This window comes from Cololabis saira, chromosome 3 (genome assembly GCF_033807715.1).
Source record: "Cololabis saira isolate AMF1-May2022 chromosome 3, fColSai1.1, whole genome shotgun sequence".
NCBI lineage: Eukaryota > Metazoa > Chordata > Actinopteri > Beloniformes > Belonidae > Cololabis > Cololabis saira.
The window spans coordinates 27,603,927-27,718,064 of NC_084589.1; the positions used below are offsets into that span (position 1 = coordinate 27,603,927).

The window sequence follows — 114,138 nt, forward strand, 5'->3', positions numbered from 1 at the left end:
CTTTTAAAACCCAAATATTCGGTCATATAAACTCCAAACGGAATATCCCGATCAAACAGAACATGAATTTGTTTTCTGCGCATGCTCTGTTCACAAGGAATCCTGGTCTTTTGAGTCCAGGAAGTTCTTCTAAACACGGAGAAACGCAAGACCAGGAGGAGACTAATCACTTCATAAATGTAATGAAGGATATGAACATTTTGGCATTTGTAGACGGTAGAAAGTACGGGGATAGCGAGATTTACAAGAAGGTTAGCGAAATGTTGCGCGAAGCAGCATTTGTTTTGAGTTTGGATACAGGAAGAAGAAGCCGAAATGACGCTAATTGCGTCATCACGTTCTCCGCGCGTCGCTGTTTTGATCGAGATATCCCGAATGACTAATTACCATGTATACAGGGGTAACCCTGTTTGCTCACAGGAATATTCCGAATGTTTCAGTAACCGGAATATTAGCAATAACCCGAATTTTGACTGCATGTAAACACTGCGGTCACGCCATCTACGCTTCGGAGAGGCGCAGTCGCGCTATCTACGTTTGGAAATCGATTGCCCGTCCACATTGCGTTGTACGGTAAAGCGTGTGGACGGCTTCAAAACGGTTATTATTATTATTTTCATGTCTTGAAATAGATACATATGTCATTACTTTTTTGTAGTTTTACTAAAGTCTTTTTAATGATCAAAACAAAATGATAAAAAAAAAAACTGATCAAAGCAAAACCAATCGCCCATTCAGAATCCCATTCATTTCTACCCAATACACATGTATTGCTAAATAGGCAGATTAAAAAAATTCATTAAAAAATCAAATCAAATTGTTTTCAGGAAACTGCACCATATTGTTGTTCAGCATGTCACTTTTCACTTTCACTTTTGGCTGGTTTTGAGGTAACCTGGTCTTGATCAAACTGTCAATTTGATTTTGATGTTTGGCTTATTAAAGACTAAGGCATGACTGGAACCCATCTACACCAGGGAACCTTTGTGCAAGAAAAAACACGCTGCATCCACTTCATCGCTGCTGAGCCACGTTTGGTGGTGTAGGATGCTTATCATCTGATCTTGGTGCAGAAATACTTTTTTTTGTAATTTTGTGGCTTGGATGACTCCCTTTGGTGAGTGTTTTTCCCAAAGTGATCCATGGCTCTTCTGCTTCTGTCCTGTGTATGTTTTCTTCCTTTTCTATGAGACAAACACCATACAAATGTTTGGCCAAAAATGGGCTCTCCAACTCCCTCTTACACATATCTTTCATCAGTCTTCTCTCACAAAACTGTTTTGTCAGTATGTGTTACCCGTTCATCCCATGTGGATTACATGAATTCAGTTAATCTTTGGATAAAACTGTGTTTAAACACATGAAACTGAGACAGCATCAAGTCCAAAAAGTATTTGTGCCTATCTTATTTATTAAGTTGGTATTAGTAAGTATATAAATAAGGACATAAAATAATAATTTTCACTTGCTTAATATAATTTACATACTAATTATGTATGTAAAAGGAATAATTGTGGACTTTTGGTTGTCAAATTATGGCCATAGGTGGGCATTGTTTATGATGTTTTGCTGTCAAGTAAACATTTGCTTGTTGTCAATGGAGCTGCAGTCACCTGATTCATTTCAGGAAAAGCATTAGAAACTTTAAATTAGTCGTCAAGCTACTTTATATGCTAAGTACTATGCCAAAGGTGCTTCATATTACCACTGTTTTTTTCTTTTCGAAGTGGAATGGCTTGGTGATGGAGGTAACATACACTCCTCTCCTATTCTGTTTTCGCTGCCTCCACTTCTCCTTCAGAATACGGTGCTATTTTCAAGAGAAATATATGATTTCATATATAGTAAGTAATATGACTCATTTAGTGGTGAAAGTGACATGTTTCTAAACTTTTTTAATTTATAATTGTAACAAACACATTAGAAATAAGATATTATCTGTCTTTAAATCTGCATTCAATACTTGGGTTACAAAACATCACAAATTATGTATGTCTTTGAGTGTTACTCTCCATGCCAAATTCCCAACTGTAAAGGATCGTGCCACACAGTCAATTAAATTAATTATTAATATTACTTATTTTGACTTTAACATATATAGCACTTAGCTGGCCAGTTGTTGAAGCTACTTTTTCTTAAGGCATTAACTACAAGATTACAACAAGCCTAGGTCTTCTGGCACTGTTGACCTGCTGCCTTTGACCATGTCAGGAGAGTGCAAGCAGTAAGGGAAATGGAGTTTGTACATTATGGTGAAAAGATGGTGCTAGGGGAAAGGTCACAGGATAACAAAAATTGATGAATTTCATCATATGGTGAATCACAATAATGTTATCATATGAATGTGCTTTCTACATTTCATTGACTCTCTGCTGATTACATTTTGAAGGCTAAAATTGTAGTTTTTGGTGTAAGAGTGGCACTACAGGAAACATAATAGCGTCTTCAACTCATACACAAACACAAGCTCCCAATGCATTATGTCAAAAAACACTTCCCGAGAAATTTTTGTATATTTCAAAGCACAAAAAAAATATATATTGCACTCAATGACATGTTGTGCCGGAAGTATGGACACATGTTTTTGTCTCTGTAGTAATATGGTGATAAATTAACATCTTTGTCAAGCATAACATAATTTTTTTAAGCTACAGTTAAATAAAATGTACTGCTGACTGGCTCACCTTTCTCTTAGTGATTCGTTCCGAGTCATGGAATTCCCTTAAAAGGGCAGTGTGAGTGTCTTTGTAGGTGTTAATGAAGTCGTCAAGTCTGGTCAGTCCTCTTCCTTTAAAGCGGATTTTTTTCAAGTCCCACTGAATCTTTTCCATTATCCCCTGTGTCTTGTTGTCTTGTGTGAAGTTCTGATAACAACAAAACAACGGTTATAGTGTCTTATCAATGGCTTTACTAAACTTTAATATTTATTATAAGTAATAGGTTAAAACTCTCCATCAAATTTCTAATATTCATCCAATTTATACTACACCTGGCTTTTTTTCTCGGATATCTTGGCAAATTTCTTTGAGAATTGCTGATAAGGGAGCCCTTCACCATGCCTGCCGAGGTCCCCTGAAGATGAAATACATTACTTTTAGACATTTTTTGGACATAGTCAAAGGACACATCTCTGTATACATCATACTCTGCATCATATCTGTACAGGTATTAAAACACAAAAACATTAACTACAAGGAGCCCTCCATTACAGGTGCCATGGGGAGGGCAAGTATTGGAAGAATGGTGGTTGTACATTTTTGCCAAAGGTCGGCACTCAACAAACTTTAATGAGATAATCAGATTTGACTGGGTTAATCCTCAGGGGATCATGAATGTGCTTATCAAATGTCAGAACAATACACCTGGAAAGGTGATGTGATGGTTAGGATGGAAAAATAAGAACGGAGTCACCACAGCAATCCACTATTTGTATTTCCTGATAGCTAACATTTTGGCCTGATGTTGACACTAGAGGAAAGGTTATGAGGTCACTATAACTGGCAAGGTTCATGCACCTTGAATCATGAGTTTACTCACTTAATCTCATGTCAATCAGACAAACAGATTTCAAGATATGTTGCCTTTGAGCAAAGTATTGGCCAGTGTTAGTCCCTGCACTGGCAGCAGGACCAAAATATTAGGGACAGCTGACAAACATTTTTTGGTCACAGGTGCACATTAACGTTAAAATTATGTTTTATAAGCATAAATATTTTTAAGAAATTAATTGGTCTCATTCAATTTGAAAAAATTGAAAAGTGTAACTGACCCAGCATCATGCTTGTCCAAAGTGCCGCTTGAGGCAAGAAGTAAGCAGCCAACGATGAGATGAATGTCTGAGAGTAGTACACATTAGGGTCCCCTTCTTTGTCCAGGGGTGCACTGTTTATGACATCCATGAAGTGTTGTTTGAAAGGTGTTGGACCGAAGGTGTCCTAAAAAAATTGAAATATTAGGCTATATTTGTGATTTTCAAACTCGATTAACAAAAGGCATTATTTCAAATCATGATTTAGAGTATTTACTGTGTACCTCAAGGTCCTCAGGAACAATGCTGCTGTCATCAACAGTTGGGTTCCCAATTGTTGTCAGCATAGCTTGGATGTTGTGGAAGTGCTTCTCAACATTCTCAGAGCTGCATGGGCTTGAGAAGATGACAGTGCAGCTGAGGAGCATTTCATCAAACTCACCAATGGAACTTGCTGATGTCAACAGTCCAAACACATGCATGGCCAGCTTGTAGTTCTTGGGTGCACTACGAGAGAAATACAAATCAAAGCATTCTCATAGTGAGCACTTGTTGCCAGTAGTATAGATATCTGTATTATAAAAAAAGGGTTACACTTACTGCTTTTTGCACAAAGTTTTTGCATTTTTCATTATGTGACTGATACAGCGGTGGAGGATCGGATAGCTGAAGTCTTGAGCAGTGCCTTTCCCTGTTAATATGCTATAATAACTTTGGAGCAAGGCATTGAGGTTTGTTTGGCAGAAAACCATTGATATGGCCTGCATGAGGACCATGGAGCCATCACATACAACCATGAGTGGACTGACATTTTTGTGTCCATATTGTTTGGCATGGTCAGTCTGAAAGGCACTCAAAAAATAAAGAATAGAGGCCGTTGTGTGGTCACAGGTCACATATCTAGCAACAGGAAAAGGAGAGGAACCCTTCTTTGGGTTTCTGACCACCAACTCATACACATAAAAAGGACCCGCGCTGTGTTTTGATTTCTTCAGAATGCTTCCTGTTGCGTCTAGGTACACTATGTCCTCTTTAGATCGTTTGTGGAATATGCTGATGCTTCTCTTGGACCAAAGCATCACACCCTTTGGATGAAGTAGCACTTTCTGAAGCACTTCATCAGATTCATCTGTTTTTTCATCTAACATCTTCTGGAGACTGAGAGTTTCATTTTTATGTTTCCTCTCCTTCATTCTTTGTCTACAGGAAATGGATTTAAGAACACCTGATGATGGTACATCTTCCTCCTCTTGTATTAAGTCCTTGTCCATTGCATGTTGCTTTCCATCTTCTTCCTTTTGAAAATCTTCCATCTCTTGTGTGTCTTCTTCCTCTTGTACGACTTCTGGTACATCATTGTTGTCCACAACAGTGTCAGACTGTGCTGTATCTCCACTTGAAGCCTGATATTTGGCACAAGAAGTCAAGTTTCACTTATTTAACAATGTACTTTAATAAGTGTGACAACAAAAAACATATTACAGGGACTACATATCACAACCCAGCAATAACAATAGCCAGATAGACATTAGTGTGACAGAATGTTATCAACAGTTTAATAATGTAGTAATAGAGATAATAATAGATAGATGGATGGATGGATGGATGGATATATATATAGATTTGACATACCTTAATACTTCTGATGTATGCCATCTTCAGCCGATATCTATTTAGGTGTTTGTTCGGTACCCCCAAAACCGTGCATAGTTCTGCCCAGAAGTTATGGTCTTGTAATAGACATTCTCCTGTTTTCTGCTCCGATGATGAATCCTGAAGTTTTTGGATATGTTTTAAAATATCCTCAAAAGATACATATTTTCTTCTGGACTGTTGAGGCAAAAGAAAATGTTATTATCATTATTATTTTTTAAAATGTTTAACAGGTATGTTTTACATGCAAATAGTACACAGCAGAAAATAATTTGCAAGCTCAAAATGTTATATTATATTATATAATTTTTATTGTTAACAGGCAAAATTATTTGCCTTTCTTTGTACAAATTACATTTTTTAAATGTATTAGACTATAGTTCTTACCTTTCCAAATATTTTAAAGTGAATTCTGATGGAAATGAATTAAGAAAAAACACAATTAGATTCATTTTCATCGTCAGTGCTTTATCACATGAAGCGACCTGATGTCCGAGTGTTTATGGCGCATGTCATGTGGGCAACTCTGAGCAGCAGTGCAGGGTTCGATTCTCGGCTGGCCAACCATTTATGCATGTCATTCCCTTACTCTCTTTTCTCACTCCACTGCTTACTATTTACTATTATGCAAAAACAAACTCACCCATATTCTCCATATTTTCCCCCTGTCATTTGGAACTTTTGATCTTCTAACTTCTGCGCACGTTTAACATGTAGGCCTTAACAGGCAATTCTTTACCTTCTTCTTTCTTTCTTTCTTTCTTTAATTTTCTTACAAAATATTAATTTTGAAAGTAAAGTTGTAAAAATGAAAAGTATTTGTGGCTCAAAAGAAATTTTAAGAGAGAAAGGACGAAAAGTTGTCGTTTCAATACTCTATGGTTTGTCCATTAAATCAATACGCCTAGTATAATAGGTACTGTATGAGGTGCGCTAATTGGGCAGCAGCATCCCACGGGACTATGTGACGTAATGCGCACGCATTTGGACATGCAGGGTAGTGACCTATGGATTGATTATAATAAATGTATATCAATGATTGATATTCATCCAGAGGTTTTCAACTAATACGTTGTTACAAATACAAGTCTTATTATATACAAAGTATTTTTATGAAGTCTGTCACACTATGTTTATTTTATTTGTATTTTTTTATCTTTTTTTTTACTTCCTTTCCTTTGTAATACATACAGAACTGTAAACTCTTGTGCTGTTATTGCACACACTGAACTGGAAAGACTGACTAAACCCTGTTTGTACACTGCAAACTTTATATAAAGTTTTCAAAGAAAAAGTTCTCTCAAAATTAATACCATAACACATGAATTACTTACTTTTTGAAGAATGTGGTCAAACGCTGTCATAGTGGCCACTTGCATGGAAGATGTTGACCATTTTCATAAAAATCCTCTCACATTCCCAAAGAAACTGAATTCATTCATAAATATGATTTAGCAATACAATCCTTCTACATATTTAAAAATATTAAAGAACTATGTATGAGTGAAATTCCAACATCCTTGGCACAGCAGATCACATAATGAGGACATAACAGTTATGACTTTAGTTAGACAATTCTCATTCCAGGGGTGTCCTAAATTAATTGAAAAGAATCCCCGTGATTCCCTGATACTTACTTGACCTTAACTATAAGAATTTTTCTTGCTAAACTTAATTATTGCTGCATGGTGGTGTAGTGGGTAGCACTGTAGCCTCACAGCAAGAAGGCCCCGGGGTGACTCCCGGTTGGAGTGTGTGGAATTTACATGTTCTCCCCATGCCTGCGTGGGTTCTCTCCAGGTTCCTCCCACAGTCCAAAGACATGCAGAGTTGGGGCTAGGTTACTTGGAGAGTCCAAATTACCCGTAGGTGTGAGTGTGAATGGCTGTCTGTGTCTCTGTTTTAGCCCTGTGACTGACTGGCGACCAGTCCAGGGTACCCTGCCTTCGCCCAATGCCAGCTGGGATAGGCTCCAGCGCCCCCCACGACCCTCTGTGGAGGACTCAGCGGTAGAAAATGGATGGATGGATGTAACTTAATCATTACATATTTTATACTTAGTCATATTGATTTACAAATCAGGGTATAAAATGTATAATCTTATGCCTAAACTTAAATGTCAATATAGTAAGGCTCTGAGGTTTAACGGTAGGCTATCTATCTAGCCTTAAACAACACAATACTTTTATTAAAAAAATATTCTGTTTGGTGTGTCATATGAATTCAAACTTCTTCAAAAAAGTTGGAAAATTATGTGGAACATGGAGATTAGAAATTTAAACAGGGGTGCGGGTAAATAATGGAAAGATACATTATATTTAACCACATAAAACCACATCTTAAAGAAATACATGGTATTACACAGGAACATCTGTACAACAGCTGGAATAAAGGAGAAAATGTTTGTTTGTTTGTTTTGTTTATTTATTTATTTTATTTTATTTTATTTTATTTTATTTTATTTTATGTTTATTGTGATTCTATTAGCCTATTGATTTTACATTGAAATATTTAGTGAATGTATTGTTATTAGCGTATTTTGAAATATTGAGATTTTATATAATACTGTGATTTTGATATGATATTGTTGTTGTTTATATTATCATTTTTATGTGTCCAAATAAGAGCAGTTGGCAGTTAAAACTGGGACCAGTAAAAGCCACTGACGATCAGTCGACTCACATTTCTGTTTTTATTTATTCTTTCAGAATAAATGATTTTCTAAAATATGTCACCCTATGAGTCAGCTTGCACTCTGTGGGCGTAACATATGCTCAGAGGTACAATACAAGATTACATTTTGAATGTTAACACATTTACATGTATATAGTTCTTTAAAATGTGTTTCTCACAATCAAATTACAACTCTTCTGGAAGCCCTCTTAATAAATGGGTTTTGTTGTATTGTAATTATTTAAAAATGTACTTACTTTCAAAATTTGACGTGTCCAAACAAAATTATTTTGTTTCCATGGTACTGTATGTTTATTTTCCCCTAACTGGAAAAAAAATCGAATTCAGATGATCAGCAAAGAGACATTAGCTGTTCATACCATAGATATATATATATAAAGGTTTTATATTATATCAATGGCTCATACAGCCAGAGACTATTTTTCAAGAGAAAAGGGGATATTCAATTCATCGTCGATGCACAGCGCCCCCTGCCGGTAAAAGCTGCTAACTACAGCAACTCTCCACGCGGAGCAGCGTTTTAGTTTGTGTTCATCATGGCTGCACGGCCCCGGAGACGCAGCCCCTCGGTAGGTTTACAGCTGATGTGTGTAAGGCGGTCTAGTTTAATAATGTCATGTGCTTTTATAGACATCACAACAGCAGGCTTCATGTGGGATCTGGTGTTTTGTCTCGTTTTTTTTTTTTATTTAAGCATCACAAGGGACAGATTCGTGTCCAACAGGCACCTCCACCATCCCTGACCAAAGAGGAGAGAAGGGAAAACCTGCATCTTCTCACAGAAACTTTGAAGATGCACAGCAGGCGGTACGTGAGGATAAACAGATATTTTACTGTTTTAATAATAATAATAAGAATGTTAACAATAGCACCGCCCATGTAGCTCTTAAATTGTTCAATTGTTAACTCTCTTTTTGCTGTTTTTAAAACTCGTTTCCAAACGTAGTCTGTTCGTTTATCTTAATTTATTTTTATTGTCATCATAATTATTATTATTATTCAACCCGGTTCAGGTGCTGTGCTGCTGTATGAGGGTTCCCTTTGTTTATGAGTAACCATAGCAACGAACGGCTTGTTCACAAGCTGTGTTTTGAGGCTCCAGACGGGGACGCACTGTGTGAACTACACCGTGATAAGCAGTAATCGAGTTGAAAAAAAGATCAGGGGGGATGGTGGATTTTATCATATGGGGACAGATAATTTGTGCTGATTACAAATAATATAATATATTACAAATAATAGCAGTGACCAAAACACCTGCAGAAACACTGCAGGAATGACATAGCAGCAGTTAAATGCAGCCTTCTGTAAGCTTTAAATATCCACTGGGCTTACATCAAATACATCAAAACACAACAATAAAAAACAGTTTTCTGAACTTATCAATATGATTCTGTCCTTCACAGGATAAGTAAAATGGATCACTGCAAAAACTCAAAATCTTAAGAATATTTGTCTTATTTCTAGTTAAAATGTCTCAATTTAGTAAAAAAATCTCATTACACTTAAAACAAGACTCATCACTGGAAAAAACAACAATTTTCACCTGTTTCAAGTAGATTTTCACTTAAAACGGTAAGTAAAAAAAATCTGCATGTGGAACAAGATTTTATTGCTTGTAATGAGAAGATAAATATTGTCCCATTGGCAGATTTTTCCTACTTATTTCAAGTGAAAATTTACTTGAAACAGGTGAAAATTGTCAAATAAGTTATTTTTCTGGTGTTATTTTTCTGGTGATGACTCTAAATGTTGAAATAGCAGTAAAACCACATTCATTGATGAAATGACATAAGGGATGGAAAGGGGGGATGGCAGTTTTACAGGGGGGATGATTTTGACCATTTTTATTTCAGGGGGGATGCCATCCCCCCTCATCCACCCTCAACTCGAGTACTGGTGATAACACATACCTGTCAAGTTTGGGATTTAAAAATAAGGGTCCCACCAGCACAACCGAGGTCCAGTATCTTACATTGTAAGACATATTTAACGAGAAATCTAAAATATCTACCTGTCAACCACTTACAAACTACAACTATGTGCTATAGGCCTGTGGGCTGAGTGCAGAGAACTGGTGGACCGTTTTGTGGCATGGGGTGGGAATAATCATCTCATCTTGAATGTGAACAAAACAAAGGAGATAATTATGGATTTTAGAAGAGTCAAATATGTCAAATAGTTTTTCCATCATGAGACAAGAAGTGGAGGTGGTGGAGGAATATAAATACCTGGACAGCAGAGTGGACTGAAGATCCACCACTGATGCTGTTTATAAGAAAGGACAGAGCAGAATGTACTTCTTAAGGAAGCTTCACCATTTGCAGCAAGATATTCTTCTATATCTCGTCTGTTGTTGAGAGTGCAATCACACCTGCAGTCATCTGTTGTGGGAGCAGCATCAGAGCCAGTGACTTCAAGAAACTGAATAAACTGGTAAAGAAGGCTGGCTCTTATTCTGGTGACTGTTCTGAACCCTTTGGAACTGATTGTTCAAGGGAGGATACTTCATAAAATGGAGAAGATCACAAACAACCCGTCCTCTTCACAGCACAGTGATTCAGACACAGAGTGTCTTCAGTCAGAGATTTATTCAGATCCACTGCAACACAAACAGCTACAAGAGATCCTTCAGACAACAGCAATAACCCTTTACCATCAATCTCTGAAGAGACTGAAATCATGACTTCTACAACAATTAACTTTCCTTTGGGGATTCAAAAAGTATTTTTGAAGTGAATTGAACTAAAATTAAAAAGAAATCTGATAATCATCAGATTATGTGTATATAATGACAGGCTTATTGCACTATTTGTGCTGGTATAACATTTTAGAGGGTGTTTGCTGAGCCTTTTGTAACCCTACTTTATGCACCCTTATTCAATTTTCAATAATTTGGTGTGTCCAACTGCACATACTTTTCATTTTATTAATAAATGACTTTGTAGAACTCTCTTTTTTTAACAACATCAAGACAAAATCCTTATACATCTATGTATATTCATCATCAACATTACAACAAAAGATGTTGACAAAACAACTTCCTATTGATTTTTATTTTATAATACATATTTTACTGACATTTTCCTTTTATTTCCTATGTCCTATCACATAGCCTTGAAGAGCAAAAGCCAAGTTTTATTTGTACCTTTTAAATATAAATAATGATAAGAAATTTGAATGAGAAGATGTAGGTGCATTGTTTATATTTGCCTTCTTAGAGTAAATATTAACCTACCAAAGCAATTGTCACTTTCTGCAGGGTGCAAAAGCTAGAGAGGGGGTTTGATGCAATGCAGGCCCTCTGCAAAGAGAGGGGCTGGACTGATGTGCAGGAAGAACTGGGGGAGTATAAGAAAACAGTAGAGAATGATCTACCTGAGGAGAGTGAGTGCCTGTGCCTTTATTCCTACTTTATTCCCTTCTCTTTTACAGTCGTTTATGAAATGTATCTTGTTCCTTTGAGTGGTGAGGGCACAACTATTATATTCTCCCTTTTTTCCTCTAAGAGTGGTCCCTTCAAATGAAGCTACTAAAGATTCAAAATGGTGTGCGGAGATTTAAGAACTATCAAACTATGGAGCCATGTCCAGTTGGTACGTTTTGCATTTCTTCTTCACGGTTGAAAAGCAAGCAGGAAAATTCAATGTTATTACATTGTTTACTCCCATTACTTTATTTTTTCTTGTAAGCGAAAATATTGGTGACGTTTAGTTGAGTCAACACTGTATATGATTTTTAAAATTACTGTGAATCTTAATGTAAAATGTTGCATACGTGAAATCAAAATTGGAATGTTAGAAGACATTTTGTGAACAATCTTTCTGCATTTGTACTTGGATTTTAGTGGCTGAACAAATGAAGAAAGAAAAGGCACAAGTGGAAGCCTTAATCAACAGCTTCAGGGAGGAGCAACGGTTATGGTAACAAAACGTGCCACAACTAGCAATTTTAGGGCAAGGAATCCCCAGACGTAGAAAGAAATTGTTTCTTTGTTCCTCTCAGCATGATATCACTGAAAAGGGAGGAGGATTTATGCTTAGAAGAGATCGCTGCTTTTGAGAAGAAGTTTGAAAGCTGGAGCCTTCCAGTAAAGCCAATTCCCAAACCACCCAGAGCCCCCAATGCCACCAGTGCCCCCACACTCCAGGTTTGTCTTTCTTCAACATATCCCAGTCTGTATTTTCTTTGGTATCCATTAACCATATAATTGTAGTAGAATGTAAAGTTCATTCTTTGCATTATTGTTTCCATAAGTCCAAAGCCCAAGAAAGAGACCACCCTGCTGAGGTCAGAGCCCTGGATGCTTTCCTGCAGAAGACAGGTCTTTATGGAGGCTGGGAGGAATACGACCACCGAGACTTCTTGAGAGTAAGTATTCCATTGCACTCAGTTCCCAAGTATCACTCAAACTCACAATTCCTATGGTAACCTTAAATAAGCCAGGGCAAGGTTCATTAACCTCAATGTTGTTGTTTTACTCATATGTTGGATTCACAGTTCTGGACAAAGTACAGTGGGAAGACATCCTACAGGGCAGAGGTCTTATCCTGTATACCATATAAAACGCCAAAGGACATTTTGCAACATGAAAACTGGTATCAGGAGCTGCTCTGCCTTCAGGAAAAAAAGAAAGAGGTGACTAACTTGGGAAAACATGGGTGAGCTCAGGTGTGGTTAAAGAATCCCAGATCTACTGTTAACATTATGACCACAGCCTTTTCTAATATAGGGGATATATATAAGCTGGGTTTGAGAACAGCTCCTTCTCCTTCAATGCAAAGTCTTCATGTCTTCAAAGTCTCACTGGATCCATATTGTTCAGTTTTTTTGTTGATAGAGTAATAAATAGAGTTATCATACGTTTGCTTCCAGGAGTTCAGAGACAGTCTGGTTGGGAGCCGTGATATTGCAGTGTCATTAGCTGTGTCCAATTTTATTAGCTGTCTTATACCTTACACAGGCTATTCAGCGCTGGAAAGCCCTCAAACATCAGGAACGTCAGACCAGAATTCAGATTGAGAAGAAAAAAGAAGAAAAAATGCAAGAGAGGAAGGACGAGATCGACTCAGACGAGTAGGCTATACCTATACAGGAAAAAATGCAGAATAAAGTAAAATAAAATAAGATACTCTATACTGGTAACAGAATTGCGATATGTTATTTTATCTGTGGTTATTGCTGTTTTCCTTTTTTCTCATACCCTTTAAAATGTGCTCTATTATCTTCTTCTGTACGACTAGGGAAAAGGAAAAACTGCAGAAGGTGAAGGAACTGCAGGAATGGAGGAAAGAGAAGGAGGAAAAAGAAAAAAAGGAAAGAAAGCGGAAACAGCAAGCGCTAAGAGAGAAAACCGAAAAAGAGGTACTTCTTGTGTTGCTTAGTTACTTTAATTATTTATAATCAGGGATAAAACTTGATAGTTAATAGTACTTACAAGAAAATGGTTATATACTTTTTTTTTTCATTAGATAGCCTAAATTCCATACACATGTAGAGGAAAATCTGATGTTAACAGGTGTACGGTTGGTGTCCTGGGCAGATAATTATGTTTAACAATCAAAATGTTTGTCTTTCTTAATTAGAAGCAACATTTCCTCCTTGTGAAACTGAGGCTGCTTGAAAAAGAGGAACTCCAACTGAGGAGGGAAATACAGGAGGAAGAAGAGAAACAAATGAGAGAAGCCAAAGAAAGGGAAATTAAGAAGAAGAGGGGAAGAGAAGCAGAAAAAGCCATCAAATGCTTGGCTGAAAAGGTACGAACTTGGAATATCTCAAAGAGAGCGAGAGAGAGAGAATGGGAAAACAAACAAACAGAGATGTTAAGTATTAAGGAACAGGTCTATTGGAGTTAAAATAAAGCTTTAGAATATGGGAGAATATGCATGGAAGATTCAGATGAGATATTTTTTAACACCTGTCCACCAAACTAAATTCCAGCAATCAGCAACATCAAAATGTTGGCGGGATTGTGGTGAAAACCATGCTGATTACAGTCACATCTTCTGGTCTTGTCCTATTTTGAAAACGTATTGGTCAAGTATTTGTAAAGAAATCTGTTGTATTTTGAAATTGGACTTAAATATCGATTATGAGTTTGCTTTGTTAGGGAAAATGCCAAAAGAGATAGTTAAAACTGAGGATAAGTACCTTATAAGAATTTTAAGAATAACAGCTCTTAAACTCATAACAAAAAACTGGCTTCAGAAATTAAGTCCGGTTTTAGAGAAATGGCGAGACTTAATGGAACAAGTAAAAGAAATGGAGAAATTAACGTATAAAATCAGAGGAAATCTTCGAATGAGACACATGCTGTGGGCTAAATGGGAGAGCTATATAAAAAATGGGGGTGAAATGCTAAGATAGTATAAGACATGAAGAGATTTAAATGCACCTAAAAGCTTAGTACTCTTAATGCTGAGGCGGTCAATGGATTATTTGACGGATAGATATATGGAGGAGTCAACAACTGAACGGGGAGCACTTTGTTTATCGTTTTTTTTATTTTTTATTTATTTAGTTATTATCTTTGGAGGTATTGTCATGTACTTGCTTGTCTACTTGCTCTCATGGTGCGTCTCTCTCCCTCTAGTTGTATTGTATTTATGAAATAAGAATAGAAATGAGGATTTGTGAAAATATGAATTTTAGTGAATACATAAACGATAGTGAAGTTTAAGGGTTGTATAGGGGAGGGAGGTAACAGGGGGGTTAGAAGGTATTTAAAGGCATGTTATGCCTCTTTTTGTTTTGTTTGTGTTTGTTGTTGTTGTTTAGATATGTCCTTTTAATATTTATTTTTTTTTCTTTTCGTTTTCGTGTAAATGTTGAGGTTGGTGTCTGTCTTATGTCTATATGTCTTTTAGTTGTTTTTTTGTTATTGTTATACTGAACGTCACTATGGTGTGGCACATAGAAAAATAAAATATAAAAAAATAAAAAATAAAATAAAGCTTTTGACAGGGGAGAGTGAGTAAATCAGCAAACTCTTTAAGATGCAAAGTTTGACTGTAACTTTGCAGGATCTTCAAAAGATCAAGAAAGCAATCGATGAAAAACAGCTGAGGGAAAAAGAGGAAGAGGAAAGGCAGCGGAGAGCTGCTGCTAATTTGAAGAAGAAGGTAAGTGTTGTAGACTGAACAGTCTTAAAATGATAAACAAAATAAGACTAACCTCAAACCGATCAATATTTAACATTTGACATAAACAGAATTGTAGTCTTAGAAAAATGCTGATGTTTTTGTGTGCCAGTACAGATGGAAGGGCACGTCACCAGAGACCCCTCCAGGTTAGTTTGTCCCACGAAGGGATGGAAGGAGCGAATGAAGCACATTGGAACTTCAGGAGGAGGACGTGTGCTGCAAATGTGTCACAGGTCTGACCCAGTATTTATTTATTTTTTTCAAGCTCATTTTAAGGAATCGTCTCCATAGCAATAAATGTGTTGTTTCGTCGCAGAGCCATTCCCACTTGGAGGCAGGGTCTGTGATCAACACCGAAAGGCCGACTTCCGAGTCTACCCTCAACACCAAACTGTGCCTTTTTGCTTGAGGTTCTATACAACAATCACATTAACTTGTATTTTACAGTTAATCATCTGTTTTGAATAAAAGCATGTCATAACATTTGCCGTTTGTTGATCTAATGTTCAAACACACTTATTGCGGAATACCAAGTAGTTTAGTTAACATGTTTTGCCACTTCTGTGGCCATTCCTCACTCACAAGCCTTGCTTTTACTTATTGACACCTCATCTCTAAAACTAACTGTAAACATCAAGCGTCTATTGTTGGCTGGTTTTACAGCCGCTAAAAGAATGATAGCCTGTCGCTGGAAACCACCACATGCACTATCGGTGAGGGAATGGCTTTTTGCTTACCGGGATATTGCACAGCTTGAGCTTTCTACAGCTCGCCTACATCATGCCAAATCATCCAATATCAATTGCTGGTCAAATCTATTAGAGAAAATTTCTGATATGTTGTGAATGTTTGTGGTCCAACTCGTCCATGGTTTACATGATCTTTGTCTGTTTGGTTTTATGTTTAGAATGGCTTATTTAGTGAATGGGAATGTCATGGGATTCCTGGATGGCGAGGGGAGGGGGTTGGGAGTGGTGTACGTGCTTTGTGTTTTGTTGTTTTTGTTTTGTGTGTTCTGTTTTTTTTTTTGTTTTAAGATGTGTATAAGTACTTTTTTTTTTTTTTTTGGCTCTGCATTGGATCCATTATTTGGGGGGGTATGGGGTGGGGGTGGAGTGGGTTGGTGGGAGTGGGAGGGTGTGGGGAGGAAGGGGGAAGCAGCATCTGAGCAGGTGGTGTTCTGTTGTGGTGGTGTTTTTGTTTTTTCCTGGACTGTGGGGACGCTTCTCCTCTATATATATAAATGAAAAATAAATAAAAAGTTGATCACAAAAAAAAAATGAAAATGTGACAGAAGTCATTCAACCACCTGCTGAGCTGATACAGAAATGTATCTGTTCACAAATGTGACGCCCCGTGGGAAATCCCTTCCTACTAATCTCCTACTTGTCTGATTGGTTGCATCAGTTATAGGGTTCATCTGGTTGCCCCTTTTATTATATTTAGTGAAATTCTTGGCTGGGATGAGACAGGAAATTGTAACTCTCTTCATTAAGGAGAGCGGTTGCTATTTATGTTGCAATGTCAACTCTGCCTCTTAAAAGTGCCTGACGCCACGTCCTGCTAAGAGGCAGGACGGACTCTTAAACCTTTAATATGTAATCAGTGTAGTGTTTGACCCACTCTGACTTCTCTAAAGGGGAAACATTTGAAAAAAAGAGGTGTATCTGGTGTAAAAGTTGGCTTTATTACAATAACCTCTAGCAATATTCTCTGTACACATCAACCAAACCTGTGGGAGACAGAAAGAGGAGTGAGAAAAAGTAATCTAGCATCGGAGCATTCACTATCTTAATGTCTATATATTTATCAATGGCAACAAAATAAAAGTGTCAATTAAATATACACACCACTACAAAGTATTCATCTACACTGTGTGCACAATTTATTAGGCAAGTTGTATTTTTGAGGTTTAATTTTATTATTTAACAACTGCAGTGCTCTTCGTCAATCCAAAATGTTAATTATAATCAAGGTGAGGTCTGACACTCTTTTTTTTTTTTTACATTTATTATTGTATGTAGAACAGTGATCATACCATGGTTGGCTGTGCAGCATTTGGGTGCACCAATCGGTCGGCGGGAGGCCATCGAATGTATGGTTTCCCCAAGGACATGGGGCGACGTAAAAGATGGCTGGTTAAGGTCAGCAGAGAAAATTTTGAAGTTAAAGGAAATTGCAATAGCAGAAAAATGTGTCAGGTAAATAATGTTGACATGGTGACAAGACAGTTGCTTAATAACATTTCTAAGGCCATCACACTAATGAGCATACACAATAATGACATTTCAATTATATTTAAAGTATACAGTGTAAACAGATCTTACAAATCTACCTGCAGGTACATGTTGAGGACAACCAGTTCACAAAAACCAAAAAAGGCCTCTGGATAATCACTTCAGTTCTTTGAAACTTATGGAAAAGAAACATGCAAAAGCTCACCTGACAGCATATGAAACACTGGAAATATTTGAGGTTCTCTAGAACGACGACGATCTGTACAGAACTCTGAATATAATTATTTGTTTTTTTTTCCACTATCATTTGCTATATTTTACTTTAAAGTCAATTCCAAATGTGCCCTGTATGTTAAGAGGTGTTAATTGTTTTGTATGTTGCCATGATGTTTTGTAAATGAATTCTTGAATAAAAAAAAAAAGAAGTTGGACAGTGCTCATTTTTACTTATAATGGAAAAGGGGCCACTGCCACGTAAGGGCAGCAGAAACCATGGAAAAGTGCTTCATTCAGACGTTTATGAACCTTATTCTCAAGGCCTTGCATTTATACGTGGACATCATTTTATAACAGATTAGTTGAATTATTTGTTATATTCAAATGGGACTCCTTGTGCGAAAGTTGGCTTTGCTGCTTGCCAATTCTTGTGCCCAAATATAACATGCACCATTCCAATAATCATGTTTATCAGTGTAGTGATCTTTAGACTTTAGACTCTTTCTTCTTTTGACCAAACATCTTACTCACTTCATGAATGGTAATGACGACAGGAGATTTTTTACGCGTTGAGTACGGCAACAGAACCGTCAACAGAACGGTAAAACGCTGTGTTGCTCCACCGTCACTCGTTTATTCTTTTTAACTGACAAAAGCATCAAAACAAACCATCAGCTGCTACGGAAGCCCCACTGGCCCAAACTACCGAAACCATTAAGGCAAAACAAATATTAGTAGTGAAATTTAGGTCTTAATCACTAAACTATAAAATAATAACTCTCAAAACTTAAACTGAAATATATTCCTTCTCTGTCAACAACAAGGCATATCATGCAATAAAAGAGTTAACTATAAAGTAAATTATAAGCTATACATGGCGCTTACATTCCGGCCCCTAATTGTTACTGCTGGGCATAACAATTACATTTTTAAGTGTCATGTAATCTCAAATTTAAGACTTTGACTTTTTCAAACTCAAACTTATTAACTTACTATTAACACATATTAACTGTACATTTCAAATCCACACTTAGCTCCAAACTAAGTAAGCTCAAATCACATTTACTCCATTTCAAGCAACAAACATAACTTATCTATTGGCCTTTCCAACACACTAGTTTTAGTTTTGACAAATACACGTCTGACAAGTCCGTTTGAATCAGGAACTGTTCTTTCAACTTTTCCCATCAGCCAAGATCCTCTTGGTGCAGTCTCGTCGACTATGAGAACAACATCTCCTGGCTTGAGATTTCTCCTGATTACTGACCACTTCTGTCTTTCTTGCAGAAGAGGCAAGTACTCTTTAGTCCAGCGCTTCCAAAAGATGTCAGACAGGTACTGGACCTGTTTCCACTTTCTTCTGGCATACAAGTCCTCCTTCTCAAAGACTCCAGGTGGAAGTGCTGGCTGTTTCTTGAGAAGAAGCAAGTGGTTAGGTGTAAGAGCTTCAATATCATTCGGATCACTTGACACTCTTGTTACTGGCCTGCCATTGACAATCGCCTCGACTTCACATAGTAATGTATGGAGGCGTTCATCATCAAGAGACTGCTGTTTGAGGATCTGGATGAGAATTCTCCTCACAGAACGAATCTGTCTCTCCCAGATGCCCCCAAAATGGCAGCCTGCTGGTGGGTTGAATATCCAGGTAATGTCTTTCTGCATGAGCGCCTCTGAGATCTTCGCTTGATTCCAGCCTTTGAGTGCTTCACGCATTTCTTTTTCTGCTCCCACCAGGTTTGTGCCGTTATCTGACCGCATAACAGACACTTGACCTCTCCTGGCGATAAATCTCCTAAATGCATTTATACAGGCGTCGGTCTCAAGTGAATGAGCAACTTCTAGATGAATGGCTCGGACAGTAAGACATGTGAACAGTACACCGTACCTCTTAACTGTGCTCCGTCCTTGTTTAACCTCGAAGGGCCCGAAATAGTCTATGCCCACATTGGTGAATGGTGGCTTGTCAGGTGTCAGCCGATCTTGTGGCAGGTTTGCCATTCTCTGTTCACCACGTTTTGCTGAAATCTTCCTGCATCTTACACACTTTGACAGTATTTTTCTGATTGCAGAATCTGCTTGTGGAATCCAGAATCTCTCTCGGAGTTTAGAAAGTGTGTAATTCCTTCCACAGTGTCCTGTCACTTGGTGAGTATGTCTGAGGATCAAATTAGAGACATGGTGATCTTTAGGAAGTATCATGGGATGCTTACCATCCTCTGGCAGCGCAGACCGATGCAACCTTCCTCCAACTCTTAAAATCCCATTTTCCACAACAGGATCAAGCTTCACAATATGACTGCTCCTTTTAAGCTTGTCACCTTTCTGAAGAGCCATAAGTTCATCACTGAAGCCTTGACCTTGACAAAACTTGATGATCTCAACTTCTCCTTGTGCAACATCTTCAGCTGTGAGCAAAGATCCCTTTAAAGTTGACTTGAACTTCTTCATTTGGCTTTTAACCTTTTCAGTTTTCTTTTCCTGACACAAACACTCATTTGCTTGTGATGTCAGCAACTTCCGATGTGTACTCAATTTCTGAAGCAGTTGCTGGAGCTTCACCATCCAGGCAATTGCCTTTTTCAGATGATGCCACTCTGAATAATAACAAATGAGCTTGTTAAGTGGATTTTCTTGCACATCTGTAACATTCACACTCACTGTGGCCTTGACTTCAACATCATCTGTGACTACTTCTTTCATGTTTGGTGAGGCTGGCCAATGTGTTTTGTCCCTTTTCAAAAACTCTGGTCCGCCAATCCAGTTTTGACACTTTGTGAACGTGTCTGCATTCATCCCTCGGGAGGCATGGTCGGCGGGGTTCAGTTCAGAGTTGACATACCTCCACTGGCGTGGCTCACTGTTGTCTCTGATAAGTGATACTCTGTTGGCAACAAAAGTTTTGTATCTGACATTTTCACTGGCAATGTATCTTAAAACAGTGGTACTGTCGGACCAAAACACAGTCTCTTCCAGCTGCTTGTGCAGTTCCTTTCTCATGAGTCGATCCATCTTAACAGCAACTGCAGCCGCTGTTAATTCCAGTCTCGGAATTGTTGTCTGTTTCAGCGGCAGCACTCTGGACTTGCCAATGATGAATGAACAATGGTTTTCCTCTCTTTCATTTGTGATGCGAAGATAGGTGACAACACCATATCCTTTCTCGCTCGCATCTGCAAAATGATGCAGTTGTGCAGATGTGATTGTTCCAAATCCAGCTGGTTTCAAACATCTGTCCACTGTGAACCCATGAAGCTTTGGGAGGTCAGAGAGCCACATTTGTGTTTTCTGAGCCAGTTCAGCAGGGATTTCCTCATCCCAGGAGACTTTTCTACCACATAGGTCCTGCAAGATGATTTTTGCTGGTAGTATAACAGGTGACAAAAAACCCAGAGGGTCATATATAGCACTCACAAACGAGAGGATGCCGCGTCTTGTCTGTGGCACATGTTTTGCATTTATCCTGACCTTGAAAACATCTGCCTCTGTGCACCAGTTCACCCCTAGAACTCTCTCATCAGGTAAGGCTTCATGACTCAAGTCCAAATCTTTAACCTCCTTTGTTCTTTCCTTTTCAGGTATGGAGACAAGGACGGCTCTACTGTTACTCATCCATTTGGTTAAATGGAATCCTCCACTCTCACACAGTGCTGTCAAATCCCTGACCATATCAACTGCTTGTGTTTCATCAGGCACTGATATCAGGCAGTCATCTACATAAAAATTGTTGATAACTGCATCAACTGCAGCACGTGCCACTGTGTCTGCTGCATTTTCAGCTGTCTTCTTAAGTGCAAAGTTTGCACAGCTGGGGGATGACGTGGCCCCAAACAAATGCACGACCATTTTGTATTCTTGCAGAGGTTCACTCAAGTTTCCATCTGGCCACCAGAGGAATCGTAGAAGGTTGCTGTCCTCTGGTGGTACTCTAACTTGGTGGTACATAGCTTCTATGTCTGACATCAATGCAATGTAGTCATGTCTGAACCGAGTCAACACTCCGATGAGTGTATTTGTTAGATCCGGACCTTGCAAAAGTTCTCCATTTAATGACTGTCCCTGGTATGAAGCTGCAGCATCGAAAACTACACGAAGCTTCCCTTTTTGGGGGTGGTACACCCCGTGGTGAGGTATGTACCACACTCTCTTATCTTCAGACACAGCATTCTCATTTGACACTTTGACTGCATATCCTTTACTGAGCAGGTCAGACATGTGGCTTGTGTATTCTCTGTGAAACTCCTCATTCTTCACAAGTCTCTTTTTCAGGTTTTCTGCTCTCTGTGCAGCCATATTGTAGTTGTTAGGCATTTTGACAGATTTGTTTCTCAGGGGAAGACCTATACTGTAGTGTCCATCGACCCTTTTAACAGTCTTATTAACACTGTTCATGAATTGTATGTCTTCTCTTGACATTTCCTGTTTCTCGTCACTGGCTTTCTCTGGAAAATCGTGATTAAACTGCTGCACCAGCATGTTTTCCACACTAGCAATAGAGATACGGTTAACAGAAACACTGAGTTCACTGTCAGATGTGCAACAGTTTCGCCTGAGAGGTCCGTTGATGACCCAACCGAGAACTGTGCGAACTGCATATGGACCGTCATCTTCACTGTGGATAACCTCCCACGGTTCCATGGCCTTGTGAACATCACATCCTATTAAAAGACCAATGTCTGCGTCTATGTGTGGCAGTTCGATTCCGTGGAGGTGTGGCCAGCTTTCCAAGTCTTTCTGCACTGGAATGTTGTCTTTTGACACTGGAATGTCTTTGTGTGTGTAAATCCCAGGCAAGTCAATGTAAATGTTCTCTTTCAAGCCACAAACCTCTAATCCTGTGAGATAGTAGCTTGGCTCCACCTTTTCCTGCCCCATCGTGCGAAGCAAGATTTGAGTCTTCTTGCCTTCAATGTTCAGCTGTCTCATCAGCTTCTCCGAGCAGAACGTAGACTGGCTTCCATTATCCATGAATGCATATGTTTCTATTGTCTTAGAACTTTTCGTTAGCTTGACACACACAGGCACTATAGACAGGACTCTATTGTCTTTTCCGGCCCCGGTTGCTCCACAGGTGTGTACCGGCTTACTGGACGTAGTACTTTCAGTGCTGCTTTTCTGACTAATCTCATCTGTTTCATTACCTTCTTCCTTTGTGAAATGAAGCAGGCTTGGGTGTCTTTTTGAGCAATATTCACATGAAGCTCTTTTTTTACAGTCTTTGCTCATATGGCCTTGTGTCAGGCATGAGAAACACAGACCTTTTCCTTTAAGAAACTTTATCCTTTCATCATAAGGCTGTTTTCTGATTTTGTGACATTCTGACAACATATGTTGTTTTTCACAGTAGACACATGGCTGCTGGTAGGCATCGATTGTGTAATGAGAGGAGTGTTTACCCTTTTCAGGTGACTTTCCACTTGTGGCTGCTGGTGCTGCACTTGTGGCAAATGTACTCCCTTTCGGCCTGGGTTCTCTGTTCATTTTCACGTTTGGATGAAGTTTTCCTTTATCTTCAACATCTTTTATGTCACCGAACACAGGATCTGTGGCTATTTTAGCTTGTCTGTTTATGAATCTGACCAGATCTGAAAATCTTGCTCTCCTTCCTGTGGTTTCTTGGATGTCAAAGGCAGTCACTCTCCACCTCTCTCTCATCTTGTATGGTAACTTGGAAACAATCATTCTGAGATTAGTGGGATGCTCCATTTCTTGGAGCTGGTCGACATCTTGCATTGCATTATCACAGCCAGTGAGAAACAAGGAAAAACTATGAAGACCCTTAGCATCTTCTGGCTTAATTTGTGGCCAGCTGAAGGCTCTGTTCATGTAGGCATTTGCGATTTTAAGTTCGTTACCATAGTGATAAGTCAGCAATTTCCTTGCCTCACTGTAGCCTTGAGATGGACTCATGTGTTGGCAACTTCGGATTAAGTCTCTCGATTCACCTCTGGTAAACTGTTCAAGGTAATATAACCTGTCACTGTCACTATCAGTTTTGTCATGAATGGTATGATCAAAGGCTCTTAAGAATGACTTAAAGTCAAGTGGATCGCCACTGAAAACTGGCACATCTCTCTGAGGTAAGTGTGACAGTCTTTGTTGCTTAACTAACATCTCAGTGATGTCATTTTGTTTCAGCATCACTTCACACAAGTTTACTGGATTACATCTGTCAGCCTTTTGTTGTATGCAATCCTCTTGTTTCGCTTGATGATTTATGTTTGACCTTTCAGTGAGATCATGACTTACTTCAGGCTCTTGCCTGCCATTTGGTGGCCGTTGATCTGCCGAACTTGCCACAGAAAGAACAGTGACATCATTGTTACAGCTCTCATTCTCGTAGTCTTCGAAAACCTTTAATTTGGCTGTAGATACAGCAATGTCTGTTTCAATCTTGAGCTGATCCATCCTTGCCTTTAACTTGCACTCTTCCATTTCCAACTCCTGTTTCTGTTTCAGAGATGCTGCGCGTGCGAGTAAGGCGGCACGTTCTGCTTGTTCCTTTTGTCGTGCAGACATTACAGATGAGGCTCTTGACGACGTTGATGAGCGGCTGCTTGCTTTGCTTTTGTGACTAGATTTCTTGGATGATGGAATATTAGTCACATTTACACTGTTGTAGTTATTCATGTCTGTATGCTGATTTTGCCTTGTATCAGCTACCCATTCTTCGACTTCTGTCATAAATCTGCTGATTTCTTGTCTTTTTGGATCAAACCAGAATCTTTGATCTGCTTCATGTTCATCTTTGGGCAACAGCAAAAGAACATTTGTGTTTGCGTGAATAAACTCTTGTAGTAGTTTTGTGCATTCATTTAAATGTTCATTCACAACATCTGGACTCTCATTATCTTTCATTAGTGCAGTGATCTTGTTCGTTTTTGAAGTCACCTGTGAGAGTTTTGACCTTCTTGCACTTATTTGCCGGCTTGTTTGCTCTTCTAGCGCTTTTTCTGTGGGTTTTGGCGCCCTCTTGTGACTAACTGCGGTACTGCGCCTCTCTGCGATAGCCTCGTAACTGTCATCCTCGTCCGACATCTTTACTCTGCTTCTTCCTTCTAACTCAACAATTTGACGAAATGGTCTATGACACAAAGCACAACTGGGCTTTCTTAAATGGATGTCATCTTCTTCAGACCAAACATCTTTGTTGTCTCGGTTTTACGAGAAGGTGAGTGAGATGCCGTTCTTTGACTGTCAGTTTGTTTTGTCGTCATGGCAACGCAGATGTCTTGTTCCCGGAGTAGCGTTTTACTTAATGTAGTGATCTTTAGACTTTAGACTCTTTCTTCTTTTGACCAAACATCTTACTCACTTCATGAATGGTAATGACGACAGGAGATTTTTTACGCGTTGAGTACGGCAACAGAACCGTCAACAGAACGGTAAAACGCTGTGTTGCTCCACCGTCACTCGTTTATTCTTTTTAACTGACAAAAGCATCAAAACAAACCATCAGCTGCTACGGAAGCCCCACTGGCCCAAACTACCGAAACCATTAAGGCAAAACAAATATTAGTAGTGAAATTTAGGTCTTAATCACTAAACTATAAAATAATAACTCTCAAAACTTAAACTGAAATATATTCCTTCTCTGTCAACAACAAGGCATATCATGCAATAAAAGAGTTAACTATAAAGTAAATTATAAGCTATACATGGCGCTTACAATCAGAATGCACGTAACGATGCAATGTGAGTGAAATTTTCAGTCACTTTTAAGTAATTTGAGTTTTGTTTTTTCATCTGCATGATGACCAACCACAGAACAATCTGACCACGTTCACCCCTACAGCTTCAATTGCTAGTTAGCTATTCAGCTCGTGGCAATTACAGAATTAGAACTTACTGTACCGATAGTGAACAAAAACCAAGGCAAATAAGCTGTAGAACTTTTATTGCGAACACAGAAAACTGAACATACACAAGTGTTTGTTTGAGTAAGGAAGACATTACAAGAACTGGTTTTGTATCATTGAACTCAGGCCAGATCATCCTTAACTCAGAACATTGAAACCTGAAGACAGGATGCACATTTTTTTTTTTAAACATTGAAAAGGGAAAAATGATTGAGTCAACAGAAAGTTTAGGCCAAATTCTCCTCAGGACATTGAAAACGTGGCGTCAAACATCTGCTGGGTGAGCTCTGGCAGTCAGCGATTTGTACTGCTGGCTAGCCCGACTTGTGAGGGGTGCAAAGCCCGGCATGAAGAAGTGCAGACGAGGGAATGGCACCATGTTTACAGCCAGCTTGCGCAGGTCAGCATTGAGCTGCCCTGGGAACCTGAGGCAAGTGGTGACGCCACTCATGGTAGCAGAGACTAAATGGTTGAGGTCACCGTATGTTGGTGTGGTGAGTTTAAGAGTACGGAAACAGATATCATAGAGCGCCTCATTATCAATACAATAGGTCTCATCTGTGTTTTCTACGAGTTGATGAACCGATAGCGTAGCATTGTAGGGCTCAACTACGGTGTCAGACACTTTTGGGGAAGGCACCACACTGAAGGTGTTCATGATGCGGTCGGGGTATTCCTCCCAGATCTTGCTGATGAGCAGGGTACCCATACCCGAGCCGGTGCCACCACCAAGGGAATGTGTGAGCTGGAAGCCCTGCAGGCAGTCGCAGCTCTCAGCCTCCTTCCTCACCACATCCAGGACCGAATCCACCAGCTCCGCACCTTCGGTGTAGTGACCCTTGGCCCAGTTGTTGCCAGCACCACTTTGGCCTATCCGCGCAGCACCTAGCAACCAAACACCGCTGCATTGCATTGTGGGAAGTTTCTGCTTAGCTAGTGTCCATCAATCCATACTAATACATTTCTCTTTCTCATTTCTTTTCATTATTATTATTATTATTATTATTATTATTATTATCATTATTATTATTATTATCATTATTATTATTATTATTATTATGTATTTCTATTATATCATTGGTTACTGCTGTACCAGTTTGCTCCTCTTCCAGCAAATATATAGAGAAAATAACAAAATGTGACATATATGGTCCAATTAGTCATTTGATTTGGTGCCCCTGGCACTCGCCCAGTTCAGTATATGAATAATCCGGCCTAGGTTAAAGTAAATTGTTCTAGGATTTGAAGAATGAGATTTATTGTCATAAACAGTTCAAATAAGAGCTTCACATTTTTTAGTTTTTATTTCCCCATGATTTCACATAACCCCTTTTGAAAACCGTTCTTTAAACAATACAAGTAAACCAACATTTAAACAGACTAAACAAACTGACTAGTTTGACCTCAGCTGAATGAGTGACTGTTATTAGTAGGTCATGGGATAAATTAACAGATACACAAACAAATGGAATTATTTACTCATGAAAGGATTCAATTTGTCATGCTAAGCTACATTAACTGTCCTTAAACAAGATAAAAGAATGACAAGACTGCTGAAAAATCAGACATAGGAAAATAAGAAAACATTACAGGACATAGTTCCTTACATTACAGATTGGCATATTTTAACAAGTAAAATTATACAAAATACTTTTTAGCAATTAAGATGTTTTTGAAAATATTTTTGATTTATGTTATGAAGATCTTAGACAGGGGTATAACTTCGATGCAATCTTCTTCAAATTATAGCTAAATTCATATATGCTAAATGCACTAAAGCAATAAATAAATAAGTAGATAAGTAAATAAATAAATAAATGGCTAAATAAATAAATGAACACATTTGCATAAATTATATTACTCATATAATATCTAATAAAAGAAATAAAAGCTTTTCATAACTAAAAGAATAAAGAAACATAGTATTTTTAATTATTCGTGCAGTCTAGGAATACAAGTAAAAGTAAAACCTCTAAAATTATACAGTATACACTTGTGTTATGATATTTGTACAAATGCGAAGGAATATTCTGAAACACAGGATCAAGAAATTCTCTTTCAAAACTGTTTCCTACAAGAATGACTGACTGCAATGAAAAAAAAAACCCAAAAAACAAAAAAATGTCTTTAATAAAGACCGGACCAGATTCCAAGCATTTACAGAGACAGCTGAATTACTAAAGAAGATGCATTCCCCACACACTCGGGAAATAAGAACAACAGAATGAAGCAGAAAAGGAGAAGGGAAGCTGGTACACAGCAAGACTACCACTGCATAGCTGTCAAATCTGTTTCAGATTTTAAAAGCTCCAGGTTCCTCTTCTTTCAGCATATGCTGCCTTTTCCAAAGACTAAACTCTGTAAACAGTGGCAGGCAGGAGCTCCGTGATCCCTCTTGTACAAAATCCCCTCGCTGGTAAAACCTGGAATGTGTCCAGCTTTTAAATTCAAAGTCTCATTCTTTCAGTTGCCTATTCAATAAAAAAATATCCTCTGGGTGAATGGCTGGTTGTTGCGTAAATTCACTGGCCAGTCCAAGAGGCTTCAGCTCATGATGATGCATTATATCACACCAAATGGGGGTCGTTGGCAGGGCTGACAGTGAAACGTGATGAAGTCCCTGGATTGGCTCCCACAGGCGACCTTGGTTTGAACGATGAGTCCTCTTTCCTTTTTGATTCTTTGTTTTTGTTTGGCCCTAATAAAGAGAAAAACAAAATGAAACACTGTCACAAGTGGCCAGTCAGGGAGAGCATCAAAGCAAGGGCCATGAATAGATTACCAAAATATCCACCTCTACTAAACAGTGTCAGAAGTGAGTGTATCAGACTACGGTACTACAGCACTACCTAAAAGCATAAACAACCATCCACGCTTCCATTGTGAGTGGGGTGAAAAGACTCTTACATGTATGCACAGATAAACTGTCGTCCCATAATCCATCTGCAACTAAATAAAGCCGCAATGTTGCTTACATACATGATGAGAAATTTGTATAAACCAATAATCTGCAACTTTTAATATACTCACACTCGAGCATGACATAGGTAAAAATAACTCAAAAGGACCATAGCGTCTTATCTCAGAGCTTTGAAATCTTGACTCAAAGGGTTGCAAAACATTGTATCTAATTTTAGTGAGTCTGTGAGCAAAAAGAGATTCTGAGCATTAACTTTCACTCGGCCTTTAAATGTGGCGATGAGTTTAGGAGATGGAAAGTAGAAGTCAAGCAAGCAGCAGAAAATGTACTGGGAAACATATAGCTCAGGCCTTGCATTGCTGAGCTCAGGATTAATGTCCCTGCTCAGCTCCACGTGTCACAGAGTCGAGGGGGATGATAACAGGAGATTATTTTGCCTGGGTATTTAGAGAGGAGATGGTTGAATTGGAGGTTTTCCATTTCTGTGGGAGGGGATGAGTTTTGGGTATAAGAGTTTATTACATCATTAGATGACTTCAGGTGGGAACTGAAACTAAATGAAACTGGAAAGAAACATGCTGCAGACTAGTGCACAGTCTTTACAGTCTTACAAGTGTAGATATCATGGTAGTAGTCCTGTGAGGTAAGAGAGTTTTTGGGAAGTGTGAACATCTGTATGACATAAAATCTAGCTGTTTGGACTGACGTATGTGATGACTTCTTCAACACTAAAGATGGTTAAAAATTAAATCATTATTCTGCTGATTGTCATTGATATAAGATGATCATGAACTCACCATGCAAGTCCAACTTGCTGCTTTTGACAGACACGGACGCTGGACCTGTGGGGGCTGGCGTACTCAACTCGTTGGTTGGTGTTTCCTGTTCATTTGGAAGAGACAGTCAGGCCTCATTTTAATTCAAACACTCTTAAATGTGTGCAGTTATGTAGCAAAAGGAAAGTACCTGATCAAATAAATAGACTGTGACATCATCAAAAAATGACACATTTCTTCCTCTGTCCCTCTCTCGGTCCATCGGCTCCTTAGGTGACTTCAGCAAACTTCTCAGCCCAACCCGTTTGTCCACATCTGTTTCTGTGACAACAATCACCCTACGGGAGCTTTCGTCCTCTTGTTCATCCTCCTCCTCATCCTCCGGCTCGTGTCCCGACAACAGACCTCTTCGTCTTCCGATTCGGTTTCCAATAGCTCCGTCCCCAAATCCCCCTTTACCAGTTGGGGTGAGGGGAAGAGTCAGAGCGAGAGGAGGGAGAGCGAGAGACAGGCGAGCAAGCTTTGCTGTGAATAAGTGAGGCCGGAAGAGAAATGTTAGAAGAGCTGTTGGAAGAGCTTTCCTAAGAGTGAGTTGCTCTATTAATAATAAATACATTTCAACTAAATAAAAGCATTTTTTTCCTTTTTAAAACTTATGTTGGACAGATATGTTTAATACTTAGATATGAGGGGTAGGAATAGACTGAGAGATGATCTTTGAGGGTATTCTTCAGTGTGTGCAGGACAGACAGGACAGATACAACATGTAGACAAACACTAAAGTGAAGTCAGCTTCACAAAATCTTTACAAAAAGGCCACGGTTCGTAGAATAGAGAGTATTAGTGTATTTTCAATCTTTAAATTCAAGATATTTACTTTTCTGTTTCTGTTGCTTCAATTTTGGTTGGAATCTTTAATTGTCATTTTGCTATCAAACAGTTCAGTGACTTTATAATTATATTTCAGTTTAATTGTTAATTTGTTCAACTTACATTGTTTCTAGCTAATAGGATTTATGAACATTTTAAATTACTCATTGCCGTAGATTTTCTTCCTACACACTTGTGGCTGAACGTCAGGAGACTCCAGTCAGTCATGGACCAGGACCATATTTTATGTGTAACACAGCTTTCTTTCTAACATTGAGTGTCACTGACAGTTAACATATGAACTTTTCTTAATTATTTCTTTTTCTTTTTTTGTATTTTTATTGACATTCTGGTGTAGAGTGCAGTTCTGGATATAGCCAGTAGATGGCAATGTTTTGCAATTGACATGTGTGGTTTTTTTGTAAGTGTGGGAGATGCTTTCAGCCACCTGAGGACCCCAAGGTTTAAACTAAAGGACTCACATCTTTTACTTGTGTAGAGTCAAGTTAAATGATAAAACAGAATGAGCTCCGTTGGTGTTCTCACTTTGTATGCAAGTCTACTGGATTATTAATACAGAATATCACATGGATAATTAATACAAGAATGTATTAATACATTAATAAATTAATATATGAATGTGCAAGCAGCATGTTTCCTGAGTTTTAACACATTTAGCCACAAGTATGAAAAATAAGATCATTAGTCTATTTTATTCAAAAACTAAATACTGAAAAAGCAAACAAAAAGTGGGTAATTAATTATCAAAATGGAACAAATCTGTTTTGGGCTTTTTTGCATGTGCATGTGCAAAAATTGTTTTGTTTTGGAAGGGTTAAAGTTAAGTTCTGTTTAATGAAAAAGGAACAACGGTTGAAGGAGAAATAAACTTGAAAGCAACGATATAAGTATAAATGGGCATGAGGAGGAGTAACTAACAATAAGAAAACATTGAGTGGTTGTTTTCATGGTACAACAGAAGCATACCTTTCATCGCCTGGTTTGCTGTTGGCTGAGATGCTGTGATCTCAGGTTGTTCAATCACAGTGAGTGGCTCAGATTCAGTTTGATCAGACTCTGTGGATTCCTGACTGTTGGGGGCAGCGTCTGGGTCCTCTTGGCTACAACAAAGAAAAAGAAAAAGACATAAAACACACATATTTTTCAAAAATAACTAATAATATACTTTATCAATAGCACCTTGTGGGTTCAAGCCTTTCAGTAAGTTTGATTTTATTTGTCCAGGTTCCATGACATTTAATTGCAAATTGTGCTGATACTGCAAAATGACAACGTATGACTAAAAGGCCCATGAATAAAAGGGATTGAACTATTCGTATTTATCTAAAGTTGAGACAGTCATAAGTGGCAATTAGGACATAAAGCAGCAAAGGTAACGCCTGCAAATGGGTCCAAATATTTCAGTGAAATGGGTGGATGAAAAATTAAGAATATCCTCCTTAAACCGCCACCTTGCAGAGCTACTATAGAGCTTTGTAAATCATCTACCAAAGAATGCGTGAAGATTTGTACTTATTGCAAAGTCAGAATCTTCATGAAAACTTGTCATTACCCAGATGTTAGTGGCAGCTCAAGAAATCATTGGTTCCCATACAGAAGGAGATTGTAAATGTGCGTTTACAACCGCATTTCAAATAAAGGACTTCATTCTCTGACTGGGTGATGATTATCTATAGTGTTCAAAGCATCTAAAAATGACATTGTTTAGAGAGCTGACATCTGACCTCAGAGAGGACAGCTTTTGCTGTGATTATTTTCTAAAGAAGAAATGATTTCAGTGAAAATCTGACAGCAGTTATATAAATATTCAAAGGTTCAATCTTCAGGAACATATGAACTGATCATTATAACATCCTCAGGATCACCTTGAGGAATTTAAAACAAATTTGGCACAAACTTTTACTTGCACACAGGGGTGAACTGATGAAAACTTGTTCAATGGTTAAGTGGACTGTGAATTCATTAAAAATACATGCTTTTGATAATAAACTAAGCTTTGATATTGTAATTTTTGCACAAATATATAAAAGAATAGAAGGTAAAGTAAAGTGAGTGTTGGCCGTAGTTGACTGAGTTCATACCTTTCATCCGGTCTCTGGTCTTCCGCGGGGACAAGCTCAGCGGGTCTTTCTGTGACTTGTTCCCCCCAGGGCCGGAGTATAACAGTGTCTTTCACAGCTGTCCCCCAAAGCACGTTTGTTTTCACATTTTCGCTGAGGGAAAACTGCAGTTTCTCCTCACACACCTGATACAAACCAATTAAGTGGGTACACAAATGTCATAGTTCATATAAGAAATGGTACTTCCCCTTACAGCAGTCTACAAGCAAACACACTTACCTGCATCATGAGGCCATTTTTAGTCGCCATCTTCGATAGAGATCCCTGGTCTTTGACGTCACATGTTTGGCCTGCTGGTTTCTGCCAGTCAGTCCTTTCCATTGGCGGGGACAGACTGCCTTGGGAATCCAGGCTCACGGGTTGTTCAGACTCTACAAGCTGGTCCAAGTTCTCAGAGATCCTTTCCTCTTTCAAATCCACGCTGCTTCTGCCCTCGGGAAGAGTGGAGTCACATATTTTGTCATCCACAGCCTCGCCACCTGCACTGCTCTGTTTCTGATCAGGTGTTTTCTTGAAAGAATCCAGAAGCTCCAGGTTCCCCAGGAAAAGGTCTCCCAGAGTTTCCTCCTCATCCTCAGAGATGCAGCAGAGTTGCTCTAGCTTTTCAAAATCCTCAAGTGGCTCCTCATCCAGATCTTTCCACTCAGAAATCAACAATTCAGGGATATGTTTCAGGGGATCTTGGGTTGCACTGGGTACTGTAGGTGACGTTTTCTGAGACAAATTAGTATCATCATCCTGAGTTTCTATACTGCATGTCAGGTTGCTCTCATCGGTGAGTGTTATGTGCACAGAGGGGGAGTTCAGATTGGCTGAGATCCCTTTATTCTGAGTTGTAGCAGGCGGTAACTCCTGCAGAGGTGTCTCTGAGACATTTGTATTGTTAGATGGAGTAATACACAACTCTGTCTCAGTAGTGCCGATAAAGTCTTCCAGATGAATGTGACTAATAAAGTCCTCTGTCTCTATAACAGATGGTGGCGGACTTGGAAAAGAGTCATCTAAACTCTCCAGTTTATCATCTTGTATGTCAAGGTCTATGCTTGGTGGAGGACTTGGAAAATCTACAGAGCTGAAATTGTCAACCTCTGGATATGACTGACCTTTCTCCCCCTGTGCCTCACAGTGAGTGGGGCTGGATTGAATGAGAATGTCTCTGTAATCCTTCTCAACTTTTGTAATTTCTTTTCTATTTTCTACCAAGTAGTGAGCGAGCCAAGGTCTCCTCTCGACCTCTGAATTGAAGCCTGATTCACCATTTCCCAGATCTGAAACGTTAACGTCAGATATATTAGGACTGTCATTCACTGAAATCGAGCTTAAGTGGTTCTCGAGAGGAAGGTCTGGGGCTGTGTCAGGATGTACAGTTGATGTGTCTTCCTCTTTGTTGAAGTTACAGAGCTGATTCTGAAGCCATATGTTAAAATTTTGATTTTCCTCTGTCTCTGTGGGACTCTGTGTACCCCTGACTGCTTCAGGGAATGAGGAAATCTTCCTCTCTCCTTCCACCAAGCTCTCTTCCTCTGGGTTTTCTAAATTTTCTCTTTCAATATCTGAAGTATCTCTCTTTGCATTGCTCTTGAAACTTTCTATTTCCCCCAGGATCTCAATATTTTCTTCTTGTTGTATTTCTGCTGTGGTTTGTTGTGCATCTGTGGCCTTAGAGGTCCATGTGAGCCCTTGTGTTTCATTGGTCCAGGTTTCTTCACAGCCCTCCAAGACAGCAGGGTGAGGCTCACTTTCTGCAAGTTCGTCGTTTTCTTCTGCATCCCAGAACTCCTGACCCACAACGAGCCTCTCCCCCACCTCCCATGCCTTATTACCGAACCCAGAGAAAAATTCTGATCTCAGTTCGATGTCTCGGCATCTCTTCTCAGGAGAGGCCCACTGGTTGTTTTCATCAGGCCACAGTCTCAAGTCACTTGACTTTGACAGGCGGTGACAGTCAAGCTCACCCTGAACCAATCCAGACCCTGGTCTTTCTTCATCCACCCCTAGTGAACTCCATAGGTCTTTGGGCATCCCATCTGGGCCCTCACAAGAATTGCTACACATATTTTCAGCTGAGTCGACCGCTCTTACTGCGCTGTTCTGGGGAGACTTTTCTTTCAGGCAGTTTTTCAGCCCTGCAGTCGCCTGATGTTGCTCTGTCTCCATCAAGACCTCCTTATCCTCTTGGCCGTCTGAGCATTGAAGAGTTCTCAAGCCCAGCTCGTTTTGGTCTAGACCTGGACACGCCAGATCATTCACTTTAACATCAAAAGGCTCCCCATCACTTTTTGGCAGGGTTTCAACTCTTTGTATGCTGTCACTGGGTGGAATGTGACACGGTGTAGATAACCTCTCCTCTGTGTCATCACTCTGGGATGGTGAGATAGAGTCAAAGGTTTCATTTCCAGAGTTTTGCTCGGTGAGATCATTATCTGTCTCTGTCACACTTGCATAATCTTTGTTGCTTGGTTTAAACATGCAGTCCTCTGACTGGATGCTGGATATGGACTTGATCAAACCACTCGTCTCAGCATGGCTCTTGGAATGTAGATTTAGACCACTCTCTTCAGAGTCAGGGTATTGGCAGGCTGTTATCGTAGAAATGATGCCATCTGTGTAGGGTCTGTCTATCACATACTCACCACCGTGCAAAAGCCCTTTCAGCGGCTCATCATCTAATTTTGAAAACAACTTATCAATTAAGTCTACACAGTCCTTGACTTCGGCATCATCAAACAGAAGTGCTGATTTTTTGCTCTCGTTGGAAAAAATGCCCGAATCATCTCTCAGTGAAGAATCCAGCCCTCGGTTTAGGATACCTTTGTCCAATGGAGAGACATCCTTTTCAGCAATAGTTTGACACATTTCATCATTCTTTTCATAAATATGTACAGTACAGTCCTCCTCTTCAGTTGCTGTTCTCTTATCCGACAAGTGTAAACTGTTTCGTAATGGGCTTTTTTCCTTCATCTCTCCCTCCTCTTCAGTTTTCTCCTCTATCCCCGTCAGTAGTCCCCTCTCGCTCCCTCGGCCACTGCTTGGTCTTGAGACAATAAGTCCATCACTGCTTCTCCTGTTCATCCCGTCACCCTCCCAGTCACTGTCTGAGAAGTAGGCGGAGTCTCGATGTGGCATTTCATTTCCCAGTGCCCGCCACCCGCTGCTTCCCATCCCTCCTCCTCCTGTCCACGAGTCACTAGGTGTCAGGCAATCGGCTGAGCTGGAAGTCATAGGTGACAGGGCTGAGTCAGAGGGGGTGACGAGTGAGCAATCAGAGGACGGGTCCCACTCTGGGGTGGATGGAGTCGCTGATAGACTGGGCTCCATTTGGGTGATGTGACAGAGTTTTTCTTGACCAGTGTCACTGAGCCCAAAGACATTTTCTCCCTTTGCATCTGTAAAGCTTTGACTATCACAAGAAGTTGCATTTTTGGAGCTCTTCAAATCAGCTCCCTTTTCAGAGTTATTAAGCATGTCAGACTTTCCCTCAGACTGAGTTTCTTTCTCAGGGCTGCAGGCCTTTGAGTTGTCTTTCATTATCTCGCCATTCCCAATAACAGCAGACTTCTCAGTTTCATCAGTTGTGAGTGATTTGTTCTCACGCAACATCACAGTGTTGGACTCGGCACTACTCTGAATGGATTCAGAAGGAGAGAGCTCAGATATATCTGGTTGCTCTTGTCTGGCAGGTAAGGCAGGGCCTACTGAACATTCTTCCTCTTCTTTCTGACTCTCGAGTCTTTGGTTGTGTAATAAACCATTTTTGGGCATGATTTCAGAAAACACAAACTCACCTGACTGGCAGTGATCAGCATTGCACCCAAGGCTTTCCAGCTTAATTGGCTGCTTATTTGATCCTATGTGGAGAATTGGGATCTCAGGCCGCACAGAAACCTTTATCTCGCCCTTCTTAGCACGCTTAGTTACTTGAGCGTAAATGGCCTCAGTTTGTATATCATCTTTACCTTTGTTGGATCCTCGTATAGAGCTCTCTGACTGGAATCTGATGGTCTGAGTGGAGTTTGGGTCAATGCATATGGATTCATATTCAGGGGACAGTGGAGTAGGGGAGTAGGATGGATCCGGCTCCTTCCTGTTTGTGCCAGGGTTTTGTCTTGATATGATTTCAGTCAGAAAGGTCTCTGCTGACTGTATCTCTTTCAGAAACTCTTCCCTGGTCATTTCAGGTCTCTGCGGCTCCTTCTCAGTAGAAGGCATTTCAGATCCTTGCTTGTCAACAGTGATCTCTGACAGGAGAGAGCGGGACCTCCTCATACCTTTTGAGTAAGCTTCTTCAGCTTCTTTGTATGAGGGAAGGCCAGACACACAGACATACGGTCGAGATCTGGGTCCTGCAGGGTAGAGATACTTTACTGGATCATTTTCCAGTAGTCTCTCTGGATCTGTATCCAGCCTTCCTGTGTCAATCTCTGTGAGAAAAAGATCCTGTTGGAATGATTCCTTCATGGCTGTATTGTCCTCCTCAGCTCCTGTCCTGTTAATATGTTTCTCTTGTCCCCACGACTGTCCTGTTGAGCCAAGCTCTGTGATCAGTGACTGAGACCGGCGCATTCCTTTGGTGGGCAGCACAAAATTCCCCCATCTTTCTCCGTCTTTTTTCTCCTCCTTCTCCCCATCCCATGAACCCTCGGACTTGGCATCACTTGACTCTGTCACACTTGATATCTCCGTCAGAAACAGGTGCATGGGGGATTTTTTGGCTGCAGTGATATGGTCTGTCTGAAGTTCTGCATCTTCTTTCCAAAGGGCGGGCAGGATCGTGTCAAGGCGTGACTGAGTCCTTTTCATTCCCCTGAAGAAGAGCTCTGCAGTGGCCGGGTCCGTGTCTTCGGATAGGCTGGAGGTAACGACACCCGGCTCACTGCTGAGTCTTTCAGGGGACATGAAGGGAGAATCGTCTTCATCTGAGTAGGTGGGACTCGATGAGGACTGCCTGTCAATCGGTGGATTTGTTGGATGAGGGCGGGGTGGATTTCGATAAATTGGCCGCAAAGGGTTTTCTCTGCGGATGGGAGAGTCAAAGTCTCTTACGTGGGAACAAGAAGTCTCCTTGGAGGTGTGTAATGATGCTCGATGCCCGGTGTCACTCTCTTTATCAGACATGTCACAGGATAGTGGGTCTCTATTGGATCTCTGTATTTGTGGCTTACTATATCTCAAGTAAACATCAGCTTTGTTGTAGCTGGGGATACTTCGTTGTGGGTTAGCGTGAGGAGGGAGAGGGGGAGGACACATTTGAGGAGGCTGAGGGTAAATTGGATGACTTGATGGGGGAATGGAAGGAGACAGGGACGGGGAAGGTGGCAGAGTCTGACGGGACCGGTGGAGCCCGAGGTGATCAAAGGTAGAAGATGAGCAGCCGTGAAGGGGGTCGGTCTCAATCTTTCCACTGAGAGTATAATGAGGCAATCCTCTATAACCGAGTGGAGGGGCAGGGAGAGGACGGGAGTGAAGATGGTTGGCTGAAGACATGGACATAGATCGAGGCTTGGGAGGGAGGACTGGAGCTTGAGAAGTCATGGAGTATTTTCTCTCCGGGTCACTGCCCTTTTTCTTCTCAACTTCATCATCATCACCTAAATCCACCACGGAGAAGTCAGTAACTCTGCTTGAAGTGTCTCTGAATTCAGCCACCCCTGTGTTGGGTACCTGAAGCTGAACTTCGCTTGATCGGACGGTCTGGAGGGTCTTTCCACATTTGTCCGACAAACAATAAGGGACTCTCTCTTTTCCCAACAATCCACTACGAATCTCCACAAGCTCCATGTCTCCAGGGCAAACGGAATCAGAGCGAAAAGATGACTGTGCCTTCCCTTTAAGAGTTGGTGACTTGTCTTGGGGAGTGTGCTCCTCTAGTCTGATGTAGTATTCGCTGGCAAGCGAAGGGCTGCGGGCGCTTATCACCGGCACCACAGTAGGAGTGTCCAAAGACTGCCTGTGGTTGTTGTTCACAGTCGGGATTGGCTGAGGTGGAGGAAGAGGTTTGTATCCCCGCCTGGCATGAGCCTTCTCCCAGAAATACTCAAAGTTCAAGCCTTTGCTAGTTTCTGTGACTGTCAAGATGTCATCCAGTTCAGATGAGGATGGGGTGATACAGTTCCCCACAGGGTCCAGTAGGGGGTATGAGCTGTCTCTGCTTTCCCTGCTGTTGTCTCTGTCCCTATGCCGTTCGTTTGCTGCAGTCTGAAAGGCAGGTGGACGGAGTAGGTCCCAGCGTCTTTCAAACGACTCCTCACTTTCCCCTCTCCTTCCTCGGCTCTCTTCATACTCCTCATCCTCTTCATCTTCTTCCCCGACACTTCCCCTCGCCATTCCTTGCTCGGCAGCCAGCAGGGAAGAGAGGAGGAGGAATATTTCAGCTACAGAGGGGCGCTGTGATGGTGGTAGCCAGCAAGACTGCATGATCTCATACCTGTGCACAAAAAGGAAAATCAAGGAGATGTACGTTTTGAAAGATAGCTTTTATCAAATTTGACGAATATAATTATATTTTCTCCATAATCCAGTTAGATTATACTCACCAGTAATCTGCATGGGAAAGTTTGAGTCTGGGCTGGGCCAGGGTGATCTGTCGCTCCCTAATGACAAAGGTCAGCACCTCTTCATCGCTCAGGTGTCTGTGGGGTTGGGAGCCAAACTCAAAGAGCTCCCATATCACCACACCCAAGGACCTGAAAAAAAGAAGAGTTGAAAGAGTTGAAATGATGGAAGTAGAATTTCGGCAGCAATCTGTTTTTTATGTTTAATGCTTTAAAAGCTATCTCTTGTGCAAGCAGATCCTAATGAGCATTTCTCCGAATCCAATTCAAAATTTGTGTGTGAAGTTTTCCGGCAAGATTTCGACGTGACGAGTGCGCGCATGGGACAGAGGGGGGCGTGGGCGGGACTTAAAATGAAGGCATCTGATTGGTTCTTTCCCCCCTGCCAATCCTCTGGTCCTCTGACCAATCCGTGCCATTCGGTGCGCAAAAAACAGATTGGTCAGAGTTTTTACAGGATTAAAGCTCAGAGAGGTCGGATTTTTTTCTCTCCTTTTTCTGAACACATTATTCACTGGCTGCTCTCAGGATGGAAGGACCATTTCACCCAGTATAACAATAAATGTTTTTGAATACGATCACAGACTATACCTTTAAGGATGCTGACACCACCTCCACCTTTAAAACCAAACTTAAAACATTTCAGTTTAGTAAAGCCTATAGTTAGTGTAAACTCTAGTGTGTTAGGGTCAGTTAGGGTCATAGCTGCAGCTGCAGGAAAAGAATAAAACAGTTTGTCTTAGCTTCTAAGTTTAGTTTTAGCTTAGTCTCTGCAGGGAGGCACCAACATGATCCACTGAGCGGTGCCCATCACTCTCCCTCTCTTTCTTTTCTACAGATCAACCCTCAGTTATTAATTAGAAGTATCTGGTAACCATAATTGTTTTCCATTGTTCTTGTAGTTTGTAGTGCTGGTCTGCCCCCTCCCTTTCTCTTTGTGCATGTTTGCAGGCCAAAGCCTCATGAGCTGCATGCTGCCCTGCAGTCCCCCCCTCTGATTATCCCACTGCTGCTTCCCCCTGTCTGTATAGATCTCTGTTGGATACCTGTTGACATCCTGACCTGCAGTCCCGCCCTCTGACCACCTCAGTGTCTGCTGTCTACATCTTCTTATATAGTCATCCCTGTAGTGCACCTACTAACCATTGTGTCTGTGTCTCTCCTCTCTCTGTTCTTCATTCTCTCTGTCTGATCAGCGCAGCTGGCCTTCGACAGGAGGGTCCCCCCTTATGAGCCAGGTCCTGCAAGGTTTCTTTTCTTGACACTGTTTGACTTAAGGTTTTTCTTCCACTAGGGGAGTTTTTACCTGCCTTTGTTTATGTAATAATTGCTCGGGGGTCATGTTCTGGGCCTCTGGAAAGCGCCTAGAGACAACTTGTATTGTAATACACACTATAAATAAAATTGAATGGAATTTACAAATATCAGAATTGTTGCTTTTAAAAAAAAAAATTTTTACACTTTTTTTTTAAACATGGTTAGTGATTTAAAAACAGTTTGATATTAGATACAGATATGTAATACTCTTATATGCTAGGTATTAAAATGTTTTCTTGTTGGTTCAAAAAGGCAAAAGGATATTAAAGTGTACATCGTAGTAATTAACATCCAAGGGTTCAGCCTGACTTGCTCTCACTTCCCTTTATCTGTTATTACTGCACCCATCTATAATACTGAGACAGATGCCAAAATGAAGTGGAGCCCTTCAGTCTCCCCTGAACAGGTGACACTAATATTGAGCATTTGTGTTTAAAAAGAGCATTTCTGCTGGAACAGCCTTTATTCAATGTTGACTATAGTATTCAAAATATAATAACTGAAACTCAACCACGAATGTTTCGTATCATCTTCACACGGCATTCTCATTATATTATTGGCTCCTTGTCTGTATGCATCCAGCCCTCAATTTTTATCCTAAAACTGCATAAATACAAAATGAAAATAGATCTACTTTGTTGTCTACTGAGAAGACTTCAATCAGCTACAGATGCTTGGTGTCTGAACTGCTTTTTGATGAGCAATATTTTAGTTTTCAGCCCAACATGATCATTGTCATCATTCTGGGGCTTCAATTTTAGGTTTATTTGAGTCTTGCTTAGTTCTCCTGTTTTGTTAAATTTAAGTCTCAGATCGTTTGTGCTGTTTTCTTTTTGTATTCCTATTTTGTGTTCCTTGATAACCTGGTTCACTTTAAGAAATAATTTCCTCTGATATGTGACTTTTTTGTTGGTCTGGTCTGTTGTAGTTGTTACCTCCTGTTTCTTGAAAGAAACTGACTTTGAAGGCCATTTTTAAAAACCACATACCCCGTACACAATACACAATACTGTATACAATACAGTACACAGTATGTAGCACGCACTGTACGGGGGTCTTCAATAGGACATAGTATGCCACCACAAAAGCGGCCATGCTACGGTGTTACTGGAAGCCAGCTGGTCATGTGACTCCCGCCATTTTTTGATAGAGGCCCACTGATTAGGGTTGCCACCTTTCAGAAATAGAAATAAGGGACGTCCTGATTTCAGCAGCGCAGGAGCCAAAAAAAAGCCCCAAAACTTCTAAACTGAATAAAAATGTGTTTATTTTATATGAAAAAACTAAATGCTTTGATTTAAAGTTTAAAGTGCTTTAATAGCATTGAACTAGCATGACTGTACAGACAGACAACCATACTAGCAACTGAAATATCCTCCTATGCTACGTATGTCCATATCAGCCCAGATGTAGAATATAGCCTACAGGTGAAGAATATGGTGTAAAAGTTCATTTATTTCAATAATTCAACTAGAATATGGTGTAAAAGTTAATTTATTTCAATAACTCAACTAGAATATGGTGTAAAAGTTAATTTATTTCAATAATTCAACTAGAATATGGTGTAAAAAGGTTAATTTATTTCAATAATTCAACTAGAACATGGTGTAAAAGTTAATGTATTTCAATAATTCAACTAGAATATGGTGTAAAAGTTAACTTAATTCAATAATTCAACTAGAATATGGTGTAAAAGTTAATTTATTTCAATAATTCAACTAGAATATGGTGTAAAAGTTAATTTATTTCAATAATGCAACTAGAATATGGTGTAAAAGTTAATTTATTTCAATAATTCAACTAGAATATGGTGTAAAAGTTAATGAAAATACGGTACAAATCGTGTCCCGTATTAGTTCAAAACGGGACGCAACATTTTTTTCTCAAATAAAGGACAATTCCGTATTTTACGGGACGGGTGGCAACCCTACCACTGATATTGTTTCCTGACCATGTAAGATATAACAGTTTAACAATAACAACAGATACACACATTTTCTTAATTTGGATAAAATTATGTATTGCATTTATTAAATAAACATTAGACACACCTGCCTGTTGGCTAGATATTTTCAGGCATAGGCTGGTGCCCAATAATCAGTTGAGCCTCTCTGTTGTAACAGCATGATGTGATCCATTTCTGTTTGGCATGCATCTGTTTTGTTTTTTGTTTTTTTTATAAATACTGTTTTTATAATTTTTTACAACTTTCATTTTGTCTGTTTTCTTTTTTTTTGTGAGTGAGTGGGTGAAGTTTTTTGTTAATAACTCATCAGACTGCATCCCACCTCCTGGATGTGGGTCCTCCACTAACCCATCACTTTTGACTCAAGACTGTTATGAGACGATGTTTGACTGGCAGGAAAATATAAATAACAGATAAACAACAATGTACTAATAAGATTATTTTCCGAATAAGTTGTTCGCCAGCATGTCCAGGTAGGCTTCTCAACTCCTTTGTTTTGTTTTGTTTTTTTCATCCGCTGCATCATCAACATATTACAGTGAGATTTTTATAACATACCACACGTTACTGGTCTTGGTTTGGTCGGTTACAATGAGGGAACCTCTGTACTCCTCCAGAAGCTCAGGTGCAATCCAGCGCAGTGGGATCCATAACTTGTCTGGAGTTAGGTAATAATCCTCCTTTACGAAGACACACACAACAATTGTAATGGACAAGGCAGTATTTATGCTAGAATGTATTTTTCAGGGAAACATGAGGTTGGATCAATGTACCTTATAATGGTTGTGTGAGAGACCATAGTCGCCTATCCTCACAGTGAGGTCTGAGGTCAGGAGACAGTTTCTTAAAGCCAGATCACTGCACGGAAAACAAAACTCTGATCAAACAGGATCTCTCTATTTGGTCTGTTTTGAAGGTAAGCATTTTACTTTAATACCTATGTGACAGCAGAAGAGGAAACTCACAACTTACCTGTGAATGTAGTTGTTTTCATGAAGATGCAACAGTCCCGATGTGATCTCATAGGCCATTCTCTGGATAGTCAAGAGATCCCTGGTTGGCAGGTCTGGAGTCATCCCATCTGACTTGCGTTGGGCTCGCAGGTACCTCTTCAGGTCACCCTATGTAACACATCCCAACAGCAATGCAATTAGTGAACTTTCTGTGCAAGTGAATGATGTAAGTCCAGTTTGACCGGATGTTTTATGTCCATCTGCAAAAAACAGAGCTAAAACCTGCAGCAACACCATATAGGCAAATGATATATTTATGACTTCTTCAGTAAAAACATCCCTTTTTAAATGCTTTCCATGACAGCATTTCAAAGACAGCAGCAAAATTGGTAGTCACATTGCAATCTTTGTATTAGAAATGTGTGTTGCAGGAAGGTCAAGGGAATAAACAGAGGTCTGGATGAAAAGAAAGGAAAATAATAGTAAACGTTATTATACAGGGTAAAAATGGTCTATGAGGACCCAAGAGTTGTCTGGCTTCTCTCGCTGCACTGCTGTAATTGATCTGCTTGTGCCTTTGTTTGGCCGAGGAGTCCACTCAAATGGATTTTTTAAATCAGTCACATATTGTGCTAGCTGAGGGGAGCCAAAGAAACTGACCAAAACAACTGAACATCTATAAATTTAATGATACTGATGATGTTTCCACATAAATACTTAACGAACAACTTGAGGCTAAAAGTTACAAAAGATCTGAAACAAACACACACATCTATAAAAACTGAAGACTTCCCTGGTTTGAGTCAAGTAGGAGAGCTCTGTGTTACCTTTACAGCCCACTTTACACTTTATTTATGTACTCTGTCTCTAAAGATTTGTACTCACCAGCTGACAGAACTCCATGACCAGAAGGAAAGGGATACTCTCACTACACTGCCCCAAACACTGCAGGACGTTGGGATGCTTCAGGCTTCTGAACCAAAGGACAGAGATTAGATATAAGGACGATGCACAGACAGATGGTTGAACATGCAGCATGCGACCGTGGACATTACTGTTGGACAAAAGTTGCATGACCACACAGTAAGGTCTCATAATAGTGGTATGACAGAAATCTGTCGCACCTGTACGGCTCAGATTCAGCCAAGAACTTCCTCTGCTCCAGAGGGCTGGCGCTGACACGCAGCTCCTTCACCACAGCCTGAGAGGAGCTGCAGTCACACAGTATTTCAGCCAGGATCACCTAGTGAAGATCAGTGGACGAACGCATGGATGAGTGCCCAGGAGGTGAGGAAGCCTTACACCAAAATAAACTGTTTCGCGTTAGGAATTGTGATCCGATCAGCAGCCGTGTGGGCGGTTCCTCTTACCTTTCCAAACCAGCCATTCCCTATCTCCTGAAGGTAGTTTAAAGTGTGCCTTTTGAAGCACTGAGATTTGGAGTCTGTAAAAAGAGGAAATAAAAAAAGACCAGGATCACACAAATGTCAGCTGGTGATGCTATTATGCAATATGTCTTCACACAAACAAAAATTAGCTTTGGAAAAGGATACACCCAAGAAAAACAGAATAGCAAAGCAGCAAGGATTTGTAAATGAATCTGCAGCTCTTGAATTGACTGATTAGCTGAACTGCTATTGCAGGTACTGTTAAAAATGTACTTTTATAATGCTTTTCAAACCGTTAAAAAAGCCTGTGGTTCTTTTACTGGTCTTACCTCAGAGGAATCTGCATTATTACAAATCTCATGATTCCATATTTTGGTTAAAGGAAAAGCCATTTTACAATATTGCATACCGTTTTTAAAGAGTGGTAATCTGCAATGAAAATAAACAGATGTACCCCTGTTATTATGCTGAAGTAAGTGCAGAAAAATATAACTCCTTTACTAGATGTTGCTCCTACTGTAAAGCTGTGCATGGACATAACCCCACATGTTACATGACAACTATTCAAGTCAATAAAAAATTGATATAAGTGCATTATTACATGGAAAGTGGGATTTAATAGATACATCTCAGAGACATGTTTTCCACCATTATGCATCTTTACACAAGTGCCCTACTTGGCTTGCTCCTACAGAGCACTGATGCAGAAGTTTCTCAGATCATGGTTTCCACTTCAAAGAGGTTCAGTGGGGACTCTAGTGCTCCTGGTGATGCACTCAGTTTGAGACCTTTTCAGAGATCTGCATCAGTGACTCAGGCAACAGACCGTGAGGGTGTTTAGTGCATATAGACTGTACTTCACCCTTGTTTTGAGGGGTGTTTTTCAAATGTGGAGGAAATGAGAAACGCTTTACCCGCTCCATTCTGCAGAGCGGGGCAGTTGGGTCGGTCTCTGACTGGCAAAGTGTAGACCTCAGGAAGGGAGGGACATGATGACAGACTGTCCTCCTGGATAGGACTGGAGCCTCCAGAGCACTCCTCCCCATCTGCATTGTCAAACTCCTGGTTGAGGCACAACAATACAAAAAAACAACTTAATATTGGTATAATCATGAAGACAAACTGCTTAATCTTATATTATTTCACTGAATAAAGCTATTGGGTTTAGCACAGACACAGAAATGGCAACCATTGTGAACAAATTAAGCTTTTTCAAACATGTAAACGAAAGACAAAAATAAAAAACAAAGGAAATTACAGGTCAAAAGATAAATGATTTGTTTTGATTGGACTGAAAGGTTTACTGGTCATTCTTACTTCATTAAATTGGTATTAATGAGTCATGTTTACATCCAACACCGAAACCTTGCTTAGTTTATAAAGTCAGGTTCATACATGAAGGCAATTGGGACATGCACAAAATCTGTGGCAAAAAAAAAAGAAAATCATAGAAAGGTGAATAAATCTCTTACATGTTGAAGACTTACATTGAACCCCACTCCTCCTCTCTTACAGCACAGGCAGGTGAGGAGAAGCAGAACAAAAGAGACGAGCCCCGAGCAAGAGATGATGATGATGACATAGGGTGGAGGAGAGAGGGATGCAGCCCTGGTCTGAAAAACTGAGAAGGACACAAATAAAAGCACAAGGAAAAGCATGATTTAATGAAGAAATTCAGGAGTTTTGTGCTTCTACATGTGCAGCTGAATCACTGAGATGCCAAGCAGAGATTTGACAGAATCACAGAACTGTAAAACTTGTCACACAGGTGTTGTGCTTAAAGAAAAACCATTGGAGCATTTTTTTAATTATTATTTAATTATTTTAGCTGCAGGTTTGGGACACAGCGGAGAACCCCAATGGACATTTTGCATCAGGGATTTGGAGGGGAAGGGGGGAAAGCAGAAAAACAAACTACATTTAAGATTAAAAAGAAAGATTGCCTAAACGATTAAAAAGAAAACAGGGGCCGGGATTAAAGTTTGAAACTGGTAAAATATACCATTCCAGTAAGGACAATAAGCATGGGGAAAAGGGAAATATCAGAAATGACATTCCACTCAGGAAACACAGTTATAAAGCAAGGGAGGGTGGCTGGAGTTGTCATTTAGGTAAGAAAAGGAGCTCTAAGAAGGGCGGGATTGGAAACTGGAAAAGAATTACTCAAACCAGGAAGGTTTAATAGTCAGGTGAGATAGGGAGGGATCGGGACATTTGATATTTGTACCTCAACGTGGTCGATTGTGGGAAGTGAACCATCTGTAGAAAAGAAAAGGGGCAGGGCAGTGTGGTTAAATAATCTTCAGTTATTAGAACTTTTTTTTTTACGGTTCAATTTCAATTCTGTAGTCAAAACCTATGGCAAACGACAAGAAAGAGGAAGAGAGACTCCTTCAAACAGTCAAAGGATGGCCATCTTACACATGTTGCAAAACATTAACTTTCGAACCACATTTGGCAACAAATTACTTTTATCTGTAAAACAAACATTTATTTTCCCTTTACCTAGGCAGGTCCAAATAATTTTTAATTCTAAATAAAAACTACATAACCAATACTACAAACTAAGAACATTTGAAGCAATAAAAAAATAATTGTAACTTAAAATACTAAAAAAAAAACACAGCGAACTGATTACTGATTATTTTAAAATGCTTCTTTTCTTTGAACATGTATTCTTAAATTGTATATGGGAATAAATACCTTTTTTTTTTTAGTCTGATCTGTCTCATCCTTTGTCCCTCATTAAAATTCAACAATACATTCTTTCACAAGGTCATGATACTGTAAACACTGCATACATCAATTTTAAAGTATATTCAATAATTTAGCAACTTAAACACTGCTTCTTACTCTGATGACTCCTACTACTATTTTTACGTTTCTTTTTTTAACCCATCAAAAGTTGCAGGGTAAACAAACAGCACTGATATTATTAATAATAATAATAATAATAAAAAGTATCAACTCATATGTGTGGGCCAGCAGATGGCCCATTCTGTTGCTAATAAAAGAAAACCTGATGCACTGGAATCCAATATAATCAGTCCGAATGAGATCCAGCACATGAAGCAGAGATCATCCCACCTTCAAAGCAAGGGCAACATGTGAAGTCTTAAATGGGTCTTTGTGACCGTGCGATCCCCTAAACATGGACCATCAACATAACTGGTGGCTCCTATCTTGACGCACAATTCCTGAGCAGTGCTATTCTTTCATCTTTCCCTAGACAGATGTCCAGACAGACACTGCATATAAATAGGAACCTTACACGGGGCCTTTTTTTTTCTTCACAACCCTCTGTGCCAGCAGCTCTTATCAAAACAATACAATGACTGCACACATTACACAAACACAACACTCTGCAAGCTCTTGGGGGTAGAAGACATAATCAGACTGCTAAAAAAACAAGGATGCCAGCAGTGTTTATGGACTAAATAGTCTATACCAGTGCTGAGCGGGGGTTATTTTTTTAGAGAATATATATTGCACTGACCGGGAATTTTATCCTGCTGCTCGAACAGTGCGTGTTGTTTTTAAAATGCCATCATTGTATGGGCCTGACATCGCAACACCCTCCTTAAAGGATGATTTATGGTTCCGCGTTACACCAACGCAGAGCCTACGGCGTAGCGTTCGCGTGGCCGCGTACCCTACGACGTAGGTTACGGCGTAGGCTCTGCGTCGATTTAACGCGTAACCATAATTCAGGCTTAAAATTTTCATCACTGCATGCAAAATATGGTACCCATTACCCAATCAGCCTCGCTCCTGCTTTGATTAAGTCGGCTGCGTACTGCAATAATAATAATGATAATAATAATAATGATAATGATAATAATAATGATAATTTGCAATATGTCTCAGTCAAACTGGCTGATATTACAGTATTCATCCCGGTGTGGAGAGAGAGGCCTTTTCATAACTGTCTGCATCCCCCCTCTCTCTCTCATCCTTTCTCCAGCATCCCTGACAGCCTCACCTTCCCTCTGCGGTGCACCGAGGGCTCTCTCCGGGCTCAGGTAGGACATGATCCCCGCCAGCACCACCATCACCCAGCAGTGTGGCCGCATCGTCGCCGCGTCGGGAGGAGCGTCCTCCGCAGCATCCGAGCGCCGCCGCCGACCGTCGGTGTGTCCTGCCCGCTGCCGTCGCCCCCGCCACGGTCTGGACCAGCGTCCGGGCTCACGCTGCTGCTGTCTCCGCTAATTCCTCCGTATAATAAAGCCCGTCTGCTCCTTTTTGTTGTGCTCCCCCCTCCTTCTCCTCCTCTTCCCCCGTTGTCCTTCTCTAATCCGCAATTAAACACGGCGTGCAGGATGCGCTCTATTGTTGCATCCTCCAGTCTGCAAAAACTGCTGATCTGCCTCCGTCTGCAGACTGATGAAAACAACCATCCGCTGTTTCTGCTCTTATTTTCATAAATATATATCCACTCCCCCCCTCCAGTGTATATCTCACAGTGTTGGAGGTTGTCTGTGTTTCTCCTCCGTCTGCCTACGTCACAGACGGCGCGCATTGTCATGGTCCGGCTTGATCATCCTTATGGCATCTTTAAACCTGAATTATGGTTCCGCGGTTAAAGCGACGCAGAGCCTACGCCGTAGGGTTACGTAGGCTCTGCGTTGGTGTAAATAAGAGGATAAAAGAAGCCTGCGATAACATTCCCACAGGGCCGTAATTGTGTCTAGCTGGGGCCTGGCAGTTGGTTTATATTGATCTCGCAATGGATCTTTAATACAAAGCAGCATCAGTTCAGCTATTTGGGATTCATATGGAGAAGTCTGGGTGATCTGACTTCTAAGAACCATAAATCAAGCAATATCTTCATCATTATGGATTTATGTTGAAAAAAAATAATCATACAGCAAGTTTTTTGACTGAACATATTTTAATTACAGAATGAAATGTACATATTACCAGAGGTGGACAGAGTACTCGACCCCAGTACTTGAGTAAGAGTACAAAAACTACTGGTCAAAATTTACTCTGTTACAAGTAAAAGTAGCTCAGTCAAAATATTACTCGAGTAAGAGTAGAAAAGTACTTGCTTTTAAAGGTACTTAAGTATGCAAAAGTAAATGCTTTTAAATTTACTTTAAGTAAACGTAAGAGTAAGAGTAAATTTCTTATTTTCCACATCAGTAAATTACTATATTTTTTCTAAATTAATTGTTGCGGCTCTGTCTTGACAAACGCAGGCTACTTTGGCGGTATCGTTTTGAGGAGGCTTGACGTATTTCCGGTTTACGTACATCCCAGTGGAGAGCGTGCACTGTGATAGGTCTCCTCCTTTGACAAAAACAGCTTGTGTCCAATAGGATTTTAGGGAAGAAGAAAAAAGAGCAGACCTGAAAGTAACGAGTACTTTTCAGCCTTCCTAGAAATTTACTCGAGTAAAAGTAAAAATATTTGTCTTGGAAATGTATTCAAGTAAGAGTAATAAGTACCAAAGAAATCTAATACTCAAGTAAAGTACAAATCCTCTGGATATGTACTTAAGTACAGTACTCGAGTAAATTTACTCCGTTACTGTCCACCACTGCAAATTACATTTACTCACGTTACTGTAATCGAGTACTTTTTATGAGTAATTTGTAATTTTCTAAGTAGTTTTTGAAATATGTAATTTTTACTTTTACTCGAGTACATTTTGACCCAAGTATTTTACTTCGCTACATTTGAAACCCCTCACGTTACTGAGTACAAAATTTATGGTGAAAATCTTGTGGGCATTTTATTTTGGTTTATTGTGAATAGCAGGATCCTGCGGGCATTGGGCACTTTATTTTGTGTTTGAATACTTTGATTCTGGTTTTAGTGTTGTCGGTTGGACAATATGACTGAAAATAGTTTGCACTTTACAGTACAGGTTGTGACTGTCCTTTTTTTCCTGTTATGCGGAAGTAAAAGGATCATGTTACTGAGCTCAGCTGAGCTTTTACAAGTGTGGATGTTTAACTTTAATATGCCTCAAAGTTAATTAAAACAACTTGTGCTGGATTTGATTTGTGACTCATCCTTTTTTTGCATTAAATAACTGAAAGTAACTTTTACTCAAATTACATTTTAAATTAAGTACTTTGTACTTTTACTCGAGTACATTTTTAGATGAGTACTTTTACTTTTACTTTGAGTAGGATTTAAGCAAAGTAAAGATACTTTTACTCAATTACAATTTTTCAGTACTTTTTCCACCTGTCCTTATGGCATCTTTAAACCTGAATTATGGTTCCGCGGTTAAAGCGACGCAGAGCCTACGCCGTAGGGTTACGTAGGCTCTGCGTTGGTGTAACGCGGAACCATAAATCAGCCTTTAAAGAAAGAAAAGGGGGGAAAAGAAGCCTGCGATAACATTCCCACAGGGCCGTAATTGTGTCTAGCTGGGGCTTGGCAGTTGGTTTATATTGATCTCGCAATGGATCTTTAATACGAAGCAGCATCAGTTCAGCAATTTGGGATTCATATGGGGAAGTCTGGGTGCTCTGACTTCTAAGCACCATAAATCAAGCAATATCTTCATCATTATGGATTTATGTCGAAAAAAAATAATCATACAGCAAGTTTTTTGACTGAACATATTTTAATTACAGAATGAAATGTACATATTACCTCATGTAAGCCATTCAGATTAAATAACATAGTCCAATAACATCACTCATAAAGGTGTTGTTACAAGGAGGGTGTGTTTCTACAGGACATTTGCAAGATGATAAAGACGATACCTTAATGTTTCAACATGTCTTTCTCACTGTAGATACTGAGCTGTCAAATTAGTGGACCATTAGCAAGGACTGACTTGTTTGAGGTTCCTAGTGTGACAGTGAGTCAGCATGCACATTACCAGCACCCTGAAATCTGGCAGACAAATGAGATACAGTCCTCTAATACTTAAAAAAAAAAAAAAAAAGTACCTGCGCTTTTCCCACTGTGCCATGCTGAAATGCCTGCTGGATGAAGGTGTGCAATAAAAAAATAAATCAAATGGGAAAACATTCAGTTTACACAAACTAGAAGAATGACATCAACTGAGAGTGCAGGGACGTTTTATTTACTTGCTGAAAAAATAAATCTGTTTCATTCTTTCAGAGCTTTGTTTCTTTACAATGCCTACAGGGGAAAAAAATTGTGGGTTGATGAAAATATTAACCTAGAGTCCAAGGCTACATCTTCAAAAGGTTCCAAGTAAACACCTGTCCCAATCCAAAACATAAATAAATATACTGTATACTATCATCAGTTATGACAGCAGATTGGTGGCATTTGGCAGTCAAATTTTTAATAAATCAACTTCTTGCTGTTTCATCAGTCTGATTTCCTTACATTAATGAAGTCCTTTTATCTTCACGAAAAAAAAAAGCCACACTAACGACGGTTCAGTGTTTTTCTATTTGACAGCCTGAGCCTCAAACCCCCTGTGATGGCAACCATCTGCCCTGCTGACGGGCTCATGAGTGAATCGCTGCAGGGGCAGATGCAACTGCAGCTCAACATGACCACCATTGCTCCCGCAAGTTTCCCTTTAAGGCGAAACAAAACATCTATTAAGATCTGATCAGTGTGACAAATTACCAACTTTTTTTACATCAGAATCTTTTACACAGGACTTACATATCACATGATTTAGCTTCATGCAGAAACGTCACACTAATTGCCATTTAAACATTCAACACATCATAGTCTTTCATTGCCAAGAAAGCTCAAGATTTCAGAATCTCATCTCTCCACGAATCCCGATCCCGCCTTTGCCGCTTTCGGGCCAGTTCTGGGAAGTAAGCACTGTTGTAAGGCCTCTCCCTCTCATCAACTTCCCTCCCTGGATCCTTCCTTTTACCACTCCGCTGGTCGAGAAGAGCCTGGGCTCTCCTCCTTTCTTCAGCTTCCCTCTGTAGACGCTCAGCACGCAACCTTTCTATGGAGCTGCAAAAGATATGATAGACATTTTCCTATTACGTTATCGCTTTCACATCCTTTGGTTAATACCAATTTGAAATCAAGTGTAAGAATGTAATATAAAGTTAATCATTTGAAAACATCTACAGATCCTAAATTACTAGTTATTAATAATGCAGTACTTATACCTTTCTCCACTGCTTCCCATTTCCCCTTTGTCTCTTTTTTCCTTTTTCTTGCTCTTGTGCTCCTTTTTGTAGTGCACACCCATAGCTTTCTTCATGTCTTTCAAAGGATCCAAACTGTCCTTCAGTCTACGATCTCTCTTCTCTTTTTCCTCTTCACTTATTCCCTTGTTCTTTTCTGTGTCTTTTTTGTCTGTCTTCTGTTCTTTTTTGTCTATGTCTTTTTTGTTCTTCAGGTACCATGGAGTCACCTCTGATCCTGGTTGGGGTCCTAAAGACACAAGTAAGCCAATGGACCGTTCCTGCTTCTCCTGGACAATAAAACAAGAGAAACCAACAGCAATTAACATTTGTCACCATCAGTTTCAATTTACTGCATTTACATTTTTTTTCCAGATACATTTTCTAACATTTAAAAAAAAACCTAAGTCTACTCTTACAGGTTTTCATGCCAATTATTTGTCCACTGTATTACCTTGCAGTGATATTTTCCTTTTACAATCAACTGCAATATTCAAAATGAACTTAATTTGTAAAATAAACAGTACTGCATTAGGAATGGGCGATATTTTACCGCTCACGATATCCGTCACAATAAGAATTTGTCATCTCGCGGTAAAAACGATAAATTCCCGTTGATGACGTTTTTGTGTAAAGCTGATTTATGGTTCTGTGTTAAATCCATGCACAACATACGTGTACGGAAGGAAGGAAGAAAGAGATGAAGAAAGAGATGAAGAAAGAAAGAAAGAAAGAAAGAAAGAAAGAAAGAAAGAAAGAAAGAAAGAAAGAAAGAAAGAAAGAAAGAAAGAAAGAAAGAAAGAAAGAAAGAAAGAAAGAAAGAAAGAAAGAAAGAAAGAAAGAAAGAAAGAAAGAAAGAAAGAAAGAAAGAAAGAAAGAAGAATTCCCATTGATGACGTTTAGTATGTGGTGATAGATTTATAGTTACAAAAGGTGGAGTTGAATTGTTTTTTTTTTTTATCGTCATTTTAATCGTTATCGGGATAAATGCCAGAAATTATCGTGATCATTTTTTTAGTCCATACCGCCCATTCCTATACTGCATTAAGTTATTTAAGCTTTTCTGTAACTGCATTAAAAATCAATCTGAAGAATACATGAAGCAGAAAAACCCCTGTAGTGCCCCATGAAAGTATTTACTTCAAACTAAAGTTAGTTGCACACCTAAATGGGAATGTGCAAAGTTACCAGTTCCCATTAAAATGAAACAGCCCTGGGCCTGAGATCACTGCTCCCAACTGAAGCCAAAGCCTGGCATAAGAAAACATCTTAGATCCATGTTGCTGATTATATCAAAAGGTAGAAATTATATCAAAATATTGAGAACTTAAATAACCAAACATGGCAGACAGAAAGTGGTCTTCATCCACCATGGATTATCATTTTGTTGCTTTCTAATGACCCAAGTGAGAATATGAAAATTAACCACATTTTGAGAAAATCAGTAGTACGGCTACCTTTTCTTCTTTCTTTTCTCTTAGATACTCTTCATTTCCCTTCTTCTCCGAAGACTCCTCCAGAGGAAAAAGATTAAGATGTTCTAGACTTCCTCCATTTAGTTCATCATCATTGACTTTTCCTTCTCCTGGAGACTGAAGAGCAGCTCTGGATTTTCTTCTCAGAAACTCCGTTCGTGCCTGTGGAGACAAATAGTTATGACTTATTAAATACACAGATCACAATTAAACTTTGGCTTAGTTTTATTTTACCGGCATAGGTCCTCATGAAAATAATGATACCATGCACGACTACGGCAAATAAAGTCTAGCTGGCAAGAAGATTAAGTCAGTAGATTCTTGTTTACAGAACTGACTTCATTTATGACAACACCCCTTGCAGTGCTTTGACTGCGTGATAGTAAACAAATGGCTCCTATTACTGTCATCATTATCACCATAGTAACAGTTAAGGTAAGGACAGGGAGGGCACCTCTTGCTCGGCCCGCTCCACACGCCGCTGGGCCTCGCGCTCCTCTTCCGCTGCCTGCGCTTCATCCTTCCTCACGCGCGCGACGTTGTCCTTGTTGCGAACGTGCCAACTCTTCTTCGGGAGGATGTTCATCGTTGCCTTGGTAACGGTTTTGAACTGTAGGTTACTCGGAGGTCTCGCGGCAACTGAACTAAATCAGTATCTTTTTTTTTTCTTCTTTATTGAACACAATAAAACAAAATAGAACAGTAATTAAACATCTTCTCGCAAGGATGATAGTATACTTAGTAGACATAATATGAGATGCTGTCAAATATAGAGCTATATAGAAAAACAATTAACTATATATTGAAATAAAAGACAAACAGGGGTTTTTATAAAGTGCAAACTATAAAAGTATCACAGTATTTAAAATCAAGCAAACAAAAGTGCCAAAAAGAGGAGCAAGGACTGAGGCATGCATCAAAAAAGCAGAAAACAAGATATATCGTCACAAATCTTTTTAGCCATTTTGTTGGAGTCTATTTTTCTTAGGGATAAGAAGAATAATTTAAAATCATTTAAAAACCAATCAAAGGAGGGTTTGCTATTCCTCCACTTATTACAATGAATATGATGTTTACCCATGAGAATAACTATATTTATTATGTCAGATACATTCGACTTCAAGTTATTTATATAGAAAAAAATATGAGAGATATCAAAGACGGGTATGTCCTCTATTCTAAGTAGTAACCAGTTTCTTAATTCTAACCAGAAGTTTCTGGACACAGGACACAGGAAAAACATATGTTCTAAAGTTTCATCTGCTACTTTACAGAAAGCACATTGATCAACTTCGAAATTGAATCGTTTTTTAAGGAATTCTGCAACCGGGTACACTTTATACAATATTTTAAAGTGAGTTTCCTTAATCTTTGGGGGAATGGGCCATCTAATATATTTAGAATGAGCTTTTATCAACATAGACACAGTTATTTTCTCATTCTCTTGAGGTTTAAATCCTCGGTTATAATCATAAAATACTATTGATTTCCAGGCAGCATTAATCACTTTGTTATTACACTTATCATCATTCAAACATACTTTTGCAAGGCTAAACATAAAACAAAGGTGTATTTCTGTTACAGGTGTAAAATCATGGCATGGACAAAGCAAGGAACTGAGAGGTTGTACAAGTTTGTATCAACTTAAGAAAATGTTTAAAAAAGAGAAGATAAGTGCCTACAAAAAAGAAGAAGGAGAAAGAGAAAAAAAATAGATAGAGTGGTATTTTTTGTTTGTTTTCTTGTTATAAATATGTGATAGATAGATTGGTGTTCAGTAAGTCAACGTAACTGTATTAACGGAGAGGGGCAGGTATCATAAGTTTTCTTCTTCCTGCTCCTTTTCTTTCATGGTGATAATGTGTACTTCATGAAATTTTGTACAACATTATTGAGAATATATACCATGACTGGAATAAATGAAATAAAATGAAATCATTCAAGTTACACTCGTTAATCGTCAATTTTGGTAGTATCGATTTAACACTTGAATATAACAAAGTATTTTTGATTAATTGAAGGAGTGGGACGGGAATTGCTTTACAAATCTTATTATATTCCCTCTGAGCACAATTTATTTAATATTTTTCTAACCAAGCCCTGTAGTCCAAAAGACCTCCATCAGAATCCATCATATCCTTTACAAACAAAATGCCTTTCTCATACCAGTCTCTCTTAAATATTGATTTTCTATTTACTATGATTACTCTATTATTCCATAAAACAGATCCATGTGACCAAATCAGTTCAATAAGCCGAACATTTTTTTTGTTATATAAACTAAACGGATAAATGCATAGATTAACTCGCCCCACATGAAGGCACATATTACAGAAAACACACCAGTGTCTCTCACTCTTTCCTTTTTTATTACCTATAAAGCTAATGTTAGCTCTTTGCCATTAACTTCACGTTGACGAAAAAGCAGGAGAAAAATATTTAACTTTCTTACCCTCAACAAACCATTCTTTCTTTCGAGTAGTTTATCAAACTATTCTTTTAAGTTTGACAAAAGTAAAAGATGAAGATTTTGACTCGTTTGTGGTTTTTGCCTCTGCAGCAGTAAACAGGAAGCAGCAGACCCGAACAGGAAGTAGCGATGAAGACACACGGAGCAATTACACACCTGCGCCACCAGGGGGCGCCACAACGCCTCGTTTTATTATACATATGGGTCAATGACGAATAAGGATTTTCAACAGGTCAGTTTTAAAATAATAAAAAAAATATTTATTGCAGTAGTTCAAACATTAAGAATGTTGTGTACACATAAGTTCATATAAAAATGTTAAATGATTTAAAATCATTTAAATGATTTCAGAGTTTTTTCTCAAGATGAATTGGCACTAGCCTTAAAAAAGGTTATGTGGTGCAACCATGATTCATATTAAAATAAATTAATGCCACAACGCCTCGTTTTAAATAGATAGATAGATAGATAGATTTATTTATTGTACCCTTGGGTAAATTTGGTTCACAGTGAGTGCCTCCTCATACAATCTAAAACCATACACTCAACAATACAGGATAATATAAAGTGACAACAGTGCTTTGGCTAAAAGAACAAAGAACAAGAAGGACGGCCCCAAGATAAGAATCAAGATAAGTTAAAACATCAGTAGATAAAAACATTAAAATATTAAAACCAAGCCAAAGGATAAAAAATGTGCCTTTTCATAAAAACAAGATAAAGGCAACAATACAAAGTTATGTTGCAGTTCCCTCACTTATTAATAGCACTGATGGCTGCTGGTACAAAGCTGTTTTTGTAGCGTTTGGTTTTACAAGCAGGTACCCTGAACCTCCGACCTGATGGAGCAGCTGAAACTCACATTTAAGAGGGTGGGAGTTGTCTTTTAAAATAGAGCCAGCTATCCTCTGTAACTGTTTAGAATACAGGGATTCTGGCTGAAGCTGAGACTCACCAATCAGCTTGCTCGACCATTTCACGATTTGGTTTAAAACATTTTTGTTTTTAAGGGACACATTTCCAAACCATGAAGAAAGACAGAAGGATAAAACTGATTCTATAAAAGCATGATAAAACAAGATCAGCATGGTCCTGGCAATGTTAAAAGTAGACAGTTTTCTCAGACAAAACAGGCGCTGTCGTCCCTTTTTGTACACAGCCTATACAGTTTGCCTCAAAGTTCAGTTTGTTGTCGTTGACAGTTCCCAGATATTTATATGTGCTGACATACTCCACTGTCTGACCCTTTAAAACTGTAATCTCTTGGTTGGGAGCATTGTTTTTGCGAAAGTCAATGATCATGTCTTTTGTTTTAGAAAAAAGACATATATTGTACATTATACATATACAGTATATTTTTAAAAAAAGTCAACAAGATTGAAAAAATATATATACACTAGCAGAAAACCAGAGAAGACATTACGAAATAAAATTAATCTTTTAAGGCTGGATAACACCTAAATCATAAACCATATGATTTATCATTCTCTATTTACATTTTTTGTTTTGTTGTCTCCTGAAACATTGTTAGATACTGTTGTTTTGTGTATTTATGTTTTCTGATTTGTGGTTGCATTCTGTTGAAAGTAGTTGTATTTTGTAAAAGGTATTTATTAATTGTACTGTCATACCCCTCTGCATCCCTGCTGGCCTCGCTGCATCAGTGCAGGAGTTTAATGCATGGCAGATATTGCTTCATTGGCTGCACCTGTGAGGATATTACTTCCCTGGCTGCTGTTTGCCACGGTGTTTTTGATGTGGATTTTGTCAGGCTTCTAAATGCTAAATGTTAAATTTGAACAATAAAACCTAGACTTTGTGATTTGTTTTGTTCAGACTCCTTTTTATGTTGCACTTCAATGAGCTGGGTTGTAACATGTACATTCTTCAATATTGCGTTTTATGAAATGTTGTGTTCTGTTTTGTTTATATGTTTTGTTGAGGTCCTTGATCAAATATTATTTTCTCTGTCTGGACATATGGGTTGAAACTTCAATAAAAAATGGCTTTAATTAAAAAGAATTATGCATGGGTTTATGCAGTTTAAGTATGCCAAAAACCCATATAGTTGAATATTAATGAATGATCAATAATTAACATTGAACATGTTCCAATTCAGAATTTTTTCTAAAGGGACTGACCTCTAAGTTAAAATCTTTCAAGGAATAGAACATCTTTAGATCGATAACTGCCCATGATTGATCTGGTAAAACCCAGGCTGCAATAAATGAAGTAGATCTTTCACACTAGTCCTCTTGGGTTGCCTCATCATGCTTCATTTTGAAAAGGTTGAAGTATATTTGGTCCACGGGAAGTTGTCAGTCCTCTTCTGGTATCGGAAGGTGCCGACTCAGCTCCTCAATCTGCTTGACCAAAAACTGCTTGTCTCGGCCCTCCTGCACACAAAAGACCAGGTGCTGCATTAGTAAAACTGGATGCCGGGAAATGTTTGGAGCTACTGGGATAATATAGATCAAAATTCAACTGTTGCTTTTAATAACAACAACTTACCAATTTAAGCTGAGCTCTTAGCAATGCAACACTTTTCCCATAAACGGAGGCTAAAGCAATGAAGTACCACATCACCACGCTGTCGAGGACAAAAGAGATGCAATTATAAATAGCTCATTACAGGTAGGGGTACACCCTAGACAAGTTACCAGTCTATTGCAGGGCCACATATAGCCTATACACGGAGAACTACACACAGGCACTTACACCGGTTACTGCTACCAATGGAGGATTCAGTGCCAGGGCATAGTCAAAGCAATGAGGTAAGTTAAGTTTCAATTTTAGCCTAAAAGGTTATTTTTAACGTGGGGATCGATGTGATTATGGTATGTCTCCTCTGGCTGGGAGGACGTCCTTGGACGGGAACGGTCTCCCATTGGCTCAGCTACTCGCTTCTAAATCACGTGACGCACATCACAAACTTAAGTTTTCCACAGAAATTAAATCGAAACTTAAACGTCCATTTTATGGCCCATGTTTAATTTTTGATTTGGGTTTTCCCTAGGTAATCTAACATTTTATCACCCCCTTGTAAAACTGCAACGCCGTGAACGTAGTCTTTATAAACGAATTGTGAAGGCTGCGGACAAGACTGGTTATTAAAAAGGAAGCATTAAAAACAAGTTTGACTTTTTTAGCAGCTTAGCCAGAGTAGTCAATTATTTTCACAGCTTTTCTTATTTCTTCATGAGCTTTTTGTGCTCGAATTAACTCGAAAGTTTGGATGATATTTGATTTTTTGCGAACCTGTTTAAGTAAAAGCAGCGATGCTAAAATTATTTATAATTGTCAATCAATGTAACATACTGTACATAATTTCGGACTGTTGGAGGAAGCTGGAGTACCTAGAGATAACCTCTGCAAACAAGTTAACTCCACACAGAAAGACTCAAAAGTCAAACCAGGAACCATCTTGCTGTGAGGCAACATCATGTTGCTAGATGCCAGCATAATGATTGCAAAAGAAAACAAGCTTACTTACAATGATAATGCAAACAGAGGGATGGAGAATGCCTGTGAGCCAATGAAGAACAGAAACTCCTGTGTCACTTCTGGGAGATTGTACAAAGACTTTGGAACAATCAGCCACATGTTTTGGTGGGAACGGAAAGGTCCACAACCCCATGAGGGATGGATCCTGTTTGGACAGAAGGTAACCTTCTTTATCAACAATTTAGCTTCACATGAAAACATCTTGACACTATGTTTGTAGTAATATCATAACTGCACTGATTTTATAACAAATAAACTTGCCATTGTTTGGACTTTCTGACATGTAGAAAAAACTGTTCTGCTATAACTAATCAATCAGCACTCACACGGCAATACTGTAAATCATGACAACCAAGGCCAAACTCCAGCCAATCAGGAGTACGACCAGGAAAAAGAAGGTGGAGGTGGTGGAGCGAAACGTCTTCAGGGCCGGCCGGCAGTTGTAGAAGAGCGTGATCTGTGGAGGAAAATGGCAAACAGGGACAAAAAACAGTTGTAGAGACAAGACCAGCAAGCACTGTGCAATTTTTAGCAATTTAGGACAAATTAAACTCCAGTGTTACCTTCTTGCAGTAGAAGAGGATGAAAAACTTGACGGTGTTAATAAGTGGCAGCACAGGGCAAAAAAGGGCTCCAGTCCAGACAACGGTCTGACCATAAACCAGTCCAAGTACGTTGGAGGGAATCACAAACTCCTGCCGGCCCAGCCACTGTGATAGCTTACAGGACCAGTTGTCCACCACCATCCTGACACACACGAAGAAAAAAGGCAAACAGATGAACATTTTGCCACCAAGATGCCAGACTGACTCACCCAGAGAACAAATTAAATGTAAAAAATGTGCAGAGAAATCTGAAATATACAGCATGTTTGAGTCACATCAACAAATTATACCTGCGTGGAAATTCGACCAGTAGAAGCATAGCAATGTTGATGAGGAAATCAAACAGAGTGAGCTTGTACATCTCCTGTCCCACACGGGTTTCCCAGCACTGCATCATGGGACCATCAAAAAAAAGATGGACATGTATCCAAATGTGCACATGTTAAGTTAGGAGCATCAAGTAAATCACATCATCCATTCATTTTCTACAAATGCGTCGTCCTGTTCAGGGTGGACTGCAGCCTATCCCTGCAGTGTGCAGGGGTTGGGTGGGGAAATTATACTGTCATAATAAGGCTTGCTTACAATTACTGGAATTAAAGTTAAGTTATTTCTTAGGAATGAATCACATAGACAAGTTAAAAAATAAACTCTCTTTTATAGTGCATAACATATATTACTATTACTTATAGAGGCCCCAAGCTCTGGTCTGACTTAAACTGACTTAAACTCTTCACTGAGGTCCACCTCCTCCCAACGCATTTTAAAAAAAAAACCTAAAGAATTTTTACTTTCCACAGGAACCTAATTTACTTTCTCTACTCGACCTTTAATTTTATCGACCTTTAATTATATATTCTTTCTCATTGTTCTGCTTTTGTCACATTTTTTGTTCTTTCTTTGTGTTTTTTACTATTAGTTGTTTCAAGTACTTGAATTCCTGTTGCTATTGATCTTTGTCTTTTGTTGTTGTTTAGCTCATGCATGCTGTCTGCTTGTCCTTTGTTTTGTTTTTTTGACAGGGGTGGAACCTTGTACAAGTTCGCTATAGAACTTCGTTCCCTCCTTGCGCAGTGCTTCATGCATCTTTTTGTGCTAAATTAATAAACTCTAAACTCTAAACATCAGAAACTCTGTCCTGCTTGTACATCATGGGCTAAGGTTAAGGATCAGTACAGCACCAGCAGAACTGAAGTAGCACAAGTGTTCTATAATTACCGGGTAGTCTTCATGGTGATATTTGCACGTTTCACACAAACTATCATCTTTGTTGCCATAGCAGGTGATCTGACTCCACAGGGTGAAGAGGAGGACACCCAAACTCACCAGGCGCAGGACCACTGCCCTGAGAATGGAGGAGAAAGATTACTTTTCCTTTCATACAATAATGATAAATACTAATAAAATAACCTACCACAGATAAGAAACTGAAATCAAATGAAAATGATAAGAAACAATAATCAAACCTTAACAATGCTACTACAACAGTAATGCTGGGGGAATATCGCTCTATTAGGGCGATTTGGTCACAAAGCAGAGGCACCAAGAAGTTTCCTGCGGTGATGGCGATGGATGGCAGATATTCATACAACAAACCGAGGATCCCTTGCACATCACTCTTGTCCTGGTTGGCAAGAGAGTGGAGAGAATGGGTTACAGATCCGTCAACAAAACCACATCAGTACCATCACAAGACTTGTTACATTATGTACCTGGCTGGAGACAGTGGCCGCAAAGATGCTCAAGAAGGCTGCTGCAGATAACCCAAGTGCAACAAAAAACATGAGCACACGTAAGGAGTATAAAAGTACTTTTTGACCCAATGTCCGAGAGGCTGCCTGTTTCTTTAAGCGTTCCTCCTCCAGATCCACCTGGTAGAGAAACATAGGAGATGTGAATCAAAAGAAAAATCTTATAAAATTAAATCCAAAAAATGATTATTTAATACTGGTTTTGATGCAGAGGGACATACTAGCATGGTGTTTGAATTAAAGGGACAGCTCTAGGTTGGTTTAAATAATATTTATCTGACCGATTCCAGTCTGTTCATGTTCATGAGGTTTCTTCAGAACAGACGAGAGTCTGTTATGGTGTTCCGCAGGGTTCAGTGCTAGGGCCAATCTTGTTCAGTTTATACATGCAGCCCTTGGTAAGTATAATCCAGAATCACAGCATACATTTGCATTGCTATGCTGATGATTGCAGCTGTATTTGTCTATGAAGCCAGATGAAACAGAAACGTTAGCCAAACTTCAGGCATGTCTTCAGGACATCAAGGACTGGATGTCAACAGGATTTGTCATTTAAACAGCATATTAATCAGGTTTGTAAGACAGCGTTTTTCCATCTTCATAAAATCCCAAAGGTTAAAAGAATCCTCTTGCAGAGTGATTCAGAAAAACTAATTCATATGTTTGTATCTTCTAGATTAGATTACTATATTGTATTATTCGCAAGATGTCCAAGACAGTAATTTGCTGAATAGGCTCCAGCTGATCCAAAATGCAGCAGTGCGACTGCTGATAAGAATCAGCAAGAGAGACCATGTCTCTCCAATGTTAGCCTCACTCCACTACCCCCTCCGTAAAACTCAGAATCCAATTAAAAATGTTATTACATGCGTATACAGCCCAAAATGGCTAAGCTCTGCAATATTTGCAACACTTAATAGTACCTTATGCTCCTAAGCAGGTTTACTACTAGTTTCTAGAGTATCCAAATGTAGATTTGGAGGATGGGCCTTCTGTTATCAGGCACCCTTACTATGTATCCAACTTCCACGTTTAAAACCAAACTTAAAACATTTCTGTTTATTAAAGCCTAGTGAGTGTAAACTCTAGTGTGTTAGGGTCAGTAGTCATAGCTGCAGCTGCAGGACAAGACTAGAGCAGCTCGTCTTAAACATAGCTTCGTTGTAGAAATGCTGCTATAGACCTACGCTGCAGGAAGGCACCAACATGATCAACTGAGCGGTGTCCAACACCCCTCCTTCTCTGCTCTTCTTCTCTTTCCTTTCTTCAGATCAACTCTTAAATTAAAGTTATTAATTAGAAGTATCTCGTAACCATAATTGTTCTCCATTGTTCTTGTAGTTTGTTGTGCTGGTCTGCCCCCTCCTTTTATCTACATGTTTGCAGGCCAGAGCTTCAGGAGCTGCAGTCCCCCCTCTGACCATCCCACTGCTGCTTCCACCTGCTTGCATGGATGTCTGTTGGATACCTGCTGACATTCTGACCTACAGTCCCCCCCCTCTGACCACCTCAGTGTCTGCTGTCTACAACTGCTTATAGCAGGGGTGTCCAAAGTCGGTCCTCGAGGGCCGGTGTCCTGCAGGTTTTAGATGTCTCCTTGCTTCAACACACCTGATTCAAATTAACAGTCGTTACCAGCTTGCCATCAAGGTCTGGGCAACTCTGTTGGTGACACAGCTACTTTTATCACGGTGTGCTGAAGCAGGGAAACATCTAAAACCTGCAGGACACCGGCCCTCGAGGACCGACTTTGGACACCCCTGGCTTATAGTCATCCCTGTAGTGCACCAACTAACCATTGTGTGTCTTTCCTCTCTCTGTCTCTTCATTCTCTCTGTTCTCTCTTTTCCTGCTCTGCCCAGCTGGCCTTCAGTAGGAGGGCCCCCCTCTTCTGATCCAGGTCCTGCTCAAGGTTTCTTCCCTCCTAAAGGGGAGTTTCTTGTGCCACTGTTTGGCTTAAGGATTTTCTCCCTCGAGGGGAGTTTTTACCTGCCAGTGTTTATGTAATAATTGCTCGGGGGTCATGTTCTGGGTCTCTGGAAAGCACCTAGAGACAACTTGTGTTGTAATAGATGCTATATAAATAACATTGAATTGAATTAAATTGAACTATCAAAGGTCCACCACATTTTAATTTTTACCTGTAGCTGATAGTGGATATTTTTCTGTTTCAGCTTGGTAGCTTTGTCACCCAGGCAACCATAGTCCCATCCAGTGAACACGATCATGCTGTAGTTGACCACAGTGCTGCCTCCCGTTGCCACAGCAACTCGAGCTGCACTCCCCATGCTACATGTGAGCAGGCAGACAGAGAAGAAAAAGGCAAGTTAATGCAAATGAATTCTGTTCTCAGACTTTTAAACGAAAGCTTGCTCCTTGAAATAACTGGTCTTAACAGTCACTGAAACAGGGCTAGACTAGCACAAGCATACTGTTGCTGTTCTAAACTCTCTAGTGTTTGTTGTGGGACTCACCGCACTATCATGCAAATGAGACAAAAGGCAAAGTAGAAGATGGCAGTAAAAAGGTAGGCAAGGGGGATGTTGTAGGAGAAGTTGTCGTCCGCCACCATTGTGTTATTGTAGAAGCCGTAAAACATGAATGAATACTCCATAAAACCCTGAATGAGGGCAAGAAAATAGCAACTTAGCAGATCTGATAGACCTCAATGTACAGAAGATGTGAAGGACTTTTTATCATAGAATATAGATGCTAAACTCTGGCTAATAATCTGTTGTATTTGTTAAAATCATGAAGAATTTAGCAGACTCAATTTCTAATATTCATATTCAAATCAGAATAGATGATTGACTCATAAGCTGCAAATTTGAAATCTAAGCGTCATCTTGAGCCTCAAGTATCAATTTGTATAAAATTAACTGACATAGGATTGAATAATACAAATGTGCTGACAGGTTGCCCCTAAAATCCAAATCATTGATCATACATGGCTGAATCAATTAGCTTCCTCAGTGTCAGGGTTCTTTTTATACTTTAGAGGAATTAGTCAGACATACAGTATTGTGCACTGAAATTAAAGCGAGGCGGCTTAAACTATTGTCGTAAAATTGTTTTTAATATTTAAGAATGTCCATCCTTCTCTGTGTTCTCTGTCTTTTCTTATAATCCCAAAGCAGCGTTGAGTTCAGGACTCGGGATTGTGTCAGTTGTTCTTCTTGTCGATGACAATATTTATGCATGACTCCAACTTGACATGTTGGATTATTGTCATGATGCAGAATAAATTAGGACAATTCTGACCTTTACGATAACATAGCATGATGGAGAGTATCCTAAACATCACAAACGATAAACATCCAAACTTTCTTACCGTTCCTGAAAGTAAGTCAAGGAAGAACTGATAAAAGACCACCAAGGCTTGAGGGGCAGGGTCATATTTCATGCATTCCTCTACACCTGCAAAAAACAGTGACCTTATTTGAAGCATTTCAAAACATATAAGTGGTTAGAATACTAAAATATATCCCTGATGTTCCTATATATTCTCTGATTATAATGGTCATATGTTATCTCAAAGAGTTGTGACATTTTTAAAAGAAGGTAACAAAAAAGGACATAAGATGTGATGATGATGAAATGCAAGACTGTGGGTTATACGAGTAAATTAAAGTAAGTTATACAAGTAATTATATCTTTATTCAGTTATCATTGGGGGTAAAATCTGTTGCATGTATTTCTTCATCCTGTTTCTAAAAAGAATAACATATCTGGCACGACTGTCTCTACATTTACGCCTACAAACAACCCAGCCTCCATGGACGGGCTGTTGCCTGGAAACTGTCTCGTCCAACTGTGAGGAGGCTTCCTGTTTTAACCAGAAAGAGCACGACTAGAGATGAGAACACAGGAAATAAGGAAGTAATGATTAAGGATAAGGTGCCACTACAATAAGTACATTTGATTAAAATAAATGTCATGATATGGCAAACTGTTACCTGTGCTGATCTCAGAACTATTTCCAACATGTTTGAAGACGATGCTGGGGATGATGACAAATCCAGCAATCAGCAAGAAGGACCCAATATTGAGAACCACCAGGAATCGGAGAAACACGAAGTAAGACAGGACACCACCTCCAAAGTTCCCTGTGGGGCAAAATGATCACGTTGGCTCAAAATGCTATATATCATGCATGGAGTACATTCTATGATCTAAGTCTTGAGACACCTCTCATAAAATGTATTCATAGCATCCAACTGAGTGTATACCTCCAATCTTCTGCAAGGACTTGCCCCATAGAATAAAAAAAGAAAGAAATTCTCTGGTGGTTTTTTTGAGTTTACGAAGGGATTTGACCCTTTTCCAAGACTTGGATCCGGAGAGAACAGGCACCTGCCTTTCCTGCACCTGTCTGCAACAGACAAGGTTTTAAAAACACTTTAAGCACAATGGTTCACTGCCAAAATGCATTTCTAAGTAAGTGAAAAGAAAAATGCCTTGTAGTCTCATCTTTAAATCAATTTCCCTCCAGGGATAAATAAAGTACCAGTATTTTTGAATTTAACTGAATTTTTTTCAAGTAAAGACTATTTTACTAGTTTTACTAATTCTAATGTTTCTTACCCTATTGGCAAAGACATTATTGCTTAAGATAATTCTGACTAGCTTTATGAAACGTCAGGTTTATTTCTAGCGGGCCTGTTGTTGCGGTGATAAAGTTTGATACTAGTTTACTCCCAAAATATAATTTGTATTAGTCATTAATTTACTATAATCAGAGGTGAGAAGTAACAAAGTGAAATTACTTTGTTGCTATACTTAAGTAGATTTTTCTGGTATATGTAGTTTGAGTATTTATTTTTCGTACAACTTTTTACCTTTACCCCTACATTTGAACAGACAATTTTGTACTTTTTACATGATCAAAACAAGCTTGTTACTGTGTCAACCTCCACGGATGACAATACGACTTAAAAAACAACTATCTCGAGGGGGAACCTGAGTGAGTGTGCACGCTATATGATAAGAGAAGAAAACTGCAGCACCACATGGAGGAAGAAAGGGATCCAGGGAATGCAAAAGACTCGGAAAAGCAAGACATTTCCCATCCAAGCCCGTATATAAAAGAGCTGATGGATGTTGTTGGCTGCAAGAATGATTCCTGGTGAAACGGTCTGTCTTGTGGTGACGGCTTAAAACCCACGAGCTTCCGAAAAAAAACATGTAGTGGTCAAGTGTATTTTCAGTTCTTCTTTTTATCTTATTTATCATTTTATATAAGTAATTTACAACTTTAGCAATGCTCTGGGAACACATTGTTTGATGGTATGGAGCTAACACAAGCTTATCACTATTATCCTTATTACTTGAGTACTGTATATAATTTGAACCCTTATTGTAAATGATTGTCAAATATTCAAGTATTTTATAAAAGAAGTAATTTATGTAAAGTATAATATTGAGAGTCACAAAGCTAATACACTGCTTAATGTAGTGTTCATGAATATGCACTGTCCCATCTAAATAAACTTTGAAACTTTGAAACTTAAAATAATGCAGGACATCTGCTCAGTTCAGTCTTGATTATATTTAAGCAGTCTAGCAGTGAGTTTGCTCCCTGGACCGACACTGTGTACGTTGTTAATGAAGGAAGAAATGGTTGTTTTTTGGTTTTTGTGTCGGACTTTTTACTTTTGCCTAGTAATTAAAAGATTGCCAAAAAAAAATCCTTTTTCATTTTTTACTTACCGGTAAGTACATTTCAGAAACTTCACTTTCTTACTTCTACTTGAGTAAAAAAGTTGAATAGGTACTTTTACCCGTCTTTTTTTCTTATTAGTATCTGTACTTCTACTTAAAGCAGCACAATGTAACTTTCAGCTTTTGTTGAGTTTGGCGGCTCCTTTGGACAAAAGCGGTAGTGCTTTACCAGTAGTGTGGAAGGGTTCCTACCATCCTACCATCCATAGTGCCAGTGAAGGCGATACAGACCCCTCAGACCATGACAGAGGCGTCATTAAACCTGTTGTAAGTTGATGTACCATCACAATGACTCTGGAAATAATATATTAAGGTGGAAAAGTTACATAGTGCTGCTTTAAGTATAGAATGTGAGTACTTTTTCATCTCTGACTATAATTACTATAATCTTTTGGTTTCAGTTATCAGCATCAAGGCACAATCTCTAACAATGAAACCAACAGAACCCCATTGATGCTGTCAATTAAAAAATGGGAGGTGGGAAGTGGATTTTTCTTCTTGTCAGTGAAGAAATTTGTGAACCCAATTTCTTTCAACTAAAGTGACCATTTAGATCAGCAAATCCTTCCGATTAACCAGCATTTTTAATGTTTTCCTTACCATTATTTTTAATTACCTGGCAGATACTAAAGATATGGGGTGTACCATAAATGTCACTTTAAGTTTAGAGATTTCCTTGCTGACGTTTAAACTAGAATTAATCTTAAAACAATAAATGCACCAGGAAAAGGTTCAGAAGTGCATTTCTTACCGCACAGCTCTTTTCAGTGCCATGGTGTACGGGAAACTCCTGATCTCCGGGGTAATCCCAGCATTGTCCACTTCATCCTCACCTGCAGGCTCCGAGCTCCAGTCATGCTGAGGATAATTCTGATTGGACACTTGGGATGAAACCCGACGTAACCTGAGTGACTGCTGGTCACCAAGGTAACCATTTCCTGAGAATGGTTGAACAGCTGACAAACCACAAACAAGGAAATACTCAAATAATATCTCTCTAGAGGAGATGATTTTATATAAATAGTAATGGAAGTCATACTTATTTTAGTTATTTTAAGCAAAAAATAAAACATGCACTTGTGTGCTGAATATAATCAAAAGGTACAAGTAAAAGACACCTTCAGTATATGAGTGTCCACCTTACTTGAGCTTTGTCTCTGTAGGTAACCGTCCATTCTTCGTCACATCCAGTTCTTGTTCATGAACTTATTCTGAAGAAAACAACGAGTAAAGCAGCCCTTCACAAAGCAACACCATGTAGCCAAGAAACTCTTCCCTGTTTGGCCGGCTTATGGACTTTACTCCCTTTAAACATGACCTCACAGGTACTTCCTTGTGTCTTTTAACCCCTTATTTTCAATGTAATGATCTGCTGGTCAAATAAAAGAACAAAAGTGATTAAGAGGACTTCGAAGGAAGATATTTGATTCCACTGAATATATTTAGCTTTGGTAAATCTTAATTTAACAAAGTGCTGAAGAGAAATTAAACCAAGGCTTTAGTTAACTTAAACAAATAGGTTTTGACTGAAAGAAAGCAATGTAACAACTAATTATTTCTTTATCTAACAACCGTATCTTTTCCATCATCTGATTCCGATGCTTCAGAAAAGGATAATAATAATAAAAAATATTCCCGAATGATAAAAAAGAAAAAGTCAAGCAAGAGTGGTGAGGAAATGCTGATAGCGTGTATTCCATCCGTAACAGCGTTACAAAGCAGTAAGATTTACAGTTGAAACCAGATATAAAAACAAAAACGGATAAGAGGCAGAAAATAAATAGTCTATATGAACTGACAAAAGCAGGGGAGAAATATTCACATCACCACAGTGCAACGTCGCTGTGCAAAGATAAAGGGAACCTTTTCTCTAAGTGGCTTGGTACAGAGAGGGAATGATGGCAAAACATAGAATCAATAAGTAATTCAAATGACATGAGACATGAAAATATAAAGGAAATAAGATTATTTAACACCATAACAAAAGAAAAAAATACAGATCCCACTAAAGAAAAAAAATCACATAACAAGGGTGAGTTTCAAAACTATAAACTATAAACTGTTCACAATGTGGAAATATATTTTATCTATTATTGCAGAAATCTCTACCATCTAAATTAATGTTGCTGAAACCCAGAAAAGATTTGTAGCTGAAGTTTTTTCACAGAAAGACTTTGTATCATATAATATAATGCAGCACGTTATTGTTTTGTTTGATCATTTACAAAATATGTTTGCTATTTAAACATCGAAGCACAATAATATTGGAACATTGTGTGATCCATCCTGCCCCAGCTGTGCTACTATTCACAACTAACGCTGGAGGCTCATAGAAATGTCATAAAACTTGAAACTTGTCAAATATTGGTCCCGACCCTGAACAGTGACATGATGGCTGGACACACGCTTTGGCAGTGAACAGATTGTTTTTACATCTCACATGGCCCGCTTCCAGATGCAACACTGATCTTAAGATATCAGTGCATATGTTCCTGGTCTGATCTGAAGCACTAACAGTGAAAAGACAGATGAGAAGGACAAAAACAACAAAAAACAACAAAAAAAAAAAAAAACATCCCAACACCTAAACATTTTGGACTCCCAGGATAATAAGCATAAGCCAAAACACTAAAATGGTCATATGAATTTAAGACTATTAGACAGTGGTGTTTAAACATCTGAATATCTTAGCGTCAATAAGCAGAAATGGAAACTTCATCTAAACCTTAAAAGCTCCAGCCTATTTTCAATCCCCGTCTGCTTCTCTGCTGGACTGGAATGGGTTAATTTGCGTATTCAAACCTCAACCAGACTGAATCCAGGACCAGCTGTAACATTGGATTGAATGCTGATCACCACTAGTTTGAATGCTTTGTTAGTCGACAAAACTTTTGGTACACCAATTAAATAAATATCAATCTACTACCTTTATACTGTAATAGCATGTTGGCATGTCAACAATTTTGATTTGACACTTCCTAAATACTGCAAAAAAAAGACTAATCTTACCTAAATTAGCATGTAATCAGGAATACACAGAAGTGCGGTGAGTGAATTGTCTGTCCACACCCCAGCTGACACTCACACCACAAAACTAACATTCACCCAGTTTGGACCTTTCTCTCCCATAATTCACAGAATTTTTATGAACATAGAAAACATTTCCAGTCAGGATTTTTTAACCAGGTTTTAAAAGTCACTTTTTCACCTGTGTTTTGAATAAAATATACTTTTCACTCAAGAAATCGCCTTAGATATGTGTGATGTTTGTTGAGCATTTATCTGAACAATGTCTGGAATCCTAGCACTGAAGCAACTCCTCCTCATGTCCCAAAATTATTCCAGCCGGTACTTTTCAGTACCTCCTTTCAGTCTGTTTTCTCTCCAGTTTTCTCTTTCACATTTTCCATCTTCTCTCCCTCTCTTTTCTTTTCCATGTCCTCCTTCCTCCCTTCTCTTTTCCCCCCCTTTAAAGCCCTGCCCACTATTATACAGCAAACAGCAATCACGTGTATGATAAAGTAGATGGACATCCAGTAGTTGATGGTGTCGGAGGCCTTTAGCAGCACAAAGCCCATGCACATGGAGTCGTAGGCCCTCATCTTCAGGAACCAGTGAATCCAGTCAAAGATGTTCTGGCCACGAGGACCAAGTTTTGCTCTGACAGAGGCCTCCATGGCAGACTCTGCTGCAATGCACAAGGGGATGGTGAGGAAGGAGAGGTAGTACCCAGCATGTAGGCCATGCCAGTAGGCACTGATGAACATGGTCCATCCAGCCCTAAAAGGTACACACAAGAAAGGGTCAGTCTTAAAGACACGTAACAAGGTCTCTGCCTTCTGTTGATGGATTCATCTAAAGGTAATCTGCGGTCGCATCAAGACACTGCATTAAATATAAAGAAAAAATATAAAACCAACAATGACTTGATCCTGTTTTTATATATTGCCTGTTTGGCCACTTCCTGATATGAAGCAACTTAAGTTGTTTGTGCCCCAAATTTCAACAGCTGTTAACGATAAACACGAATGAGTCAGTTCTGCACCAAGCAACAAAACAAAGAGCAAAATATACTTTGCACCAGGAAGTGTAGTTTATTTTGTTATAACATGCACGCAATGTCCTTTTGCTGCATACTCAGAAACATGTGTGGTTTTAAAAGAAAAATCCTTAAAATACACAATTTACACCTGTTTGAAGGATTCTCACCCTCAAGTAATATAAAGCAGTAATGAAAAATTATTTTGCAATTGTGTGTGTCCAAGAATTTTTTATGAAAACTTTATATTTTCAGTAGGAACAAAGAGACTTAAAGGTGTTGCTTAGCAACAGTTCTGACACTGACACACAAAGACACAAGGCACATTTTGTTGGTCATTTTTATAAAGAAGCATTTTTACAATTGACACCAATATTCCTTAATAATAGTTGTTATTAATATAGTCAATATTAAAAGAGTCAATATTCTCAACCTTGTACATATTGCACAATATTCTATACTCCTTATTAAAAGTAAATGCAGCCGTACTGCTCCCAAAAGATTTAAGCACTCAAACCGAAGTGGCAGCATGGCTTAGGCTTCAAATATTACATCTGTTATGAACCACCAGACCAAAAGCAATGACACCAAAGTGGAGATGTGTGGCTAGTTGGGTATCACATTTAGCATATGGCCACAATCCACTCGTGTCAGCAAGGAAACGTAGTGGTGGTGATGTTCTGTAGCTGCAGAACAACTGTTGGCATCAAGGTGACAATTTGTAAAACAAAGTATTTTGAAGTACAAATGTGAGGGGATCTAGCTAAAATGATTCCCGCAAGAGCACCATGACCCAAAGTGCATCAGTAAATCTACAACAGATCTAAAAAAAAAGTAAATAATCAAGGAATTACAGTAACTCAGTTCAAGTCCACATACTCTGCCAAAAGGAATGCTGTGGTGGGACCATAAATTCAACGAAATGTAGCAATGTTATGAAAAGGAGGACCTAACTTTGGATCATAGTAGATGTCTTTTCTCAGTCTAAGGCATTGCAAGGGAAGTCATGCAGCCAGGAGCAGAATTACAGGGAAAAGACCATGTGACAAACTGACATGTGTTTCAAGAGTTTGATGTTGCATAATGTCTCTGGAAACGATGCCGAGGACACAGCAATATCTGATTGAAGTCAAACATGGCCTTGCATTTAAAAAACATATCTCATCTCATCTTAGACTGGAACCAGAAAACTGATTATAGTCATGAGCACAAGACACAAGATTAACCCAGATCAGCATTTAATTGTTTCACTGAAAATGTTGTTTATCTGAAACTGAACTTACCTCATTTCAAGACCTCTTTAGAACTAGATGAATGTTTATGTTCTGGTATGTAAAACCTTAGTATTGTTGTTAATATTTCAGTTACCCATTTTCTGTATTCAGATAACATCTAAAAAGTGTTTAAAATCCCGAAACGTTTGTGCAATAATACAAGTAATATAAAAGAGCCTATACTCCACACAGGGATCTGTAACCAGGACATGCTGCACATACCTGAGTGTGTAGGAACTGAAGGGGGCGTTAGGGTAGATGTAATGATGCAACCACCACTGCACTGTCATGTTCCAGTAACGCATGCCATGCCGGACCTTGACACAGAAGTCAGTGTTGTAACAGTCAATGTTCTGGATGGTTTTGAAGTCATATTTCTCTTCAGCGGTTGGATCAGGGCTGTGCACAAGGGATAGAAAAAAATGAAAACCAGCATAAATACTTGATACAATCTTGAGACAGTTTATTTACAACAGCAGCTTCAATGCGGATGTCTTACTATCCTTTGAAGATGTACCTGTAGTTGATGGTCGGCCCTCCTCCGGGTTTGGAAAGTGCCTTTTCTGGGTAGCAGCCGAGACCTGCGCTGATGCATCCTGCCTCAGCTCCACACCACGCAGCATAGAAACGCATCCTAAACACGAAAAATACTGCCACCATGTAGAACAACCTGAAAATGGAGAGAAATGCGCAAAATAAGATAGAAAAAGGGGATTTTCATCTTGGTATTGCCAAACAGCAATGACGCTTCAACCGTCAAACCACAGACCGTACTTCAGAGGAAAGAAACCACTTTTATTTTGACAGGAATGTTTTTCCTTCTGAAAAATTGCAGCAAGATTGATGGCAAGTTTATAGTATGAACTCATGAATTCATGTTTTATCTCATCAATTTAATTTTAATATACAAGCATTTTTACATTTAAGGCTCACAAAACATTCCAAAAAAAGCTGGGTAGTTTAGTTGTAATAAGGACTTTTATCAAATAATTTCTGTTGGACGACTGAGCAGAGACAATCATTTTCTTTTTAAAACCTATCAATAGCAGAATATAGAGAGCAGTTGATGCACTGGGGTGTGGTTCCAGTCATGGAAAAGTAGTACTTTCAAATGTTTTAACTGTTTTATATCCTTTACATGCTTAATTAGAAAAAACCCTCACAATCAAAGTGTCTGGCTCAGTCATTAGCTTTCCATTTAGCCGTTTTTGTCGTTCTTGCCTAATTTTGTGTCGAGGGAGATTTGGGGGTTTGGATGTAGAAGTGCACATCTGTTCTGAAGTTGTATGCATGCTAGCAGGGAAGGTTTGCCACTCGCCCAATAGATGATGTGCAGAAAATGTTGACACAAAGAAATGTGACCACTGCGTACTGTTGCATCTGATAAGACGTGCTTGCAGGACGTTTGAGTTTGAGAAGATGATTTCTGAAACACTTCAATTCTTTACATCCTCAACGTTAGAATGCCTTTTAAGTCCCGAGAAGAAGAATACCAACATTACAAAGTGGTAAAATCTGTACTGCCGTAATGTTTTTGGAATACGCCTGGAATGCAAAAACAGATAAAAAAAAATATATATATTATCTATAAATCCATAGAAAAATACCTGAAGAAGATGTTCTCATCCAGGAACTCCTCTGTGCGGACGTATGCCAGTGGAAAAATGGAGTTGACATACACGAACAGAGCACCATAGACAGGGACCAGCTTCAAGCGCTGCAGACAAGGCACCCAGCTGGGCAGAGCCAGAGGGCTTGGCTGCCTCAGCCAGTCAACATATGTTTGAAAGCGAAAAAATGGGCCTTCAGGGAAACAGAATGATGTGACAAAGGAGAAAATTCAGCGGTAAGATCAGAGGGATTGACAAAAATGGATAATCGGGACAATGCGAGATTGAAACGGGTACAAGGGAGGATAGAGTGGTTACGTAAAAATGGAGGAAGTTGTTGAATAGGAAAAGGGAGTGATAGAAAAACAAGAAAGTAAAGCTATATGAAAACAGAAGTATAGAGAAATAAAACTAAAAACAATACCAACTCACAATGTTGGACAAGTGGCAGAAAGTGAGACAAAGAGAGACATTGGTTAAAATTCATGCAAAAGCAAATGCAACAACAACACATGGATATCAACAGTTAACAATACACAAGGAATATATTTGACTTTTCGTGCTTCTATAACTGTCAGAAGAGACAGAACCTGCATTAATTATGGATGCTATTTCCTCAGGCTTACCGGTCATTATACCCACATAACAGTAACTATAGGACAGAATGTCGTAGAGGGAGGGCTCCTGAGTCAGACCACCAATGACAGGAGACTTTGCAAAAGCGCTCACGTCGTTTTTCTTCTCCACGTGGAAGCTGCGCACCTCATTGGCAAGACTCACCATCTGAGTAAAAACAAAAATTCACAAACAAAATCAACACAGATGCAGGAAATATAACGAAGCTGCCGATTCTGCACGTATACAAACAAATAATCAGAGGATTTCAATTCAATTTTATTTATATATTATATACACAGAAGATATATACAGAAGTTGTCTCTAGGCGCTTTCCAGAGACCCAGAACATGAACCCCTGAGCAATTTTCTACCTTGAGTGTGAGAAGCAGCTGGATGGCATTGGCGAAAGGTGTTGGTGATGGCAGATTAAACCAAGTGATCAATCGGAAAAAAAGGAGGTAGAGAAAAGTCCAGCTGAGACTCAGTGCAGGGGCGTGCCTAAAGGAAAGAGAAGTGATGTGAAGCTGGTGTTTGTAGAGTCAGCAAATAAATACATTTGTCATTTAAACATTTAAACTGAATTATTGTAGCATTGTTCTAAAACTTTATACTGCAAGCCATTTTCAGAGCATTTTTCTCCTTTCCACCTACTCACACACAGCTGCGATTAGGAGAGCTATAGTGGGCTGGCCCACTTTGTCAAAGGTTGCAAACTCTTTGATATCGGGTGACCGGTCGCAGAAATCATCATCAATTCTTTCTCATATTTTTTAGTAAAAAATGTTCTTTATACGTTATGTCATACCGTAATTTTGGGGGCCGGGGTGGGGGGGTTACAAACTGTTACAAGCAAACGCAACAGGCTCTGTGAAATATTAAATATTAAATAATAAATAATAACTAATATACTCACCAACTAAAAAGATAAAGTTGAGAAAGTTGTCAGATTAATAAATAATTCTGTGCTGAGAGCCTGGCATAAAACTGCGTCTGATAAAGTAATGTAATTTGGAGAAGCACGGATGCTTGTCCCTCACCGCCAGCCGCTCTTTATGATAATCCATGTTCCGATCACAGTCACCAGAGAGTGCAGTATGTGGATGTGACAGGTGGCGAGGGTGATGGAAAGGCCCAGAAGAAGAGCTGCTCCCTGCTTCACGGGCGGACCTGAAGAGACAGAAAAATGACACAGTTATCTACTGGCGAGTGGTGTGGGAAGGGCAGCTGACACATCCTGAATGAGAAATCATGTTGTTTATTTGTGTCCTTGTTTTTTTTTTAATATGGGAAAATAATTTACATTGAATGACAGAAAATCAATCAATTAAATATTTTATAAGATTTGAAATGTGTACATGTCTATAGCATGTGTTTGAATATATACAAAGTACCGTACTTACTAAGGTAACGGAAGAAGAACCCAACAGGAATGGAGGCAGCAAGAACTCCCAAATACACCAGCTCATCAGAAGACATTGCTTTGCTGACAGGAAACACAAACCAGCGCCAAACTTACTGACTATACGTATACATGTGAATTATCAAGCCCAGACAGTTCATAATTGTGTGTAAACAGAGTGGAGATGATCACTGTAGCCACATCAGAATATCTTCCAAAATCAATGTGTTGAAGAAGCCATTAATGTCAATTTTTCAAACAAGATGCTTTAAAAGTGCAATAATTACAAGCTACAGTTTTATGGAGTCGTTTTAAGGGCAACATAATCTAACAGTAAGTTTCATACAACTAGTGAAGTTTAATTTAACGACGACTAAACTGATGGGTGAATTATACATCTTGAGCTTGAGTGGTGACCTAAACTAGTAGTTTAGGTCACCAGTAGTTAATTTTGCTTTTAATCAAATAAAGAATAACCAAGTACATGCAGTATATCTACCATGCATTCAATTTAAATACTTATAGTTCAACTTGTGTCAGAAAGACTTTTTTTCCTTTTTGACATTTGTGGACATTTTATGGACAGAGATATTTTGTCCCAGTGCTTCAGTTTAGGTTTTATGAACTTTAAACAGTGGTGGAACTTAATTGTGTGAACTTATGCTTAAATAAGAAACGTGTTTATCTACAAAGTTGAGGCCTGTTTATTTTACTGTTTTATGCAACTTCATATATCTAAGTGACACAATTGTATGAATTACCCGTCAAAACGTAGCTTCATACTGTAAGTTAAGATTTATGCCTTAAAAAGTACAAGGAAGCTCATACAGATGATTGTTTTTTTGATATATTAAACAACCAAACCTTAAAATAAACAACTTAATTTGTCAGAATAACCCACAATATAATAAACTATTTCAGTGATAAAGATTGCCATAAGTGTTATAATTGCTCTGCAATTATAACACTTAAACTAGGCTATTATTTTAGTTTAAATAATTGTATGGTTTGGATTTTTCCTGAACAAAACTAGTAGTGTGATTTCACTTTTGTGAGCATTTTCTCTTCTCTTTACTTTGATAGCGATCCATTAAATTGTATTTAGCAGGTGAGTCAATTACTTCTGTTTTTCCACATTTCATATGAAACACTGAAAACAGTACATGATACTAAACTAATGATTCAGGTCACACAGGCCATTTTAGACTTATTTTTGTTGCAAATCCTAACCTATTTTCTTTTAACCAGTGCTGGTTTGACTAATGTAAACTTGACAGCAACCTCTTGTATTTCGTCATATTTATTTCGTAAGAAGACTCGTGGCTAATTCAGGTTATTTCCGGTGATATCTCTGTAAGAACATGTTTTAGCTGTTTCACCCTACAGGACATGACAAGTTTTGAATACATCAATTGTTAAAAACAATCATTTCTAAGCTGCCACCAAACGAGGCCACGGGGTTACAAACAGCCCTGTTTTCACAAACCTACTTCATGTACGTAACGTTAGTCAACAAGAACAAACCTGTACAAAAACACTCATGTCTAATGTTGAAACCAGAATACGAAACATGTTTTAAGACGTAAACCAAACGGTGTAAAACATAACACATCCCAACAACCCAAACACCTCGAAGTCCAAAATCTCAAAAGCTACAATTGTTATGCTGATTTCAGCAGTATGTTTGATACTTACATTTACAGCGCCGGCTTTAAATACAGATGTTTCGGTTTACAGGACAATCCTGCGACCGTCCATTCAGTTCGGTCCAGCTCACACACCACTTCCGTATTGCTGCCATGACGTCATTCCGTAAGGTTGGCCAGAGCCAATCACAGTGCAGAGGGGCGTGGCCTGTGCCACTTAGGCTCCCTAATGTCGCTCGAATTTTAGAGTAGAATAAAGCTTTATTAATCCCCCAGAGGAGAAATTTGCTTGTGCAGCAGCAAACACTCAATTTTACAAACACACGAAGTATGAAAAGGTACCGTATATATATAAAAAAAAAAAAAAAAGTATATCGTAAAGAGAAAATAACCAATGGCTAAATAATTAAAGAGCAATATAAAAAACGAGCAATGTACAAAATACTAAACCCGAAAAACGATTTACATGTGCATTTTAGTTATATAACCACTATTACAATACGTCTCCAGGCGATTTTATTAAGACCCAGAACATGACCCAAGCAAATTACTGTACTGGCCTCTTGCAGTTCATCTAGACACCATTACCATCTTCACCGTACATCATGCCACTTTAGTTTCACAAACTCAGCCAGACAGCTTTAGATTAAAGAAACCTCTTCAAATAAAAACATGATTCAGTTATCTGGTGAGACCAAAATTTTTTTATTTATAAATTTTAACAGAGCAAGAAGAATCAAAGTACTCCTTGAAGAGCACCCTTCTTAATCCTCCTCTTCATCATCAGCTCCTCCAGCTCCACCCTGGCCCTTCTTGGCGTTCTTTCTCTTGACACGGCCTGGTCGTCCACCACCATAGGGTGACCTCAGGGAGAAGTCGATGTGCTTTTGACTGTCCAGACGAACCACAAAGGAGGGGATGTTCACCACCTGCTTGCGCACGCTGCGCGGACAGAAAATAAGGATTTTTAGTCAACAGGCAAATTGCTCTTGTGTGCATTCAAAAGCTTGAACTCAGTTTTGTAATTAGGCTTTAACTTTCATGTTGGGCATTGCTGTTCAATTTATTGCAGGCTTCATTGACGAGGAATTCTTGACACCACAGAGAGTCTGAAAATGTATGCTTAAATCATCAGCCTGAATATTTGGTAGAGCGCAACACCTGAGGTGCAGTGACTGCTAAAATTGCCCGAGGTACAATCCCCCATACGTACCAGACAGCCACACCAGTGCAGGGGCACAGCCTGAGCCAGCAGCGGCAGGATTGGCTCAGGGCAATGTCTACTGACAAGGTATACGGCTTTGATACCGAATTGACCTTGCTGAAATGTTTAATTGATCTCAACGGAGTGTGTTACGGTCCTCTGATGGAAGAGGAAGCAACAATAGTTTCTCATGAATCCTTGAAGACTTTTTGGACTCGTAATTTGTTTTTAACAGTTTGTAACGTACCGAATGTGTCTCTGGCGGATAAGGACTCTGGCATGGTGGATGCTCTTGGCAAGTCCAAGCTTGAAGACCTGCGTCTGCAGCCTTCTTTCCAAGAAATCTTCAACCTTCAGACCCAGGATGTAATCGAGCTTCATCTTACCCTCATCCAGCACACCAATCCTCACCAAACGCCTGAGCAAAGCATTACCTGTAAAAAAACAAACACGTTATACCTCCAAATTGTGGGATAAGTGCAGTAAAGACAGGGATTAAATCAAGATACAGGAATGGCCTCATTTACGAGGAACTCGTGACACCACAGAGAAGTCTGACAGTTTATTTAAATCACTGGCCAACACAAAGTTTAAATGTATATAGTATACCTTCAAACAGACGCTTGGGGTCCTTCTCATCCAGAGTGAGCAGCTCTCTGGCAGCTTTGCGAATCTTGGCCAGAGTGAACTTCACCCTCCACACTTCACGCTTATTCCTCAGTCCATACTCACCTTGAAAGATAGAAAACCATTATACTACACAGTCTGACCCAACAAACAGCACCATGAGGTATGACAAAATGACAAAAGGGTGTAATATCTGGTTTTAAGATGTTAAAAGCATACCAATGAGTTTCAACTCCTGGTCGAGGCGGGACTTCTCGAAGGGGCGGCGGGGGGTGACATAAGTCTTGCTGCAAACCCAACTCCTGGCAACAGGCATGGTGGCTTACTGCACCTACAAAACAACAAGACAGAGGCCACAACATTAATCACAGGATGATTAATTAATCAGTCAAACCATTAAAACAGTATAACAACAAAGGGTTTTTGGTTTTAAATACAGGACCGTCTCAGAAAATTAGAATATTGTGATAAAGTTCTTTATTTTCTGTAATGCAATTAAAAAAACAAAAATGTCATACATTCTGGATTCATTACAAAACTGAAATATTGCAAGCCTTTTATTATTGCTGATTATGGTTTACAGTTTAAGATTAATATTCCCAGAATATTCTAATTTTTTGAGGTAGGATATTGAGTTTTCTTAAACTAATCCATGATCAGCAATATTAAAATAATAAAAGGCTTGCAATATTTCAGTTCATTTGTAATGAATCCAGAATGTATGACATTTTTGTTTTTGTAATTGCATTACAGAAAATCACAATATTCTTATTTTCTGAGACAGTCCTGTATAAGATTCACATTTGTCAAGTTTACATGTTGTCCTCTTTAAAAATCAAATTCCTTCTTTAGCCAAGGTTTGATATTTACAATCTTGTAGAAGATTTATTCTGATTTGGTGCTGAAATAGATCAACCTCCCTAAAACAGCATCAATTTTAGTACAGTACAGCTGCCTTAGCGCTATTTTGCCTTGTAGTTGTAAAAGTTCAATATAGGAAAACATGTACCGCCTTTATTAACACACAGAAAATCTACCAAGTGTATTTAAGGTGAAGGCTAATGTTAATAAGAAGGCAAGTATAAGAAAACCTTTATTTCACCCATACGTCTAGGCCGCATGCGCTCCACACCACGTTGTCTAGTGCGGTAAGTTAGCATTAGCTTAGCTGAAAATCATGTCCATTTTAAAACACTACCTAAAAATACAGAGGTTTTTCAATGCATTCATTTGAGTTTAACTCTATTTGCTATCAATATTTGTAAGCGTATTAGTTCAGGTGCAGCTAGTTTCCCTAGTGATAAGGTGCAAAGCTGAGACTCATACCTGTCTCGTTCAGGACCGCGCAGTAAAGAGGAAGCTAAAGGGAAGTTGACGTGCTTTTATAGCTCAACTCACAGACTACATTTCCCATCATGCATTTCAGCGCTTCCGCTGCGCGTTGGATTGAAGCCGCCTGTTTGTCGCCCCCTGTCGATCAAACTCGATACAACATGCAAAATGCAAACGAGCTTCAACAGTGTACTATGCGGCTGTTTTATCTTGTCTTTGGGCAAATTATTACTTTGCTTCTTATTATTACAGAATGGCAGCTCTGGGAAATGACACATATAATTTTAATTCTGATGTTTTTAAAAATGTCTTCTATGTTTATACTCTGTGTCTGAGCAATTGGTTATAAAGGTTGTTTTACATTGTGTGCAGGAATAACATAGGTAAGGTGGTAAACTCAGCGAGAAGGACATGGTGACTATTTATATAACTGAAATGGGACCCTGAGCATGTGTTTCTGTCCGTCAGGCAGCATGTTCAACTGCTGGGCACACACAAGCTCACTTGTTTTCTCTTTCACTGCTCCATATCCTGTCCTTTCCTGACAGAGTATTATTTCTTTTGAGGAGTATATTTGTGTGGTATTTTTTTTTTTTTTACTCACCTGGTTAAAAAAAAAAAGAATACTAACCATCTTTCCCCTCACTCTTTTGGATCTTTTGTTTCGTCTGGTTGGGATTTTTCCTCCTTTTTCCAGTCTGATTGCTTGCTCTTCAGTGTGCATTCAAGCCTTTCCTTTTCCCTCGTTCTCCTTTTTCCTTCTCCCCTGTCTTCTTCTGTTCCCTGTTTCTTTGTGTGTGGTGTGTTTTTGGGGCTATGCTCTCCTCACCCACTGTGATCCTCCAGCCTTATGGACTCCCCGTCTACCCACAGACAACCACATGCTACCCCAGCATAGTTCAGGTAAACTCTTCATTTGTTCTGCAATTCCTCACCACAATTACTACTACTATTACTGTAATTTAGCAGATGCTTTTATCCAAAGCAACTTACATCTGAGAGAACAACACAAGCAAGAACAAAAAAATATTGCCAGCAGAAAATGCCACTTTTGTGATTTGTCACTTCTCAACGAAATTAAAAAAATTTAATGAAAAGACTACAAATACAAAAAACCCAAAGTAATTCTTATAGCTACCACATACAGTTTTAAGGATCCATGAAGGTTATACAGCTGTTTTTCTGGTACTTATGAACCCTTATCGTATTGATTTTGGCAAATATTTAAGTTCTAAATGAGTGGTTCTCAATTTAAATTGGAAGCCACTAAAACATACATAGACATCCAGAGAGGAAATATACATTGTAGTCAGCAGAAGACACTAAAGGGCACTGATTCTCTCAAGTTACAGTCATACCTTGCCCCTTAATCATTTCAGTGATCTATTTCTCCTAAATCAGCACAGGTCTGATTATAAATTAATCAAAAATGCTTGATTGGATCTGTGTTAAATACACTGTGACATATGTTATATATTGAACTGTAACAACACTTAAGGAGTTGTCTTTAATCCACTGTTATGAGTGAGACCAGCAGGACGTGTCCCTGACGTACCACTAATGCCACAGGGCATCTGGTATTTCTCTACCTTGTCAAAATGCTTCACACTAGCTGTATTTTTAGTCCTCCTCTCCAGAGCTGATAATCACTGGAGGAACATCTACTGCATGTCTTGTTTCACGCAGCCATCTGCACTTAAAGTATTTGTAGAACCTGCCTCTTGTGCATTTAATTATTGATTAATTTGCACCTAAGGCATAAAATCCCCATCTGTTAATCTTCTTCACTGTTTTTCGCAGAGGGACTTTAAGAAAGCTGGCAAAGACTGAGGTGTTCGTTCTTTAAGTACTGAAGAATGAGATACTCATATCTGAAGCACCCTGACATTTTTTGCCGATGTAAACATGTGCAGCTCTTGAATGTCAACATATTTTTCATTGATTTTTATAGGGTAGCCACCAATCCTTATGTTTCAGCAGCTGTGCTTTAAAAGCTACCCTGGGATTTTTGTCAGACTTAAAAGTATTTGTCTGTTCTTTCCTCTTCCTTTACTGCTTCCTTTTATTACTAACTAACAAAACAACAATGCAGCTTTTATAAAAAGCAGGACATACAGGATTAATAGATGGAAATAATTTAGTTTAACTCTTAATAAGCTACATGATCCCTAGACTTGCACTTGGCCACTTGCAGTTAGGTTAGTCCTGAGCAAATCCTGCAGCAGCTGTCGCAGGGGGCACCTGGCTCCGAGCTGTCGACCTCTGACCACAAACCGACAGCTGACGAAGGAGGCAAGAGAGACATGGAACACATGGAAATAAAAAAAAAAAAAAAAGCATGTGTCTCCTCACTTGCTGACCCTGTGATAGTGAATCTGGCATGGCGGATAGTGGTTAAAGTCTGTGGGAACACAATGACAGATAGGATGGCTGACAGTGATATCTGACAGACGCTGTTATCTTTACTCATCTGTTGACTTATTATCTGGGAGGAGGGTAAATCTGGCTATTCATTGGTTGCTCTTTGAGAGAAATAGTTAGTGTTGACATGTTTGGAAATGTGGTCCAGCATGACTGTTATGGTTAGCTACATGAAACAGCTGGACATAAGTTGTGTCTGTCACTTGTTCAGTCTGCAGTTTCTGAAATAATCACTAAATATAATTTATTCTGAAAGGGATTACTTTGAGAGTCATGTTTCAACAGTTTTGTGTTCATCTACGTTAGTAAAATTAATATAGGTTTTACTTATTTCATATTCCCGCAGTGAGATCTGGTTGATCCACATGTTTAATCTAGATTTAAGAACAAAAAAAGCTTAACAAAAAAATTTAGATGATATCCAGAGGATAAATCCTGTTGATATTTGGCGGCTGGTGTTTCCAACTTTTAACATACTGGATATCGATTAAGATGCAACTACTTGCTGTGAGATTTTTGTACAAACATCTTCCCCTCTCAGGAGGAACTCCTAATGAGCAAGTCTGACTTTTCACACTTATTAAGTGCAACAGCTGACGGGGACACATGAGATATTGAGACTTAGTTGAGACATCTGAGATGGCAGTGGAGGGACATTTTTTCTACTTGTTCTAAATCCTGTAGCTGGCCAAGCGCCTTGAGACATTTCCTTTGTGAGGCAACGCAGAGATGTCTAGATAAAGTGGAACTTCTGTCATTCATTTTCTACGTGAAAGCATACCGGTACTCTGTTTCCTGTGAGAGTTTGTTGGGGATTTAAAATCCAAAGATCCCAGGATTCTTTTTTTTCTCCTTTTTAAAATATTTTTTTTGTTTGTTTGTTTTGTTTGTTTGCAGTGTGGACAGAATGTGATTTTCCATTGTCTTGTTAAAAACTATCTTCCATGCTTAAATGCATTCATGAAGGCAACACGTGTCGCTCTTAAAGAACAATGCATTTTTCTAAATTAATATTATCAAGAGCATCATACAGTCAACAAAATACTGCAGGTGCAAATTCCCTCCACTTTTTCTTTGAGACACACATTGTTTCTGAACTTTTCATCGATTTTCTGATGCATTTAATAAATGAGGAAAGATCCTCTGCCCATCTTTGCTCCTCCAAGACTTGAAATCATGAAAGTGATACTTTCTGACATCGAGTTTGAGAACAATGTAACTATTTTCCTAGTGATTGCTGTTGCATTTTTTTCCTTTTTCTTTTTGGGACGTGTTACAAGACTAAAATTAAAAAAGAAGAATAAAAGAAAAATACATAAATTATTAAATGAGGTTGAGGATATAAATCATGAAATATCCAAACCCTCTGTAATTACATGCAAGTCAAGGATCTGGAATCTCTTATTTTAATGCATTTTCCATAGTGTACCAACCCTTTTTCATTTGAGATTTAATGAGAGGTTTAAAGAGGGAAGAATAACACCTCTGTGAGAAGACTTTTTTTCCCCTTATTAACATGGTAGCCGGCTTTAGTATTGTTTTTACTTGTCTAATGTTTCAAAAGAAGTTCTTCTAAATAGAAAAAAAAAGCACATTTGAATTTTTTAACAATATTTTTAACTGGAAAAGAGAAGAAATTGAGCACAATTGAGGCATTATGGATGGTGTTGTATCTTTAAGCTCAAGGAGAGTATCATCATGAATGGTTCTCGTGGGGGAAGAGTTGTGTCTGCAGTGCGTTTGTCTCCATGAGGGGTTTCTGTGAATGATGGCTGGGTGCAGGGCAACGAGGAGATTGACAGTTACAGATGTCAACAGCTGGTGTGGCCCCTCGGCTTCTTTGCTGTGGTTGTCGGTTGAAGCGATTGGTGGATGAGTGCAACTTATGGTGCAGTGGGCGGGTGGTCGGCATGCATTAAAACATGCAGCAGTTGTTGAACAATGCATCAGAAACAGAAGAGCACAGGAAGAGGGTAAGACAATGCTTTCACGTCTTCACTAGGGTTTGTGCTTCTGTGATGGCTCAATGGGAGCATCTATACTCTAAAGATGTGGAGGAAATCAGAAGCTAGAAAATCTCGATTTACTATAGTTTCTGACAGATCAATAATCTATACATTTCTTCCAGTTTCTTATGGATCAATAATATTGTCCAGTACTAAATGCATTCCATTTTTGTTTCAAAGTAGTTTACTTTGATTTGTCTGGGTAATGTATTCAACCAAATCTTACATTAGAGGCAACAGGAAACAAGGTAAACCAGTGTGGAAGTTCTGGTTTTTGCCATTTTTTCCTTGAATTTTAGGCAAAAGATGACCAAAAAGAAGCTACACAAATGTCCATAAACTGTTTTTGTTTTGTTTGTATGAACTGAATGTTTGATTTTAACAGATGACCAATTATCAGAATGATGGGTATATTCTTTATTTCTAAATTTAAAGGTTTTGAATTAAAGCATTTGTAGATGTAATACAATGTTGGCTAAATCAACTTAAATTAGGTTTTTAGAGGTTAGAAAACGTTCCTTGCAGCTTTTGAAACAGGTAACTCAGTAAAGTCAAAATAAGGAAGAGCTAAGAAAAGAGTTGTACAGTTGTACAGTTCTTTAGACTCACCCTGAGAAAAACAGACACAGTTCACAAACTAAATCTTCGATTTGTAAATTTTTGGAAGAAAAAAATTGGAGAAAACTTTGACATTCTCATTTTTTCAACTCACAGAAGGCTTTGTGGAGCAAACAAAACAAGGGGTTCACATGTAGATTAAGACAAATGCTCTGTCATGCATCTTTCTGTGTTTGTTTGGTGCGATTTGTGCTGCACGTATGTGCATCATTAACTTTCATAATCATTTAAAATCAGGCAGTCGTGTCATAAAAGCAGAAAAGTATCTAGGAGTACGTTTGTCTACATGTTTGACATGTCAGAGGCTCATTTGTTCCTTTCTTCTTCTTTATCCGTCAGGGAGGCCCCGCACAGGAGGCCGGGCCCGGCACCGGGGACCCGGGTCTGCCCCAGGTCTACGCCCCACCCCCCTCTTATCCTCCACCAAGTCAAGGACCACCAACATCAGCTGGCAGACTGCCCACGCTTGACTTTAGCCCTGTGCATCCCGGTTCAGAGTACCCTGAACACCCGCAGCTCCGAGTCTATCAGGGCCCTCAGCACGAAGGGGCCGACGGCCTGACATCCAGTAACACGGTAAGAGCAGTTTGTGACATTGTGAATGGAATTCACATCATGTCCCACGATAACATCTTCAGTAAGTTGATGTGACAAGTAGGTAGACCTTTCAGAAGTCCATCCAGAGCAACGTGTTCAGATAGAGTTTCCTTCTATTTTTAGAGCCCCAAGTCCAGGGTGATGTCCTTGTAAGGAAATGCTGAGGACAGCTGAGAGGGGATTTGTTGTTGAAAATAAATCCCCACTTTTCTTTCTTCCCTGTGTCTCATTTCACCGGTAGTAAAACAGATCATCTTTCAAGATTACAGTATTTTCTGTTGATATTTACAGTTTATTCAATCTGTATGTTTGTAAAGTGCATGATATGTTTTATGGTTCATTTCAAACCTCATTAGCATTAAGATTTCTTTAAGATTAATTTAATCATATGATTATAAAGAAGACTTCTTTACATATTTTTCCCCCACATTTTTGTTTCCTAAAATCAAATGGAATCCACCAATTGCTATTTTTTTTTTTTTAAATAAAGATTTATTTTCTTTTTTTCTCTTTTTCATTTCATATAAAGCTTCTGTCATAAACTTTCATGACTTCAGAGGATGCATCCTTACCTTAATCATAATAACGTCCCTGATTTTATCCCAGGTGCCACAAGGAGATGGGTATTTTTGGGGGGTTTGTAATTTTACACTTTGACAACTTTGTAATGCATTGCTTTGAAATGTGTGTTAAACTTTCAGGGTCTCTTTGATTTTATACACCAAGTGCCATCAGGTAATAGCTCCTTTCATGATGTGATTCACGTTGAGGCTGCTTTTCAGCGTGTTAATGCAGATGTGTCACCGTAGTTGAAGATAACATAAAAAACTAAGCAGGATGAAATTGTTTCTACTGAAACGATGACTACAATCATTTAGACACGGAGTAGGGTTTCTATTATTTTGAAGTTCAGTCATGGCAGTAAGGACCTGGGAGTTTGTTTAGTGTCATCTGCGAGGCAGGTCGGTTCTGTGTCCTGCCTCTGCCACAAATCTTACCTCATCTCATAAATGGTTTGTGGCCCCGTCTATATATTTTATTACTAGAGCCCCCTGACATACTTGGGTCCGTGCTGATATTCGGGGAAAAAGTTGAGACGTCGCCATGGAGGGAGGGGGTCGAAGAGGGAAGCTGACCAGATGACCCCTTTCCCCCTCTGAAATATCGCTCAGGTCCAGAACACAAATCTGCATCGTGACATGACATCCGCAACCCAACTCAACCCTCTCTCCCTGTCCCCCACCCCCTCCCTTCTGGCCTGTGTGTGAGTGTGTGTGTGTGTGTGTGTGTGGAGTGTGTGTGGGTGGATGTGACAGCGTGCTGTCTACAGTAGTTAGTCACAGCTAGCCAGTGTAGCGTGCGCCTGTGGCCTGTGTGTGTTTATGACTTGTAAAATGCCTCTCTGGGTGAATGTTTCTCTCTACCTTTTTTCTCGACCCCCCCCCCTTATTAATTACAGTATGCCCGTTGACGATTTACCTTTAACCTTTGGCAGAAAAGCAGCACCGTGACCCCAGACTGACACTCTGGTTTTTTTTATCCCCTTTGCCTTTTTTTTCCATCACTCTTCATTTTTAAGCTTCCTGCACACTGTCTTTGCCCTCTTTACTCTGGTTTTAATTTTATCTTCCACTGCTGCACTGAGGCCTTTTCACTGTTGATTTGCCTCTTGGTACTAGAATGCTAATACTCAAGACTGCAATTTTTATTTACATTAGAGTGGCACATATTTTTGTACTTTCTCAATGCTTATTGTTCCCCTCTGTGCTCTGTGATCTTTCTTTTGCTGCTCAAGCTCACTGTTTTTTTGCCTTTCCTGTAGATCTTTCCACTCTTCTTTTCCCCACATATTTATTTGTCTTAAAACATTTTTTAACACTTTCCTTGTAATGGTCGACGATGCTGATTGAGCAACACACACAAGAACACACTAGCATCGTGGTGCATTTTGGGATATTGAATGTTTTGGGTTTGGCACATAAGACGTTGAATTGTTTTGCATGAGGCCGTTTATCCACACAGGTTATTTAGCACAGGTTTAATGCGCAGTGTACAACAGAAGTGACGACTCTTGTGCATCATCAACTGAAAATCAAATGATTCAAATTCCTCACAGCTCTCTTTACTGTACGTATCCTCTCATGGATCAAGCAAAAACTGAACATTCGGAAGAACTTCAACAAAGATAAAGATTTCAAAGTAGAAACACAAAGTGAACACACATCCATTACCTTCCATTTCCAAATACTCTCGATTGCCAGATTATGGTTATAAATTGACCTTTAAATGCTTACCCTTTCCCAATTTTTAACATGTTTGTCTATTCACATGTCTGTTACATGATGCTGCATGGGAAAATTATTAATCTGGTGCACCAGAAAGTCTTTGATAAAGACAGAAAGATAGCTTTAATACTTGTTAAAAGGGGTGCAGCTGGTCCGATATGAATGCATGCATCTGACAGTGAAGCACAGAGCACTAAGGGTGATAATGCAGAGGTGTATAAGTCTTATTGGGGTTGGGGAGATGACATTTATTGATGATTGAATTATTGATCAATATATATCCTCTAAAGTACACTTCTAAAGTCCCTAAAAACGTGCAAACTTACAAAGCAGTAAAACTAGGAACTGCACCTCAGCTGCACAGCATTGATGGAAAATCAAGTAATGTGGCATATTACTACAAGTGGTGGGTATTTTCATTTGTACCTTAGAATGTAACTTTCATTTAACAATCATAGATCAATGTTGGAGCGATCTCACAATCTCCTTATTCACTGCTTGCTGCTGATGGTGCACCTGTGTCTTCTCAACTGGCTCAGCTTGAAAGATGTGTCTACAAACAGTGTGATCTTAAACTTTGAATTAACAAAGGCTTCCCGCTATTTTGAATAACAAATCTGATTTAATTGAGACATACAAGCCAAGGAAAAGGGACACACTTGGCCAATCAAAGGTCTTTAACACTGAAAGTGAGCCATACTAAGTCCCTACTAGGACTGTTTAATGGGTCAAAATATATACTATATAGACCACCCGAAAGAGCCTCTTTGGAGTATTTTCTTAAATATTCAGGAAAAAAAAACAACATAATTTTTACATGAATTTTACACGAGAGCAAATATCTTTCAGGTCAGCTTAGAAGTATTTAAGACCTTAATCATGAGGTCGTACGGTTTTGAATCATGTGATTTCTGAGTGATATCACACAAGTATACACTCGCCTCTGTTGTACACTATATTTAATGTATTTACAGCTGCTTAGAGAGTGAATTAGTTTACCAGTAGAACAGATGTTCAGTCTTTACCCCAGCTGGAGTGAGCGCACATAGTTTTAATACCATGTTAGTGTGCTGGACTTCAGTCTTTATACTCTCCTACAGGCATGTTCCTCAAGACACCTGACTAAAATGGAGCCCTTTACATGCCTTCTTACAATTGCCTGAGAGGGATCACTGGTTTCTGAATGCCTGTTGAACTTGGTTTGGATCACTTGATGACATGTTAATGATCTTTGCTTAATGCCACGTGATGCTTATGCAACTGAATCAGAAACTCTCTGAGAGATGTTGCTGAGCTTGTTGGACTGACTTCATCACTCATTCCTTCTCCATCTTTCTGTTTTTGTTTGTTCCTTCACGTCCCATATTTTACGCAACCATTCTCCTCCTATCCTCGCGCTGGCTTTCCCGCTGTCAGGAAGATGCTCTGGTCCCTGTGACGTCTGACCAGTCTCTGAGCGTGTCTGTGTCATCGGGGGGTGGAGCGGGAAGCGGGAGTGAAGAGGAGGGCTCAGGTAAAGCCCAACCCAAGCGCCTCCATGTCTCCAACATCCCATTCCGCTTCAGAGACCCAGACTTACGTCAGATGTTCGGGGTATGATGTTCACCTTACTTTTTGAAAGTGAATGTGACAATGTTACACCTTTTCAAATATTATCATTAAATATGACATTATTTTGATTAAAAATAGATATTCTGACTTTTGCAGCAATTTGGAAAAATCCTTGATGTAGAAATCATCTTCAATGAGCGGGGGTCAAAGGTGAGAACCACTTATATTATCAGATCTAAGTCTGTTTTAATATTCAATTAAGGTAAATTAATGATATGAACATACATACATTTAGGGCTTTGGATTTGTCACTTTTGAGAGCGCTGCTGAGGCCGATAGAGCAAGAGAAAAGCTGAATGGGACAATTGTAGAGGGGAGAAAGATTGAGGTGAGGAAGGATTTCCTTTGATTTATGGGTGTCCACATAAACATTTGCCATATTTAGTCTTTTCTGTGGTTTCTTTTCTTGTTTGCTTTCTCAGGTTAATAATGCCACTGCAAGAGTAGTTACAAAGAAACCTCAGACGCCTCTCGTTAATGGTGACATTTCAGGTAAGAAACAGAAGTATTCTTTCATTGCCTTGCATTCTGGTTAATCCTCAGAAGTTCTCCTAAAGATGAAGGAGGCTGACCAATGTTCCCTCTAATTTTTCATGTATCTGGGCACACACACAAGCTCCCTGAGCAAACTGAGGACGACTGTGAGCAACATCACATATGTACGCTTTATTTTTAAGTATCTCATTACACTTAAAACAAGACTCGTCACTGGAAAAAACAACAATTTTCACCTGTTTCAAGTAAATTTTCACTTGAAATAAGTAGAAAAATCTGCCATTGGGACAAGATTTATCTTCTCATTACAAGCAAAAAAGTCTTGTTCCACTGGCAGATTTTTCTACTTATTTTAAGTGAAAATGTACTTGAAACAGGTGAAAACTTCGACTTTTTTCTCGAAATTTTGAGAAAAAAAAATCGAAATGTTGAGAAAAAAAGTTAATATGTCCAGAGAAAAGTTGAGATTTTGAGGAAAGAAAAGTCAAAAATGTTATGCAAAAAAGTTGAAATGTTGACAAAATTTTGTTTTAATTGACCATTTTCACTTGTTTCAAGTCAATTTTCACTTGAAATAAGTAGAAAAATCTGCCAGTGGAACAAGATTTTTTTTGCTTGTAATGAGAAGATAAATCTTGTCCCACTGGCAGATTTTTCTACTTATTTCAAGTGAAAATTTACTTGAAACAGGTGAAAATTGTCAAATAAGTTATTTTTCTGGTGTTATTTTTCTGGTGATGAGTCTAAATGTTGAAATAGCAGTAAAACCACATTCATTGATGAAATGACATAAGGGATGGAAAGGGGGCATGACAGTTTTACAGGGGGGTGATTTGGACCGTTTTTATTTCAGGGGGGGATGATTTAAACCGTTTTTATTTCAGGAGGGATGATTTAAACCGCTTTTATTTCAGGGGGGGATGATTTGGACCGTTTTTATTTCAGGGGGGGATGATTTGGACCGTTTTTATTTCAGGGGGGGATGATTTAAACCGTTTTTATTTCAGGAGGGATGATTTAAACCGTTTTTATTTCAGGGGGGGATGATTTGGACCGTTTTTATTTCAGGGGGGGGTGCCATCTCCCCTCATCCCCCATCAACTCCAGTACTGCTGTTAGACACAGCAATGGTATGGATAGCTTTTAGCAGAGGCTTCAGACTTTCTCGTGTCCGGGATCCCCACAGGTCCTTGTATTCCCCAAATCCTTGAATACTTCTCCTCCTCTCGACTCGCGGGACCTCCGTAAACTGATTTATGGTTCCGCGTTACACCAACGCAGTGCCTACGCCGTGGGGTACGCGGCGACGAGCATGTACGTTGCGCGTTGCCGCGTACCCTACGGCGTAGGGCTTACGTCGATTTAGCGCGGAACCATAAATCAGGCTTTGCGAGTGAACGTCTCACGAGGGGCAGTCGCGTTGCGACGCCCCTGTAGCCAAATCGCAAGGAGAGAACAGAGAACTGAGCTCATGAGAAGTCCCAGTACGCCAGAGGCTAATATTGAGAAATGGGGGTACTCCGTACCGGCGTGTACCGGCCCACTTAAAGCACTGCGCTGGATAGACTTTCTTGTGCGCTGAGAATATGCGGGCAGTGCGCGATTGCGCACGCGCGCAGCTTAGAGGGAACATTGAGGCTGACACTCTTTTTTTTTTTACTTTCTTTCTTAGCAGCTTCTGGGTGGAAGATTAACCCTGTCATGGGGGCAATGTTTGCACCTGAACTCTATACAGGTGAGTTGATGAGCGATATGAGATGAAGACCTCTTGCAGGGAATGAAGACTTTAATGAACTTACGAAACAAATTTCCACATGTAATATACCAGCATAAAAGTTAGTTTATGTTACAACTTAACTAAAAACCTCACCGCGGGGACTGGTTTCCACTCTGCATCAAGGGGTTCAGTACAGGAGGGAAAACAAATCAGTTGTACTATGGAAGTTTTTCCAAAAGTAACACATCATCCATGTGCATTTACATTTGTCAAAATCAGTACACACATCTATAATAGTAAGCTATTTTATTTTGAAATTAACTTCAGTACACTAAAACAAGAATTCAGAATGAAGGTAACGATTAACACAAAACTGGAATGATCAAGAGAAATGAGTACTACAAAATAAAACAGGAAGTGGAACCATGGTTTAGAAGAAAATCTGATTATAATGGAAAGTTGGATAAAAGAGTGAACATGAAAGGAAGGATACATAAACAGTGAACAAAAGCTTTGCAAATACAATGAACATACAGTTGAATACAATACAATTTGAAAAAATTCAAGACTAAACCAACAGGAAAAAATGATACTTTAACAAAACATACTATTCATTCTAACGTTAATTTCTTTTCTCCCACCCTTTTTCATCTTTCCAGTCGCCAGCTTTCCCTACCCTGTAGCGACTCCCACCCTGGCCTACCGGGGCTCTGCGCTGCGTGGCCGAGGTCGGGCTGTCTACAACACCATTCGCTCTGCTGCCACACCCACTGCTATGCCCGCCTACCCTGGGTATGACCTTCAGTCCAGTTAAATGATCATTTTTACTCCAGGAGGTTCTAAACTCAAAGAAATAAATCACTTAGATTTTATTCATGATACAGTTTGGTCAAATTATTTAAATGTTAATGGAAAGATGCCTCAGTACTTCCTTAGGAGAGACCAGACCATCCTTTTTCAAAGGAAATTCTTTTCGGTTTCTTTCTGTGTTATTGCCTTAAAGGCAGGGTAAGCGATTTCTCTATGGCATCACATCTGTTGATAAGTGGAATACAACTAACTAGCTATATCCTCAAGAGAGAGGCAGTTTTTAGCGGTGAGGCGATATTTGCTGAATGTTACAAAAAGTGTTCTGGGTGAGAAAAATGCTTAGAGTTGCCTACCCTACCTTTAATTTAATTTTTTTATTTTCTCAAATCAAAAGCCCTGGATGTTTATGTTGAACAAAGGTACAATGCAATAAGAACATATGGGGCAAAATATTTAAAGTAGTTCATTTCAGAACAGACTACATCACTTCTGAGTGCAAGTGCAGTTGTCTTAGGTGCTCAATAATTCCTTTCCTCATCTTTTATTGACCATGTGCCTTACCATGTAAGAATGGAAATCACCCTCTGTGGTACTTGCTTTACTTACTCCAAGCTGAACATGTTTTCAGTGCTTGATTCTTTTTTTTCAGGGTTGTATATCAGGATGGACTGTATGGAACAGAAGTCTATGTAAGTGGTTGCACATGTCACACATTTTTTTATTTATTTATTTATTTTGGAGTGTATGAATCAGTTTATGTTTCTATATTTATGTTGTTTAATTTCCCATGCAGGGTGGCTACCCTGCAGCAGCTTACAGAGTGGCTCAATCAGCATCTGCAGCCACAGCAACCTACAGTGACGGGTAGGCAGACCAGCACAAGATCATAATGTTCTGGTTGTCATGACATAAAAGTAGGTTTTAAGTCTTATATAACAACTTCTTAGGATAGTAAGTAAGTACTTAAACCTAATTCAGATATTTCTTTTAAATTATATTCAATTCAATTCAATTCAATTCATTTTATTTGGGAAGGGACAGTGTACATTCATATACATTTAGAATTAAAAATGCAAATGCACCCAATTTTAGCTACAGAGCTAGTTTCCATTGGCAGTCCCCCGGCTAAAAATATAAAAGAAAGACAAGTTAAACAACAATTTAGAACAAATACAAATAAAGCGTGCAAAAAGTTTCTGTTCTTGTTATTTTGCTTCTATTTAAGATAGAAGGAACAGGAGAACAACCTGACACATCAATCTTAATACTTACACGATCTTACAGACATTTACATATATTACAATAGTGAATACATTACACACATAGTTTCACATTAAGCAGTTAAAAGTTTAGGCGGTAAAGTGCCAGAGTAAGTTAAAGTGCTGGTTACGATTAAAGTGCTGAGGGTTTAAAGTTAAAGTGCTATAATGGGGGAAAGACAAGGATGGGAGGGGAGGGGAGAGTGAAGATGGAATGGGCTGCAGCAATGCAAAACCAGGTCATATGTATTGTTCGGTTGTGCAATTTAAGGTTCTATGCAGTTGTAGGGTAAACAGATTGTGGAGATGGGGCCGGAAGGAGAAAAGAAAGGGAAAAAAAAGGGACATGATTTATGTACAACATAACTGGGGAGGGGTGAGAGGGTAGAAAAAAAAAGAAAAAAAAGGAAAAAGTAAGAAGAGGTAGATAATTACTAGTCAGCTGAGTAATCATTTACATAAAAAAATAGCAAACCAAGAGGTGATGGCATGAAGCATCACCTCTTGTTTACAATCAGATACTGTATACATTTAAGTTAAGCAATTTGTATGGTTTAAATATAAATCAAACTACATTTTGAAGGAACATCTTTCAACTATAACTACACCTGCACAGTTAGCCTGATAGAGATGGCGGATTATGTTAATGAGACGTCTTTGTGGCTTTACATCTGCTTCCCTCTCCGCCCAGGTACGGACGAGTCTACGCCACAGCTGCAGATCCCTATCACCACTCAGTTGGACCAACAACGACATATGGAGTTGGTACAATGGTGAGCTGAATCAAGACACAATATGCAGCTTCTGGTGTGTATTTGCAAACATCTTTCTTAAGCGTGGAACACCATTTCTGTCAACAGGCCAGTTTGTACAGAGGAGGATACAACCGCTTCACCCCGTACTGATCCACCAGGCAAAGGGGGAGCAGGAGGAGAGGGTCTTCCATGAACTCTGGGATTGACCGGTTATGAGCTCTTAAACCTCAAAAATCTGGAAAAATGGCATCTCCATCACAACCTCATCTTTAGAGAGTAAGCAGACTGAAGTTTTAAACCCTTAAGGACCCGTCCTCCGCCCATCCTGCTGAAGCACACTGAAAAGGATGTATTTATAGACAGTTACTTCAAACCTTTAACTGAATTTTGCTTGGGGATTTTTAAGATGCTACAGAAGCATTAGCTGTTGAAAAATACTGTGAGTTTTTTGTGTGTAATATCTAAAAGGGGTCAAACTGTACAAAAAACATGTTGTACAATGTTATATTACTTATTTTTGAGCAGGTTTGTTTTTTTGAGCGTGTGACTGTGTGTTTGTGTGAGTGCGTGTGAGCATATTGTTCACTTTCTCAGTTGACTGAGAGACAGCTGTGACACTTGGTTTCACTAACTCAACCTCAAAACCGCTGTTGGATCCAGATGAGTGTAACTTCTTTGCTTTTCTTTTTTCTTCGTTCTAAAAATCTACCTCTCATACATTTTTAGCTTTTCATACAGTTAAATGGTTGCGGTTTTTGTGATTTCTGTTCCTCTCCATGTCTCTGTTCATAGATCCAAACAGTCTAGATTCCTTTTGTTTTAGATCATACAGTTAAAGACTTTCAGCTCTTAGACAGCCAGAGGATTATAGGCCTCGCTCGAGGGCGCCTCATCAGTACCATTGCCAAGATTTGGACCGTCTTCTTGTCAATACTTGAGCCATCACCCTTTATTACCTTCTCTTCCTGTTTTTTTTTCTGCCTCTTTCCTCTCTTCCAACTGCTGAATGACTTCTATCCTCGATATCTTGTGCCTGTCTTTTTTTCTTTTCCACTCTTTCCTGCTGTGTTTGACTTTTACCTCTAAATAAAAGTGTTTTTTCCCTCTCTTTTCCTCTGGTGTTCTTTCTCCTGCTTTTTTCAATCTTTCTTCTCATCACTTACTTTGTTTCTGGGTTGTTTTCAGTGCATACATACATACATACATACATACATACATACATATATATACTGTATATATATATATATATATATATATATATATATATATATATATATATATATATATATATATATATACTCTTCAATAAGTGGCTTATTTATAGTTCATTATAGTAATGGTTTAATTATCTAAGATTGAGGAAAAAAATGCACAAGAATGAAAGTATTTAACACAAGAGCCATGGACGTTAGGTAGCAATTAGAAAAATAATGTTGAAGAAAAACCATACTTTTCCCCATCACAGCCTTATAGAACTCATACATTTTAATTCTTTCTTGCTGTTCTATTTTTATTTTATCTTATGTATTGCATCCCATTTTGTAAACAACTTGGTACCATTGTTAATGATTTTTTAAATATATTCTTACTGTTATTTAATCCTCTCACTGAAACAACCTTCCAACTTTCTGTGATTTCACCCTTTTCTGCTGTGTTTCTTCGCTGCCTTTGTTTTTCCAGTTACTCTTTTTTTCCTTTTCTTTCCTTCCCTGCACACTATTTTCTTATGACTGTCATCTTGGCCTCTTTCTTTTCCGTTTCTGTTATTTTCTTTAGTCAAGTTAGTAATCATACCTCTCATAAATGTTAGTCTTTTTCCTTCGTAGCACCTCATGACTGCCAAATGTCTAACTGATCTTTATAGTATTTCTTTCCATTTCCTGCTTAGACTCTGCTTTTTATTATGTAGGCCTATCCTTTCTTTGCATCCTGAGTGTTGACTATTTTAATTTTTTCTTTCTAAAATAAACTAATCTTAAATCTTGCAGCTTTACTTCTAGTTCTTTCGAGTTTGCTTTGTATCGTTTGATTTAATCATTCAAAATCTTTCTCTAGCAGCCACTTTATGTAAAAGACTCTACTAAATCAAATATTCACGATAGCATATTATTTATGCATCATAAAGTACGTTTGAATTCAATAACTGTTACGCAACACTTAAAAATGTACATCCTTTATTCATTTTTATTTTGAAAAGTTTTAACCACTTTCCTCCTTAACTCGTAAATCATCTTGACTCTTAATTCACCATCTGGTTCAAGATGTCCATCTACAAAACTGGAAGGATCTAAGACAGCACGACAGCTGACAGTTCCAAGATCAGCTAATCTGTTACAATATATCAATTTCAATACAACACATTCATTTATTCAAGCCTCTATAAGTTACTTCTACTAACACGCAGGTTTTCCTCAATTTCACCATCTATATACGCTAAAAGAAACTGTTTTCTTTTAATAATAAACACATTGTTTTACTAATACCACTCATCTGTTTCTGCTGTACCTTCTTTTATTTTTATAAATATTTTTCCCTCCACCTTGGAACACCAGCTTGTCTATATTTATTCAGCTGCTGTTTTCAGTGTCTGGTGTTTTAAATATGTTTGCTTAAGTTAGAAGAGTTGAGCAGAAACATCTGTAAGGAAATGACTCCATTGTGTCGACTGATGAGGCTGACATTTTCTCTGGAGAATGTTATAAGTGTCCTTCGCTCTATTTGACCTCTTACAATAAAGTTTTCACAAGTCACAAGACTCATCTTTTTCTTTTTTTTTCTTTTTGTAACCAACACTGGCAAGTTACACTTCTTTAAATGTCAGTGAAATGAAAAATAGACAGAATTCTTTGTTCTTCAATTTTATTAATTCAAAAAAATATTTACAAAATATTTACAAAATGGCAGTTTTCCATTTCAGATCTGTTCAGAAGCAGGAAGGGAGGGGAAGGGAAAGGGTGTTGCAGATCAAACTTCAGCTTGGGTTGTTAGTGAAATGAAACCAACTATTAAAGCACTGCAGATGTAATACAATACTTACTAGAGAGAGCGACTAGTTGCACACAGCAAACTGTCACAAACGTATTTGACAAAGAGAAAAGAAAGACTGAGAAGAGAAATATTGACTAGAGGTTTGTGGAGAGGAGAGCACCGTGCAGGAGAGGAGATGAGAGAAAGTGAGAAAAGATAAATCCAAATTAGAACGAGTTAAACGGATATGGCAGAAAATGAACAAGTGAAGGGAGGAGGGAGATGAGAGTTCTTCCAGTGTCAAGTATCAAGTCAGGAGTTACAAAGACTAATGAAGGTAAACAGTAACATGGGAGCAAATTAAAAACAAAAGAATACAGGAAAATATGACTGGTACCAGAGGGAGAGGGTAACTAAATGAAAATGTGTTCTGTTAGTCATCTAGGGGGTGATTTTTGTATGAGCAAAAAAATAAAAATACATCAAACATCCCTGGGGCATATCAATGCTGAGGCATAAGATCTACACAATTTAACACTGTGTCAAAATCTTACAAATGACAAATGTTCTTAGCATGCCTAAAGACAAACCTTAGAACTGTAACTTTAAAGATATCAAATGTAGATGACTTGGAAAAACATGTTCTGCATGTCCAGACACATTTTATTCCATGTTGAGGGGTAAATCTCTTTAAATGAAGCTCTAACTCAACACTTCACCTGCAGAAGTCTGTTAATCCAACAGGCAGAAAACAGATGACTACTAAAAATAAAACAAAACAAAAAAACAAAACAAAACAAAAAGGAACCAAAACAAGATCAATTGTGAGCCAAGTAGGCGCACTACTCAAACACTGCAAATGCACCTGGACAAACAGAAACCAAAATCACAGGATCTATTAGGTATCGTTTTTAAAACAAATTAGCTATCTTGTTACACAAATAAATGTCTTAAATATTTGAGTTAGCAGCAAATCAACATTTTTGTAAATTTCATGTGAGGCTCCCATGTTTTTAACCAGCTGAATGGCTTCAACGTGAGTGGGTCAAGCAAAGACTTGCTCACAATTCTCTCTCCGGCAGGCGTCTGGAGGAGGTTCGCCCACTTTTCCCTTCGTGTGCTCCTGCAATGCAGCAGTGCTACGAGCTGAAGAATGAGAGGCATGGTGGCATGGGAGGAAGTTTGGGGAGTGAGGGAAGGTAGCGGCAGACGACAAAGGACAGGGTAAATGAAGGGGGAAAAGAAAAGACATGTTGAGATCATTGTCAATGCAAAATATCCGCTGAAATTACGGTCAACAATCTGCCAAAATACTGATCTGAAACTACAAGAACGATCTGTGGACCTGCTTTCAATTCATTGTGGAAAGTGTCAACCATGAAAACAATTTGCAGTGGCGGCCCGAGTCACACAGTTATGACTAACGGCCATTCAGGGACACTTTCAATAATTATTTATCTCCACATGGTTTAGTTGGGCTTGATATTTTACAATTTGACAGGCACGTTTATGTTTTCTGGCTCTATTGAAATTTGTCTTACAGATATGGCAAACAACATCCAATCCAGACCTGTGTACATAATCTGAATTTTAGGATCCCGGGGGGGAAAAAACCTCACACTTACCATTAGTTTGAAAAAAAATAAAAATAAATAAAAAAAAAAAAAAAAAAAAAACTATACTATGTCATAATTAAACAGTAGTCATCAATATGATACATTTACAATATACTCTGCTGATAAGTAAATATGTAAAATGTACATCAAATCTGCATCCAGACCTGCTCCAATGAAATACCTTAATACATTAGGCTCCATGTCTCTGTAGTTGTAATCAATACCATTTAATATGTTTTAAAAAACTCCTCTGATAATGAGGAACAATATAATGCACAAACATTCAATTTGAACATTACGATGGCGAGAGGCTACACAGAACCTAAAGCAAGATTGTGATGGTATGGGGAAAATGTCTTCAAACTTTTTAGTTGTTTAAATCGCTACTATTTTAATATGTTAATATCAACCAATCAATCCTCAATGGACCAGTCACAGCAGAGAGAAATCAATCCAGACAGGCTCAATAGCCAATTGGAAAATATGGATTATTCCATTTAAAGTACCTAGTTTCTTTTCTCTGATAATCTGGTTGCAACAGCTTTTAATAATTGCATAACTTGTAGGTACATTTACATAAAATGATGAATCAGTGTTCAATTCACCTTTTGATTTAAAACGTATACTAGAATTGTGCATCTATGGAGTGAAAATTCAGGGATCTACACTTCTGTCATTTTAAATATCACAACATTAGACTGATCCTTTATCTATTTGTCAAGAGGAAAGCAAATACTGTCAAAAAATAAAATTAAAAAAAAAATAAAAATTCACACACAAAACAGAAAACATTTAACGCAGAAGAAAACGTGAGGTGATGTCTGCTGCACCATCATCCACCTCCTTCCAGAAGTCCCTCTGTCTTACCAGCCTTGCAGACGTCAGATGCAGCTGTAGCATACAAACCACTCGTTATTCCTCTTTGATGAAGCTGTTACGGTTTCCTCTGATGCTCTGCCACATCAAATTCCAAACCGGAGTTTGCAGCCAGTTTCTTTTGAATAACAGCTGGTGAGGTTAAAGCTGGATGAAAGACGGGTATCATCGCTGCTGAATAGGATCGTGTTGAATTTCAGGTGCTGGCAGGCGTTTCTCCCCGAGGCTGCAATTCCTGCGACTTTAGAGATGAAGCTCCACTTTGTGGGGTGTGAAGTGATGTGAATCTACTCTTGAAAAAGGGCACTTATTCCTTAAAATAAAGTCAATGCCCATCAGACTTTTCTGCGGGGTTAGAAACCCACTTCACAACTGTAGATTAATACTGCGTCATCAGGAACGAGACTTTGGGCCACAGTCCATTTCTTCTATGGGGATAAGGGACAGGATGAAGAGCCAGCTGTGAATATGATGAGGAAAACAGGATGCAGGGCAGGACATACAAACCACTTCTTCTTCTTCTTTCCAGTAAACTACTGGGATCTTCTCACAGTTCATAAGAGGAAATGCTGAGTTATCTTGATTCCGTAGGCTTGACTCCACACAGCAGAGTTGGAGGAATGACTTGATAAAGTGTGGTTTGTGTATCACTTTTGACTGACAAGCCCTTCAGGTGAATCTTCAGATATCTGAGCTGCTGACTTGAGGAAGGAAAAAAAAGAATACTGTTAGCGCTGAAATCTGATTGGGGTAAGGAAAAGGAACCACGAGGGTGAGGCACCTCCCTGATCTACTTCTAGAACTTGTTGGTCTCCAAAGTGCTGAGATTACATGGTCCCAAATCTAAACATGTCCTTCTCTTTTCTAGCATTGTAAGGGTGATAAGATAAGATTACTTTGGGCCAACTTACAATATCTGACTGACTGAATGCAGACATATTTGCTTTCATCTTAAACTATTATCTTCGACAGAAAACTACATTGGCATTTGAGGTCTGACAGAATAAACGGTATCGTCTACATGGGTCTAACTGGAGTCCCCTCGTTGTTCTATATCTAGCTGGCCGGCAGTCTGAAGAGCAACAGATTGAATGACAGTCCCTTTCGACATCCCCCTTCCCTGAGCTATCCCCCCCTCTCAGGAAGCAGCTAATGAAGCTGTGCTGGTTTTGCAGTCTATCTTTTGGGGATCGTATGGGGCGAAGGTAACACCTAAACCAGTTAAAAATGCTAAACAAGAGTCTAAGCACTGGAACCCCAGATTATTCTGCACATACTCTACTGGCAGGTCAGGTCTGAATCTGTGGACAGAAGAAGAAAAAGAAAAAAAGGACATCTGGGTCAACATGCAAATACCTTAAATTTGCAATGAACGGTTTTGGGATTCAACTTACGTTTTGACCATGGCCCGAAGTGCGATTTTTCTTTCTCTATCTACAAACTTGTCAATGAGATATGAAGCCATGCGAGGAGCTGCCAGATAAAGCTTAAAGAAACGACGGTAGTTCCCCAACGCCCAAGCAGCACGGAGGGCAAGAGCATGAACCACACACACATCTGCCCGCAGTGCCGGGGTCAAGTATACAAGCTCAGTGGTGAGATCTGATGGGGACATTAATGGAACAGTTTTAAAATATGAAGAAACATTTCTAACATGAAATAATCAAATAGAAGTCCTACAAAAGATGTGAACTTGCCTCCAAAGTTTTTTGTGAAAATGTAATACATCAATCTATAAGCTGTAAACTCTCCGATGTTCTCTGAGGGATTGTCCTTGTACAGGGCCTTTAGTTGGGTCTGGCACTGGTTAAATTCCTCGTGGTCTCCCTACAACGAGGCAATAAACATAGATGTATATTTTAAATACTGTTAACACTTCATTGTAGTACAATATCATTAATAATAAAGAAAAACAGGGTCACCTTTTCTAGAGCAATGCGTGCATGACACTCGTACACTTCCACTGTGAAGTCAGTACGAACTCCTTGAACCTAGCACAAGGAAGGAAAAAATAAACAACTCATTCAAATAAGAAGGAACAAATTTGAGCAAAGTGAACATTATGAAAAGACTGAGGGATGAAATTAACATATGAAGATAACCAACCGTGAGGTCCTGTCGTATGGATTTCATCTGCTCACAGGCGTAAGTGTAGTCCTGGTGGGTTTTCCAGTGGGCTTTCACAGCCAGCAGAGACTTTCTAAGCACCTGTGTGAACACAAGTCAAGAAATGAAGTTTGGATATTAGTGTCCTGTGATTAATACAGATATCGGTATACAGAAAAAGGGTCCCAGGTCTACATCCCACTTCTCCATCCTCAATTCCATTTAATTCTGCATACTATGACAAATCTCAAGAGTTTGAAATGGGTGTGAAGGTGAAATATAATTAAGACCCAAGACCACTGTCTTAGATAACACTAATGGGAAAATGAAATAAATGTATTTCTAAATTACCTGCACAGGGCGGACAGTGGAAGGGTCAGGAGCGCAGGTGAGTCTCAGGTAATGCTTAGTGATATCCTGACATGACCCCACGATGGGGCAATCCTCCCAGCTGAGGCCCTCCTGTGTTCCATCAGGCAGGTCCACGGTATTGATGGAGAGAATCAGAGGCTCCGATCGCAGCTGCTTGTGGAAACGAGCTGCTCTGCTTTGCTTCTTAGCTTCTCTGTCGGGGTCATGGAAATCCAAACCAGCATTCCCACCTTTCCTCTTCTTTCCAGGACCCGAATTTGAATCATCCGTATTTCTGATAGAAAGAGCTTCAAATTAGTCCGACTACTGACATAGCATGGAAGGGTAGCAAGTAGGGCTGGGCGATATATCGAGATTTTAATATATATCGATATATTTTCAAAACACGATATGGTATGAGACAATATCGTTTATATCGATTTAAAAAAAATAAAAAAATAAAAATATATATATATTTTTTTTTTTACATTTTTTTTTATGATTTTGATATTGCTTATTTTGTGACAAATTGACTTGAATGTTTTATTTGAGATTTGCACAAATGTTTTGTTATTTGCACAACTGTCAACCTCAGTGGAAAAGTCTGCCTGTTACTGTCTACATTGTATTAATTGTACAGTGTATTTTAATTTAATTGTTATGCAGGAAAGGGATATTTGTTTTATTTTATTCAAGAAGCATTTTTATTCTATATATGCAGGCAGTTTATTTTTATTTCATTTGTTTTATACATTTTGATATTGTGCAGATCTCTGTTAATAAAGGAACCTGTGTGACATTTGGCACGAGGCTTTGTATTAAAACTGAAGGTTTTTTTAAGGGTTTGTCTCAGAATAAAATGAAGCTAACAGAGATGCTATGCTATAATGCTTTGGGGGAAACCCCAATTAAGGCACAGAAAAAATATCGAGATATATATCGAGTATCGCCATTTAGTTAGAAAATATCGAGATATGACTTTTGGTCCATATCGCCCAGCCCTAGTAGCAAGCAAAAAACAAAACAAAAAAAAACTCTGCATTCAACAACAACAGCCGCCAAATATGTATGGTATAATTTCATCTTGTAATAATAATTTCATATTTTACCGTCTTCCTCTATTGGCTTTTCCTCTTCCTCGCCCCCTCTCTCCACCTCCACGTCCTCTGTCCCTATCATTGCCACGACCACGTGCTCCTTTTTGTCGTCTTGACAACTGAGGCCGTAGGTCACTGGAGATGCTGCTGTCTGACTGTGAACCAGAATCACTGGGGGCACAGATTCACACCATGTTTACATTCACACACACACAACAGCTGTGATGATGAAAGAAAAGCAGAGGAATCCATCATACCTGCGCCGGTGTCTTTGGTTACTGCGGTCTCTGTGGCGGCTGTGTGAGGGTGACGGTGAACGGGAGGAAGACCGGGATGAACTAGAGGATGGACTCCTTTGAGAAAAGATATTTCTATAGTGGCCCAGTCTGTGGCCGACTCCCCTGCCTCTTGACGCACCACCCACTGTACTTCCAGCCCGATTAAGGACACTGTCGGATGTTCTCTGTGAAACGGCTTCCCAACGAGATGGCTTGGCCTTTAATCTACAGCAAGAGACCCAGAACTCAGATTACTCTGCCAAAGGCTAACAGCAATTAACAAAGAACGGCATTAACGCATATGTAGTTTCACGCAATCACCAATTTACAACTAAACTCACTCTGGTAATGGCTCATGAGTCCAATCGATGGTGTAGGCAGAACCGTCCTTTAACCGCTCCTGTAGGACTTCTTTCAGCACCTTCTCTGTTCGATCCTTGTCTTCCTCTGTCTCACATGCTGTAAAACAGCGCTGCACATATTCTTTCATGGCTTGAGGCCAGTCTTGGGGTCTGGAGAGAAAGCATTTAAAAAAATCAATATATCGTCACAGATCATAGAATAAATTAAATTTGTGGAGACAAACCAATTCTTACCGTGTTTGAGCACCTCCCGGTGCAGCACTGGCAGTAGCTGGAGAGGAAGGCGTTGGATTCAACCCTGAGGGCTGCTCACCTGGTTGAAAAGCCTGATTTGAAACTGGGGAACCATGACCTGGATATTGCCTCTTAGGAATATTGAATTTCACAGAAGCTGTCCCTGGTGCCTCTACGAGAGCAGAAAATGTACTTAATCATTGCTGCTCCCTGGCCTAAGATAGTTTAAGAAAGTTTGAATATGGAATATACAAATAGAGCGCCATATTTCCAAAGCGGCACCAACAAGCAGTATCAGAAGCAGTCGCCAAAGTCAAACAGTATGAGTGAATAAAATAAGTTGATAAAAACCATCGTCACAATGCAGTAAATCTTACGTTTCATTCGATTCCAGAGTTGTTGTCCCTGTTTTTTGTTGGCCTCTCCCCGTCCATACTGATTCTGTAGCTGTTGTTGCTGAGAGTTATTCTGAGAGGTCTGATAGGCATTTTGAGCCTGGAAATTTTGGCCGTAGTTTGGCCTCCCCTGGGAATGATTGTAGGCTTGCATTTGGTTGGGGTCGTTGCGGCTGTACGACATGGTGTTGTTGGTATTGTAAGCATTTTGTGAAGGAGGAGGTGGGTACTGGGAATTGGGTGGTGGAGGAATAGATGGCGGTGGCGGAGGAGGTTGCTCGGAGGCGGTTGGGCTCTGGGGCGGCTGGGGAGTAGTAGGAGGAGGAGGCTGTGGTGTAGAGTAGCTAGGAGACTGGTCTTCCATGCCAGGCACTGGGGGAGGCTGTGAAAACAAAGAGAAAAAGAAAGAAAAGTTTTTAGACAGTGGAACAAGATCAAAAACATTTGGGGATAAGAATAGGTAGAAAGAATAAAAACACAAGATGGCATCATACAGCAATCTGACCTCTGGGGACAGAGTCAAAACACAAGTTACATCACATAATCATTTTAAATTTAAGAAGGTTATGGGCAGTTACTGAAATATAGTTTATGATGTGCACATTGCTTTATGGATAAAAGGCGAGATTCACTAGTCGATTTCACAAAGAAATGTCAAACTATGTACCTGTCCATTAGAGGTTGGATTTCCTGAGTATGGTCCAGAAGGTACACCATACTGATTTGATGGATATGAAGCTCCATACTAGAAGAGAGAAGAGAAGAAGAAAGAAAGAAAGGAAAAAAAAAAAAAAAAAAAAAAAAAAAAGACATGTCATATTTTATTTGTTTTTTTCCCTAATTCACCATTTGCTCTGGAGTAATTGAAGAACCTCCTTCCAACAACTCAAAATTAAGTGTTTTTTCACAGTTCAGTGAGACACTGATGACACTGATGAAGTATTTTATCATAGAGACAAAATAAACTTGAGATTCAGTAATATGAGCAACATTAAATGTCCCAGTTGGACTAGATACATTTTTCTAAAAACAAATTCTTCATACAAATGCATCCCCCTGCCCTTTTGACAACAAAGAAATATGAACCTCCCTGTCTGCAGTTAGAGAGACTAAGATGTTGGAGATCCATTTTCCTTGCAGTTTCACCACATTCAGTTTCTATTGATACCTAGCAATTAAGCATATCCGTTGCATCTTCCTTTCTTTCTAAAGCTGATGGAGCTGCAACTCTGCCATGGGCCACCACCTTTTCAACAGACTCCCGTACACTGCTCTTCTCCTCAATGTTACTAAAAGTACAGTCTTAGAGGGTGGACACGCCTCAATTCTACGGAAGGACGATGGCTGGTGACGCAGGCAGAGGCAGTGTGGTTTCTTATCTGCACTTAGCGGGCTGAAAATATGTAGTATTTAATTCAAGTAAAATAAGTATTTATGTGCATTACATTTATCTCAATACAGGTAAAATCTTGTACAAAACTGTCCTCAATTGTTATAAAATAATTAATTCTCTCCAATTAAACCAATTCAAGTAATCTTCTGAAAAACTTTGTTTTGTTTAGCAATACTATACATTAAGAGGATGGAAAGTTTGAACAGATTTGTAATGTTTGCTTCTTACTTGCATAATGATAGTGATAAAAAAACACAATTCCCTTGTGTACTTACTGGTCCCATGGGGTAGTAGTAATTATATGGATACGTGTATCCAGGATAATGCGGCTGAGTTTGCTGGTACCATGGATAATACTGCTGCTGCTGCTGAATGGCAGCAGAGTCAGTCACTGGTGGCTGAAACTGGCTCGCCTGAAATAACAAACACAGACAGCCTTGGTATTGCAGAATAATTCAAAACAGTGATAAAGTCATTGAAGAAGGACAGGACTGATAATGCAAATGGTTTACACAAGTATCTTTGTAAACTGATAACATGTCTAGTCACATTTATGATCATTTACACATGAATACATCCATATCTGGTGAATTTATATTTACAGTTCTCAGAATGCAATAACCCCCGAAAAATATGTTAATGTCAGTCAAATTTATTGATATGCCCGTGCAGTACGGTTGGATATTTGCATATGATCAATTTCTTAGCCTCTGCATCCAATTTTCCACATAATGTTACTACATGGGCCTGCCGCCATGGTATACAGATGACCTCTCAAATATATGTGGCACCTTGTCACTTATTATTTTATATTTTCTGTTGACTATCCAAAGCACTGAAATTCATTACCGTTGAGTTTGGGTTATCCTGCTGCCAGCAGCTTTTATTGACTATTCCAGAAGGAGGAGGAAATGCAACTGTCCCTTGTGAGGGACCTCCACACAATTGTGCATTATCATAAACACTCATTTGGCGTAGCTGATTTGATCGAAAGTAGATATGTTGTAGCCGAGTGGTCTCTCACAGACTGTTCATGGAATTTTGAACAAATAAAAATAAATAACAGTACATAGAAAACCTCAAGCATTATTTGAACATGTGGGAAAGCACTGGCATTATCAATAAAAGGGGACCTATTATGCCATCTAATACCTATTTTAACCAGGCCTTGAATGTCTTAAAAACAAGCTTTTGATTGTTTTTGCTAAATAAATTAGAAATTCAGCCTCTGAGCCATGTCTTTATCTTCCCATTCTCTAACCTCATTATCTATGCAGGATTCTGAGTGGGCGGGGCTATGATAATGAGGCTCTGTGCTGATTGGCTGCCTGAATGACACGATACACCGGCACGAAAAAATAGCGGAAGCTCCGGCCGGCGGAGTTAGTTGTGGGCGTGGTTTCATCGGAGGCCAACCTATGTAAATCGCATTTTTGTTACGTAACGAAAGGGAGCAGAATCTGAACGGCTCGTAGAAGCCACATCAGACTGGATGGCTCATCCGGGCGGCTGTACAGACGCTGCAGAATTTGGTTGCTTTACTCCTTCTGAGTTGGCAGGCTGAGGGGAGACCACTTTATATATGTTAAAGCAAGAAAAAAACCTGTTTTTCATAATAGGTCCCCTTTAAATAAAATGCAACTCTCCTAATGAATGTTCTCTGAATGGAGCCATGTTTGTAACCCACAAACGCACAGTAACAACAAAAGGGTGGAGGCAGAGAAACCAAGTGAAGAGAAAACTTTGTTAATGTGGCAACAACTTTGTTCATTACTGTAAATATAAAAGAGATGTCTTGAGTAAGAAGCCTAATAAAGGCATGACGGACCCTCATAGTTGAGCACTTGTGTATATGTCAACATCTTCTTATATCAAGTGTCGGTTTGGTTACTTGAAGGATATGTGTTTTCAAAGGATCAAGACCATTGGAGAAGAACACAGCAAATAACGGTGACACTATAGACTTTGTGTTTTATTCTGAATGTTTCTGGTCAGATGTAGTCCTATCTCATTTCTGAATCTCTGGATTATACCACCACTCTGTGAAATTATTTTCACAATATTACATCTACGCATCATACTTACATTGTGTACAGGCATTGCCCATGTGCAACCGTTTCCTAGCACACCACTTGTAACCAATGCCAGTGTCTCTGGCATTGGTTAGAATGAACCAGACTTTAAGGGCCAATCATGCTTGGGCACAATAATAATTGCCAAGTACACCCTTAAAAGGAGTTACTTTTTCCTCTCTACAGCATACCCAATCAGCAGTTTTTTTTAGGTTCGAAGTTAAGTTCTTAGCACAAGACAGGAACTTGTGCTAAGATGTTCCTGAAATGTCGTTATTGTGGGCAGTTTCTGGGAGTGAGGGCACACACCAATGATTGAGGGCCTGTAAAACTACTCTGACCATTATGAATGGAAATCTGCCTCAGTTCGTTATCATCACAGCTCTCTAAATTACCATCATAAATGTTACCATCATCAAATGTTGCACTAAAATGGCCAATACATTAATAGGATTTTATCCATTAACAATAGCCCTTTATATCCGTTACTTGGTATATCTGGTATGTCCATCATTGACAAATTTAAAAGAAAAACCATACCAAAACCGTGTTTGCTCTCTGTGCCAGAAAGAGAGCGACTGTCTGACATGTTAGCAACTTAGTGAAGATGGTGCTTTCCGTAAAACATGGGAACCCTTTCCGTCATATATTGGAGTTAATTTTTCCACTATTTTTTTCCAAGAGTGTTTGCATCATGGTTCTGAATGTGCAGTCTGACACTACCAGTAATTTGTAATATTCTTATTCAAGTTATTCTATCTTTTTAGTGTTTTCTCATTTCTTTTGTTTCTTGCTAATCAGTATCTATATGCGACTCCTGAAATGAACGATATCACCTGTGCAAATTGAACTTGAAACTAACTGTCTGAGAGCCAAATGTTTATTCATTTTGTTGTTTGTGTTATCTGTTAAATATTCAATTTAATAATTTTAAAAAAAGGACCAATGTGTGAAGATTTTGACATTATTTGTCAAAATCCATGCTACCTGGCAAAAGAGAGACGTATAGCATGAGATAAAAACACACCTCTGCTGTAGCTCGATTATCCTGTGTAGGCTTAGCAGGGGCCTGACTCTTGTTGATGGATGCAAGTGCTTGCCTTGCCTTTTCCCATTCTGGATTCTCATGGACCTGACCATCTCCAGAAGAACCATAGTGCCTGCAATCAACATAAAAAAGGGGGGAAAAAATAGTCAGGGGTGTTTAGGAATTAATTTGCTACTTTTAAAGTAATCTTATCAATGGTACAAGGATGAAATTATCACTTTATCTGACTAAGACAATCCATTATTTTGGGCCTGGTTAGTAGGTAGTAGTATGTATGTATATTTATCCTTCATTAATCTTGTTGTAATTCTTACTTCTGGTTTGGGTTTAAGGCAAGTGAATGCAAAAATATGACCAGGTGTTTGTCTTGTGATGCATAACTTTAAACATTTGAATGACTACACTTTAAAAAAGCCCAGACTAAACTTAAGCCATACATTCACGTGCCGCTCACTTCTTTCATAAACTAATACCTCGTAAATTATTTAATAATTATTATGTTCAGGCGTTAAAAAGGCATATAAAATCACTAGGAAGAAAAGTCATGTTTTTTCGGAGGGTGGGAGTTTACAAAATACCTTAGACAGGTGTTTTATAGTAAAATTTGCATTGAATTTAATCCACAAAAGATGGCTAAGATGTATTTTCTTTCAATACTTGAGAACATATTGGGTCTCTTCTTGGCTAATATAACAGCTTTAATGTTGAAGTCAACTTTAAATCTGACAAATTATAGCTTAACCTCACAGAAAATACATCTGTACTGTAAAAGCTAGACACTTCCTACATAGCAAATCACTCCACACTCTGTACTGTTCAATGGTTTTACCTTATTGAAATTACTGCATACAACAAAATAAGTTTCCCCACTGAGGGAGAAAATAAAAGATTATCTTATCTTATCTTATAGGTCTGGGGCAATATAAAAGTACTTTGGAACCAGTATTCATTCTCCAAAAAAGAGCTATCAGAATTACCGGTATGCACAATGCTGGTTATCTAGAACACACCAATCCATTATTAATTAAATCCAAAATAATACATTTGTTTGATATTGCAGAGTTAAGGACTGCACAAATAATATACAAAGCCAGAAATAACTCTTTACTCGGACAAATACAGCAAATGTTTCAGGAAAGACAGGGGAGATAGGAATTAAGGGAACCAATTAATTTTAAATTACAGTCATGTAGAACTACAAAAAAAACATTTTGCATTTCAAACAGTGGAGTGAGGCTATGGAACAGTCTGAGTAAGGAGCTGAAACAATGTCCAACCATCTACAGGTTCAAAAGAAAATACAAAGAAAAGATTTTTGCCAAATACAGGGAAGAGGAGACGTGAGGTAGTGATTGTGTGGGGATTCAGCACAATGTAAGTCTATAAAAATGGTATATATAATAATTATATTGTTTATGATAAGATGTGTGTGTGTGTATATACAGGACTGTCTCAGAAAATTTGAATATTGTGATAAAGTTCTTTATTTTCTGTAATGCAAAAATGTCATACATTCTGGATTCATTACAAATCAACTGAAATATTGCAAGCCTTTTATTATTTTAATATTGCTAGATCATGGCTTACAGCTTAAGAAAACTCAAATATCCTATCTCAAAAATTAAAATATTCTGGGAATCTTAATCTTAAACTGTAAACCATAATCAGCAATATTAAAATAATAAAAGGCTTGCAATATTTCAGTTGATTTGTAATGAATCCAGAATGTATGACTTTTTTTTTTTTTTTTTTTTTTTTTTTTTTAAATTGCATTACAGGAAATAAAGAACTTTATCACAATTTTCTAATTTTCTGAGACAGTCCTGTATATGTTGTATATGTATATTATTTATAATTTCTCTGGCAATAACAGGTATAATTTTTTGATAACGTAAAGCTTGCTGTTTTATTTATTTTTTCTTATTTTTATTTTCAAGCAAAATTGAAGTAGAAACAAGGGGTAGGACCTCATAAGTTTTTTACTTCCTCTTACTCCTTTTCGGGCATGAATGTACTGTATATTTCCCTTTGATTCAGTTTAATGACTGTTTATTTGTATTCTTTTTTGTTTTGTGAAATTGTTTTTTTTGTTTTCTTCTGTATGCTCAAAATTAAGATTTCAATTCAAATTCAATTCAACCTATATATTAACACCCATCAGCAACCTTTCTTCTCAACCCCATTACACTACAATGACAATAAAGCCTTTCTATTGTACTCTATTCCTGATGTTATTGTTTGGTGGAATGTCCTCGGCGTTCATAACCCGGATTATGCATTTAGATCTCATCCTCGTCGACGCCCATGTGGGCCAGGGCGATGAATAACATTTGAAGGTTTAACTGGTAAATACACCGTGGAAACACCACAGTGAAGGAGTGTAAACCTGCATGGATTTGACCTACCAGGTGGGGGTAGCGGCTGCCGAGGCCGTGTTGGCCGCCATTTCACTGCAGGAGAGTCCTAGTTACTGGAGCTACACCAGGGCCGACGCCGCTAGCGTCAGCCCTCTGCCTGGGAAGGTAAACACAAAGTCCCAACGATTTCAAACTGGATTTAGTCAAAGTAACAGTCGATCGACCGCGAATACCAATCACGTAATCAAAGATATATATTTATGTAGTTCAAAACACCCTGATGTAAGTGGTAAGTTTTAAAACGAGGTGACTAATAATGTATTTGTTCTTTCTTCGCCGACGACCTACTTCGTCTGACCGGACTAGATACAAAATGGCAGATAAGTTAGGGCCAACTGAAGCTTGAAACGACGGCGTAGGGTACGCGGCTGTGTGCCCGCGTCGCTGCGTACCCTTACGCCGTAGGCTCTGCGTTGGTATAACGCGGAACCATGAATTAGCCTTGACGCTCGAACGTGACGTTTCTTTTTTTTAACAGGCAGACCTGGCGCAGGCGCACTGTGGCTAGCACCTTCTGCCCCGCCCCCCCGGCGGCTCAGCCAATCAG

The 114,138-nt window shown here is 39.0% G+C and overlaps 8 protein-coding genes and 1 pseudogene across 16 annotated transcripts; 2 read left to right on the top strand and 7 right to left on the bottom strand.

Annotated features, from left to right (window-relative positions):
* The first annotated feature begins 8,631 nt into the window (after positions 1–8,631).
* Positions 8,632–16,050, top strand: LOC133440616 (coiled-coil domain-containing protein 112). Its single transcript, XM_061717937.1, has 13 exons — positions 8,632–8,664; positions 8,790–8,902; positions 11,358–11,482; positions 11,943–12,018; positions 12,101–12,228; positions 12,360–12,466; positions 12,596–12,733; positions 13,059–13,171; positions 13,339–13,459; positions 13,681–13,851; positions 15,118–15,216; positions 15,352–15,470; positions 15,554–16,050. Exons 1-13 carry the CDS (start codon positions 8,632–8,634, stop codon positions 15,582–15,584), a joined length of 1,374 nt encoding a protein of 457 aa, XP_061573921.1. The 3' UTR covers positions 15,585–16,050.
* Positions 16,051–25,792: 9,742 nt separating this feature from the next.
* Positions 25,793–27,146, bottom strand: LOC133440617 (tubulin beta chain-like; annotated as a pseudogene).
* Positions 26,826–48,888, bottom strand: lmtk3 (lemur tyrosine kinase 3). 3 transcript variants are annotated; one of them, XM_061716967.1, is made up of 16 exons: positions 48,414–48,888; positions 45,919–46,052; positions 45,346–45,493; positions 44,414–44,487; positions 44,168–44,286; positions 43,929–44,016; positions 43,063–43,211; positions 42,864–42,948; positions 42,649–42,770; positions 38,790–38,939; positions 32,476–38,680; positions 32,218–32,381; positions 31,103–31,236; positions 29,436–29,770; positions 29,267–29,351; positions 26,826–28,247 (listed from the first exon to the last, which is right to left on the bottom strand). In XM_061716967.1, the coding sequence occupies exons 1-16, from the start codon at positions 48,502–48,504 to the stop codon at positions 28,117–28,119; spliced, it is 8,214 nt and encodes a 2,737-aa protein (XP_061572951.1). In that variant the 5' UTR covers positions 48,505–48,888; the 3' UTR covers positions 26,826–28,116. The 3 variants fall into 3 exon arrangements, with proteins under 3 accessions (XP_061572951.1, XP_061572950.1, XP_061572949.1); XM_061716966.1 differs by having other exon boundaries at positions 43,929–44,013; positions 45,904–46,052; XM_061716965.1 differs by having other exon boundaries at positions 45,904–46,052.
* A 2,916-nt stretch (positions 48,889–51,804) lies between these two features.
* On the bottom strand, positions 51,805–56,588 carry leng1 (leukocyte receptor cluster (LRC) member 1). Of its 2 annotated transcripts, none has more exons than XM_061718413.1 (5): positions 56,458–56,588; positions 54,460–54,672; positions 53,988–54,167; positions 52,513–52,820; positions 51,805–52,351 (listed from the first exon to the last, which is right to left on the bottom strand). In XM_061718413.1, the coding sequence occupies exons 2-5, from the start codon at positions 54,589–54,591 to the stop codon at positions 52,132–52,134; spliced, it is 840 nt and encodes a 279-aa protein (XP_061574397.1). In that variant the 5' UTR covers positions 54,592–54,672; positions 56,458–56,588; the 3' UTR covers positions 51,805–52,131. The 2 variants fall into 2 exon arrangements, with proteins under 2 accessions (XP_061574397.1, XP_061574396.1); XM_061718412.1 differs by having other exon boundaries at positions 54,460–54,675.
* Positions 56,589–56,745: 157 nt separating this feature from the next.
* Positions 56,746–69,342, bottom strand: tmc4 (transmembrane channel-like 4). 2 transcript variants are annotated; one of them, XM_061716969.1, is made up of 16 exons: positions 69,201–69,342; positions 68,808–68,994; positions 66,565–66,707; positions 66,292–66,441; positions 65,667–65,752; positions 64,810–64,955; positions 64,477–64,624; positions 62,297–62,455; positions 62,051–62,208; positions 61,803–61,929; positions 60,875–60,972; positions 60,543–60,726; positions 60,306–60,436; positions 59,969–60,124; positions 58,987–59,065; positions 56,746–58,871 (listed from the first exon to the last, which is right to left on the bottom strand). In XM_061716969.1, exons 1-16 carry the CDS (start codon positions 69,229–69,231, stop codon positions 58,794–58,796), a joined length of 2,061 nt encoding a protein of 686 aa, XP_061572953.1. In that variant the 5' UTR covers positions 69,232–69,342; the 3' UTR covers positions 56,746–58,793. The 2 variants fall into 2 exon arrangements, with proteins under 2 accessions (XP_061572953.1, XP_061572952.1); XM_061716968.1 differs by having other exon boundaries at positions 68,808–69,012.
* A 382-nt stretch (positions 69,343–69,724) lies between these two features.
* On the bottom strand, positions 69,725–78,793 carry mboat7 (membrane bound O-acyltransferase domain containing 7). Its single transcript, XM_061716970.1, has 9 exons — positions 78,692–78,793; positions 76,998–77,080; positions 76,635–76,764; positions 75,969–76,095; positions 75,606–75,762; positions 74,977–75,172; positions 73,887–74,039; positions 73,592–73,768; positions 69,725–71,836 (listed from the first exon to the last, which is right to left on the bottom strand). The coding sequence occupies exons 2-9, from the start codon at positions 77,071–77,073 to the stop codon at positions 71,425–71,427; spliced, it is 1,428 nt and encodes a 475-aa protein (XP_061572954.1). The 5' UTR covers positions 77,074–77,080; positions 78,692–78,793; the 3' UTR covers positions 69,725–71,424.
* A 530-nt stretch (positions 78,794–79,323) lies between these two features.
* Positions 79,324–81,845, bottom strand: rps9 (ribosomal protein S9). Its single transcript, XM_061716974.1, has 5 exons — positions 81,800–81,845; positions 80,693–80,804; positions 80,456–80,578; positions 80,094–80,280; positions 79,324–79,584 (listed from the first exon to the last, which is right to left on the bottom strand). Exons 2-5 carry the CDS (start codon positions 80,787–80,789, stop codon positions 79,407–79,409), a joined length of 585 nt encoding a protein of 194 aa, XP_061572958.1. The 5' UTR covers positions 80,790–80,804; positions 81,800–81,845; the 3' UTR covers positions 79,324–79,406.
* Positions 81,846–82,017: 172 nt separating this feature from the next.
* rbfox1l (RNA binding fox-1 homolog 1, like) lies at positions 82,018–97,487 on the top strand. 3 transcript variants are annotated; one of them, XM_061716972.1, is made up of 12 exons: positions 82,018–82,708; positions 87,190–87,426; positions 91,149–91,325; positions 91,440–91,493; positions 91,579–91,671; positions 91,766–91,835; positions 93,514–93,573; positions 94,215–94,347; positions 95,015–95,054; positions 95,159–95,229; positions 96,316–96,397; positions 96,485–97,487. In XM_061716972.1, the coding sequence occupies exons 1-12, from the start codon at positions 82,622–82,624 to the stop codon at positions 96,527–96,529; spliced, it is 1,149 nt and encodes a 382-aa protein (XP_061572956.1). In that variant the 5' UTR covers positions 82,018–82,621; the 3' UTR covers positions 96,530–97,487. The 3 variants fall into 3 exon arrangements, with proteins under 3 accessions (XP_061572956.1, XP_061572955.1, XP_061572957.1); XM_061716971.1 differs by having other exon boundaries at positions 82,020–82,708; positions 93,511–93,573; XM_061716973.1 differs by lacking the exon at positions 82,018–82,708 and adding an exon at positions 86,074–86,199 and having other exon boundaries at positions 93,511–93,573.
* Positions 97,488–99,221: 1,734 nt separating this feature from the next.
* leng8 (leukocyte receptor cluster (LRC) member 8) lies at positions 99,222–113,905 on the bottom strand. 3 transcript variants are annotated; one of them, XR_009777690.1, is made up of 16 exons: positions 113,580–113,905; positions 111,154–111,286; positions 108,330–108,467; positions 107,329–107,406; positions 106,644–107,043; positions 106,267–106,438; positions 106,012–106,182; positions 105,650–105,895; positions 105,405–105,563; positions 104,296–104,590; positions 103,945–104,046; positions 103,761–103,829; positions 103,536–103,665; positions 103,233–103,440; positions 101,830–103,139; positions 99,222–100,492 (listed from the first exon to the last, which is right to left on the bottom strand). XR_009777690.1 is itself a non-coding variant. In XM_061716976.1 (15 exons), the coding sequence occupies exons 1-15, from the start codon at positions 113,618–113,620 to the stop codon at positions 102,977–102,979; spliced, it is 2,412 nt and encodes an 803-aa protein (XP_061572960.1). In that variant the 5' UTR covers positions 113,621–113,905; the 3' UTR covers positions 99,222–102,976. The 3 variants fall into 3 exon arrangements, 2 of the variants coding, with proteins under 2 accessions (XP_061572960.1, XP_061572959.1); XM_061716976.1 differs by having other exon boundaries at positions 99,222–103,139; positions 106,267–106,345; XM_061716975.1 differs by having other exon boundaries at positions 99,222–103,139.
* Between the last annotated feature and the right edge of the window lie 233 nt (positions 113,906–114,138).

Excerpts from the sequence above, each read along its gene's own strand:
- mboat7 (XM_061716970.1), bottom strand. The coding sequence starts at position 77,073 with ATGTCTTCTGATGAGCTGGTGTATTTGGGAGTTCTTGCTGCCTCCATT. Across the intron at positions 75,763-75,968 it reads AGCTGCTTCTCACACTCAAG|ATGGTGAGTCTTGCCAATGA; the intron begins GTAGAAAATTGC and ends GTTTTTACTCAG. Across the intron at positions 71,837-73,591 it reads TTCAGTTCCTACACACTCAG|GGCTGGATGGACCATGTTCA; the intron begins GTATGTGCAGCA and ends TGTACCTTTTAG.
- LOC133440616 (XM_061717937.1), top strand. The coding sequence starts at position 8,632 with ATGGCTGCACGGCCCCGGAGACGCAGCCCCTCG. Across the intron at positions 12,019-12,100 it reads AGGGAGGAGCAACGGTTATG|CATGATATCACTGAAAAGGG; the intron begins GTAACAAAACGT and ends TGTTCCTCTCAG. Across the intron at positions 12,467-12,595 it reads ACCACCGAGACTTCTTGAGA|TTCTGGACAAAGTACAGTGG; the intron begins GTAAGTATTCCA and ends TTGGATTCACAG.
- lmtk3 (XM_061716965.1), bottom strand. The coding sequence starts at position 48,504 with ATGCGGCCACACTGCTGGGTGATGGTGGTGCTGGCGGGGATCATGTCC. Across the intron at positions 43,212-43,928 it reads TCATGGAGTTCTGTCAGCTG|GGTGACCTGAAGAGGTACCT; the intron begins GTGAGTACAAAT and ends TGTGTTACATAG. Across the intron at positions 28,248-29,266 it reads CAGCAAGTTGGACTTGCATG|GGCCAAACAAAAACAAAGAA; the intron begins GTGAGTTCATGA and ends TCTCTTTATTAG.
- leng8 (XM_061716975.1), bottom strand. The coding sequence starts at position 113,620 with ATGGCGGCCAACACGGCCTCGGCAGCCGCTACCCCCACCTG. Across the intron at positions 105,564-105,649 it reads AACCAAAGACACCGGCGCAG|TGATTCTGGTTCACAGTCAG; the intron begins GTATGATGGATT and ends CTGTGCCCCCAG. Across the intron at positions 103,666-103,760 it reads CACGCATTGCTCTAGAAAAG|GGAGACCACGAGGAATTTAA; the intron begins GTGACCCTGTTT and ends GCCTCGTTGTAG.
- rbfox1l (XM_061716971.1), top strand. The coding sequence starts at position 82,622 with ATGCTCTCCTCACCCACTGTGATCCTCCAGCCTTATGGACTCCCCGTC. Across the intron at positions 95,055-95,158 it reads TGTATGGAACAGAAGTCTAT|GGTGGCTACCCTGCAGCAGC; the intron begins GTAAGTGGTTGC and ends TTTCCCATGCAG. Across the intron at positions 95,230-96,315 it reads ACAGCAACCTACAGTGACGG|GTACGGACGAGTCTACGCCA; the intron begins GTAGGCAGACCA and ends CTCTCCGCCCAG.
- leng1 (XM_061718413.1), bottom strand. The coding sequence starts at position 54,591 with ATGAACATCCTCCCGAAGAAGAGTTGGCACGTTCGCAACAAGGACAAC. Across the intron at positions 54,168-54,459 it reads TGGAGCGGGCCGAGCAAGAG|GCACGAACGGAGTTTCTGAG; the intron begins GTGCCCTCCCTG and ends TTGTCTCCACAG. Across the intron at positions 52,821-53,987 it reads GAGAAAAGAAAGAAGAAAAG|GAGAAGCAGGAACGGTCCAT; the intron begins GTAGCCGTACTA and ends TTTATTGTCCAG.
- rps9 (XM_061716974.1), bottom strand. The coding sequence starts at position 80,789 with ATGCCTGTTGCCAGGAGTTGGGTTTGCAGCAAGACTTATGTCACCCCC. Across the intron at positions 80,281-80,455 it reads CCCCAAGCGTCTGTTTGAAG|GTAATGCTTTGCTCAGGCGT; the intron begins GTATACTATATA and ends GTTTTTTTACAG. Across the intron at positions 79,585-80,093 it reads ATCCGCCAGAGACACATTCG|CGTGCGCAAGCAGGTGGTGA; the intron begins GTACGTTACAAA and ends CTGTCCGCGCAG.
- tmc4 (XM_061716968.1), bottom strand. The coding sequence starts at position 69,231 with ATGGACGGTTACCTACAGAGACAAAGCTCAA. Across the intron at positions 69,013-69,200 it reads CCTACAGAGACAAAGCTCAA|CTGTTCAACCATTCTCAGGA; the intron begins GTAAGGTGGACA and ends GTGGTTTGTCAG. Across the intron at positions 62,456-64,476 it reads ATATCCACTATCAGCTACAG|GTGGATCTGGAGGAGGAACG; the intron begins GTAAAAATTAAA and ends TTTCTCTACCAG.